Raw genomic sequence first — 121,896 nt, forward strand, 5'->3', positions numbered from 1 at the left:
CCGCGGCATAGAGTGGGGACTATCCAACGTCTTAGAAGATTTGGACTATGCCGACGACCTATGTCTATTGAGCCACACGCGAACCGACATGCAAGCCAAACTGGACGACCTGCAACGAGAGGCCATGGAGACGGGATTAAAAATTAACACCCGGAAGACCCAGGAAATGAGGTGCGGAGTGACGTGCTCATTACCGTTGCTTATCGGCACAGAGGGAGTGGAGAGGGTCCACAAGTTCACCTACCTCGGGAGTGTTGTGTCGGAAACAGGAGGGACCGAGGAGGACATCACGTCGAGGATCGCCAAAGGGAGAGCAACCTTCGCACAGCTCCGTCCTGTGTGGCAATCACGGAAGTTGACCAGGAGAGTTAAGCTCAAAATATTCCGGTCCAATGTCAAAACCGTATTGCTGTACGGATGCGAAACATGGAAGGCCACAAAAGACATCTCGCGTAAGCTCCAGGTCTTCGTCAATCGCTGCCTTCGTCGTATTCTCGGTATATACTGGCCCGAGAAAATCTCCAACATAGAACTGTGGGAACGCTGCGGGGAGACACCGATCGACCAGCAGATCAAACGCCGCAAGTGGAACTGGATCGGCCACACGCTTCGAAGGGACCCCGATCACATCCCGAGGCAAGCCCTAGACTGGAATCCCCAAGGGAAGCGGAAACGTGGCCGCCCTAAACAATCCTGGCGGCGGACGATCATTGCAGAGGCGGCGGCTATAGGCAGAACGTGGAGCGAAATAAAGCGCGAAGCTCAAGACCGAACGCGATGGCGGAGCACTGTGGATGCCCTCTGCCCCATCTAGGGGACATAGGACTCTAAGTCAAGTAAGTCAAGACGCAAATTAAAACTCCACCTTAAATCTCTTTAACAAGAAACTTACGATTCACAAACAAAAGCGAGTCTCCATAGACTTAAGAAGCTTCTATTAGGCACTTAATAAGGACAGATAAGCAAACAAATAGGCCCCTCGAAGGACCAAAATTCGATTCGGAGTAAAAAAAAAGGAATTAATGCGATTTCTCCGAGCACTTTCCCCATTGTTTTTCTAACGCTTCCCGACCTACCAATTATGCTTTTATTCTAAAAGACAATAGACCCTGATTTTTTGTTTTTGTCACTTGATTTGGTGAGTTTTGTCAACTGTTAGTGGTATTATTTTGTTGAAATTTGGTCGGATTTTGTTCGGGAAATATTGTTTTAGATTGTGTGTGGTTGGTTTTTGGCAAGGCTCGTTGGAAGTTGTTCGGTAATACTTGAGGTATGACCGGATCGAACCGATAGTTTCTGTTCTATGTTTGAACAGCTTATTTTTCGTAAAAGTGCAGCCAAGAAATGTGCGCTCCAGAAATAAAAATTAAATGTATATTTTTTTCTATTATTCTTTATTTATTGCACACTGAATATGGAATACACAATTATTATAGGCAGTTTATGGACAACTGCGAGCTATTGATATATTTTTTGTATGTAATATCATCATCCTCCGAGCCTTTTTCGTACTATATTGGGGTCGGCTTCCAGTCTAACCGAATGTAGCTGAGTACCAGTGCTTTAAATTTTTTGTACGTAATAATTAAAAAAAAATTGGGCTCCACCATTTTATACCTATGTAAGAAACATTAAACCTCCTTACGGGAAAGGAAAACAAAATAAATTCTCCTACCTTAATACAATGGTGGTATTACAAACCAATGTGGGTAACAGAGCGAAACAAATAGCTGAAGTTCAATTGTCTCCGTACAAATTACCGTCATGTTTGCAAAGAACAAATCCTTTGCATATTTACTGATCTCATTTTCGATGGGATGTGAAAACGGAGGCTGGTGTCACACTGGCACGAAGTATGTTGCATTATGATCTGTCATAGTGGATTCATGATGAGTCTATTATTTCGCGCTTTTATAAGGTAGTTACATTAACCCTGCTGGAACATATTCTCGCATCTGGATAAATAGCCCAACCTATATATAATCAAGTCGATATTATCAAACAGGCTCCTCATGTGAAGCTATGTTTCTTATCATTATTGAATTATATGAAACCGAGGAGTACCAATAGCCCTTTTAAAATGATATCCAATGACAACACTGAGAAAGTAAGAGGCAAAAATACAGGCAGAAATTCAATGTATTTGTATCAAAATCTTTTCAGCTATTAAAGTGTCACATTGCCAATTAATTGTGAAACGATCTCACACATCCCAGCATAGAAAATTAAATGCCTTATATAGAAAATTCGTTCGGTAGTGTGAGAACCCCCTTACCGTAACGCCTTCAAGCCTGCTTGTCAGTCAAAGCGTCTCGAGATAAAACGCTTGTATTAGAGATAAAATAAACGACTGAGGAATGACTACCCTGAGGGTTATGCTACCCTGGTGCCATGGGAAAGTGATAAATTGTATTAAGAATTAAGGGGAAAAAATCTGTTAGGAGATGAGAAAGTGGGGGTTGCTTTGTTTTTTTTTTTAAGATTAAAATGTTTTCGGTATTCTTGAGGATATATGCATGAACATTCGATTTTTCTTTAACCAAAATGTATCAGCCCAGACACTCACGTAAGTCAGTCTTTTAAGAGTTTTCATACCAGCGGACTTTCCGTTCGCTTTTTTCGAGCGGATCGGACATAGAACGTTATGTCGCAAGTATATGCGTATTAACAAACAATTCACAAAAAAATGTGAGTGGAAAATCCGCCATTGAGAAAACGCTATAAGAAACGTAGTGAGGTTTACAGAAGATTATACCATCTTTCGTAACCTGCACCTCTAAATAAAACCAATTGCGCGTCGTTTCTAACGAATGACTGAAATCGACTTCCAATTTGCCATTGCAATGTCCCAAAACCAAAAAGTCCCCTTGAACATATTGAAAACACTCCATGAACCAATTTTGTTTTATTGCTATCAGGATGTTAATTTCTGTTTGTACATTCGGGTTTTTTTAGAGTTCCGTATAGAAAGGGTAAAACGGGACCCTATTACTTACTTTATTTATTAAAAAAAAAAGCTGTATCTCATGAACCGTTGCAATTAGAGAGTTGTAATTTTCACATATGATATGGTATTTCTAAAAGAAATTAAAAAAATATAGCAGCAAATACTTAAAAATTATAAAAAGCGGCATATATTTTGCAGACCTTTCATACAACCAATTTGATTTTTTTTGTTGTTTCATATAAGTAATACATACGGTACAGAACCCATTTTGAACAAGTCCTACTCGTACTTGGCCAGTTTTTACGGTCATTTTCGACTAGCAGCCCTTTTTGTGTATTGTCAGAATTTGTTTTTAATTAATTGTGTTGTGTACATTGGGTTGTGTCAGCGGTATTCTTTTAATTGCCTGAGTAATGGCTGCTATTTTAAACAGCTGTTTTTTGTTTTGTTTTTTTATCTTCTTACTAATAAACGGATTTTAAATAATTCCGAACTATAAAATGTACATTGTCACCATATGTGTGACGAGGATGTCAAAGAGCAAACAATCCTGATATCAAATCTCTTAAGAAGGATAAATGGTAAGGGTGTGTTCCACAACCTAGAAAAATAAAATTAACATTGTCACCATGATTTCAACAAAGAGGACAGGATATTGTTCAAAAAGAAAAATAAAACCAAGCCTGGACTTATCCACGCCTAATAAAACAACAAGGTCAAAACGCCACCTTTAATAAAAGCATAATTTTAACAAAAAACCAACTGATCCAAATCCCCAAAATAAGTACCGTATAAAGCTAATCCCATAAGCACATTATTCTAAAGATATGAACGGATTACCGGCTGATCTAATCTCCGCATCAGATGGGGAGAGATCACGGAGAAAAGAAAGATAAGCAGACATGCCACGATGTCCTCCTAGCTAATTATCGACTATGTAAGGAGGCTGTTCTTATGTAAGGAGATCAGCCAACTGCCCAACATATATTAAAGTGCACAAGCATTTGCGCAGACACAAGTGCAGTCACTATTCCTTCACTCTTATAGCCCGATGGGACGGCAATCCGACATGACTTGAGAGAGGTCAGGTGCAGGACCGACATTTGCCTGCTCGTGCTTAGCAGCTGCGCTTGCGACAGCTAGACCAACGAGGCTAGTGGAGATGCTTTAATGTGGGTAGGTCAGCCGCCTTCTTCTAGGTCAAATTCTTACAGTGGGCATGATTAAAATGTACATTTACGGGTTAACTAAAGAGGCGGTCGGGTTCTTTGAGACATCTGTCAACGATTTTTGTTATTACAAAAAATTATCAGGTCCAAAGAATGGCGTATAATGGCGAAGACAGTAACGTTCCTCGTCCCCCGCACACCCGCATTTTTTTGCGCTACTTTCTTAGGAGATTTCCCGTTGTGGCACCTCCGCTAGTCATTTTGTTCTCCATGGGAGAGATAATCAATAGGAGACAAAGGAAGTGTAGGCGTGAAGAGGTTTCTTTTGCTGATTAGACGATCATGTCGGGAAATTAAGATGTTTGGGAGATAGGTGGGGAGATTTTAAGATGGTGGATTGAAAGGTGGTTAATTAGTTGTGGATTGAAATAATCTATCTGTTGATTTGATTATGTCCTAGACATAGGATTAATATAACCTTTTTGAGGGCTAATAAAGCTAATAATTAAAAGCTCTTGGGCTATAGAAATCCGTAGTAAATTATGTGTGATTATAAGTTAGGAATTGTAAATAATTTATATGTCAGTTTAAGCTCTTAATCCATTATTACATCCTACAATTTTCATTTGAGATCGGCGCAGCATGTCCTTTTCCACACTGTTCTGTCAGAGAAAAAATCATAAATAACATTAAAAAAAAGTATGCAATAAATATTATTCCTACATTTAACACCCAATTAACAGCCACCCTCTTAATTACCTCATAAGAGTTAATTTTACCTGTCAATTAATTAAGAAAAGTCGAGCCACTTAAACTCAAATGGCGTCACGTCTTCAGTCTCTCTCAAAACCAAAGCAAACCAATCGTTTCTTGTAATCTAAGACTGCTCAAAAATACGAGAAGGCCAATTAACTTTGTGAGGATCCGTAAATGAATAGCGACCTTATTGTGCAGGAAATAGGGCAGAATTTCCATTGTTATGGTATGGTAGGTTGGTATATGAGTCATGTCTTGTAAGGTTGTGTTAAAAAATAATGGTGAGATGTTTAGTGTCATATATTATGTAGGTGCATCGTGTATGGTCTCAATTGGTGTGGTCCAGGTCCATTTATTATTGGCACATCATAGCTTTAATTTAAACTATTTTCAAGACTAGCTCTTGATTGAGAGATTCTACATAATATTAAATTATTTTAATATATATAAATAATGATGTCATATATATCATACTCGGGGTTGATATCATGTTGAAGATTCATATGAAGATAGATAAAACTCACAAAACAACTATAATTCAAACAGAAAAATCCTTTGAAAATCCCATAAGAAATAAAAATAAAAAATGGCTAATCTTAAATAGCAATTGATTTTCAAATTGCCAGGTCGAGTTAGACAGGCGACGGATGGGAGCTGCTCATTTGTCACTCCTTGAGATTGACAAAAGGGGGTCAGGGGACGTTTTTAAGGAACCTTCATTGGTTTAATTTAATTTTAGTGTTGAACTTATTTAATAACTACGGACTACCAAAGATTGTATTTTTTAACACTGCTACGGAAAAGAAATGGTATTTTACTTTGAACGATATTTCCCAAGTATTGTTTTTATCTGTGAAATAACAATATTCACACTTCTCACAATAACATAATCTAGCCACAATTTTCTCGCAACGTTATATACCTACAGTATAAAACTTAAATTGTACCTTTTGGTCAATTAGGATAACCTGTGAAATCCTCTATTTGCTCGCATACCTACTAAAACTCCTCTCTATTGATCTACAAATTAAGTAACAATTTGAAAACAAATATTCACCAAATCGACACAAAAATCTAACAAGATAAACCCAGCACCATTTATAAATCCACTCGCTCCACACTTGCATATCACGTGCTCCCGAATCTCGATACCTAGTAATCGGTATAACATCGATACCTACGTTCATTCGATAATCGTGTCACGTCTCTAGTAGTCCTTAGAGGAGGACGTGTGACTTGGAGCGCCTCTATTTACTGAGATTCACTAAATGTATTTACTTTACGGCCTAAATATTAACTGGATTCTGTTTTGTTTGAGTTTGGTTTAGGCCTTTTGTTCAATAATAAAGACTGAATAAATGTGGAAGAAAACATCTTGAGGAAACCACGACTTTAAAGTCTGAAATCGCCAATCTGTCTTAAATATGCGTGGTGTTTTTACCTATCTGTAGTTGAAGAGACCTGTGGGCTTCGGTGAGACATAAAAATAATTGGGAAACTGACTTAAATCTTCACCCTCTTCGCACATCCCTGCCCACTAATATCATCATCATATCAGCCTATTGCTGTCCACAGCTGAACGTAGGTGAAGCCAACCATCCTTGTCTTGGGCAAATCGTCGGCCAACCGTGCAGTAGGAATATAATAGAATGAATCTATTCCTCATTAAAAGGAGGAGGTTCTCAATTTGGATGTTCTTTTTATCGTTAAAAATCCTCCTACCTAAATGAAGGTTATTCTACTTTATAAAACCTTCGTGACTTTAACATAACAATCGCGGCAAATGTAACTAATTTTGTTTGTCCATAATTTGTAGTCAAGCGAAATTTTAGTGAGAGGTCGTTCAACAGCTTTAGAAAATATACTTAAATATTTACGAGTCCTGATTTAGTATTTAATATAGTTTTAGTAAAACTAAAATTGAAAACTAAAATGTTTACTTAGTCAAGTTTATGTGAAATACGTGACAAATTGTTATTAGATTAGAATAAGGTGGTGTTTTTATTAGTTTTAGATAGGTTTGCTAACCTGTATTGACATATTTTGTTATTGAATTACTGTCATGGCAGCATGGCTGAGTTTGCAAAATGTAAAGCTGTTCGAGAAATAATGTGGCTTCTTTGAACTGGTACATAAACCTATCTACATTATTGCTAATATTAAAATGCGATAGTTAATCTGTCCGTCTATCCGGCTTTTTGGCCAAAACTTTTGAACCGATTTAAAAGTTTGAAAAATAAATAAGTACCTATTCTATAGTCTAAAAAGAGTTAAGGGGACTTTTTATCCGTAAGAGTGAATTATTTTCCTCAGGGAAATCATGTACATACTGTAGAAGGAAAAGCCATTATGGTGGTCTGATCAACAGTAGCCAAATATTAAAATCAATATATTTTAGCAGTCAAAATTGTTCCAAAATACCAAAAACCTTATCTCAAAGTCCTCCAAACCTAAACGCCGAAAATTCACTTCTAGACTCCCAAAATCCGACCCGAAACAAAATAACAAAATTTCGCCAAAAGCCAAAAGTTTAAGGAGACGACGCATAAATAATCGTCCCCCGTCTTACGAAGAATTTGTTTTAATTTACAAGTAATTAAGAAAATGTTCGCCAGCTAGTTATCCGAGCTTTCAGTGATGACCATAATTATTTGGTTCGGAAATTAAATGTCCCATTTTGTCGTTTAAAGGTCTTCATTTTTGGTGGTCGGTTTTCTGTGCTATTAGTGTAATGGAAATTGTTAATAAGCTTTTGAATTTTTGGGTAATATTGCTTTATAAATTATTGCTAAATAAATTTTAAAATGATAAGAAAATCATTACATAGTTTAAAATTTTTGATTTAATTATTGAATTCAAATAGCTAATACTTATGTCATGTTTGTATTTGTTACTAGGGAAATGCCTATTGTGCACCGTTATTCGTATTGTACGTAGACGTTTTTTGGCTGATGATGATGCACCAAGCATGAGGTCTTAGATTTGATGCCTGGATCTAGCAAATCTTTTTACCAATGTGTTTTGCGGTGGTAGTTCAAAATTGGCTTTCATATGCCAGTAAAAAAGTATATACATATGTCTAACAAAACTGGTTACAGATTCTTGGAATATGGGATTAGTTTATTAATTCATGTTATGTAAGTAAAAATAATCTGAACAAAGTTTACTCACGATGCCGTCCTATTATGTTAATACAATCTCCACACACAGAACTTCAATAACGCAATATTTCATAACTCAATATTAAATCTTATCTGCAAACTATTAAAACTCCCAGCAGCTGTTTAATTAACACATTCTTTATGCAACCACTGTAATCTTACTAGCTAAAAGATAAGCAAAACTTATGCATCACTAACTGCATAAATAACACTAACCACAGAGTAATTAAAACGTAGAGAGGGCAGACACGTCATCTATCTTTTAGGTAAAACTGACACTACATTCTGGGAGTTCAAAGCAATACATATTATTTTAGGTATCTATTGTGCGATAGAAACGTACAATATAGAGGCAATAAAGTATAGTGCACTACGTTTGAGTTGTTTATATAATCATACTAGCGGTTAAGGTTATTTTACAATAATAGGTAGGAACTTGACGGACCCTGATTGTGAAATTTCCAAAAATCTTGCTGAGAAAGTAATTACTTGTTACAACAGATATCTGTAAGAGCAGTTTCTATTTAATTTGGTCCAGCCACACTCCTTATGTACTTATATTAGAAAAAATATTTTTTTTTTATTTATCTGACATTTATGTCAGTCTTGAATTTATAATACCGCAGAAATTCTACTTAACCCTTCAACGTTATTCTCTATTCTGTAAATACTCTGTGGTTAAGAAGGAAGTTTTAATTTAAGCGCATCCTCGGTTCATAATACTGCGGTTAAATCTTTAAACCGTTTATAAATGATCGCTTAACTTGGTTAACGGTTTGTTATCTCATGCAATCTCGGTTAATTAATTAAAATATTGACTCAGTAGGAAAAAGCATTGTGTGTGTAAAAAATGCAGTATAATAATACATTTCTTTGAGTTTTTAATAAAAATTGAATTTTAAAATAAAATACTTTGGGGTTTATTTATTACATGATTTATTTATCCTTGGGTCTTCCTACTGAAAACAACAGAAAATATTATTATGAAAAATTAAGCTAGCCTCCAAAAACTGAAAGGGAGTAAAAAATACACGCAAAAATACCCCAATACCTAAATATTACGTCATAAATTGCGCGATATGTGTGAATATGAAATATACCTGCCTACAAAACACACCTTTACCAACCGTAATAGATCCCAAAACATATAAAAAAAGATCGTGACTGACAGATACAACACATTTCAGGGTTATTTCTACAGGGTTATTTTATATACCTATTTGGGAAAAAATATTAACAAAAAAAAACTTTAGTAGGTAATATAAAACATATTTTCCCTATAGCTACCAAAGGGAATTGTTGAAATAAGAACAAAAAATCTACCAGCCAGTATTGAAAAAGTTTCTATCAAGAAACAACTAAAACCTTTACACGTGCCAAGTTCTGCCAAACTTGAACGTAATTAAAACAATATATCACGGAACACAAATAAAACAGGACCTTAACTCCTTGACATAAACACTTAATTCAAATAATTTAATCATGCCTTAATAAAGTAAAAACAGTAAGGGTGAAGTGCCTTGTCGCTCACCGCATCTATAGTGGAAAGAACCAGCGTAAGTTGAGCTCTCGCCCCGTTCTTAGCTATAGAAGGTTGGGGGTCAAAGGGGGTTGGGTGTAGAAGTCAAGAGGTCTCGGTTAGTTGGGCAGGTTGAATGAAGTATATCATGCGTGCTGAGAAATGCGCTGTGTGGTACACCGAAGGAATTTCGGTTTAAGTAATGACGTTGTGGTGTAAGTTATAAGCGAATAGTAGGTATGTTGGATCTTATTAGTAGGTTGTTGATGGTGTGGTGATTCTTCCGAGAGTATTTTCAAATACATACACAAAAAAAGCCTCACCGAATGCAAAATGTATGATCGGGCTCTTAATCAATATAGAAATTATGACAACAATCAGATAGCGACTGACTAAAAAGTTCAATGGGATTCAAGGTTGCTTTCTAACTAAATCGTTCAGCTAGCCAACGGCCGGCTGTGTACTCTGCAGTCTACAGATGCACTAAAGGACTAAAAGGGCCGTAACAACGAAGAAAAAATAACTTAAATACTAACAAAAAATATGTATCCAGCCCCACTAGCAGTGGTCAATGTGAATGATTTTATGTCTTGATGTTTGCTCCACTTTCACACTAACTGATGGCAGCCTGATAATTTCGAAAACAAAAACAATTTCTGTGTTGAAGTCATTCATTTCAATTCCTGTTCCACGTTTTATTGCTAAAGTTTTAATTTCTACACGGTCAAAGAACAAACTTACGACAAAACACCGACCAACTATAAATAATATTTCTACAAACTAAGTTTCCAAACTTTGTCTTCGCAAGTTCATAATAACTCATTAACGTACGTATGTTTTGTTGTGCTAAAAACGTCGACAGATGGCGCTGACTGTCAACTGTCAGGTGAGAATGACAAACGGCAGTTCTGAATTCAAATATTCATCTTGAGAACGTTTTCGTGAGACGAAAGATGAGTGAACTGTTTGGAGTCAAGGCCGAGATGAAAAATAGTGGTGTCTGTGTGAAAAATTGTGTAGGGTGTTAAAATTGTTTTTGTACTACCATATAATGACCTAAATAGCTTGTTTTCTGAGCTTTGCTAACTACATACGGCAATTTCTACGTTTTAGTGGCTATCTTAAAGAAATAGCTTCTATTTTATGGAAATACTTATTATAAAGCCGAAGAGATTTTGTTTATTTAGTAGCTTGCAAACGCTTATAAATATAAAAAATAAATATATAAATTATAAAATAAAAATGATTTCCGTGTTATATAGCTCATTGATTGAGAACGACTTAACTTAACTTCCATAATATCTGAAAAACATGGTAAAAGCACAGTAACTAACGACCCTGAACAAACCAAAAAGGCCGCACATAAAAACCCCAACCTTTTTACGGCCAATCGATAACTGTCCCACCTCTAGCTTAATCAAAATTAACGTCGCCTCCGTCACTGGGACCACTCTAGTGATCATATATCAAGCATAATACACAGTAACGACACTATCTCTCACACTGTACACTCTATAGCACTAAATTGGTACTCGTCTTGACTAAAATTATTGCGTCGTGAATTAGAGCATTTAACCTACTGGATATGCCATTGCCGTTTCTTCACTTTTTAGCAAAGGTACGGCGCTATATCATTTGCTTTTTAACAACTATGTTGGCGCCGGCTTCCAGTCTAACTGGATGCGGCTGAGAACCAATATCTTAGTTGGAGCGACTGCCTGTCTGAACTCCACAGCCCAGTTACCTACTTTAGCAACGTGATACCCCTTGTTAAAACTGGTAGTTGGTTGCTCTATCCTCATATGTATAATTGTGTGCGTGTATCTATGTTTGAGTTTGTCAATTTTACCGTGCGTTAGTGATAGAAAATGAGATATCACTATTTATTGCACTGCGTCACCACTGCGTGCATGTATTATAAGTTTTTTAGGGAGGTTTGTGCTCATAACGCATCCAGTTATTTAAATACTCTTAACTTGTAAGTCTTAAATGGGGCGACCATTTTGGGTAGATATACGTTTATACGTCACGCCAAATGATAATGGTTATGATGTACCTAAGTGCGGTTTGTTATAGGCGCTGTCTAATTGCTGCTTGTAGGCGTTTTAGTACGTTTTCAGAGGTCTTCAGCAAAAATTATAAAGGTCAAAGACGTTTGTAAGATGTTTTAATTGTTAATTTGTGTTTTGTAATGTCCCGGCAGAAACATTTCAAGACTTTACGAATATAATATTTATCTTAAAACTTTACGACTGTAATATTTAAATCAAGTTTAGTGCTTGCAAAGTTGAGATAAGTCAAATTAAAAAAACTTGATAGAAAAGTGTTTTTGTCTAATATTTCGGCTGGAAGTTATGTAATCCCCACTCTCGTCTAAACTCATTAATGAGCCTATCGGCGTTTGACCAATGTCTACGTAAATCCCGCCTATATTATCTATACGTTACAATGATGGGTACATCATGTAGTTTATGTTATACCAATTTAAAAAGAGGAAATCTTTTTTGTTTGTTTTATCCTAAAGGCCCCGAAATCAGAGATACTGAACCGATTGTAATATATTTTTTCACGTTTGAAAAGCTACATTCTCCTCAAGTAACATAGCCTAACGGGAAAAAAGCAAGTAGATTAGTATGTTATTTCTTTATAAAATATAATTAATTTGCACGTTGTGTTGTTGTGTTTACCTATAGTTAGATGTGCAGTAGAAATAAGATCTGTTACGTTGTTTGTAATACAAAAAAAAAATCTACAGTGTCTGCAAAACCTTTCACAAAATAAGAAGAAACTAAAAATCCGAACGAACTGAAATCAAGCAATTTATCCTTTATTGGACATTTAGGACGTAACCTTCAATAGCGTAGATTAAATCCATCTATACGTCAGGCTAAACTATTATGATTATGGGCCTAAAGATTGAGTTTCTGACATTTAGTTTTGTGCTAGTGTGATTGTCTTTCAAACCTTTGCAAACGAAATGAGGGTAAGTATTGTGTTGGAGCACCAAAGGTTCTGTAGCTCAGTTAATCAGCTTATATATGTAGTATTAGCTTATCAAATAAGTTTTTGCTAGTAATTTACGTTATCTTCATCGTCATATCAGTCAATTCACGTCATGAAAGTAAGCATATACCAACAAAAGTTACACGTGCGAAAAGGAATTAAATAAATACGAGCTATAAATACTGATAAACGTTGATTATGTTTTTTGCTAAAAACAATTCTTTAAATAATAATTTTGACAGATCTCAATTTAAAAAAATATGAAACAACAAATTCAATACTCAATTCTTTATTAGCAAAATGCAAATTAGTTGTTGAAATAACAAACCTATGAATATAAATTAGTCCTTTTTTTATTATAACAAAATATCGAAATGCCATTTTTGTTTAAGTGTTTTTCGAAAACCTAATTTTGTTTACGGTACCCTGAGAAATCCTAAACTTGAACAGCAAGAACTAGTTTAGGCGATCCTTATCAAAAGGTTGAATGAAGTAACAGTTTCAATACTGGGAATTGGTAAGGAAGTGCCAAATAGCTTTGTTACGCCATTTTCTTTTTACGCTCTTTGATCTGTTAGAAAAAATAAAAGAAATCGCCAGTGTTGAGTATTGATAGCTGAGAATCAAGATTTGGGACTAAGATAGTAATATGCCTATCAACTGATACATATAGATTTCGTTCAATAGCAAAGCTTCTAGAAAATTCGTGTACTACATTTTCGACTGCGAGCTTTATAATCAGCAAGTACTTATTTTCCTTAGGTATTTTTAGGGTTAACAGGGTTAACAGGTTAGAATAATGTGAAACTTTTTCATAGTACGGTAAACCGCACATCAGTGGTAACTGTCATGCACCTTAACTCAATAGTAATAAGTACAATTTTCCAAAAAAACTGTTACCTACCACAGACCTGAAGTTGACTGTACGAACCCTGTAAATGTGTATAATGTAGGTATACTATATGTACGTAAAAACTAAATAGAAGTGGGATTATCATGTACCTACTACTAAGGTTTTATTTACTTATTTTTCCGTATAAAAACTTCTATGTAGAAAAATAAAATAATAAGTGTGAGAAGTTATATTTTGAAAAAATTCATGTGCTCACACTAAAATGACAATCCATTACAAAATAAAAACTGCACAAACACCACCTACCAATCTCCGTTATGTCAACAATACATCAATTAAACGAGCCGATGTAAGAATCGTGACGAGATCCGTATCCGCAATCCGATTGATGGCACAGCCTATCGGAATCCAATAATCTTTGATGGCGGCCCATTCGTCCTTGTTGCGCTGTCATTGATCATTATGTTTTTATTTTTGTTTTCTTTTTATCCTTGTAGCAGCTGGTCTGGTAGATAACAGTACGTATGAATCTATAACGTGAAGTTCTGGGTTCGGTTCTCAAGTGGGATAAATTTCTATTTGGATTTTAGAAGTTTACTAGTGAGTGGCCCGATACGTGCTTCGCTACCTATAAAGTCTACCTTTTTGTTACAAAAAATTTGATAAATGAAGAACCACTCGACCGATTTTGTGCTAACTCCACATAAAACCATCTACTAAATAGTCAGAACAAAGCCTAAATATTTGGTTTGAATAGTTCTTGAGAGATTATAAAATAATCACTTGTAGAAGAGATATTTTACACCGATACAGTATATTAATCTAGCTTTCATATTCTCCATAGCCAAGCAGATCAAAACCACTTTAACACAGAAAACCGTGAGAAAACAAACAAAATTTCTGTCCGCAGTTTTCGTGCACCGCCGCCATTCACATTCGTCTGTCCGCCATGACAGTTGACGCGATGACGACAGGCAAATGAAGGATTGTGATTGGTCGGACCGTGTGGATTTGTCGCGGTTCGAATTTCGAAAAAACAGCTTTGACTGTAAACTTTTATGTGTCGTGAAGTTGATGTGACTGACGTTAAGAAGGCGTATTTAGACTTTTAAATAACATAGCAATCTATATATACTTCTATACTTAATATTATAAAGAGGAAAACTTTGTTTGTTTGTTTGGTTGTAATGGATAAACTCAAAAACTACTGAACCGATTTTAAATATTCTTACACCATTAGAAAGCTATATTATCTGCGACTAACATAGGTTATATTTTATCCAGGTGCGGGCAGTAGCTCCCACGGGACGTGGGTGAAACCGCGGGAAAACGGCTAGTGTAGTATATAGAGGTACCGAATGTTTCGTGCAATTGACAGCTGTCAACTTTCAAGAGAATATACCGTTTTTTGAATTGACAGCCACTGTCAACTGCACCAAAAAAAAGGGTCGAGGGTAGACTTTTTTTATTCTGTCGCAACAACAAAAAATTACTTTACAATCATGGTGGCATAAAAGTTTGAAGATTTAACAAATATATTTAAGTTGGATATCATATAAGAATAATACCTATAATTCATTCACACATTAATCAAGACTCAGATAAAATTATCCCCATTTCCATTCCACGCCCAACCCCGCTATCCTAAAACAGAAACATCATCAATATAACAAAATAGGTAACATCTCATTCAGATCATTAATACAATGTAACGCCCAGTGGAGCGCCTAACATAGCCATTGTCCAGAAAAATGAGCGCTACTGCAACATGATAAATGATCGCCATATTTTAGAAATTGGATTCAAGCTGTTTTTCTTGTTCCCTCTAACTTAGTTTTTCACGCCCTGGTTGTTCTTTGGGGTTTTGTCCAAATTGTTTCGATGTGTTTTTGTTTTGATGTGCAATAATTGTTTTGGAAGTTCTTGTTTTAGTTGTAGTGTTTTTTTATTGAACTTGTATTGCTCAACTGTTTTTGTAAGTTATTGAAAAAAGTGTTAAGTTTTTGTCTCAGTTGGTCAGAGTTGTACGGACCACTTGATTCAGCCCAAATGAGAATCTTCAGATCAAATGACCATACTTTAGTATAGTAACACTAGGTAAGACCAAGCTGACAAGCCAATTTAAAAAATCATTCTCAGCAGTTTGGACTATATACAGCATGTTGTATATCTGACGCACATATTAATGGTCTTTTGTCAACTTCGAAACTGTTAACATCATTTTTATCAAGTTGAATTCACAAACAATAAACCAACAGGGCAACCTTTAATAACCGAGCATTATTCTCATCTTTCTGACGTCACGAAAAATACTCTGACGTCATTTATCATCTCAGGACAGGCGGCTATCACTAAGGGCCTTCGCTTACGGTGACTTTTTGCCGCTAGGTCTCGCGTTTCGTAAACGTAAGACGCTACTACTTTTAAAGCTTGTATAAGCTCAAAAGACACTATCGTATTCATATCCTGTGTTTTTATTTTCGCAAATTATCTCTCTATGCCTGTAGGAAGTAAAGGAACGAAAAGATAACGAAGATGCCATAAGGAAGGAAGGTCTGGCGCCTGCTTGTAAGTCGAGGTACCTTGTCAAATCAAAACGAACCGGTCGAACATTTGTCATTTAAGGCGAGGAAGTGGTCAACAATAATTCCATAACCGGCACGCGCATCTAAGGCGCCAAAAGGGGTCGGAGCGTCTGAGCGGGGCGAGGATAACAATACGCGCGCTAGCTTATAACTAAAAGTCGTAAGCGACAAAATGGTTTTGTAATTTTAATATTTAGAAATGATAATTTAATAAAAATTCCTACTACAATTTTAAAGAGTATGTATATACTCAACTACTAAAAAAGTTAAGAGGCTTAAATCGGTCCCGTTTGCCCATAATATGTGAATCTCTTTTTAAAAAGAGGTATGTTTGATATATTTTTCTCTGTTATAAAAGTTACCTAATCATGTTTCTACAACTAACAAAATAAGGTTTATATCATGAACTTTCAGGTAACCAAGTTGTATTTTGATCCGTTTTGTATTTACTGAGAAAAATTGACATCCTTGGCGCCAAAAATTCCAATTCGTCCTCTTAATTATCGGTGGTGAAAATACTCAAAATCAGGGGTAACATGTAGAGAGGTCGCAAGAGTGATAAGTGAAGAGTCAACTGATCTCTCTGATTGTAGTGAAAACTTAAAGTAAAATGGCGACTGTATCGATGCAAAGACGCGACAGCACAGCAGCTAAAAGTCACCGTGACCGACAGCCCTTACCTTCTTCCACAGACCCGTATGTCATTGCAACCACCATGCAGCCATTACGTGCCTTGCTGAACAAATTTAAACAAATTTATAGCATACAAGCTTCGGCTGCGGTTTCACTCGATGTTTTCAGAGTTATTGCCAATTGTTGTTAAAGTTTTTGGGTAAGCTCCGATTGTATTTGCTGGGATTTATTCGCCAATTGCCAGTTTTGGTTGCGGTAATTTATTACTATTGTTTTGTGAATTTGTTTTAATCCTTACTGATATTATAAAGGAGAATGTAACTCTATCTGTTGCGCTTTCATTGCTAAAGTATATCGAACCGATTTAGATATAACTTGGTACAAAAGATGCTCTAAATTTATCTTTATCTAGGTGCGGGAAGTAGGTAACTCAGTATGCGGGTGTAACTGAAGGCAGAAAGTTGTATTTAAATAAAACATTAATTTCAGTAACAAATCATGTTTATTTAAACTTCAAAACCATACAAAAAGTCCACTTTAACATTGTTCTTAAATCTATCAAGTACATGTAGTATGTACACAAAATATTTTATTTAAATATATTTTTATTAAAAAAATCATAAGCAAAGCTGTGCAATTGTTAATTACAATTTGAATTAAATAGTAATGTATATTTTTTTACATTCGTATAAATATAAATTGGATTTAATTTATTTGAATTATTTCGTACCAATACAATGAAATTGGTTTATTTGTTTAATTTGTATACACCATTCGAATAGAAATAAATCATGCAAGTATTAACAGTAAATTAATTAGATCTTTAGTGAATTACAAAAGCGAAAAAGTTCTATACAAGTTCAAACAAACTTTTTAATTACAATTTTAATTTGGCTAATTAGAAAAAAAATCTCTTGTGTTCACAATAAACTTAAGAAAAAGGAAATTCAGTGACATATTAAAACCGCAAGATCAAAAACTATCTAAGCAACTATCTAAAGTATTTCATATGACAGAAACTTATGACAAATGTGGAAAATATATCTCGCTTGTATACATATGTATATAATGGCATTCCATTTTCTCGTATCGGCACGAAATAATAAGGATAGGGACACATTGAAAGCGGGAGCGATTTTTTAAATGATATAGCTGGCTAGGATAAGCGTTTTATACAAAATTCTGAAGAATGGTGATGAAGAAATATGGTTTGAAAAATATGACCGAAAAGGTGGTTTTGAGTTTTTGTGTTTTCTTACCCGACACTCGAATGATTTCGAAAAGGTCGTAATTTTTTTTACGGGAGTTCTTTTAATATTGGATTATTTGAAGTGACACACAAAATTGTGAAAATCGCGTCTGCTGTGACCATGTCCCTATCCTACAAAACATTTCTTTTTTTGGCACGAATTTATTATTTCGGATACCTTATTTCGTAAGCATTACATTTCGTAGGAAAATTATTTACGACTAGGACTAGGCGAAGGCACTATTCAAATATAAATTTATTGTAAAAACCTACTTCACATTTCAATACAGAAATCGGTTCTATGATTGAATAAATAATATCGTATTATTTTATTATATTTTTTTGTCAAAATTTAATTTTATTTTATTGTATTTATTTATTTATCATTTATATTATATTGTAATGACTATTTGCGACTTAAAGTCACATTAAATGTATAATAAGACAAATACAATACATTTATTTAAAATCGACTAGTAAAATAAGCAAACAATTTACTAAAAGCTACATGAATATGGCAACATTTTTTTGGTATATTTTATATTACCTACCGTTCAGTTCAAGTCGAGTATTTTATATTTACATTTCTCATTTATTTGAATAATATATTTATTTAAAACTTCATTAACTTATTTGAATAAAACAAATCCAACTCAATCTCATAAATGCTTAAGTGTATTTTATTCAAAAACATTTTTAAGTTAACAATTATTATTTTAAATGCTTTTTTTAATTTTTTGTTTGAACTTAATAATATTTAGTTTCGTTTTGAATAAGATTGATGTATCGGATCTTATGATTCTTTTCGCGTTTAACGTAATGGATTGAAAGAAAGAAATAATGCATTTGAGAACAATAACTTTGTATTATCATTGCGAACTCAACCAAATGGATTGAGAAAGATATAAAAATGAGTATTACCATGCTTTGTAATTCGATTTATTTGAAGAAACTTTAGTATTATTTTCACCATTTAAATAAGATCCTTTATAAAAAAAATCGTTAGTATTATTTTCACCATTTAAATAAGATCCTTTATAAAAAAATCGTATTTGTTATATGTTTCAAGAAACTTGAAAGAATAATTAGGTTTCTTTAGGATGTAACTTCTGTTTTTCCTTTAATCGAAAGTTAGCGATCCAGCCTAAGAAAAATCACTTTGTCTTTCGATACCCCATTTGTCTTTTCAATTGATAACATTTGGGACACTGATTGACTGATCTTCGGATATTCAAGATTTGGATCAAATGAAAAAAGTGAAATGATTCTATCAATCCAGTTCTTTTTTCAATCTTTCAATCCGATTAGGCGAAGTCCTTGTGTAAATATTTTGTAATTCCATTTTTATTTTGAAAGTTATTTGTACAATTTGAGTACCTATTATTTGGTTTTGTAAATAAATTATTTTTGTTACGTTTTAAATTGTTGTTAGAAAATCCAAACAATTGAAACTGACAATTTTGAAGAAAGCTTGTTTATTTTGAATAAAAAATATGTTTTTACATTATGAAATAATTTGAATAGATAACATCATCGTTTGGTATACAAGATGTATTTTCAATACAGACAATTATTTTTGGACAGAATATATTCGTTGGTTAAAGTAGTTGATCTGAAAATAGAAAACAACACTATTAAAATAACGATTACATAAGCTTATTGAGAAGAAAGCACCTGTGTTAGATATCCAAACACAGCCTGCAATTAACTTTTTATATAATCGTTCATAATTATCACAAGCTTAGTGAATTATTATTTCTTTTAATTTAATTTAATTCAGCTAAGATACAGAACCAAACCATGACCAAAGTCAAAACATCAAAAGAAGCTGATTTTATTCTTTGGATATAAAACAAAATACGACCAAAAAAAATCTTTAATAACTTTTCTTCCAAAGAACTCACCTTAAAACACTTGCACCCTATGATTCTCCCGGTCACAAACGATGATATTGCCACCAGACATGACAGCAATGCCTTCCAGACCCTTGAACTCTCCATCACCAGAGCCCCAAGACCCGAAGGCTCGGAGAAAGTTGCCGTCAGGGTGGAAGATCTGGATACGGTTGTTACCGGAGTCAGCTACCACGATGTAGCCTTGATCGTCTACTGCTACACCCCTGGAGAGAAAGAAATTTTATGTGATTTAAAAGGTCAGTAAACGTAGTTGATATGTTCCTATAATAATCATTGATATTATGATGAATAATAATTGCTTGACATAAGATAATTTTTATTGTAGTCTAGCTGCCGATCGCTTGAAAGTTGCAAATTACAATATTTTTTTAACTTCCCAATATTCATCTAACTAACGTATAAATCGTAATAACGTATAGATGATTTTATCTAAACATTCAAAAGTCAACGGTGTACAAAAATTGCCAGTAATTAAGACTACCTGCCGTAACTATTGAGGTCACAGAAAAACTATCCAGGAACAACTAAACTAAAAACGCCATATTTCCAAAGCTTGTAAATGTCATGCACATTTTTGGCGTGCGCCACCGGAATTAAAATGTTTTGAAATGATTTCATCTCAAGCCCTTAATAAAATCTCTTTCTTTACTTGTAGATATAAAGAAAAAACAAGCAAATCACTTCGGTTTTGCACAGTTACTTCCCTATGTACTGAAAACTCATGTAAACCCATTTAGTTGTTTTAGAACCGAACGGGCAGACGCCGCAGAAATATTTTTCCTAATGTGTAGTGATTTCCCAATTCGTATAAAAAATAAATGACTCCTTTTCATGACTCTTTTGACGTTAATTCTATGAGGTCAAATACCTGTCATGCGTTATCGAAATTGAATCATTAAATCATTTAGAGGTAGTTCTTGAAAACAAAAAGTTGTAAAACGTCACTGGTCCACATACACCCGCAATATTGTATTATCGCGAACAGAATTCGGTCAAGGTACGTCTGGACTCAAGAATATTGGCATCATTGTTGCGAAGGTTAGCTGACATTTATAGCTGGACAGCGGTTCAAAGGAGTATTTTGTGACTGTAAGATATGCTATTTTCGACGTATTATTTAGTAGGAAAAAATGTGTGTTTGTATGAGTCATGGAATGTGTTGTTTTGTTTGACATTAGTAATGCAAAATTCTTGTCAACATTCAGTTTTTCTTTTTCTATTTCGCCAGCTTTCTTACTGTTTTATTTCAGATTTTCTACTTCTTACATCGATAAATACATGCCTTAAATACTTTTACAACTTCCCTGTCCCACGAGTCATACGTGATACACACGTATTGTTTAACTAATGTGTCCACATCGTAGACAGTGAAGTAGTTAAATTCATTACAAAATACTCGGTCAACTAAAGGCTCACCGAATACAAAAGCTTTTCACAAACATTATTACACAAATTCTATAGCCCTATCTCAGAAGATATTCCAGCTCAATTACTTCATAACTTCTAGGTAATGCATAGTTGGCCAACTATGGCCCCGTCCAGTAAATATCGATACATCTCGACCAAGGTCTTTAAACTATCCACGAGCTGATAATTCTAACAACTCTGTATAGACCATGGAGAACAAATTAGTGGCGGAGATGTCATAACGCAAAATCTCCTTAGAAAGAAGCACCAAAATGCGGGTGTTCGGAGAACGAGGAACGTAACTAGCTTCGCCCTTACATGCTTTTTATGGAACCCGCCCATTATTTTCAGAATAAAATCAACTATCAATCAAGGCCAATCTTTGACATATTATTGGCTTTGATTTGACAAGATTCTAGTAACTGAACACGTCTACCATAAGTTTCTTGACCTACAAGTAGGCGCCTGACCTACCTTCCTTATAGCATCTCCGCTATGTTTCTTTTCTCCATCGTATAGAATTTACTCTTAAAGTAAATATTCGACGCAAGTTCAAGATTTAAGAGCCTGTAAAGCTAAATTAGAAGGCCAACCGACCGCACTTTATGGGGCTATTGGAAACATACGTTAGGACCAAATCGCTACAGTTGCTGATATAATGGAAGTTATGTTTATGAGGTCATTTTGGAAGTAATTAGCTAAGTAAATGACCTCATTCGGTTGGGGTTTGGTCCAAAAACCAACGATTTAGAGCATAGTCAAGCAATCATGAGAATTTATCTCTTACATTATTTCGTAATGTTGAAAGAAAATCCTCATGATTTTTTTTGACCTTACTTACCCTACAGTAAACAGCCCTGACTCTCTAAAGATATTACGTATAATGATACAAGTGGTACCTAAGACCTGTTACTTTCTATTGCGAAGTTAAGGCAATTTTCCAAACAACTCTTACCTCGGGAACTTAAACTGTCCATCTTCAGATCCTTCTTCACCAAACGACGAGAGGACCCTTCCGTTAACATCGAAGACCTGTATCCTATGGTTGTTAGAGTCTGACACAAGGACCCTGTTTGTACTGGAGACAGCGATGTAGTGGGGATGTTCTAACTGACCCAGTTTGGACCCAAAGGACCCGAACTTGCCAACAAACGTGCCATCGGATTGGAACACCTGGGGAATAAGGGTTTGTAGTTAGTTTTGGATGGTGCAATTTTGATATATTTTGGGGAGAGTTCATTTAATGTCGTACTTTTGAACTTTTTTCAGTCAAGAACTGTTTTTTAATAGACTTTTGAGCATAACAATACAAGAAATTGGTGAGTAGTTAATTTGTTAAGTTAATATTTAAGTAATTCTCGAAATGTTCGACCAACGACCAAAATAGCCCCAACACACCAAGTCAACCCCTCCCGAGAGTAACAAATAGATCTCTTTTTTCCTTTCCTCGTAGACAGCAACAGATAATAAAAACACATACCTGTACTCTATGGTTTTCCTTGTCACAGACGTATATAAATCCGAGCGCGTCTGTAGTGATGCCCCATGGGTAGTTGAACTTGCCGTCTCCTGTACCCTGACTGCCAAATGCCCTGAGGAACCGGCCTTGAGGGTCGAATACCTGGGACAAGAAGGTTTGTGTTAATTGTTGTGGTATGGGTAAATATTGTTTTGCTGTAATAGATATAATGCAACATAGCTGTTTGAGTTCAAAGGTCAAAGGACCAGGAATTACTGAGGTATTGGTTGGCAATCACATGGGTCTGTTGATACACACTTTTATTATTTGGTTTCTTATTAAAAAAAAAAAACATAAAGATGTTTTTCATTTATTTCTAGAAACCTACTAAACATTAAGTATGATTTTAGAATTCTATTGTAGAAAATTGGCAAAAACGCTTCTATTTGAATGCTTCTAATTCACACGACTGGAAATCTATTCATAAACATGCTTTATTACACTTGGCAGGCAACGAGGCTTCACCCACATTTCAAACAAAACGTCCTTAAAATAGAGGGCAATAGACCGGCAATCGACCTATGCACTTTAAAGTTCTTTAAACCTATAACATTCTTGTAAAACGTGCACATAACACGTGCATATAGTTGGAACTCTGCCAGTGTTGGAGACAAAGATTGTCAAAATAACCTAATGGCTGTTCCTTGTAATATTCAAGCCTGACTTCAGCCAAATTGTGGGTAATCCTTGCTAGTAAATATTAAAATAGGTTCGCTATGCCTGGTTAGCATTTATGGTTGCTAAACATTAGTCCAAGATGAACTGAAGTCGGATGACGAATCTATATAATCGTAACGTGTATATGTATGTGTCTTTAACGAATGAGAAGGTGTATTAATTAATGCTTTTTATATATAAATATATTTTTATCTTCATATACGTGGTAATAAATGTAACACAATAAGAAAAGACAATAGCCTGTGATTTCGCATCATTGTCTAAGAAAAACCCAAACACATCCCATACGAGGCATAAATCATCTTTATTGGCGCTATCAATTACATAAGCAAAAAACGTTGTCAAATTATCCTTATAGCCTAATAAAGGAGGATAGATGGTGTCCAAAAAACTGCAATTTGTCTTCGCAATCTAATAGCCATTTCCGCAAGCCTTCTTAGGCAGTATTTTGGCCCTTTGAGACGGTCACAGTCTGACTGACACTAATGAATTACGGGCAGGACAAATAGACGAATGGAATACAAATTCACGCCTCCCGGGAAATATGCTGAGATGGGATCACTCTAGTTAGAGTTGTTCGGTTCGAACGCTGCGTCAGAAGCGTGTCTTGACTACCTTTGCAGAAAGATCCCTAGTGAGTTTAGGTGCGTGTTTTCAGTCTAAATACACTGGTATTGTCAAAAGATAACGTCCTTATGAATCTCTTTTTGTAGAGCCTTTTAAGTATGTTTAGTACAAGTAAACGATTACAGAATGTATGTCAAAGAAAAACTCTAATTTTGTTTTTAAGAAAATGTGTTTTTATCAAGCGAGGAATCCCAAAAATAAATAACGCGTTAAATCGCAAAGAGATGGAAAAGAAATGTCTGCATCCAAATCCGCAGTTACATATTTCACAAAAGAAATAAAACATACGTCTTCACAAAATGAGAATGATGACATATACACGTACCTACATAAGCCTATATTTGTTAAGGTAAACAAGCCCCAAATGGGCCCCAGTTTTTTTGAAGCCAAGTGTAGCAAAAATATGTTGACATTAATGGTTTACTGCGAGAACAAAAAGACAGATGGAATTGAAATTCTTACTTTTAGGAAAATACAAGGCAATGGAAAAAGGAAAAGTTCATGAAATACAATTCTCGAGTTTCCAATGAGCTTTAGTTTTGCAAACGTGTGAAGAAGAGCGATATTAAAGGTGGAAAAAATATTCCCCATTTTGGTATTGTGAATGATTAAGGCAGACCAAAATAATATAGCATCACCTTCAAAGCCGTGGGTTTGTTCAAAATAATTTCTGCTCACTCCACGTTTTCTGGGAATCTTTCAAATCGTGCACTGTCGGTAATCGAAATCCGATATCGAGAATCTATTTTTAAGTTTAAATTAATTTCAAAAAAAAAAAAAAAAAACAAGTCTTATAAAATAAAATATGTACTCGACATTTTCTTATTTACAATGTTTAAAAGAAAAGATTATGACCTCGCTTTTCTTTTTACTCTCAAGTGTTCTCAAAATAATGACTGTCAAAATACTTTTTAGTTCAAGTGCAGATATTTTAAATACTTAAAGCTGCGTGTCAGTTTAATTTATAGTCTTTAATTTATTATTAAATTCAAAGTCTTAAGTTCAAAAGACGTAAAATTGTTTGGTATTTTTGAGAGTCAAAAGTCTTGTCTTTTGGAAAACTTTAATTTGCTTAAAAAGTTATTTGGATTAAATAGAGGGGCCTTTTGTGAACTTTTTTATGAACACATTTGACTTTCTGCTCGTTTGTTAAACGAAATATCTCCATCTATAATATTTAACAGTACTGTTGAAATGCATAAATCTTATAAGCTCTTTATAAAATAAATCAGCCATTTTATTCTCTAGTGAAGTATAAATTATTAAAGCATTGTAATTAATATGCAAAATATTAACAAAATTCAACATCTTTGTATTGTGAATGAATAATCAGAGCTGCTTTGAATTTTAAATGTTAATACTATTCATATTTGCGAGCATTTCGCCGTTGCTTGTTCATTCTCTTTTGTTTAAAATAAATTTACTGGTTGCAATGAATCGCGTTGCTTTAGGAAATTCTGCATTATATTCAGTGTGCATATAATTGGCATTCTGACAACTATGTTGAGAGTTTCGAAATATTAGTTTCAATGTTGAAATGTATTTGTCTGATCAACATTCTGGGATGTTGATGTTATGTCGATACGGTAATGAAAAATAATATAATTTATAAAAAAAAATAGACTCATCTAATAGTTTTCAAGCTCTTTCTAAATCTGTTTGATTTTTTTTTTAATTATATGGCTTAAATTATAATTATTAAAATAATCTATAAAATAAACTCCAAGTACACCATTCATTCAAATTACTGGTCCTAAAATGCCAGTTCTGGTCCTAATATGTAGATTTTTACTTACAAGAAGAATTGTGTTATTTTCTTTCAAGGAAATCCACCATTTGGTGAACACAAAACAAATTCACAAAACCTCTATCGTATCGTAGTACAGGATAAGATTGTAATAAGATTTAGAAAATACATTTTCCATATATTTACGTAGGCACGGGATATGGTTCGTCTCATAAATATATTGGTTGCTATTAGCTTGTAAAATGTCTCGTGTTTTCGTAAAATTTTTGGTGAAACAGTTTTTTGAGCGTTCACTTTTAGAGGCTATGGAAATCACTTTAGATATTTATCTAAATATACTTCTATACTAATATTATAAAGATGAAAACTTTGTTTGTTTGTTTGGTTGTAATCAATAGGCTCAAAAACTACTGGACCGTTTTTAATTTTTTTTCGCCATACGAAAGCTGCATTATCCACGATTAACATTGATAGGCTATATTTTATCAAGGTACGGGCAGTAGTTACCACGGGACGCGGGTAAAACCGCGGGAAAACGGCTAGTAATATCATAAAACTGAAGAGTTTGCTTGAGCACGCTTATCTCAGGAACTACTAGTCCGATTTAAAAATTGTTTCACTGTTAGAAAGCTCATTTATTTCAAACGGTGGCTATGAAATCCTTTTTATTCGGTCCGTGGAGTAGTTCACCAGTCTATGGGCTAAAAGTTGGTTCTATAATTTCTACAGACCATAGTAAATATGAGCCATGAATCCTTACTAATATTATAAATCGGAAAGTGAGTTTGTTTGTTTGTTTGTTTGTTTGTTTGTTCCGCTTTCACGCCGTAACTACTGAACCGATTGCTTTGAAATTTTGCAGACGTAAAGTTAGAAGTCCGGATTAAATAATAGGGTACTTTTTATCCCGAAAAAAATAGATATTCCCGAGGGAAAACCAAAATATTGTTTGCTTGATGGATGGATTGTAGATGGCGCTGTGTGTCGTTTAAAAAATGATACGATAATGAATCCTCGAAAATGAGGAATTCCCGAGGGATGACGTACAATTTGTTTTATCGTCTTAACTGTTTTTTTTTACATCTACTTATCCTGAAATAACTATAATTCAACGAATTACTAATTGGTATATGTATTAGTTAAGTTATTTAGTTCTTGAGGTATGCGATAGATGGCGCTGGGTGTTTTTAAAATACGTAAGAAGTGGAATGGTAGCTTTTTAAAACGTGGTGACGTTGTTTTTTTTAAGATACGTAAGAAGTGCAATGATATCTCGCACTTTAACCTGTAGCTCATTGTTCAATCGCGAGCTTCCCGATAGCTCGATAGATGGCGTTGTGCTTTTCTGTATCGCGGTGTTAAGGTTCGCCGCGAATTAGTCTTCTTAAGGTGTTTTGAAATCAGTGGGGCCCAGTAGGGCCAGGGCCAGCCGGGGCTGCGGGTTGTTCGAAAGAGTTACCGCGGCCCTGGTATATAAAAGGCCTAGGACGGAACACGACAATTTTAGTCAGTAAGAGTCTGACACTCCCTCACCGCTGCTAACCCACAGCGGGAGGGGTCTTTTGATGATTTTCTTATAGTTGTGATTTATACCGCAATATAACCGAATTCCACGCGGGCGAAGCCGCGGGCGGAAAGCTAGTTGATAATAAAGGTGAAATTACGTCAAAAACTTGCTAATAAATGCAAAAGTTCTATTATAATTTGTCTCCATAATATGTGTGGTAGTATAAGATCCCCCTTCCAAACAGCTTTTAACAGATAAACTATATCCTCTGGTATTTAGCAAGTGTTATTTATAGCAGATATTCGCAAGTCGAGGCGAATATTAATTGTGGTCGGATTAGCATTTGATTTAATACTGAAAGGAGCAATGAATCTGGATCAGTTGTAAAAACGAATGTCTTTTATAATATGTATGCAATTGAATTGTATATCTAAAACTATATGTTTCTTATAATCGTGAATTATTTAGTCTATTGTATAAATATTTATAACAGGTTATATTTTTATTATAAAACAGATTTTGAACATCTTGATAGATTTTTGTTGAAATTAAATGTATCCTAAAGGTATCGTTCTTTATTTTTACCACACTTGTCTTCACCAATTGTTTACCTTTTAAACCCGTGAGTGTATATAATATTCTCATTCATTTTTATACCGTAACACGTCATCATTACTCTACAAACTATAGGACTTAAACCGCTAAACACAACCCTCTAAATTTTCAACCTTACTCCTACATGCAATAAAGTTAACAAAGACTTACTTGTATACGATGATTATATCTATCAGCTATGATGTATTGTCCGATCCTGTTGACAGCGACTCCAGCCAAGCAATCAAATTCGCCTTCACCGCTGCCGTATTGCCCAAACTCCTTCACGAATATACCGTTGGAATCGAACACCTGGGGGCAAAAGGAACATTAGAAGATCATCATTTTCCAAGCCTTTTCCCAACTATGTTGTGGTCAGCTTCCAGTCTACCCGGATGCAGCTGAGTACCAGTGTTTTACAAGAAGCGACTGCCTATCTGAACTCCTCAACCCGGGCAACCCGAAACCCCTTGGTTAGACTGGTTGTCAGACTTACTGGCTTCTGAGTATCCGTAACGACTGCCAAGGATGTTCAATGACAGCCGGGACCTGCAGTTTAACGTGCCATCCGAAACACAATCATTGGTGTCTAAGATATACTTAGATAGTAGATACTACTTAGAAAAGGAACATTAGGATGTCTTTAGTTGAAAAAGATCGTTAGGATATTTCACTCTTACATGTTTTTAGGGAGGGTCTTTAGTCATGTGTTGGGGCAAATTGTTTTGTTTTTGGGTTGTGTTGTGTGAGGGTTATTGGTATGTGAATGGTTTTAGATAGTGGGTAAACATAAGTTTATACGGCAACTTTCTTACATGAAAATAATAATGCCAATTTAGAATGCTTTATGCCTTTTTAATCCAGTCGCTTGTATGAAAAACACTGGTACTCAGTTGGATAATGTTAGACTGGAAGCCGAGTTAAACATAGTTGGAAAAAAACTAGGCAGATGATGATATTCGCTTCTATCTGGTCTAATGATAAGAAAAGGAACATAACCGTTTCTCTTTTACCAAAACGTCAAACTTAAAACAGAAATATGGATATTCTCAAGCTTTTCCGTTAAGAGGACGAATTGGATTATTTGGCGCCAAGGATGTCAATTTTTCTCAGTAAATACAAAACGGATCAAAATACAACTTGGTTACCTGAAAGTTCATGATATAAGCCTTATTTTGTTAGTTGTAGAAACATGATTAGGTAACTTTTATAACAGAGAAAAATATATCAAACATACCTCTTTTTAAAAAGAGATTCACATATTATGGGCAAACGGGACCGATTTAAGCCTCTTAACTTTTTTAGTAGTTGAGTATATACATACTCTTTAAAATTGTAGTAGGAATTTTTATTAAATTATCACTTCTAAATATTAAAATTACAAAACCATTTTGTCGCTTACGACTTTTAGTTATAAGCTAGCGCGCGTATTGTTATCCTCGCCCCGCTCAGACGCTCCGACCCCTTTTGGCGCCTTAGATGCGCGTGCCGGTTATGGAATTATTGTTGACCAATTCCTCGCCTTAAAGTGACCTTTAGACAGAATTAATTTAAGATGCATAAGCATCGAACGAAAATCCTTGTTCAAAGAATATCGTATTCTGTTTGAAAGACCTTATGAACATTTTAGCCTTATTACCTTTAGTATTATCAAGAAGTAAAAGACCGTGATTTCATTGATATTTTAAGAAAATTGTTTTAATTATTTATTCACTGATAAAAAATTGGTCCGATGTTCTAGGCATGTGCCAATTAAGTATCATGAGTCTTTTCAGAGAAGAAAATACACTAATTGTTAGTGTTTTATGTAAGCTAGGTACATAATAATATATCTCTCGTCTCAAAAGTCAAAGTATTTCAGGTCATGTACTTATGTCCCCCAAAATACATTGCAATTAACCAAGCAATGTTTACGTCCCCATTAAAATTGGAATAGTTCGAAATTTTTGTTTTGACCTTGTGCCAAATTTGAGAGCATGCGTCCAGCATCACTTCATCATGTAAATTTGGAGCAGTCATTCGACATAGTTTATTTACGAGAATTTATTACACTTTCTTCGCTGCAACGGTTTAAACTGCAAATGCATTCTGAGCTTCTGCGCAAAACATGGGTGTACGAAATTGGATTGCAATATTTAGAGTTTATTTTGTAATCATTTGAAGTTAGATTTGCATATTTATGTTGATCTCGTAGTGGAAACGAATTCTGACTATATTTGCTGCAGCAATATACGAATAAACTTGCTGAAATTTCAGTTATTTAAATGTGATATTTGTAAAATAAATTATATTAAAGTTCAGTTAATCTTACCTGCACTCTGTGGTTAGATGAATCGGCCACGACCATAGTGTTGTCGGGACCCACAGCGATACCACGAGGCCAAGTAAAGCATCCGGGTTCGCTCCCCCGACTCCCCACGCTGAATTGTAAACGGCGTTTCTGCATGTACTGGCTCCTAGGGGAGGAACCGGCTGCTGCGAAACCTACCATCAAACAAATCGATTAGCATACACGAATATTACTGGACACAAACCATTTGTCAAACCAAACCTAAGCACTCAATCTATGTACACGCCACTTGGTTCGTTCTAACCTGCTACCGCTGCTGTAGCCGCCGTAGGGGAGATGGGGGAGCCTGCCGCGTTTTTTGAATCGTCATCAGAACTGGCAAGCTCGTTTGCCGAGCGTAATGGTAGCCCGAGAGACAGGCGACGGGACGTGCTCGACGATGTACTCGTAGGTTCGCGATCCTTGCCTCGCGATCCGTACTTGCTCTTCAAGTATCTCGCCCAAGAACTGAGGGCCGCTCCGTCTTTTTCACCGGGGGGAGGCCGTTCGGGCGAGCTCTCTCTCGATTTGAGTGCGTGTGAAGATCGGCTTCGAGACAACTCCGAACCACCAGTGCCGGAGCCGTATCGAGCCGCAAGGTACGCTGAGGGTGACGCTGTCGTGGGTGACACCGGATCGTCCTGATCGTCGTCGTCTCCCGCACCGAAGCCGGTGTGGCTGCTCTTACTCCTAGCGAGACGGTTGCGGCGTTCTTTCAGGGCGAGGTATCTCGATCTAGCTGTTGGGTATTTAGTCTCATCGTCCAAAGACGACGGAGGTTCTTCTTCTCTAGGTTTGCTTCCATATCTGTTACTGAATGAGGATCCAGCGCTGTACCTAGGTGCGGGCTCTTCTTCCGTCTGTGACGTTTGTCTCGTGCGGTATCGCGACTGTGTTGGTGTCTCTTTCGTCTTATTTTCGACGGCGTCGTTACGGGCATTTGTACTACGCGCGAGAAGTGGACCAATGTCACTTCGAGCCATCGCCTGGCTCTCGGGCTTTCGTTGCGTTACAGGCTCCTCGTCACTCTCCTCGGAGGAGTCGGTTTCTTCCTCGGAGCTCGTGTCGGAATCTTCGTGAGCCGGCTCGGCGGGTGCCGGTGCGGGTGCGGGTCGCTGAGCACCGACAAAGCGGCTCTGGACCCGTTGCGCGCCACCGGCTGTACCGTTCGTCGCTGCCGGCGCCGTTCTCTCGTTGCCTGCGGAAGAGAAACGAGATCCAGGAGTTGTTGGAGGCGCGTTCGGGCTATACTTTGCTTTTAATTCTGCGATGCTTAAAATGGCACCTGTGTGTTTCACCGCCGAGCCGGAGCTTTCAGTAGACGCGCTAGATTCCGTGCTAGGTGCACGAGCTGCGGGACGGTGTGGTGCTGGTGCGTCAGTGGCTGACGGTCTTCTTGCCGTTGTTACCGGCTTTTGTGGTGCAGGCGCATTTTTACGCTGATTTCGCTGTAGAGATCCAACAGATTCATCGGATTCACCATCACTGGACGCCTGAGAAATTACACGTAAATGGATATTGACACCAAAACGGTAGGTATTTTTTGTTGTTTTTGTGTTTGTGTATGTGTATATAAATGAGTTAGAAGTGTACGGAGTGTATTTTATGGAATGCCGTTAGTTATTGCGTTTTTTTTTCTTGTTAGTATCGATGATTTCCCTAAATCTACGTTGTACTGCTGGCTTAAGTTTTCATTCTCTATCTTCTTCCCAACTCACCTCCCGCGCCGGTGTAGGTGGTTTACGGTTTACTGCGTTGCGTTCTTCTTCTGCTGGACGAGCAGGTGCGCGTTCGGGTTCTTGTGATGAGGCTGCACCTTTGTTCTGTCTTTTGAGACGTGAGATCTCGTCGTCTTCGCTTTGTTGCCTCTGTGCTGGTGGCGGGCGGCGCTGAGGTTGTGGTGCTGGCTGAACTGGTTTAGGGGGAGGTGGAGGTTCTTTTTTTTCTTTCTTCTTACCGCTGTCAACATCTAATATCCTTTGCATGACACGCGGACAGTCGCTCAGACGGAAAATACCACTAAGAGGTCCTCGGGTAGCATCTTCAGTATCAGCAACCTTCTCCTTTTCTTTCTGCTGTTGCTCGGCCTTAGTGGCACGAGTGGTTTGCTCTGAATCAGAGTCATTGTCTAAGTGACTCTTGACAAAACGAGAACGGAACCTAGATCTAGTTGGCCTATGTTCAGATTCGTATCCGCTGTAATCATCAGCAGCGCCATAGTCCCTCGTATGCTTTTCAGGTGGTGGGGGGCGACGCTCACCGAATTTACGACCACCCAAAATAGGTTCATCATTTTCTTGCCAACCTTTAGCCTCTTCCTGTTGGCGGAACTGTGACGCTAAGCGGTGGTCACTCTTAGACCTTGTAAGGCCTTGGTTTTGCTGCATTCCTGAAGAATATGCATTTGGTTGGGTGATGTTTAGCTCACCATAGCTAGCGACGTGCATGACCAGTTGATTCGGGTCATGTGTCATGATAAACCGAACTCTACGGTTATAATCACCGGCTTCGTAATCGAAGTTTCTTAGGAACTCGACTGTTTTCAGGAAGATTTCTTTAGTGTCTACTAATTCTGTATCTTCCCATTCCACATCGTCGTTCATATATTTATCGGCGAGATCACAATTACTTTGTATATTACTTAATTCTAACTCTAGGTTATCTTTCAAATTAGTGAGGTTTCTAAGTTCAGTTGCTAGGTAACGGTCAACTTCGTTTCTTAAGAAATCGGTTCTATCTTTGAGTGCCTTGGCTAGTCTTTTGTGTATTTCATCAACTTCTCCAGCTACCGCTCCGCAGTTTGTCTGAAGGTTTGTTGTGTTACGTTCAACTACTCCAAGGATGTCTTGAAGCCTGTTAAGGCCACGACGGATTTGGTTGTTAATTCTTGCAATTTCTCTACGTAAAACTTCCATGTGTGCTGACTTGCAGTCTTCGCAGACTTTCTTGTCGCAATGGGCACATGGTGCACAGTATGCTTTTTCTGAGCACACATTGCATCTTTCCATAACCTGCCCGGCTGTGGGATCTGGAAGTTCTCCAGCAATATTGGCATGAAGCTCCAAAAATCTCTGGAGAGTGACGTTTGTTGGGAATCCCTGGACTCCTTGGTATGGGATTCGGTGCTCGGCACGGCATTCTGGACATTTGACCTGTAAAAGAGTGTAATTTAAATTTGGATTCAAAGCGATTATCTAAAGAAAAACGCATGCATTATAAATCATAATGACATGCAAACAAAAGCATACAATTTACCTCCAACCCGGTTTGGGAAACGTCCCTCAAGATTGCAGTATCATACAAAAAAGCGGTAGATTAGTAAAATTACACAGTTGTTAAACTAATTCCTACTTTTGGGCTCTCCAAAGGTTTTGAGGGAGCAAATCTTCTAATTACGTAATTTTCAATCAAGATTTTGTTCATACCTGTCGTCTGACGTAGTCGACAAGGCCGTCCATGCACGGCTCCATGCAGAAGCTGTGCTGGCATGGCAACAGCTTCGGGTTTCTGTACCGGTCGAGGCAGACGCAGCACGTCAGCAATGACTCGAACTGCTCCATAGTTGCTCAGTGCTGATTACGTACCTGGTGAAGAAAATATTCAATTAGAACTATTGTCTGCATTAAATGAGATATACTGATTACACCACGAAGGAAGTCCTATAGATGTGGCGGTATTTTTTATATCATTGCCTAATAACTGCATTAAAAACATGTAGGTAGATAGGTAATAAATATAGGTTTTAGAAATGGAGCTTTCGTGGAGCGCACTCTGCAAAAGTAATGAGTATTTTATAGGGGCCCAAAGCAATCAAATAGTTCTGAGTTAATGAGAACAAAAATGACAATTACAGTAGTGAAAGGTGCGATATATGTAAATTACGAGGTAAAACCACGAAAAAATATGTTATATATACCTAACAAAGTGAACGTTTCATATAAAAATTTCGAGCCGTTTTTTCTACAACCAATAAAGAGTTAAACAACTTGGTCGCATACAATATTAGCCCTATAATAGTGAAACCATACAATATTCTCAATATACTGCACAAAGAATATTTCATAAAACATATTGCGATACTAACAGGACAGAAACTCGATATCGAGATATTGAAAACCTAAACGACTGCTAATGTGTTTTTGAAATATCTATACCTATATCATTTATCAATGGCTTCCAAAAATGAGGGAAAACATCGTGAGAAAACCTACACGTTCATAATGGAGTCTAATGTATCTGGAAGGTGGGTAATGCTTCGAAAATGGTGTCAGTAAGTGAACTATGTACTGAGCTTTTATCTATTGATATTACTTGAAACAATGTGAAACATAGTTGGGTGTTTAGAAATGTGTTATACAATCTTTGTTGTTTGATACGTCATTAGTTCTTCCACGTCAAACTCCAGTTCTCCTACCAGAGGCCTCAGACACCCACACAAGTGATGTATTAGACTATTTTTAATTTAAATCGCAGGAAATCGATTAACTATCTTAAAATACCAGTCATTTCCCGTCGATGCTCGCACTTCATAAAGCTCTGATCGTAATCTAAAACTGAAATCTTGAGCCGGAAAGATTTCGATGAGATTTGCATTAATACACGATTTGGCGACGAGGACAAAGATCCAATATTGATCAAAGACGTATTTCTTCAGGTGAATTTTGTTTTAAAATTCAGAGAGCGCAAATGGCATTGAACGCTCGGAATATACAAAGGGCTATAAGGAAGAGTCTAACAGTAGGAAGTAAGAATGAAGACGTTGACTAAACTCGAGCTAATATTTGCCAAGATTTTTCTCCGAAATAACCTTTCCGAGTGAAACGACCTTCACTAATATAGAATTTTACGGCATCAAATACCGTAGTTATAGTTATGGACGAAGCTGGGAAGTTAAATTTGGTGTTCGCACAAGGCACATCCTCTGAGATCCGGCTGATGTTATAAATAGAACCGTTTGGTATTTCACGCGCCTGTTTGACTGGACGCTTAGTCGCAGATGCGCCAAATGATTTTCGATCTTACGGTGAAAGTAATAGAACAGGTATCACATGGTACATTTAATCTGATATTTTAGCGGTTACATGCGGAGATATTAGTGAGAATAGTGATATTGAATCTTAGAGCATAGCCGTTAGAGTAAAATTTGGTATGCGTGGCAAGTTTCGTCAAATCATTTTGGCAATTTCGTACAAATGTAGTCAAGCGTAAAACTAGTAATTTTGAGTCTTGTGACACGAATCATAGAGTTTTATTTACATAGGTGTATTTACACTGTATAGTCAAAACTTTCATCTGAGAATCCTTTGTTGTAATTGTCACGCAATTCAGAACTTTTCCCCAATACGTTTAAAGTGGAGTTTGAAATGAAAACAAATAAGTTTCGGCAAACGATGAAAGTTTAGAATTTATAGAATTTTAAAACAGCTTACTCCGCTTTAATCAGAAACTAAAGTTGAGACAATAATGATTTTAGCTTTTCTACTTGTTTTTGTGTCAGCATAAACCTTGTTATAATGTCACAGTAAATATTTTAACTAGTCAGTAGATTCCTACCTATTTGACTGATAATATGATTTTAGTTAAAAGGTAGACGTATGAAGAATTATTTTAGTATCCTCAATTCCTCATCTAGGAGATATCAGCACCCAAATTGTTATGAAATTTTATTTTACGGTAATTTTACGATTTGCGTTTTTTAAAGGTCTTTCTTTCTCCAAATACCTACTATATACCACCGTTTAAGTACTTCAACCAAAACAGACAACTCAGGTGAAACTTGTCAAATAAATCTAGAAATTAGTCTCCTTAGCAACATACAATTATATTGTTATCTTAGTGTTAGGTAATTAGTTTTGGATGTGTCGATGGTCGAGTTGGCTAGGCGATCTGTTTCTGAGTCATTACGTGTCGTAACTCTAGGAAACTGGGTTATTTGTGTAAAGTGACAAAGTCTTAGTTCAGCAGTTGATTCTTTTTTGAGGGCTTCTGTCATTGTGTTGGAAGAATCATGTGCCTACGACTTTTTTTTAAATTGTTAATTTTATTTTTCTGACGAAGTTTGCGGTAACGAGTATTGCTTTCAATGTTAAAACATAAACGGTCTTACTATAAAAAATAGGTAGACGTTCAACACGTGTTTCATAAAAAAAATGTTTGGAGAATTTTGGTTAAACACGTGACTAACCTAAAGACGTTAACTGTTTTGGAGTAAGACCATTATTGATTTATCATTATTGTGTTTAGTTATAAAACAAGCTTGCTCCCTATGCTCGCTAACATAACCATCATTGGCGTTACAGCTTTGCTACTAAATATTTGAACTGTACCGGATCTAGAAACGAAAATTTCTCTGAAACACTTTGAATATCATCAATATAATTTCTTATGAATCATAACTATTTACAACCGCCCAACTAACGTCATAGATTACGCATTTTATATCAATTTCGATAAACATTTTCTTCACGCCTATTTCTACTGGATCCACCGTTTCTTCATTGACGAGAGAATTATATTTAGAATACACCACGTCATGTTCTACGTCACAGAGCAATTAGAATATGTTTCTGACGTACAAGCTATATCACCGACTAAAATGTTTGGAGATTTCGTCCAATTTCGTCTTTTATCTTCGTTTTAGGAAACTGATTTGTGAAATCTTCATTTTCTTGTCTGTGTCTACATATATTTATCTGTCTGTCTGTTTAGATTATTTAAAAAATGGATAGAAAGTTTGTCTGTTTGTATAGAGAAATCTAACATTAAATGTAGTGTGCAGTAGAATCATCATACGCCTTGCCCTTATCCCAATTTTACATGGGGTTCGGTGCAGCATGTTTTCTTTTTCTATACTATCTACAATCATCTCACAAGTACATGTACAATTGGTGCATTGAATATTTTTTGACAATTATTTTCCTACTCGTGTCTTTCTTTTTTATTATGTGTGTGTGTTATGTGTGTAATTTTCAAATCAAATGTAAAAATTTGTATATTACAGGAAAAACAAGAAGAATGTCGCGAGAACGAGCTAGTTTTAAAATATTGTCAGATTTGCCAAGAATAATAGCTATGATTATTTCATAATTTGTGAAAATGATGTTATTTCTGCTCTTTGCTAGTTATGATTTGTCAGCAAAATGTTTTGATTGATAGAATGGATATTTCATTTTATTTCTCAAGTTTTAGTTATGCTTGGATTGCAAAAATATTATTTGTACCTAAAATATGCATTGAAAAGCTTTTATGGTAATATATTTTGGACATTGCTTTTGAGTGTTCACATTTGGTTTGTGTACAAAAATATTCATATTAAACTTTTTTATTTTGAGACAATGTATGTTCTTTTATCAGGTGTTAGAAAAACATATTAGTGCCCACATTTACCTATTACTAAAGCTTTACAAATAGTCTAAAATACCGCATATTTTTCACGTGTCCTACCTTATATATTCTTAAGATAAACAAGTTGTTTAAACTAAGAAAAAGTATGATAAAATCCGATGTTTTGCTTCCAGCACTAATAAATTAATTTCCATCGCGTGGGATGTTATTTATACTCGTTATATCTTCCCTTGTAGGCGCGTAATGTAGCCGTCATTATTATTTTTAGTTGTTTTGGCAGACGGTTTATATTTTTTGTTACTTTTCATTGAACAGTTTGAATCACTTTTCTACGTATTTGGCTTGTACACAAAGAAAGCTTTTGTGCGTATGTTGCGTTTCTTGGGACGTGTGTATCTTTGTGTTTTTGTTGGTTCCGCGTGTGTTAATCGAAGTTTTATATCGTTTTATTTATTTAGTATGTAAAATAAGCTCGATGAAATGTTTGAATCGATTTAGAAGAGAAGTGTATTGCCACTTATATTAATAAATAAGTACATATTCAAAAACGTCAGTTCCATGTTTTAAATTTCCTCAAACTAGAAATCATGGCGTTACCTTTTGTAAGTGATCGTCTTATTAGATACATCTTGTTTACTAATTTATTTTGTGGTTTGTGTAAGCCAAACTGTTGTTCAATAATTTGGCGATATATACTCTGTCAATACTTTAATTCCTGAACTTGATAACAAGCATTTTTCTGGGTGTGTTAATGTGCGTGCTTGAATCATCATGTTTTTGAACGTTTCTGACCGTGGATTTGGCCAGACTGAATCATTGCCGAGTCATTTCCTTTGCCTTTACCAAAATATTTTATGTATGCATGTATTAGTATGATTCAAAACAAAAAAAAAAAACATGTGAAAATGGATATTATTCTTCTTTACAATCGCCATCACAAAACTTAAAAAAAAAATCACAAGTACATAGTTTACGTGACATTCAATAGTGAAAAAGGGATGGGCCAATGCATTATCGATAGTTCCATTCTTCTTTTGCTGGAAAAATGATCGCACTAAAACGTCGCAATGTGGCCTCACAGAGAGAAACCGGGGGTTATTTTTTAAGCGTTCCAATCGGTGTCAGGCGAAGTATATCGAATTCAGTTGAGTCAGTAAAAATAACGTCTTGGACTAAGGATCGCGTTACGTTTTCCTATATAAGAATGTAGTTGGTTTCACTAATTTATAGTTGTCCGTCATTGGTGTGTAAATATTTATCTTGGACCTTTGTTATTGTTTGTAAAAGTGTTGCTCAGATATTTTTTTTTCAAGGTTAGATCACACAGTTTCATTTTAGAGATGAGACACGCCGTTCTAGAAATTCTATCGATAGAAATTTTGTAAACTTAAACATGATAATTGTAATCCATAAACAAATGATAGTCTAGCCCAAAATATTACGCCATAAAGTTACTATTTTATTAATAGAGAATAAACATAGTGTGAGGATAATCTTAGTTTGTTAAACAATGCACAAAATGACGTAGATACAACACGTGTGGGATATGCGTCTTGTTGTGACGTCATGCAGGTATATCGATTATTTTTGACAGTGACAGGTGAGAAAGAGATACGCAGTAAGTTGGATCAAATTGTAAGTGGAAATTAATTCCTTTGTTAATTAGAAGGTTTAAATTAAAAATATATGGTGTTGAAAAATGCGTGTGCCATTTAGTAAGTTACGCGTATTTTAGTTTGAAGTGGAACAAAAATAAACCACCCAAGAAAGGCAGATTCTTTGTTACCAAAAAACTTTGTTTAAATACAAAGCGTGTAAAACATTTATTAAAAAAACAAAGCAGGTACTTACAGCAAAATTATAGGCACATAAAACACTGGGGAAATCCAATCACACAGAAGGGTTATTGGGTACAATGCATGAGGTTTATTTGTCACACTTTACTTGTCATATTGTAGCAGCTTGAAGCACTATGGAGGTTTTTGTACGACTAGACTTTTTATCACAGGCTTAGGTGTGCTTCCTAGCACTCACTAGTTAGAACTGAAGGGAACTCGATACCTCGTGCGCGGGACTTTATTTTGGGACGTTCGGTGCGCGTGCGCCGTTCAAAATTTATTTTCCTCCCGTCACAGTTTACTTTTGGTCGTCGAAAGGTCATTGGACAGGTTGAAGCTGATTGTTTTTAACTAACATATGGTTTAGTTATTTTGTTTTGTTTAACTAATAGACTTCATTAGTTAAATGATTTGAAAAATTGTCAAAAACAATTTTGGAAATTCATTCATATCTTCGACAATGTCTGGTAATGAGTTTGTTGACATTTTAAATGAATGTAAATAACAAAACAATGGATGCATTCTACATTCCCAGACAGTTTAAACTTTGCATGACTGAAACTCTCTAGTTTGAAAACTTAATAATCTGGTAACTGAAGATAAACGAAGCATTTACCAAGTAATTAATAAATTAACTAAGTTGCAAATAAAATAATATTACCTACTGTTTTTATGTCAAAATCGTGTTTTATATCATCCACAGTTTAAATTGAAATGTCGCTTTCCTACTGACGGATAATGTATTGAATATAAAAATATATAATATTTTGATTACTTTTAGTATGTATACAGAAATAAGCCATACAGGCAGACATAACGCATTCCTGAATTATTTTTGCATAAGTTCAGGGAAATGAATCGCTTTTATGTTATTTGTGGAATTCCTCTTTTAGGTACCTACTTATAAACTGAAAACCGAACATGCGGAATTCGCGTGTGTTTTTGCTAAAAATGTTGATGATCGCTTAAAACATGTATTCATATGTACATGCCTAGGAAATACATAGCCGTGACTTGCACTTGACCGATTTACTAAAAGTGGGTGGACTTAATTTATGCTGCACACGTTTCTCAAGCTTTTTGGCTTCTAGTGTAAACGCAACGTCATTACACTGCAAGCCATCAATTGCAGGTACCTACTGTGTCTTTTGGTAAATATTTTAGACTCGACAAACATTACTTTTAATCGACTTCCCAAAAGGAGATAATTTTTCTTCCATTAAGATCAGCAACAGTGGTTAGAAGTAACAGATTAAGTCATCTCACTTATTATTTGTACTTCGTACTAGATGTCATATGAATTGCTATGACTATGTAAAAGCGTTACTTTTGAGTTGTTGCTGTTTTGTTTAATTCATCAAAATAACTATGCTGATACGAAGATAGAAACTTGCGCAGTCACGTGCACGAGTTACTACTTTAGTAGGAACTTCAAAGTTTCGAATTTGAGAATAACTAGGTAACTATGTACTTCTATTACTAGCTGAAGTCTTTCTATACACAACCACAAAAATAATAATCACAGCACAAATTGCAACTATCAAAATACCTTCACATTTCATCGTCCGTACACAAAGCAACATCATGCTTTGATTCAATTCGTCCTTTCCTTGTTTACACGCAACAAGTTATTTTCAGATGCAAGCGATTTATTTCAGTAAACAAAGCGGTTTTGGCCTTTCTTGTTTATTGTTTGACCGCTAATAAGATTAGCTGGTTTTGCGACCTTTGAGAGAATTTTGGCAATAGAGTGTAGAAATACTTTCTTTGACCCGTGTGAGAAAAAATATGTTGTAGATTTTTTGACGTGGACAAATGTTGTGATTTTTTACTTTTTGGTGTTTTGAAGCTGGAATTAATAGATGTTGACAAAAGTGTTTAATAAGTTTATTGTCACAAATCTTTCTGTTTTTAGGTTGGATTTTACGTCTGTATAATGACTATTAATGGCACCAAAAGAGATGGTAAGGACACACGAACACTAGTATTTTGATACATGGATCATGTACAAGATGAAATTAAAAATTATTTAAGAAATATTTCAATGTACTATTATGTAAAGAAAGCCTGCTTCTTTTTTTAATCCTCCCCATTAAACCAATTAAATATTATACAATATTTTGCCTACTATTTTTTGTCTAACCCATTCTAAGATGTTTTAGAATTATCGTTCATATTAACTCCGAATAACAAATAGAGACTTCCATACATTTTTCGATAAAACCCGACGAATTTCTTCGTCGCAAATTTTCGCTGGTTTCAATGAGAGCACGTTCTGAAATCTAGGTGTATTTTGCTTGGCTAATTTTGAAATGTACCATGTGTTACTCTTCTACTTACCTGACCTGGATAAGATAGGATGTATTTCGTCTATAGAATTGTATGATATTATTTGGTTTAGAATGCTCCATATTTATTGTAAGGTAAATCGTAGATGGGTTAAAATGTATCAAATAGATTTTTACAGCTTTTTATTTTAACTTGGTTTACCTAGGTACTATAGATTAATTAAATTCCTGCATGTATTTTTTAAGTGTAGCCCATTTTTCAGGAATATTGTAGACTGATTTTTATTTCGAAATTCCCACGGAAGAAATCTCACAGTTTTTATCCTTATTATCTAATTTGAGTACGATGTTAATTTCTTTTAAAGAGACCTTTACCTAATGTTACTTTTACTTCCACTATATTTTTAAGGTAATAAGTACAGGTAACAATATTAACAATGCAGTACATTGTCTTTTAATGCTTAGAACTAAGATTTACCTAGGTACTGAGTAACCAATTGGCAATTATTCTTTGGCAGATAAAGACAGATTAAATAGTAATTGTTCTAAGACTGAGATACACCAATTTGATTGATAGATTAATTCAATTTATATTAAACGTATCTATCATCATCAAAATTTATTAAATTACGACTATTAGAAGCAAGAGATATATTAGTCTGTTCACACTATTTCTTTTACTCAGTTAGGTTAGGTTAGCATATTACTAGGACCACAAAAAGTTTTATATACTCTGTTGTGTATTCTTTTTTCTATGTCATCCAAATTGAGTTAATTGAATGGAGTTTTACTGTATCTCATAACTTATTTTATTTTATAATAAAGTAGCTCGATATTGCTATAAGAACTTTCAAAATTGATTCAGTAGATCCAGGGATATCTAAAATGTCACAAACTCACAATTCCTACTTCTGTATAATTTATTTAAATAAAATACTTTTGGCCGTAGACCACCTAAAATTAATATGTATAATCTTCAATCTTTAATAAAAATTAAAACAAAAGAAAATATTTCAAGATCACGAATGAAAATTGATGACCTTTCAATAACTGACTAAAAACTATATATTCTGAAATACAGAAATATAGATACCTATCATCATTTAATATTAGTGAGGATTATAACAATTTCTCACTAGAAGCAATCAAATAATGATGAGCTTGCCTATTATTAATCACTTTGGTTATAACCTGAATGACCGAATACATTAGGTCAGTGACCCTTAGATTGATTGCGCCTGTCTATCTTTCGTGTGCGTCTTTAAGAGTGAATGGGAGTTCTCATCTATTCTGTATTCTATACATGAAATTACTATATACATACAAAATAGAGTTCTAGTGTTTGTTTGTTGGTGATGAACACAAAAATATGCAGTTTTTACTAGCTTAAATTGTAAAAAAAAAATTATGAATGAGATTAAAGTAATTTTTACAATTTATGCTCGTGCAAATCAAGTAACGTGAGCAAAAGTCGGTCTTGGGCAAAATTGGAAAAATGCTAGGCAGATGATGTTTGTGCAAATCGGAGATAAGTTGCTACGAATTTTGAAATAATGTTTATTACGAAAGTCAAAGAATTGAAAATGAACTGAAATTATATTATACCGGTTGAGTAAATTAAATAAAAATGTTAGACGAAGTCGTGAGCTAAGTGTTAGTTAATAGATATATTCTGTGTTTGCGTTTAATTAAATAGCTTTACATGTTTGTTTCAGTGTAAAATATTCGATTTCATTGCAGTCTTAGTGAAGGTTTAATAATGATTAAAGTCGTATTAACGAGGTTATATTATTTGAGACTTCATTGTATTTGTTTTTGTGTATCAAGTCTTTGTGTGTTTGTTTATATAAATTAAGTTTTTTTATTTAATAAAAAACATCTGTATCTAAAATCTGTTAATCTAAAATGCAATTTTTAAAACTAATATACTATAAATTGGATATTCATCATTCTTTCAAAAATCAAACACATATATTAATGTACATATGTATTAACCCAAAATATTTCAGTCTTTATACTTATTAATAAAAAAAAAAAGTTTTAATTGCATTTTTTTTACATCGTAAGTTAATCTGATTCTTTCATTTTATGTTAAATCAAAGACTTTTATATTTTAAGAGGTCCTAAACTTTACGATCGTTGTAAACCATTATGGGCAGGAAATGTTATGTAAACAATAAAAGAAAACCACACCATAAAGCTAATTAAGAGGCCATAAACTTATGTTGGGTAACAGAAATATTGTGAAAACTGTGTTTTTTCACGTTTTTTTGTACCTATTTAATGGCTTGATGGGACATTAAGCAGTTGGTTTTCTTAATAAAGGACTTGAATAGAAATAACAATATTCCTCACAGTTTTTCTCAGGAAAAGCACTATCCACACCAGCTAAAAAGTAAATATGTCCTTCGTCTGGCTATCTAACTAAACTATCTGTGTTACCTGTGTGTTCATCCGTTGCGATAGAGAGACAGTAAGTTGCTTTCACATTTATAAAATTGTAAGAAGAGATGTGAATATAACGTAAAATTCCATCAGGATTTGAGTTTACATTGAAAGGCTCTACATACTTTAAGATTTCATTAAATTAAATAATTTATCATAGGAAAGCTTTTCACACACCTACCAAGCTACAAACACATCAAATTTCTACCGAGGTGTGCAATCTCGAGCAAATAACTTTCAGATCTAAATATAAACCGATCGGCTGTCTGTCTTGTACGCTACAAATGCCAATGACTTCATTACGATATATAAATAGAGGCCGGTTGTGCCAAAATTACAATGCAATGGTATTCCACTCTTTGAAGTCGGGTAGGAATTGTGTGAAGTAATTGCGGGGTCATTCTTACCCCGTGAGTAATCGGAGGAACTGTTTGGATCTTCCTAGTAAAGGTTGTTGTAAAGCCAAAACCTAGAAGCTAGTTTAATTCTTGCTTATGTCCACGGCTTTGTTCGCGTCTCGAGGGAACTACTAAACGCATCCAGATAAAAAGTAGCCTAAGATTTGGCTGTATAAAGTTGTTACGTTATGCCAAGTGTAATAACTGTTCCCAATAGTTTTTGAGTAGAAAAGTTACAAATATTAACACATCCTATCACACACGAACATTCACCTTTATAATATATAAGTGTAAAGTGATTTCAGTTGACTATAAAACAAAGCTTCGGAGAGTTGCCGAAAAAATATTTATTCCGAATTCAGAGGCACCTGAAAATTCACGAATAGCTGAAGACAAATGTTGCGCATTTCGCAAAGTCACTGAAAACATCGAAACGTTGAATTGTAAATTCTGAATACAGATTTAGGTGACAATGCGAAGGTAATGTGTGTCTGTGTGAGTTATTTTGATACTAGAGTGTGATACAGTTTGCATATTGTATGGGGTATTTTTGTGGCATTTTTATCGGACTTAATTTTATTCTATACCGTAGTGCCGTACCACAAATTATCCACGTAATTAGTAAATGTAAATTAAAGAAGTTATATTTAATCTAAAGCTAAACTTCTGATGATGATGTGACTCAACTTAATCATCAGAATAACAAGCAAGTTACTTTTTTACCGAGGGTAGGTGCTGTTTTTCATTTCAATTTCATAGATGACATTTGACAATCTATTATTAAAACAGTCTGTAAGTGAGATTTATTAGCAAATAAATTATATATCGCTATGGGAGTTTTGGCAGCTATAAGCAGACATTTTGGTACGTGTAGAATTTTAATAAAGATTGATGTTTCTATGGTTGATTTGAAATCATCCATCGATTGCATGTCTTGTAGACACTTTTATAGTTAGGTAGTAAAATTCAGTATCAGTACTGTAAATGTACCCTTGCGAGGTACACCATCGGTGGCTCGTGTCTGTCACACTACTAATCGGAGCCATACATTCCTATTCCATTGACGCAGTAGCCATGGCGAGAGACGCCTGTGTCCGAAGGGTTAACTTAAATCTTACTATTACTAACTCATAATACCCATTATTATCAACATACCCACCCATTGCTGTCCTTTTTTCTTCATCATACCAATTTCAGCCTTATTTCGTATAATTAAAGTTCAAAATACATTAACTTGTTCTGTTTACGCTATCAACTGAAGACTTCAAGCTGAAGGCATCTGGTATATATCATATCATTGATTAGTAACACCGTTTACTATCATACAGAGGTAAGTGCAATCTGGAATCTAGTACTGGGTTTCATCAACAGTTGCATGTGAAGCTTTGTTATATTCATTACTACCCGTTTGCCCGCGGTTTTACCCGCGTCCCGTGGTAACTACTGCCCGTACCGGGATAAAATATAGCCTATGTTATTCGTGGATAATGTAGCTTTCAAAAAGTGACAGGATTTAAAAAAACGGTACAGTAGTTTTTGAGCCTATTCATTCACCAAACAAACAAACAAAGTTTTCCTCTTTATAATATTAGTATAGATGCAAGCGTTAACAATGCCTATACGGCATTTTTTGTGGTAGATTGCACTGCATAAATTTAATATTATTTTAATCGCGCACCCGGATCAAAAATATCCTTTATCGATAAATAAGCTATCTTGCAGTGAAGGAATTTTCAAATTAGCTCAGTGGCTCTTGAGATTAGCGCGTTTAACCAAACAATAGCAGCATTATAATATTAGTAAAAAGGTTCGACAACTCCCTCAGATATAAATAAACTACAAAGGTTAACAATTACAAAAATACCAAAACCTACACAATTCCGCAAAGAAATCATATTTATAGTAACAATCAAAACCTAATTTATTCGAAAGACCCACAGAGGTCTTCTTAAGAAAGCCATAAAAGGAGCACTCCAAACAATTTCTTCTAACGACCACAAATTATGTTAATTAGCTACAAAAAAACATTATAAGGGCTATAAGGAGAGTTTTTGAGTTATAGACAAACATACAGAATTAAGGGAACGGACGCGGTGATTTTTAGGGTTCCGTACCCAAAAGGTAAAACGAAACCCTATTGTTTTCGCTCCTCTGTCCGTCCGTCCGTCCGTCTGTCACCAGGCTGTATCTCATGAACTGTGATAGTTAGACAGTTGAAATTTTTACAGATGATGTACATATTTCTGTTACCGGTACTTGTAATAACAAATACTGAAAAATAGAATACAATAAATATTTTGGGGGCCTCCCATACAACAAACTTGATTTTTTTGTCCGTTTTATAAATAATGGTACGGAACCCTTTGCGCGCGAGTCCGACTCGCACTTGGCCGGTTTTTATAAACAATGGCTGGATAGGGAGCAGTTGAAGAAATTAATTTTTCTTTCTCACCCTCCGCGGACTTCCCACCCCTGACATTAAGGTGAGAAGTATGTTCCTGACAAACCATATTTCATTTGAACTTTAAAATTTAAATTATATTTATAACACTTTTGCTAGATAAAGAGTATGATTGTCGCAGTAAGTCTAAATAATGATATTTTCTTTTATTGAAATAATGTCATTGCAATTTTAATGTAAATCCAAGCGAGGCAGCTGTGAAACATGAATCAAATTATAAAAAAGTACATAGTGTACACGAATTTTAAAATTTCTGAAAGAAAATATATATTTAATTCGATAAATCACACTTTTATATATATTACCACTTTAATATTTTCAAACAATACAAATTACAAACTCAAAACAAATCTGAAAAATACGTCATAAAACTTTTTCACAAACCGAATTTATGACATCAAGTACAGCGACATTGTACAAGATCTCCGTTTTACAGCTCAAACGTTTACCAGCAGCAAAATAGAAAATAAAAACAAGAGAAAACCCTCCATTCTTATGCATTGACATCTTTCAATTTAAAGAGAAGCGTTTCAGATTTTTCTTTATTAGAAAAAAAACGTGGTAAATGGTAAATTGCGAATTGGAAACAGACCCGAGAAGGTCTTTGTTCAATTCTTGTGAGAAAATGGAATTGCCGCTAAGGTTTGTAAATGAGGCAACGGCGTTGTTTGCATTTCGTAGATGAGAGTAGACGCTTTTTTAGACTTCAAAGTACTTGATGTTACAGTACTTCGTTTAGAGATTTTGCAAGGTGGCTATGAAATATATAGGTGCTCGTATTTGAACTGATTTTGTGCGATAAGCATTTTTTTTTAGCTGTAATTTTATATGGTAATTTACGTTTAGTTACCAGGACAATAAAAACAGAAGCAGTGTCACACTGAAAATTCAATTAGAAATCAGATATACATAGACCGTCATTTTCTCCTTCTACAACAAGAAAAAATATATACATTTATCAACTCTGCTGCACGAGGAATATAGTCCGAATTTCAATAAACTCAAAAGCAAGGTCAGCCAATAAATATTTATACGTAAACCACAGACAGGATCACTCCACACCGCACACAAGCAAATGATAATAAAATAACAGTTATTTCCATCACGCAAATATTTTCACGGAACTACCATAAAATACCAAAAAACCCGTTCTTTATTTCGGTATAACCATGAAAAACACAACGATGAAACAAATCCCGAATCCCGAATAAAATCGGGGACGAGTATGAAATGCTTTTGGAGCCGAAGCTTCGCCATCTATCACTGTGGGCATAAAAAAGGGGTGAAACTGGTATTTCGGAATGCTAAAGTTCATTGCGATATTGTCACCGTAAGTAATTCGGGGTTTTTTATGTACCAAGTTCAGCTGTATCAGGTTCTTTTTTCGGAACTGGCTATATTTTCGGAACAGGTTATTTTTACGGAATAGGGATGTGCTACTTGTTATTCCATAAGTTGTGATTCGGGAGAAATGGAATTTAGGGGATTAAAGTAAGGAGGATTTATTTCGTTTTTTGATGTAAAGTGGGCTGTTTTTGTGGGCGGTTGCTGCTTTTGTAATACTTGTTGATTTGTGAGGAAGGCTGATATGGTATAGGTATCTCTTATGCAACAACCGAATGAGGTCTACGGATCTTTTTTTCACATCTGTTTTGGTTTCATGAAACGATTAAATTATTTGCTTAAAAAACTTTAATCTTTATTTATTTTATCTTTATCTATGTGTTTTAGACATCCCTTAACAAATAAATGAATCTTAGAATTTCATATACCCTACATGATGAATATTTCTCTCACCCACATCTGTAGCCTTTTTATGAATATCATAAACATTGTCCCTATAAATATACAAGATCCGTCACCAATAAAATAAGCTACCTTAATATAAAAACACAAACAGCGCAAGGTAAATAACTAGCTTATAAAAAATAAACAAGGCCCAAAATAAATAATAAACACCTTTTCCGAGGAAAAATTGGAACCCATGATTCAAGATAAAGTTAAATCAGAAAACCTACTGCATACTATCTTTTAGGTTTATTATGACGTACTTAACTACATATTTTAGTAGAGCTACTTATGAGTTTCAATCAGTTCAGAATTTCTTCGTCTACAAAATACTATTAGTTGTTTTTTCTAAACAACTAATAACTAAACTAAAACTCCACTTTGCCCAGATATTTGGTGGAGTATGGGACTTAAAATGGCTATTGCAATAATTTCCAAATCATCTCAAGTCTAATTTATTCTCATTTTCTTACATGTGTACCTGCCAGAAAGATGTACTGATTATCAAAATTATATTTGGAAACTATTTTGCAAGAATTGATCAATGTCCACCAATCCATCTAAAAGGAAAAAGATATGAAGGACTACTACAAATGAAAACAACGCCAACTTCCCGAAACCATATATTTTTTATCAATTCTACAAAAAGCCCACTGCTTTCACTACATTAAGCCTACTAATTGTCACCTTGAAAGTCTCATGCGTTTCACACGATATGGTAGCAATACGCAACAAAATAAATAAAACGAAAGGAACTGTGAAATAAATATTATTTCTATAGGAAACTATGGTCTGATATGGCGATATGATTAATGTGAACCATGGGCTGTGTGGCGTAAGTAATTCAAGATTTGTGTTTATCGGGGTTAATTAGGTAGGTGTTTAATGGCCTGTTTCACTGTGGGGTTAATTGTTTTAATATTTTAATAGAAAATAAATATGGAGGGATGGTTGGCGTTTGTTGGAGGGGGTCCTGCGTTCAACAGTGGACGGCAATTGGCTGAGATGACGATGATAATGGGGGTATTATATAATTTGTTATGATACATATTTATATAATTAGGTCCAGATTTCTTAAAATTAAAAAAATGTAGCCCCTTTTCGCAGGACAATTTTTTTTTTGACCGGCTTAAATAGCTTGTGTGTTGAGAATTCTGAGAAACGCTAAAGAAGAAAAAAATATATAATGTAGACCATAAAAGAAAAGCATCTGGAATCACCAAAAAATATTTGTTTTCCAAATAATGTTTAAATCTACCAAAATAACACCCTACAATAAACATAATGACTATACGGAAGCATAAAGTCACAATTCGTTTAAAAATCCTAGTAAAACTGAATTGTACAGTCAAAAGCAAAACAAACTGCAAATTAAATGTAATAACTAGCTACAGTCGAGCACAGTATTTTGTAGTGAATTTATTATTGCCACACACTATAATCGCCAAGTAAATAAAGGTTGCAATGCGCATTAAAAGCATTATACTACGAAACCTATTTAATTTAGAGCTTAACTTACAACTTACAATTGAAATTAAGAACGACAAATTGTACTGAACTATGGTAGGTTTATTTATGTAAGAAAGGTATTTGTTTGTTTGTAGTTTCTGCAAATAATTTGCAGAAAAATATTTTGAAACGAGTATACGCGCATTGCTTTAAAGAAATCATAACCAATTCAGATACAGGGAACTTTGCAATAGTAGATTTTTTCTATGAGTATGTGATGTAGTTTATATTGTGACGCGAGTGAAACCATGAGAACCATGTAGTATAGGCCCGCTAAAGACGTAATGCGTGCAAACCAGGTACAGCTCTCAGGTATATTATTGCACCAGGATTATATTATTATGTATTTTCCTTGTCTCTTTGCTTTACTACACCATCGGGAAGAAAATTACGAGCGTCGTTCTTACAAAGGCACTTATCGGAATAATTCCATATTCCATCCACGCACTTTCCGGATTGCATAATGTCTTATGGGATCGAAAATACAATCGTAAATAATAAAGCAGTATTTTTTGCAAGATCAGATACTTTATCTATCGTATAATAAGTAAGCCATTTCTCCTTTTTATAAGGAATATATTTTTTGGGTGAACCCTACTACTGCAGTTGAATCTTTCTTAAAGTTGGTAGTTTCATATTCAATTCTACATGCATTGATTTCATCCAGAACATCAGTACTTTTTAAATATTTAACCTGAAAATAAATCCAGTTTCATGATCATAGTCAGACTCGATGTCATATTGACGAATGATAATGAAGTCATAGAACAAACTCTTCACGTCAACAATAGCAAAAAGGGAGAAGTAACAAAAGTCTATCAACACAAAGCTAATAACAGACTGAAACCAATGCTACGTACACCCAGAAAAGTAATTAAAGAACCCAACTTAGTGTTACTTGAACAAAATCAACAGAAGAATTCAAACAGCAGCGAACGATACATGAATGCATAATAACCATTACGTGGATTCCATTGAGAATAAAATAACTAGCGGAGGTGCCATAACGGAAAATCTCCTAAGAAAGTAGCGCGCCAAAATCGCGGGTGTTCGAGGGACGAGGACGTTTAACTAGCTAGGCTCGCACCAATCAATCAAGACCAATCTTTAACAGATTTGTTTTGATGTGACAAGTGACCCGAACGTCTCGTTAGTTCTAGTAACTGATCACGTCTACTGTATGTTGCTTGACCTACAAGAATTCGCGTGATCTACCTTCCTTATGGCATCTCCAATATTTTTCCTTCCTTCGTGGTATATTCATTCTTGTTACTGAAAGAGAAGTTCTCTGTTCACACAAAAGTTTTGTTCGAACCACAAAGGAGTCGCGATGTATGGTGATTACTAGACTCGTGTTAACGAAATTTTACTTTTATGTGAAGGGAAGTTTATATTTGGTCGTCATAATAAAGAAGCGTTTTTTATGATGTGATAATGTATTATATTTGACTATTGAGAATTCAATAGTCAGCTTCTTCGAATATACATGGCTTCTCGACAAATGACTAACTTCAGAAATGCAAGGTTATTCACGAGGATTGCTGGAAATTAGAAGTATTTATTCAATAGTAATTTTTATCTCTCACGGTAGGCATGCACTTTTAATCAGAACGACTGTTTTTGTTAGTTAAAAAAGCAAGACAGTCTTTTTATAAGGAATGCAAAAACTTCCTACAAAGATCTTGAAGAACAAATCTATTCCTACCAAACTTGAAGAAAAAAAGTAATATCAAGATCCAAGCTTAAGAAATGGAAAATTCTTAGCTATCATCCTATTAGCACTTCTCTATAATTGCATTCTCAACGGCTGGGACAGTTTTGCATTAAGGGCGTAGCTCCGTTATCTGTGCTATGGCTGGATTTTAATTTCAAGCTAGGTGGTTGTTATTTGAACTGGGGTTAATGAAATGGTTTAGAAAAAAATATAGGAGGACGTACATAATATAACTGTGATTAGACGAAACGTACATTTTTTAATTTTTAGTTGGCGTTTACTCATGGTTTCACTTGTATCGAGGCAGTACTTTTACTCTTGAACGGATAAAATATACCATTTAATACACGGAATTCATAATTTTTGGAGCTTGTTCAATTTGAGCCTACAAAAAATTAAAATAATATTAGTATAGAAATATGCAAGAAAAAACCATTTTGATCAATGCGATCTCTTAGAAACTTCTAATTATGTTATAAAAATGACGTCTCAGTCTATCCCAACATTCCTACAATACCCTGAAATCTAATTACCCAAGCACTGGAGCGGAATAATAAAATCATCGATGTACACAAAGTAAATAACAGTAGCTTTATATTTATAAGTTGTCCCAACTAGGCTCATTACAATTCAGACTCGGAAACAAATATACTTGGGAACGAAGTTGAATAAGTATTGTGTGTTACTTCGAAGTCAGAGTCCGAAGTTTTGCGAGGTCGTGACCTTATGTGAAGCTGGTGGAAGGCCGGAGCTATGTCGATAATGAGCTATGTTGGAAAGAACCAAATTGGTATTAATGGTTTGTTATATTAAGGAGCAATTTGGAATTTGAATAATATGAGACTACTGAAGGATTTCATTATTTTCAAAAAGTTAGGCATTATGTAGAAGTTTTATATGTAAAACCCGAAGATTTGAAATCTAAGGTATTGAAAATACTATTCAAACTTGCTTAGTTTGTGGGCAATATCAGCCGCCATTCACATACAAATCTGAATAGCAAAATGTAGTATACTTAGAAAAATAACTAGGTCAAAACAAGTTTTTATTAAATAAATAAAAATTCCATACAAAAGATTTTCTATGAAACAGCCTTAAGAAATGTTAGCACTAACGCTTACTTTACTGAAATGTAAATCTTTAGCAATTTGTATACATTTATGTGGTAGCAAGCTTTTCTTTTGTCCCACTGTTTATTTAGTTCCTACATATTCATTGAGTTCGCTGCAAGTGCGGGTTTCATTAAACTTAACTAGGTCTGTTTGCTGGATCCGCCTTATAAGAAAATATTGAACTGCAACAAGATTGAGAAAATGTTATGTCTTTTGCTACTAACATAATAAGTACACAAAATTAAGGCGTGTTTAAAGTGTACTTTAGCGTCTTCCTCTCTTTTTTAATGTATAAGGGAATAGTTTTATCAATAGTACCTATAAACATTTCAATAGCAGAAATTGGTAACACAGTACTGTCTTAGATATAACTCAGTATGACTTAAAACTTAGATTAAAGAAGCTTAAGCAGATTTTTCCACAAAATTTTGAAATGAAAAGATCCAACTGCCAGCTATACAAAATCCAGTAAAACATTAAAACGCGAACTCGGTGCATTTAAGAAATATCTGAGGTGAAGAAATGAAATAGGAACGAAATAAAAACGCCAGCAATTTCTATGAATGCACCTTTTTAACTAGCTATTTCCCTCGGATCCATTTATGTCGAAGATAAAAATTACGAACACCTCTTGAATATAGGAGTTATCATCATTAGCCATTAAATCTAAAAAAACAGAAGAGTTATGTGGTTACTGTTATTTTGTTGAAACTTGATAGAAAAGTAAATAATTAACAAATCGAGGTCATAGATATTTGAATAAAAGTACCTATGTAATAATTATAACATATTTAAAGATTGGTGACAACCAAAAGAACACAAAAATTACCAACATATTAAAATTAGTTCAAAACACCAAAAACCAATGCAAATTAAGTCCCATTTCACACGAAAAAACAGGAAAAGTTAACAAACAAACAAATCTAAATCCAACTACATCTGCCTCGACACTAAACAGTTGTCCATAATAAGAAACAAACTCAATCCCGGACTGGGACCGGGACCGGGAATTTGTCGGAAATTTGCACTTACTCCGGTTTTTCCGGAATCGTTTAAATATAAACAGGTTTATATTAATTGCATTGCCACTTGTAGGTAGCTGAAACCGAGTTGGTTAGGCTAGTTTAGCGGTTTAAAAAATAAATGTTGTTAGGTATTTAAATACTTCTTTCACTACAATTTACGTTGTAAAGAAATATGTGAATGTGGACGTTTTAGGACCAGAAACAAAGTAAAATTATGTGGAAGAGTAAATAATAAAACATCGAACCAAAACCGCACTGACTGACGACAGTCGATTACGTAATCGGTCTGTTAAGCGAGAACTTTGTTTTATTACAAAGCTAACATTTTTATGAAACCTGTATGTTTTCGGAACATAATTCCGAAACAAAATTGAGATTTTAATTTATAATATACAACTGTTTTCGTTATGTTTATATTGTCGGTGAAACAAAGTACAATATACAAGAATATTACAAAAATGTCCAATCTTTTAGTCTTGGTACAAATTCTAAGAACAAATAGGCAAGCAGAAATCCAAGTACGAAACGGTTCCCTAAGGAAGATCCCGAAAAAATGTCTTTTAGCGTTTTTGTTAACAAAAGTAATTTCGTCGAAGATATTGATACAAAAGTTGCCAAACTATTTGTCTTGTGAACGAACCCTTATTTGTCTTGTGTAGGCTTAATGGCATAATGTCTGAAATTAATGTCAACGCACATTAATTCGTAATCAAGACTAAATCTCACTGAAAATTATATCATTGAGGCCTAATTTCTGTCAATTTGAATCTAAAATTAGACACAGACACATTAAGGGCTTATTACACTTGACTAAATTCAGTCGTCTAAATGAGTTAGTCACTAAATTCAGACAAATGTAATCGCATTCAGGAAGGTAGGTTTCTAAATTTAGGAAAAAGTACGGCTACTGACTCACTAAATTATTTAGAAATCTAATTAGAGTCGAATTTAGGAAAGTGTGATCGCATTTAGTCGATTTAGTCGGTGTGCAGCTCTTTCGGCGAGTGGATGTGTCAATATGTCGCATGCCGTTTTTTATTTGAAAAATTGAGAATGGCGACGAAAGAAAAAGACGTTTTAGGTCATATAATCGATCTTTATAAGGACATGCCATATTTATGGAATAAAAATGATAAAAATTATATGAATAAAAGTATTCGATGTGAAGGCTTCGAAGTGCTTCTCAGCATTTACAAAAATGTTGATAAGAATGCCACAATAAAAACGTTAAAGAAGAAAATAGATAATTTAAAAACAAATTACCTTAAAGAATTAAAGAAGGTAAGTTTTATCGTTGCTTTTATATATTACTAGCTTTTGCCCGCGACTTCGTTCGCGTGGAATAGTGGCATCCGGCAGATTTTTATTTTGAACAATAGATGGCGCTGTATGTCCGGAATAAATTGTATTTTTATTTTATTTTTTTGTAATAAAAACTCTATCCTATATCCTTTTCCTGGCTCTAAACTACATCCCTGCCAATTTTCAGCTAAATCGGTTCAGCCATTCTTGAGTTATAAGTGGTGTAACTAACACGACTTTCTTTTATATACATATATAGATTTCAAAGAAAATAGGAGAAAAGGGTATAATAGGACCTACATAATACACTACCATATTTGTATTAAACTTATTTTAAAGGTCAAAGCGTCAAAACACACTGGTGCAGGGAGTGAAGATGTATATGTACCAACGATATGGTATTATGACAGCTTCAGTTTTCTGGAAAGTACCACAGAATCATGCCGTTCAATCAGGGACACAATAGAAGACGAGGTACATATATTTTAATTATTTATTAAACAGTAGGTACAGCATTAATCATTTTATCTTGAAACGCAACTCTCCCAACCGAGTTGAAATAATTCATGAATGTGTTTCGAACTTGGTTTCCTTCTTCATTACGCTGGCTTTTACTTGTGTTCTTTAACGAAGTCAATCCATCAGTATGTTTCCGCCATTCCCTTGATGTATTGAGCCTAGTGAAGTATTTTCATGATCTATCCATTTTCTGGTTATATAACCTGGCTCCCGTTTACTCAAATAATTGTGTAAAGCACAACATGCCATTACCACGGCATCTACGTTGGAGAGATCTATACTGAGGGTTCTCCGTAGTACTCTAAAACGCGAAGCCAATATGCCGAAGGCATTCTCCACCACTCTACGGGCTCTACTTAAGCGATAGTTGAATATTCTTCTTTCATGGCTAATACCCTTAAACGGATATGGTTTCATGAAATGTCTGTTAATGGAAAAAGCACTATCCCCAATTAGAACATATGGAGCGTGTGTTTCTGTGCCTGGTAGTGGAGAAGATGGTGGCAAATTCAAACAACCATTAACTAGTTTTTGATGGAACTTTGTAGATTCAAATACGGCTGCATCATTAACGGAGCCATTGGTACCAGTTTGGACGTACATGAATTCATAATTCGCATTGACAACAGCAAATAATATGACACTGAAAAAGCCTTTATAGTTGTAAAATAGAGAACCACTTCCGGGCGGTTTTTCGATGCCAATATGTTTACCATCGCAAGCTCCAATACAGTGATTGAAATTCCATTTATCTTCGAAGTCAGCTGCTACTTGTATCCATTCTGATTCTGTTTGCGGCAACTGAAAAATAATTATATTATTTATTTGTTTTCAGGATGCATACACAGATTCATGCACAGAAGATACTGAGATGACAAATTCTATAAATAGTACTTCCAATCAAAATATGTTTAAGAAAAAAAAGAAGCTCCTTTAAAACAGCAGCAGGACCTTCTTGAAAAGCTTCGGGATTAATGAACATGAAGGAAGAAGACTGGGAAATCCTTGGAAGATCGATTGGAATGCAACTGAGAGACTTGAATCAACAACAACATATTATAGCCCGCAAATTAATATCAGATGTGATATTTTATGCTACTTTAGACAAGTTGTCTGAAGAATCATTTGTAGGTTTAACTACAAATAACTGTCAATCTAAGGCTTCATACCCATGGTTCACACCTTCACGATCATCGTCTTCCCAGAGTGAATTTCATCGTCCTATTAGAACATCATCACCATACCAGTCCCCGTATCCATCACCATTTACACAGTACTGCACCCAATCGGCTAATTCTCCCCTTTGTAACTTACCACCTCAACAAAAAATACAGTCCTTGCATTCTTTACCACCACCCACACAACACCACTACCAACCTTCAAATTCTCGTCATAACTTACTACTTCAGCAACAAATACAGTCCTCTCACCTTTCACAATCACCAGAGAACCACAGCCAATCTTCAAATTCTCTTCATTGCTTACCACCTCAGCAACAAATACAATCTTCTCATACTGTGGAGGAATATACAATTCAGATCCCACATCCCTCAGACCCTTTACCATCTGTACAACTCCACATCCCATCTCCTCCACCACATTTAAATACATTGGAGGAGACAAATGATGGATCTATGCTGACTGAAGGCAATGGGGCCACAATGAAAGACTTTTTAATTTTTGGTAAAAAGAACAAAAAAAATATGTAAAAAAATTGTGCATATTAAAAACACCTTTTATAACAAAAAATATGTACTTTTATTTACTTACCTTTATATAATGTTCCAAACATGTATAAATAGCCGAACAGGTTTCAGGGATAATTATTGACAGCAAGGATTGAGATATTAGAGAACTGTATTTCAAATCTTGGTATGAATTCCTGTTGCAAGAAATCGTAATGTTACTACCAGTCTTTGTTTTGCGCTAACACTGTCTCTTAAAAAAGTATTTTGTTTTTGTATATATGGTGTCACAAGACTTAGTAAAATATCGAACGATCTTGAATCCATTCGAAGATAATTTCTGAAGTCTGCCGGTTCTAAAACACTCATTATATTCATGTTTGATAACTTGTCCCGCAGTAATAAATATTCCTTGACCCACGTCTTTCTTTTCTTTTCCTTTATTTTGATGGACCCAACGGCCACAGCCACGGCGAGGCCAATTTTTTGATTTTTGGACAGCACTGGAGCCATTTTATTTATAAACGTCCGCCTTTGTTGCGTTTCAGCAGGCAACTGATTTAGTAACTATATTTAGAACAGTGTGATTAGAAGCTTCTAATTTCGTTCTTTTTCTGAATCCTAATTAGGCTACTAAATTTAGCAAAGTGTAATAAGCCCTTAATATTTACATTCTGATTAGAAGGATTTAGACGTTGGCTCGTTAGTAATTTGATCAAATATATTTCTGTTTAAGGCATGCTGTAAATATCTATGAAATGTGGTACTTTTATTCAGATAACAATTATTAAAAGATTTTAGATATATTGGGGATAAGCTCTGAGACTTTTAATCAAACTGTTTCTTCATTTAAGGCTTACATAAAATTAATCGCCATAGAAAGAATGTTACTCATGAGATGCTAGCAGACAGAAGAGTATGAAAGAAGAAAACATGCTGCACCGACCCCAAACAAAAAAAAAATAAGCATGATCATGATGAGAATTTTGAAAATTACAATCCTATAAAACAAACACTCTCAAACGCATACGAATTTCCACCTTCTAAAAAGAGATTAGCAAACGCCCTTACGGCTATACTCATAAATACGTTTCCATCTTATACATCGCCTTTGTCTGTTCCAAGCTTCTGCAGAGGTTTAACCGGTATTAATCCGGGAGTATCATTAGCAATTGAAACAGCACTCTGTGACAGAATGACTGGGAAATTATTAACGTATACATAATTTATAAAGACCTTTGCTCGTATTTGAAGAGCAAATGTTTGTCGTGCGGCTATGCCCGCAGATTAAGCTGGTTTATTAAATTCCATGTGATAGGGGTAATTTTTTGCAGTAGAATAAGGGATCATTTGTTTGTGAAATATTTAATTGTTGCTCGAATATTTTTAAGGTTTCTGAGGTTTGTACATATTAGTTGTTTATTCAAATCAACAAAGTTGATAAACCAATGAATTAAATAATTTTAATTTGAAGAAAATATGTAGTGTTAGTTAGCTCATTATCGGAGAAGGCTATTGGCTACTTTTATCTGGAACCCGGGTGAAATCGCTGGAAAATATGTAAGTTCAGTTCGGCTTCACTGTTCTCCAGACAAATAAAATTTGAATATGCAAGAAAAACAAACAAGATGGTCTTAAATATCCCAATTAACCCATTTAAATGACAGAGATATTCAATAGTTTTTGTGCGAATACGTGATCTGATTGTGACTGCGATTTACGTGGACCCTTGGGAGATAACCCATAAGAACCTTTAGGTCATATTTATAGGTCTATTAGATTTAATTTGCAGTAGTGAATGTTTTATGAATAGTATGGTAACTACATAAGCAATCTACATCAAATTAGGTTTAGTCACCGTGGTATAACAGCGATTAATGCTCAATCCTTCTCCGTGTGAGAGGAGACCTGTGCCCAGCAGTGGGACGACAAAAAGGCTGTAACAGTGGTATAGTGGTTAGGTTCCTTATTTTGTTTTGTATTCTCTCTTTTTTTGGTATATTAAAACTCATTATTCCTTCTACTGTGAGTGAGGTAGAAGGGAGTGTTAAAGACTTAAACAGTCTCATATTTCTAAACCAGCCCGTCTTATTTCAGAGCTGCGGTAGCCCTTTCGAATAATCTTGCAGTCCCATCTAAACACTAAATGTTTTCTCGCGGTTTCACTCGTGTCCCGTGGAGACTACTTGATAAAATGTAGCTAATATTACTTGGAAAGAGTATAGCTCCAACTGTGAAATAATTTTTCAAATCGGTTCAGTAGTTTCGACCACCGACCACCAACCACCAACCGAAAAACAGAAAATGTTTCCTCTTTTTGTTATATTAGTAACCCTTAAGACCTTAAGACCTTAACCCCCTTCCAAAACGTGACGATATCATGACGTAACTACATACACGTCACATCACATTTTTCCATTACTAGTTTCCAACTTATATTGCTATATGAAAGTCTGTCTAGACTAACTCAAATGGACGGTTAGTGGAAAAGTAGGCATTGTTGTATTAGCAAAATAAGGTAGTTGAGGAAACTAAATGTTAAGGAGAAAAGATTTATTGTTCGTAAATTGACTTTCCCCTTGCTGTACAGTCTAGCATCCACTGAGATGGTCTACTAACATGATTTATTCTTTGGATTTGGCTTTGTTCTGAGGGTCGGCTAATATTCATATTTTACAGGAGGAACTATAGTTGATTGAATAACTTTTACGATCAATTATATTATATTATATTTTACTAACAGACTTCTTAAGAAATAAGTAGTGACTTGATTGTTCTACAAGCTGTTGATTTGCATTTGTGCCATAGTTCAGGAGGAGGACATACAATACGTATATAATCGATTGGAATTACAGTAGGTGGGAAATAACTAATATGCACTGCTTTTTTTGTCATTGTAATGTCGTGGTATTTCAGAAGTAATCCAATTTTATGAATGAAATTTATGAGTGATCGTTGCGTATGCTTTGTGTTTGCGTTTGTGTGAGGGCGCAGCACGGTTTTAAGGCCATCAACACACGCGCCAAGTTTAAATAAGGCTAGATGACATTTACGGAATTCCGAAAAAAAATTACGTACCAATTTTTACGTACCAATTTTTTTATTGATTTGGGTCGAGAATCATTAGCATAATTACCTCCTTGAATATGGCACGGATGCAAATCAACAGCTTGTATTTTTCTACCTGTCTCTTCAACTGTGTACATAAACTGTTAAATAAATAAATGTTTTCTATGATTTACCAGAAAAATATGGCATGATTGCCAGAAAATCAGTTATGATACTCAAGTTTAGTACACAGCATTTGAATGCCTTTGACTTTTCTTACCAATAATTAGTTAGTCCATTTGTAACATGGATGGAAGGTTACAACGTAAATTACTTAAATGAAGACACCAACTAACGGTATAGTGACAAAACGGTCGACCTTGAGTCGCTCCTTAATCTTGCTTTAAACTATACGGCTAGGCTTGACGTTAAGTGTTCGCTCAAGTACCAGGGATCAACATTGTGGCTTCAAGCCTCGCTAAGGAATTGTAATTGTTATGTGTCTAGCCAAAAGTTTTGTTAATGCGTTCTTGAACTTTAAGTGGGGAACGTTCTATTTTATTTCGTGTGTTCATTTTATTGTGGTGCTGCTTGTTGGGTTACCATTGTTTGAGAAAGTCTACTAACTTATTAACAGAAATACAATGAGTTTAAAATGTTTAAATTTTGATTATGAATTAAAATCCGAATACCATTTTTCATCTTACCAAGTACGTAATCATGCAGTTTATTAGGCTACACGTAACACGCAAAATTGATCGTTCCATTCCATCATTTTCAAAACCCCTGAACCATAATAGCATATTCATTCATTTCCAGTATACCAGCCCATTTGGTGGCATTCAAAGGGCATCCACACATTCTGAAGACACCGAAACGCCACTTATTCCTAATATAGGTATAAGGGCAGCTTTACACGGTACGTTTAAGGGTTTATGACACGTGAACATTAAGGGTTATTCCGAAACGAAACGGGTGGTTTCATCCCCTTCTCGTGTGATGATAAATTGGTTTTTGTTGATAGAAATGTTAAGGGTAGATTGGGGAAAAATTGTATGTTTATGTCGTGTAATTTTTTGGTGTGTTTACCTTGTGAATTATAGTTCGTGTTGGATTTGTTGTGCGGTTAAATTCTTAAATAAATGTTTTGTGTTTTTTGTTTACTTTAAAGATTATACTTACTTATTGTTTTACCTATCTATGTACGTATGATCAAAGTTTTAAGCTAATTTACGACACCAATCGTGTGTATTATTTGACTCATTTTTTTTCAAGGTCAATCAATTCTTTTTCGCATTTTTTTTATGCGTAGGTATCCTTTTCTTATGTCTCTTCTTCAAGTACCATGAAAACTGTAATATTCATCTCATTACAAATTCCAGTAACGTTTTTTATTCTATAGATATAGGTACAAACTCGAAAGATATTCAAACATTGAAGTTCATAAATTCCAAACGCAAGCCCAAAGCTATAGATATCGCGAACTGTCTCACTTGACATGAATTATCGACATACAGACATAAATCCTGACAATTGTTGCCTATGATTAACCGGTGAAGCTGAGATGATCATGTTTTTGGTGTGAGTGAATGTGGTTCATTGGGGGCTTTGATTAATCTGTTTTAGGTGGGTTTATAGTTTTGAAAACCTATTTGTTATCTACTAATTTTATGTGTCATTTATGGATGAGTTTTTTTAGAAATAGCTAAAAACCTTGAAAAGTATCACACTCTATCATGATCTGATAACCAATTTTAACTCAAAAGACCGTTTACTTGTAATAAATATTGTTACAAATAGGCAGGTCCAAAATTCCCAGTTGAAAAAATGTTACTTCTATTTCACGTCGCCCATACGGAAAATCTTGAAAATCATAAAAATTGTCTACAACTCGAATTAGGTACAAAAAATCGAGAAACATACACGGAGTGTCTTCGTGTACCACTAGGTATGAGGAATCTAGTTTAGACATCAAACATGCAGGTTAAGAAAGCCAGTAAACAATCAAATAAAATACCCGTATTACCAAACGAACTCAACTTCAAAATCAATAAAACTTCTAGATCTCAACCAATTTCACACGCAATCCAAAACATTCAAGAAGACCAACCTAAATTGACATGCCTAACTAAATAATTCAAAATGTCAATTTAGTTTCAATGTGTAAACTGAAGCTAAATGTTCGCCAAGTGTTGATTCGACACCGTTTACAACGAGTAGGACACGAGTTCTCAAGTCGAACTACTGTTACTTCAAGTACAGCTCAAGTTTGTTGTGATTGGTGCAAGTTAGGGGAGTAAGAAAGGTCAAATATGCTGGTACTGGCCATCTATATCAGTTGTAGCCGTTACTTTCAGTTATGGTCGCATTCCAGTCTAAGAACGAAAAAGTGAATAAGTATGGAAATACAATAAACGCTCATATTCGGCGGTTTGAACACAGTCAGTTTGGTTTGAACACAGCCCAACCGAGTACCAGTATTTTACATGGTCTTTCTGACTTTCTCGACCAAGCTCCCTGGGCCGTCCCGACATCTCTTAGTGGAATTGGTAGTCAGTTTCTTCGATATGCCAATACCTACCTATCTATACATTATAAAGTTGAAAAGTATGTTTGTTACTTAGTTTACTCAAACGCAATGGTCTCAGGAACTACTGGATCCACTGTTGAAAATCTTTAGGTATCAAAAAATTCAAAAGAAATATTCAAATGAAGTTATTTTCGACGGAATACAACCTAGACTACCAGTGAAAGCCAGCTACTTATTTATGAAACAAAACGCCCCGCTATTCGCTTATAACTTAAGTGTCCACACAAAGTTTGAAACTCAAGCGCCAGTGAGCTACCTCGGCCCGCAGGTTCGCCTGCACGTTTACACTATAATGAAGATTTAACGAGTAACAACCGCAAACTAGTGAATTTGAGGTAGGTATAATGTTGTGTCAATGTTGCACTTTGATAGGCATACTTTTATATTGGATTTTTTTTAAATTGGTATATCATCGAGAAGGGATGAATGGTGTATTCTAAAAATGATAGGACAAGAACATATTACGATTTATTTTATAAAAGTAGCTCTTCTTTTACTACTGAGAGATTGATTTGAGATTCATCAGTGTAGCAATTAATTATGTGTATGTTACGATAAAAACCTAATAATATAATAAAATTAAGTGCGCAGTAAGTAGGCCATACATTACAGCCTTTTTTCGGCATTTACTCTATATAGGAAACAGGTTTCCCTAGTATTAAAAATAGTCATTACATTGAAAATAGACCTGAATAAACAAATAAAAAATGAAATTCTTTGAATGTTTTGTAGGCGTGAAATAAATGACAGCTCATGTCGTTTTTCATTTGGAAACTCATATTTATTTTTAAACATTTTCTGGTTCATTAGAACCCACACATTCTAAAATTGTTATTTCTATTTTCTATTTCGACAAAATAGTTAATACCACACATATCTGAGAACAATATTTTTGGAAAGGTTAAAATTACTATAAATTATTGTAACTGTATTTTATTTGTAGATATTTTTGTAATTCAGTTAAGGGCTTATTACACTTGACTAAATTCAGTCGTCTAAATGAGTTAGTCACTAAATTCAGACAAATGTAATCGCATTCAGGAAGGTAGGTTTCTAAATTTAGGAAAAAGTACGGCTACTGACTCACTAAATTATTTAGAAATCTAATTAGAGTCGAATTTAGGAAAGTGTGATCGCATTTAGTCGATTTAGTCGGTGTGCAGCTCTTTCGGCGAGTGGATGTGTCAATATGTCGCATGCCGTTTTTTATTTGAAAAATTGAGAATGGCGACGAAAGAAAAAGACGTTTTAGGTCATATAATCGATCTTTATAAGGACATGCCATATTTATGGAATAAAAATGATAAAAATTATATGAATAAAAGTATTCGATGTGAAGGCTTCGAAGTGCTTCTCAGCATTTACAAAAATGTTGATAAGAATGCCACAATAAAAACGTTAAAGAAGAAAATAGATAATTTAAAAACAAATTACCTTAAAGAATTAAAGAAGGTAAGTTTTATCGTTGCTTTTATATATTACTAGCTTTTGCCCGCGACTTCGTTCGCGTGGAATAGTGGCATCCGGCAGATTTTTATTTTGAACAATAGATGGCGCTGTATGTCCGGAATAAATTGTATTTTTATTTTATTTTTTTGTAATAAAAACTCTATCCTATATCCTTTTCCTGGCTCTAAACTACATCCCTGCCAATTTTCAGCTAAATCGGTTCAGCCATTCTTGAGTTATAAGTGGTGTAACTAACACGACTTTCTTTTATATACATATATAGATTTCAAAGAAAATAGGAGAAAAGGGTATAATAGGACCTACATAATACACTACCATATTTGTATTAAACTTATTTTAAAGGTCAAAGCGTCAAAACACACTGGTGCAGGGAGTGAAGATGTATATGTACCAACGATATGGTATTATGACAGCTTCAGTTTTCTGGAAAGTACCACAGAATCATGCCGTTCAATCAGGGACACAATAGAAGACGAGGTACATATATTTTAATTATTTATTAAACAGTAGGTACAGCATTAATCATTTTATCTTGAAACGCAACTCTCCCAACCGAGTTGAAATAATTCATGAATGTGTTTCGAACTTGGTTTCCTTCTTCATTACGCTGGCTTTTACTTGTGTTCTTTAACGAAGTCAATCCATCAGTATGTTTCCGCCATTCCCCTTGATGTATTGAGCCTAGTGAAGTATTTTCATGATCTATCCATTTTCTGGTTATATAACCTGGCTCCCGTTTACTCAAATAATTGTGTAAAGCACAACATGCCATTACCACGGCATCTACGTTGGAGAGATCTATACTGAGGGTTCTCCGTAGTACTCTAAAACGCGAAGCCAATATGCCGAAGGCATTCTCCACCACTCTACGGGCTCTACTTAAGCGATAGTTGAATATTCTTCTTTCATGGCTAATACCCTTAAACGGATATGGTTTCATGAAATGTCTGTTAATGGAAAAAGCACTATCCCCAATTAGAACATATGGAGCGTGTGTTTCTGTGCCTGGTAGTGGAGAAGATGGTGGCAAATTCAAACAACCATTAACTAGTTTTTGATGGAACTTTGTAGATTCAAATACGGCTGCATCATTAACGGAGCCATTGGTACCAGTTTGGACGTACATGAATTCATAATTCGCATTGACAACAGCAAATAATATGACACTGAAAAAGCCTTTATAGTTGTAAAATAGAGAACCACTTCCGGGCGGTTTTTCGATGCCAATATGTTTACCATCGCAAGCTCCAATACAGTGATTGAAATTCCATTTATCTTCGAAGTCAGCTGCTACTTGTATCCATTCTGATTCTGTTTGCGGCAACTGAAAAATAATTATATTATTTATTTGTTTTCAGGATGCATACACAGATTCATGCACAGAAGATACTGAGATGACAAATTCTATAAATAGTACTTCCAATCAAAATATGTTTAAGAAAAAAAAGAAAGAAGCTCCTTTAAAACAGCAGCAGGACCTTCTTGAAAAAGCTTCGGGATTAATGAACATGAAGGAAGAAGACTGGGAAATCCTTGGAAGATCGATTGGAATGCAACTGAGAGACTTGAATCAACAACAACATATTATAGCCCGCAAATTAATATCAGATGTGATATTTTATGCTACTTTAGACAAGTTGTCTGAAGAATCATTTGTAGGTTTAACTACAAATAACTGTCAATCTAAGGCTTCATACCCATGGTTCACACCTTCACGATCATCGTCTTCCCAGAGTGAATTTCATCGTCCTATTAGAACATCATCACCATACCAGTCCCCGTATCCATCACCATTTACACAGTACTGCACCCAATCGGCTAATTCTCCCCTTTGTAACTTACCACCTCAACAAAAAATACAGTCCTTGCATTCTTTACCACCACCCACACAACACCACTACCAACCTTCAAATTCTCGTCATAACTTACTACTTCAGCAACAAATACAGTCCTCTCACCTTTCACAATCACCAGAGAACCACAGCCAATCTTCAAATTCTCTTCATTGCTTACCACCTCAGCAACAAATACAATCTTCTCATACTGTGGAGGAATATACAATTCAGATCCCACATCCCTCAGACCCTTTACCATCTGTACAACTCCACATCCCATCTCCTCCACCACATTTAAATACATTGGAGGAGACAAATGATGGATCTATGCTGACTGAAGGCAATGGGGCCACAATGAAAGACTTTTTAATTTTTGGTAAAAAGAACAAAAAAAATATGTAAAAAAATTGTGCATATTAAAAACACCTTTTATAACAAAAAATATGTACTTTTATTTACTTACCTTTATATAATGTTCCAAACATGTATAAATAGCCGAACAGGTTTCAGGGATAATTATTGACAGCAAGGATTGAGATATTAGAGAACTGTATTTCAAATCTTGGTATGAATTCCCTGTTGCAAGAAATCGTAATGTTACTACCAGTCTTTGTTTTGCGCTAACACTGTCTCTTAAAAAAGTATTTTGTTTTTGTATATATGGTGTCACAAGACTTAGTAAAATATCGAACGATCTTGAATCCATTCGAAGATAATTTCTGAAGTCTGCCGGTTCTAAAACACTCATTATATTCATGTTTGATAACTTGTCCCGCAGTAATAAATATTCCTTGACCCACGTCTTTCTTTTCTTTTCCTTTATTTTGATGGACCCAACGGCCACAGCCACGGCGAGGCCAATTTTTTGATTTTTGGACAGCACTGGAGCCATTTTATTTATAAACGTCCGCCTTTGTTGCGTTTCAGCAGGCAACTGATTTAGTAACTATATTTAGAACAGTGTGATTAGAAGCTTCTAATTTCGTTCTTTTTCTGAATCCTAATTAGGCTACTAAATTTAGCAAAGTGTAATAAGCCCTTTAGCTAGTGATATTGTGCATGCTGTGGTCTCCTATAAGTGAAGGAGTACACTGATAATATGTTATAAATCCTAAATAAAATTACGCAAGGAAATACGTTCTTTCTCATTGGACCGCACTTTTATGTTTTATGTGTTATAGCATGCACAAAATATATTTAGACAATAATTCCATTACTAATCCCATGACCAGATGAAAACATTTTAAAGGTTTTATGGTGGGTTGCTTGTCACTATGACGACAACACAATACATCAAAATAGTACAAAGATCCTTTTTTAAAGAGCGGGAAAAGTAGTAGTCTAACGGGTCGCGATAATACGGTTAGTGAAAACTACTAGGTAATTTATAAATTCCCAAACTCCTTTCGCCATTGCCAAACCGCGGAGCTAATATCGCATTAATGGCGTCGTCCGCGTCATTTCTCTTGTGAACACTTAATTAGGTGACTTTCTTGAGGGACGGCGGCCATCTTGTATGCAGATACGAAAGACGACATTTTGTATGTTGCACGGAAATTTAAGTTTGGAGTGTATTTTTTGAATTTTTAATGATGTAGATATTTTAGTTTAAAGCTTTTTTTGTGAGGAAGAGTATGCTTATGGTATAAATTTTGTTTTATGAATACCCTCTTTTCTATTGTGAACACTTAATTATTGGCTTGGCTTATAACGTTGTGGGAAGACATTTTGTATGTTGCATGGAAATTAAGGCTTTGGGTGTAATTTTAATATCGATCGTTATAGGTAAATGTCTGTCGTTATAGTTGTTATTCTATACTTATGAAAGAATGTAAGATTGTGGTATAAACGGTTGTTGGTACCATGTTTTGAAAGCAAACCTTTGTTCTTAATTAAGTGATCACGTGACTTACCTGAAAACAAAAAAAAAGTTGTTACACAAAGTGTTTAAATTAATTTATTAACTACCAGTTAAGTTCAGAATATAAAGAAGTGAGAACTGGAAGAATACATATAAAGGAGAAGAAAAAAAAGAAAAGAAAATATTGTCTTTTGAAAGACTGCGCTAATTAAAAGATGAAGTCAAATTCTTATCCAAAGTATTGCAACTTATAATCAGGATCAACCTTCCTCAAACAATTCGGTTTGTATAAAATTGTATGGTTATTGAGTACCTAATTCACTTCTTGACTTTATTATTATTGTTTGCCTATCTATCCTTACATCCGATCTCTTCAACTTGTCGGTACAATTTCCTATAAATACTTCTTTATTTATTTCCATCGTTAGTTTTATGGACAGGAATAACTAGGATTAGGGTTGTCAATATTGAAACATTTAAAATCGAAGTTACAATTTCCTACGATAATTTTGTAATGTATGTAGTGAGCTTTTCCCCACTTTGAGCAATTTAACGTCCATACAAATAGGCGTTCTTGTCGTAGTGTAATTGGCATTTTACATTGATGCAAAAAAAGGAACATCTTTGTCATTCTGTACTTATATTCAATAGTCAAACTCCTTCTGGTGCCAAAATAGAAACAGGGTTAAGTTTAAAAAAAAATGCACAGAAACAGGAATATTTCATGAAATGACCGAAAATTCGGAATAGATTTGATGTTGTTATCCACTTATTATGTAAATATTAACACACATCACTATCACGACACCCCTTAAGACCATTTCTTAACACACTCACACATACATAAAACACTCACACTCACATAACTTGTGCGTCGTAAAGAAAGGACGTAACGACCTCTGTCGATAGAAACTGTGTTACTGACTTTGTTATGGATTTTGTTATATTGCTTGTTTTTATTGGTATAAGTTAATCTGTAGATATTATTAGGCAATATATGTTAAGTATATTATCACCTAGCTGTATCTATGTTTGTTTATGCAGGATAATTGCAAGCATTGAACGATTTCATGAGAATATTCGTTATTTTACTTGAGACAAACTGTCACTAACAGTTTGTATCAAATTGTCGATTTTAACTGGATAGGTACTTTTACAAACACATTTTCAAAATTATTGAAGGGGTATATAATATTTAGTTTTTTAACGAAAGCTTTTCTTGTTCATCATCAGCCTTTTCAGTGCCCCACTGCAGGGCACCTCTTCTCGTACAGAGAAAGAATTAAACTTTTCTTGTCCTCCCAAAATAGAAGATAGTAAAAAAGAAAAGCTGAATAATTATACACTTAAGTTAACTATTAAGTAGTCTGTGTTTAAGTTACCAAACTATCTTCACCACTTTCAACCAAAATTAAAAGCTAAATCTTGAAAACTTCATATTTCGAAGCAAAACGTCTGTTTTACTTAGACTTAACTGAGTTACATTAATACTGCGTTTCGAGCTAGAGTTGGTAATGAAGACTGGCACAAACTTAGCCTTTCAACTATCAATTTAATCAGTTACGGTCAAGCTAGAACCGGCTTGCTAAGCTGGGCTTTAACTGCTGTAAAGATTTTAGTATCACTCTATTTAATTAAAGTTTAAAAACAAACTACGCATAGAACCCCTTTTTAAAATCATTTGACTCTTGGAAGATCGTTCTTTTCTGCCATGTATCATGCATACATACATACACCAACATACATACATACAACATGCTTACACCAAGTATCTACTTGGTATATGGCAAACACTTTCCGATTACATCTTGGACTAACTAGCTAATGATGCAGAAAATCATTGTGAGGAATATGCAGACCGCTTTATTAAGAAAACTGTAAATTTTGTGATTATAACGAGTGGTTCTTCACAGTGAATCACCCAAATATTAAACAAGTATCTTTTCAAAAGTATGAAGTGTAATTGCATAACATCACAGACCATAAAATTATTCAAAGAAATACACATAATAAAATTATTCAAATTCGAGTAAGTAATCCGTGCCATGTTCCATTTTTCCTTTGAAAGGAGGAGTGCCACGTGAAATATTTTTGGCGCGGCGTGTCACAATATTTGAGATCCATCCCTTTTCCAATTTAAGATGCCGTGTCGCAGCATATGACGGTTATGTACACCTGGATGTTGTAGGTAAAGTGTGAAAATAACTGATTCTTATATTGTCTGAAAATGATATGTCTTGTGATTTTGTGACGATTTTATCGTCGTCAAGTAAATTCAACAGATTATTTTTTACCATTCTTGTAGACAACGCCGAAAGCGTTAAGTCCACCAGCTGCCTTTGTGTGCAAGAAGTATTAAATATATAAAATTAAATATTTTCAAGCTATACCGGAGACATACAATAGGTGTTATGTTTTATTACATCGCTTTTACACAGCCAATATATCCAATTTTAAAGTGAGGAAGTTATTTTAGATAAATTATAAGACATTTCACATTAAAATTGATAGTGAAACAAAAAGGTCAGCAATGTAACCCTTAAGATAGGTCAAATAGCACAAAATACCAGAAAGAAAAAGGATTAGCCATTACCAAAACAGTCCGCAATTCCCCACATACCTACAACACACTGAGTGAGTAAAAACTCTCGAGATATGAGCACGAAAACGTTAGGGTGAAGCGACCTAATGCCGTTTTATGCTCGTTTGATGCGTTTTTCATATCCACGTCTTGTATGTACTTTATCTAGCTATGAACGTAGAGCCGTCTTCAATCGCTGCAATAACAAATGACTGATGGGAATTATTTTGTTGTTATTTGTGTGTATTGGTTATGTTTTTGTCATTGGAAACAGCTGTAAAACTATTGTGTTCGTTGGTTTTGTACTGAATGCGAATTTGAAAGTAGGTATGTGTAGTTTTAAGATGAAGAAAAAGAGAAGGAATTTTTTTTGGTTTAAACGACTTCAAAAGTCAATTACAGAAATCAGATTGAAAGATAAAAAAGGCCAACCATTCCGCGTAAAAATTTAAAATTTGTTGTTGTTTAAAATGTTTAAAATTTAATAAATCTCAGATATATTGTGTGTTTCAAGAAATTATTTCGTTTAGGACTTATCTTAAAGGTTCTAAAATCTAATGGAATTTCATAAATAATCTGTTGTGAAAGATACATATAGAAAAATATCCATAATAATACTGGATTATTTTTCCGACCCAAATATCGACCAATAGAATTGCACCATTCGACGTCACGTGGTACAACCTACATGGTATTATACTGATTATTTTTCCGACCCAAATATCGACCAATAGAATTGCACCATTCGACGTCACGTGGTACAACCTACATGGTATTATACTGAAAATTTTTTGAATATTTTCTCTGGTCGTTGCTACGTCAAACTGACAGGTTGTGGCCGACATTTGGGACGGAAAAATAATCTCCCGAATACCACACGAGCTTCATAATTATCTGGCATTTCCCTCAAGGTTCCCTGCAAACAAATAAAGTCGTCAAGTTTTTCAGGAAAAATCACTCGCGCTTCGCGCTCGTTATTTTTTAACCTGAAAAACTTGACTCCTTCATTTGTTTGCAACGAACCTATCGGAAAATACCCGATAATTTTGAAGCTCTTGTGGTATTATAAGTGATAATTTTTTGAATATTTTCTCTGGTCGTTGCTATGTCAAACTGACAGGTTGTGGCCGACATTTGGGACGGAAAAATAATCCCCCGAATACCACACGAGCTTCAAAATTCTCTGGCATTTCCCGATAATTTTGAAGCTCTTGTGGTATTATAAGTGAATAACACATGTGTTCGTAATATAATATTCTCATTTGTCACTCTTATAAAAAATGCATTAGGTCTGAAAAATTGCTTACAATTTCTTTATTTAATAATGCACACTGCACAGTGATTTGTGCCTCAAAATATGAATTTATTTTTAATATAACCAAAAATAGATTTGCGTATTCAAATAATAGTCACACAGTAATAATCTAGTCATCAGGTCATTCACCCCAGCCTCCAATATCTGAAAGGCACACACTACTGAATTTCATTTTACATGAAAATTACTTTGTCCCGGCCTTCAGACAAATAGAGAAATGTCTGCCCAAACACTTAAGTACGGTATGAAAAAAAGGTAAACTTTATGACTTATAAAAGTTCAGCACTCGACTTTATTGCGAGTGATTTTCTTCAAATTTAGAGCAATTGATTTTTGTGTTGACTCTACTGGTTTTTTATTGGTCTTACCTGCGGTGGGCTGTTGGCTATTATGATTATAGGAGAAACAGTAAAATTTTAAAGATGAAAAGACCTACTTAAAACTGTAATAAAAGAGCCTGAAATTATGATCCATAGGAAATAAAAGTTTTTTTATTTACCTTAATCATCTTCTAATATACCAAAAACCAGTCCAATTGACCGACGACCACATTCCTGGATAAATGGCCACTTACTATTGTATTTTATTACGTAGCGATTATTATATGAAACAATATCAATGCGTGTCCTAAATGTGACAAAAATATAGTCACAGAACTACCACTTTATTACCACTTACTATCGTATACCATAATCGGGACCCAATAATCGATTTTGGCCCGATTTAATCATAATCGACTCAGTGACTTTATCCGAACGTTAAACGACTTTAACAATTACCGCCTAGTAATAAAAGCTATCAAGCGATTTTATAGCGTAATAAAATCGTGTGTAAGTGCCTTTAATAACTCTGCAACCCTAAAGTAATGAGATTTCACATATTATGTGAGGGTTTGGATAATAGATGGCGCTGTTTTAAACATATGGTCGAGCTATAAAGCATGAATTTGTAATGCTAAACTATGTAAACGCACATGCTGATGGGTTAAGAGTCAATTGTATATGCCTAGGCCAGTCCATGGATGGATAACCATAAGCTATAGTAGAAATATTCCCTGCCTGGTTTCTAAAAAGTTCTAAAGAACCACATGTAAATCCTCATCATGTGTAAAACCCTAACACTGTAGTGGCAAGTCAGAATCTGACAACTGTTATAGGTGTGAAAAGATAGTTAAGCTAATAATTATGACGTTAATTTACAGGCAAAGCATTACTTTATGTGTAGGTACCAGTAGCTAATCCATTCAATTTTTTGTTAATTTGTTTGTACCCCAAAAAGCTCTAAAACTACTCGACTGATTTTAAAAATTCCTTGGCTAATAAAAAGCTAGGCTATTACCGAGTAGCATAGGCTATGTTTTACCAGGAAGAAGTTTCCCTGGAACGTGGGTAAAACCTCGGGCAAACAGCTAGTTTATTATAATCTAAATACGTACACAATCCTGCTAATACAGTTTAATACAATCATAAATTACACGATATATATCAAGCTATTAATATCCTTTTGACATGCATACAAACCATATTAGTCATTATCTAATATTAATTGTTAGCACAGATGTTAATTTTCCCATCAATAGTTGTCAATTGTTCATAACAATGTTATTTGAATCAACAATAATTTGATGAAGTGGTGTTGTGTATGAGCTGATGATTGGATAGTGTTTTTATTAAGTTCATCAAACATGTTTTTATTTTTAAAATTCTATCACAGCTTATTAATGAACTTCAGAAGATTGGTGGATAGTAACAAAAAGTAGTGTGGTGCTGTTGTCTCGTGAAGAAGAACAGAAAATAATTTTTTTTTTTTAACAAAGATACAGTATTCTGTACAAGTTCATCTAAGATGGAATGATTATTCTTGGCAGTCGGGTAAAAACCAAGCTACAATACCGTAGTGAGAGAGACAAGATTGATTTTCTACTTGTATTATAATTGGCGACAAGACCGTCATAATAAAGATCATTGACCGAATGTTTCTGATTCGGTTGACATAAAAAGAACAACTACTAAATAATTACGATAAGCATAACCAACCACAAAATTAAACAGATATTCAATTAATAAATCATAATTTTAATTACCTATCCAACTTAAACCAATAATTTAATACATTTCACACATGAAATAGAACAATTTTCACAATCTCCAAAAGCATAAACTACTAACTAATCCGATGTACGCAAATCTAATTTCAGACATTCAATACGTTCGTACAAAACAAATATTAGTTCTGAATAAACGCTAGTCGGTAACTAACAAAACGAATATTTGTACTTTACATAGTACAAATATAATAGTAAGTAAGGGTGCTAGCTCGATTAACATAAAGGACTTGCCAGTTGAGAAAATGGATAAGTTACTTAATAATAGTGAGTTTAATTAGGTTTTCTTTACTGACATAATTGAAAGGAAATATATTTTGTTCGCTTGTAGTAAAAGCTTCATGACTGAACCAGTTTGAATCATTTTTTGCGCTGATGTAAGCTAAAATATCTTCGAGTAATATTGTTCGGGTACGGTAAAAAGGTTCTCCCGGAACGCTACCATGTAACTAACAAAACGAATATTTGTACTTGACATAGTACAAAATATAATACGTTCGTGTAAGGGCGTTAGCTCGATTGACAAGGGACTTGCCAGTTGAGAAAATAGATAAGTCAAATTAGTTAGCAACTTGTAGTGTTTTGGGAAGAAATAGTGACTTTAATTAAGTTTTAATTACAAAAAAATATGAAAGGTAAATACGGAGTGGGGATAGTAAGAAAGAAAATCTTTGAAAAATATAATACTTAACATCCAGTTTAATTGTGACTAGCTGCTTTCCCGCGGTTTTGCCTGTGTCCCGAGGAACCTCTTCCCGCACCAAGTTGTGTAGTTTTACAAAGGTACATATACATGTTGTCTCTCTAATATTAGTTAAGATTTCTTCAAAAATAGCATTAAGTATTTGAGACTTAAGAAATTAAGCACATTAATTGTGATAGTTATTGCAGACGAAACCGCAGCAAATATCGAGTCTTAAATTTCGTTCTGCAGCTATTTTAATCACCTAAATCCAATCCTCAATACATAAGAATTCTATACAGAGCAATCTTCTTGAGAATTTTCATTATCTTCTCTGTGTAGTGTTGAAATTGCTTTCATCAATTGCCTTTTACTTTTGTGGATCACATTCTATTTTAGTGATTAGAAATCATTATATTGCGTAAGTATACTTGTAGATGAAAGTTCTAAAAACACATTTATCTAATAAAAGTACTTCAAGAAATAAACCACATAGTCAGGATACTTCTTATACCATTACTTTTATGATAACGTAAGAACAATGGAGTAAGATTTTTTACGGTTCCAAGGACCTCTTAAATCTACTTAAAGATCATTGTTATCCTGTTTAAAAATGGGATCAAGTGAGTACTAAACAAACTGTAAAAGGAACTCTCAATTAACAGATTTAATTTATGCAAATAACATAATGTAACATTCTTCTTAACAAAAAATCTTCCCAACGCATTGAATAACTTCATTTTAATCCAATCGATCATTTCATGTATTTATTTGCATTCCATAATGTGCTTACAGTTCTTAAAAAGGCTTAACTTAGCTAGAGTACAATAATGGACCATATTTTTAAATAAACATCATTTAATCCACTTGACCAGACGCTAAATAAATAATGAAGTAAGTGCAAACGCGAACACTATTGATAGCAACACACCCATCACATCAAAGACTGAACATCAAAAACGTAAAGAATCCAATAAAAGTCGGACTGTGTAATTTAATAGGATCAGACCGTCTCGAGCGCTGAAATGACCTTCAGAAAACAAGTCCGTTGAGGCTTGGCCGACTTTATGGACTTTGTAATTTGCATTTGCCACCCTCTTATTACAGATCGGTTACGTTTCAAAGATGGCTGCGAACGTCTGCAATTTAAGTTCTGTCTTGTCTTGGAAATTTTGTAACTTGGAAGTTATGATGAATTTTTTTGAGTGTGGTTATGCAACTTACCGTATTTTTTATGATATTTATTTGTGTAGAGTTAAAAGCGCGTAAAAGAAATTGTTGGCGCCCAATGTGGGACCAGCTTTGTAACCACACATTAGATAGACAGACTGATTTTTTCATGCTACTAGGTACTAAACTTCTATAAAAGTTACTAAATAAAGATTATTGGAAATACTTGCCAATACTCTTCTAACAAAACTATCTAATTTTATATTACAAAGAAAACACGATCTGAAATGCTGCTTTATAATCTAATAATTGAAATTATTTTTATCTCAGAAACTTGTTAACTTTTAGTAATTCCCGAAATAGCTTTGAATGAAGAAGCCACTTAAAATAAGTATCTCTATATACAATAGATCGTACTTTGATATGAAAATGTAACAACTTGATACCTTTTTAAAATTGAAAAAGTTTTTACGCATCAAAATTTGAGTCAGGCGACTGTTTTTAAAAAGAAATAAAATACAGAAACCTTATTTCTACTACAATATTATTTTTTGAAATTCCACCGTAAGCAAGCGAAAGTTGATTAAGAATCATTCCTATTCTGTATGCGAAGGGGCCTAAGGTTATAGTTAATGTAAGGTTATGGGAATAATAAAGTGATAATCAGGCAAGTAAAACTCCAAGTATTATTATTTTATAGAAACTACAGTTGACCCAAAATAATGCAAAATTGATGATCGCATACAACTTCAGATAGTGCACTCAATAACCTACTGCGGAAAAACGCTATTTATGTCGTTTTTACAACAAGTTTTTACTACTCGTTTTTATTTGACATCAACATCCGTATGGGGAATTTATCTAGAAACTCATTTTCCCTTATGTCCCCATAAACTATTTACATCCCATCAGATAAACTGGTGAACGGGATAAAAGCATAATACAACGTATTTGTAGGTTTGCAATATAAGTAATTCTGAATATTTGAATACCCACTATTTTTCGGTAATAAAAATATTTTAAAAGTCTAAAATTGCAAAATCAGTCCTGCTTTTTAAATTGGATGATTTTTGTAATCAACCATTGATTGACAAATAAATGCAAAAATTACTTTGCATGTATTTTACTTTCACGAGAAAACCACTAAACCGATTTAAATATTTGGTACACATACGATACAACAGATCATCAAATTACTCCACTCAAAGCGGGTGCGGCGTGAGGGACTGTCAGATTCTTACTGACTAAATCCCACTGTTCCTTCTTTAGCTTTTTATATTCCAGGGTCGCAGCATAGTGCAGAGCCTGAGAAAGAACTTCTTTTAACCGGGTGCTGGAAGAATATCCCCCTTGGTGAAATTGTGGATGGTGGTCTACAAACACAATTTTGAGTGGTATTTCCAAAATTATACTGACATACAAATAAGTACTGTAGCTGCAAGGGCGTGTATACATTAGCATAAACAAACAAACAGCAATAACGATTAGTTTTCAGTGAGGTTTCACGCACCAGGCTTTTAACTGTTAATGGTACGAATAGGCTTATATTATTATACTGTGAGAGTAAAGTGGAGTCGAGGTTAATGAGTTACCTTGGCGGAATTGATTTGGTTAAGATTATTTTGTTTGTATAGGATAGAAGTTTTTTTTTTTTTTTTGAATGTGGAATTGGGTCAATGAGAAAATATTATAAAAAATATTTACTAGAATTTTAATAACCATTTTTCTAATAGTATTTTTTTATATTGTAAATGGAAAAATTAATTATTAATTATTTTTGTACATTAAAAAATATTTGTATTAATTCTGTATAAACAAAAATGACTTTACTGTGTGCAAATAAGATCCACTGTGAAGCATACACAATACACACACATATGCAATAAATTCTTGTAAACAACATAGTAATTGGAGTACTTGCCAATCAAAGAAGGAGTCAACACAAAAGTATTTAGGTAAGTATTACACCTATCTTTAACCAGAATTTGGCAACATTTACTATTATTACAATGCACAGACTTGTCTGCATTTAAAGCTTTCCGCTTAAATCGCTGCAGCGGATTAATTCCCGACGACCACGCCATCTTCCGCATTGAAACAAATGAATGGGATTACGCGGTATATCCTTGTACCTAAAGCGGTCCTTTCTGGACATTGTAATACTGGATTGTCTAGCAAAATAATATAGAATTGCAGTTGCAAGTTGTACTGTGTAAACTGCAAACTTTTGAAACGAAATTTGAGTTTAATTTGAAAAGTGCTACTTTTGCTTTTCCGGATTTTGGTCTAAAAATCCTTTTAGAGCGCGAGGAGAATGTTGTATTTAGAAAATTAAGTTTGCGCTTGGCCAAACGTTATTTGGTGTGCAAACCGTTTAAATTATTTTGCAGTGAAATTCTCTGACCACTGTTTTTTGCAGGCATTTAAAGGAGTTAAAAGTGGATAATCTCACGGACGACTATCATCTGCCTAACCTTTTCTCTACATTGAAATTTAAAACCTAACCAGATGCAGTTGAGTCACAGTGTTTTACATAATTATGTATGTAGTGATTGCTTATCTGGTTTCCTCAAACCAGTTCCCCGGGCAACCCAACTCTTGGTAAAACTGGATGTCAGATGATTTTCTGATTTCTGACTACACCTAAAATTATGACTATCGGAAAGTGCCTTCCAAAACACGGTTCAACTCGTCATGAAATAGATGGTAACCCATCCACGGACCAACCTCGCCAAGCGTTCCTTAATCTTATCTTAGCCACCAGGTCCAACCGAATTATACAGTATACTACATTATATACAAAAAAACTTTTGTATGTAACTAAGAGAATGCTATTAAGCACATGGAGTGCATTATACAAGATGTTGCCAAAATTGATATTGCTCGCAACGTTTGCGTCATAACCGTCAGGTTTTATTATTATTAGTTTTATTTACATAATACCTGCTGGTTTGCTCTATACGATATTACGTTCAGATTGGCACGTATACGTATTGTTTCTGTGTGGTAATGTTACCAGTATTTAGTTCTGTTTTGCATTTTAATGCATGCAAAATAAATAGGGTGTTGGCTTATTAAAAAAGTACTTCAATTTTTTTTTAATTAAATACTGCTAAAGGCAGAGCACTATGTTTTCGAAAAAGACTGGCTTACGGAAAAATCTAGTGATATACATATAAATGGATCTAAATGAGATCGAGAGAATAACACCCATAATTAATGTATCTATACATGAGCTATATGAAGATATTGCTAAAGTCGACTTACAAACTATATTACGTCTATATCTCCTTTAACAAAATTACCTTTTGTTACAAAACTCGTACCTTCGAGAACAAAAGTACCTACAACTTAATCAATTACGTAATTATGTATAACACTTTCTTCCCTTTTTCCTTAACGCCCTTCAAAGGTTTTGGCAAAATATTTTTGTATTAAAATATTGGTAGCTAAAAGAAATATTTAGTCTACTTTATGAAGCGTATGAAACTGTAAAAATATTTTGCGAAGTTTGATTTTTTGTCGAAATTATATTATTGGCTACGTAATTTAATTAACAATGTTACAGTTCGTGGTTTTATTTTAAGGGTGGTTGGTTTCATACCTTTTTATGTACCTATCGTTATTCCTATTCGATCATCTTCTATGGGAAGAGGAAAACGGGTCACGTCTATACCACGTGAAAGCGTTCAATTGTTTAAAGAGGTGAAGAAGACTCGGATGGAAGGGCACCGAACTTACCACAGAATGTGATTATTATCATTCTCATTCAGAACTCATGGAGATTCCTAACTTTACTAAAACTTATGAATGTAGCAGAAATCATTTTCTAAATAATAATTTTCTATTTGAACCTGACAGTCATTGATGTCTCCAAAATAGTCCAGAAGAGAAGAAAGAAGGCCTAGAAATATAATAAAAATGAAGACTTGACATTGATATTTAAAATAACATTAAACTGAAATAAAGACCCGACTAAGTAACTACCGAATAAACAAAATTTAATAAAACTCAATTTATCTGACACGCAGTCCCTTTAAAGTGCTTATCGCTTAAATTCTAAATTATGCCTGTGAAAATCTAATTTTGTTTAGAAGAGCTTGCATTTTTAAACAATCCTAATCTCATTTACATTAATAAAGTTGGAATCATGTGAAGGGATATCTTAGGCACTTTGGACCCTCGTTGAGCGTAATAAGGTCCCATAATTGGGGTTCTACCAAAATTTTGTTCTTTTTTTTCTCTCACAAAAATGTACAGTCGTTTTACGCATAAATGGACGATACAGTTGCTTTAATGTTTCGGATATGAAAATGAATTGTAAAATTAAAATTAATGGATCGTTCGAAATGATAGGCGTATGGAACAAAGAGATTTTATGAGTTAATTAACGGGAAGGAGATTAAATGATGGCATTTGAAAATCTTTGGAATGACCATGGGTTCAACGTTGTCTTTTTTCTAATAAAAACCCAAAAGGTAATGAAATGAAAGATATGACATTAATCGCTGAAATTAAAAAGAAAAATGACGTTGAAGACTTTTGCTCATTTTCAACACACATTTGTGTATTTGCCTCGTTATCGCTGAATTACAAATGATCCCTCCTAAAATAGTACAATTTTAAAACTATTTTGCCTAGAGTGTAAAAACTTTTGATTTCACGGATATAGTATACCAAATGAGCTATTATGACTCCTATTGCGACCTGGCACTGATAACCTTAGATCACTCTAGATCGGAAAATACTTCCAACGCGACACCTATTACTCTAACGTAGAGAAGATTTGATAACCATTTTCGCAAATTCCAAAAACAAATTGCTCTCAGACAATGATTAACCAAAATAACAGAACCAAGCATGAATACAAAATAGACACTCCACCATTTGTACCGCAAATCGTAATTTTAAAGTCTCCACAATTTGCTTTGCACATAAAATAGTTTTGTTTGTTGTTTGCTGTCATGACAAAAACTAGTTATTACGCGAGTAGATTCGGTTAATAGAGGGTTAGCGAAGATAAATAGTGGAGTCACAAAGCAAACATACGGAAAAGGCTTATTCATACATAGTTCACGCCAGCTACATATAAGGAAGTATTAATGAAGGATACATTTGAAATAACTCATATGAAAAAAAAAATACTTTCAATAGCACACTCGAACAAATATTATGTGCATCGGTATTCGTACAGAAATCTTCCACACGTAATTTTGATAAAGACAATGTTGAAAAAATATGACTTGCAAAGTGTCATACAGTCACTACTTGTAAAACACTAGTACTCAGCTGCATCCAGTTAAACTGGAAGCCGACCTTAACATAGTTGGGAAAAGGCTAGGCAGATGATGAGTTAAATCTTCAAAAAATCAATCTCAATTTGATTTCAAAATAATTGTTACTATCCAACGAAACCATAAAAATATGGGGTAGAACTGAGAACCTCCTGCTTTTTTTGAAGTCGGCAAAAAATATCATATTGCAGATTCCTCCCAAACATTTTACGTCACGGTTTCCCCGCGATAACAGCATCTTCTATTGTAATTAATAACGCGGTACACAACTTTAACGATTGATGGTTATTGTTTAAAGAATGCTACTTACAAAACTCATTCACGGCAGAGGAGAGTAGAAGAATAAAGACATTCTGCATCTACGTCCAATAAAAGGGTAATTTGATTGTATGGAACTTTACTAAAATACTTATTTCTTGCAAACAAAATAATTATTATTATCCAGCAAAAATATCTAAATGCAGATTATAACCAATCTTGCGTGCCTCAAAAATGTATAAAAAAACAGTCTCGTATTGATAATTTTCTCTTTTTTTGAAGTCGGTTAAAAATATCAAAATGCAGATTCCTCCCAAACAATTTCCGTCATGGTTTCCCCGCGATAACAGCATCTTCTATTGTAATTAATAACGCGGTACACAACTTTAACGATTGATGGTTATTGTTCGAAGTTTATATTGTCTTATGATGTCAGTTTCCAGGTTCTGGCTATTAGCAAGATTGATGCAGCCGCTATGCAAAAATGTTTAGAGAAAAATTGCGGAAGTTCGCTTGAATGGGTGTTTTTTTTTTTTCGTTGTGAAGTGATATTTGCTGTTGTGTATTTTGTTTTGTAATTAATATTTACTGTAATGACGGAAATATAAATAAAAAATCGGTAAAAAAACTTTTAAGTCAAACGGTTTTATCTTATGTGCACTGAAAACTAGAAAATAAAAAAATAGTTACTTACCTGTCAACCTACGTAGGTGGTCCCGGTCATATTAGACTAAAATAAAAACGTGGGGCCCATTAACTGTTGCTGTAGTACTTTCTTCTAGAGGTATAATAGGTGTGGATTGCATCGACTTACTATAATCGTAACTGGAGATTTTGACAATCAATAATCAGCCGTAGCGGCTTCACCAGCGAACGCCGAGCTCATGATCTACCAAAGTATAAAGATATGCTTTGCCATAGGTAGGATTTCAGAGGGGCCCCACGTTTTTATTTTAGTCTAATATGACCGGGACCACCTACGTAGGTTGACAGGTAAGTAACTATTTTTTTATTTTCTAGTTTTCAGTGCACATAAGATAAAACCGTTTGACTTAAAAGTTTTTTTACCGATTTTTTATTTTCTAGTTTTTAGTATTTAATGAAAATGCCTACCGAAAATTCCTCATTCTATCTAATTCATTTAGTGCATCATTATTACACGGTCTCTTATCTGATAATTTATTACAATCAAATTTTTTTAAAAGTCAATTTTTTTACCGACGCCAAAAATCATCAAGTGACCCCTCCCTGGGTCAGCAGCGGTAAGGGAGTGCCAGACTCTTACTGACTAAAAATACTTATGTTTCGTCGTAGGCCTTTTATGTACCAGGGCCACGGTAACTCTTTCGAACAATCCCGCAGCCCAGGCAGGCTTTAGCCCTGTTGGGCCCCGCTGGGGTTGCTGACAGTATTCTACTTGTGTAGCCCTTTCATTTGATACCCATATTGAGGGGGTTGTGGAAAAATATGTAATCCGCCATTTTGTGCCGGCGGCCATATTAGATTTACAATGTTATTGATATTTCTATATTGTATTGTCATCGAAATAAAAGGTGTATACAAAATTTCAGATTAATCGGTTGACAGGAAGAGGGTGAAATTTGAATTACTAAATTTGACCCAAGAATAAAACAAACGGGATGAGCTAAATAAAACTGTTTAAAAATTGTTATCAGCCATTTGGTAGCGCCGGCCATCTTAAATTTCAATTTTTCATAGTAAATTGTATTCTACTGGTTGAGCACTTTCATTTGATACCCACATTGACGGGATTGATAAAACCTAAGTTATCCGCCATGTTGTAGAGGCCGCCATCTTGGATTTGAATTTTATATAGTACATTGTATTCTACTGGTTGAGCACTTTCATTTGATACCCACATTGACGGGATTGATAAAACCTACGTTATCCGCCATTTTGTACCGGCGGCCATCTTGGATTTGCAATGTTATTGATATTACTATATTGTATTGTCATCGGAAATAAAGGTGTGTACCAAATTTCAGATCAATCTGACAACAGGAAGGCACTGAAATTTCAATTTCTAAATTTGACCCAAGAATGAATAAATAATAAAACAAACGGGGTGAGCTAAATAAAACCGTTTAAAAAGGCATCAAACCTTTATTATATACAGTTCTTATTGTAAAATCTGAAAAAAGTCCTGTCTTGATAGTCTTGTGGCTTTTTGTTAGTGTCGCCTGTCCCGACTATAAATTGTATACAGTATTTAATAAATAAACTGGAATTTTATACATTGTAATCTTAATAATAAAACTTAAAAATATAGTAAATTATGATAATTTATAGATTTAAATTGTTACATGTAAAATAATTAAACTTGGCAAAAAAGTACACTCGAATTCACTAAAATAATGAAGGGCCTTAAATAGTTTTTTCAATAGAACTATTTAATAAAATAAAATAACAAATTATACTATAACTACGTTCCGAACAGTATTCTTTGAACATTTTCACTGAAATTATTGAAACGGAAAAACTTCAAATACTTACAAGATGAGTCGTTTTCTCTTAGATTTTCTTTGAGTCGAACAAAAAAGGTTTTAGTTAGAATGAAACAGTTTTACGCGCTCAGAAGAAATACGTGAATTAGAAAAACGTACCATGAATTTTAGTTATAGTTCTAGTCACATATCTCTGCCACTCTGAAGTTAGCTACTAATCACAGCTGACTCCGGAACCACGAAGTATTACGATGAAAACTCTGTTACGAACCGAAGATGTAAAATAAAAAGTAATAATGCGACTACATAAAAAACAAAAAGTATTTTTTTCAAACTTTCAATTAAAGGTCAATTATACAAAATGCAGAATCCAAAAATAAGAATTCGCTTTTAAAAGATACTGTCAATATTTATAGTAAAGATAGAAATAAAATATTTATACCTACTGACCCAAATTCACTGCTGTGCAGTGTATGACATAATAAAGTCTGTTCTCACCTTAACCTCGAAAGTATTATTGGACCAGTAAAACTGACGAAAACATGTTTTCTCTTAAAACTGTTTCAAGTTATAAAAGATTCCACGTTCCATTCATTTTACTATTGTTTAGTTTCTTTGTAAATAGGACCACTTAGTTTTAACCCTTTCACGCATATGGGACACATTTGTCCCCGTCAGTTTTTCGGGTTTTGTGCTAAAGTTATTTTATCAAATCATTTTTATTTTCGTATTTTCAATTTTTATAGTATGGTTTTTGATACTTACTATGGCAACACTAAATGTCACTTGTCAGAGAAAAAAACACAAGGCGCGAAATTATAAGTTTTTTGTTGACGAAAGTTGTGTTTTATATTTTCGATTTTATAAAAATCTTGCAGTTTCAAGTGATAGAGTGTATAAAACTGTATTCTTTGGTAAGTATTTTGTACGTTTTATCTGTTTTTCAAACACTTCAAGCACTAATTAGATAGTTTTTACAAAAAGTTTTAAAGGGACGCGGTTGTCCCAGTATGCACTAACGGAGTTTTTCCAATATATATTTCACTACTTCTATAAATATACGAGTTTCACATCGTTATGAGGTTTTTAGTACATATTTTACTTGTGATTAAACAAAAACTTTAAATTATTTGTTTCAGAACATGTCTGCAAGAAGGCATAGAGTTTTCTTTGCGGGACGATGTTATTATAGAATTTCTAACGGCTGATAATAGTGACGATGAAGATGCCCTGATACTAGATGAAGAAGATCAGCAGTTTCTGGCTCAAGACATTGATGCGGGTTACTCCACTGCTGAAATTGAACCTACCACTTCAACTAGCCAAAGCGTCCCAGGCGTAGAACTCAGCTTAGACGAAAATTTACGTACACAAACAAACGTTAATTATTCGCCACCGACCTTCAACTGGAGACGAAATTCTTACGTGCCTCACCAGTTTCGCGACGAAGAACATTATAAATATGGCGAAATTAATATTTCAAATAGCTTAAATTTGACTCCTATTATGATATTCAATGCAGTGACAAATTTTGATCGATTGATTGACGACATTATTCTGCCAGAATCGGAACGATACGCCATGCAAAACGGAAGGCCTTTCTCTTTCACCAGTGCAGAGGCAAAAGCTTTTTTGGGGATGAATTACGTAATGGGATATCATGTCTTGCCTACATTTCGTAGCTATTGGTCCTCAGACCCTGACATGGGCGTTCCATTCATCGCGAACGTAATGCCATTGAACCGATTTGAAGAAATAAGAAGAAACTTACATTTTAGCGACAATAATAATGAACCACCTCGAATGCAACCTACTTACGATAGGGCATGTAAAATACGTCCTGTTATGAATCATTTCAACGAGAGTTTCCAAAACGCTATGTCTAATACAAAAACGCAGTCAATAGACGAACATATGGTCAAGTTCAAAGGGCACAATATAATGAAACAGTATGTCAAAAATAAACCAGTCAAGTGGGGGTTCAAGATGTGGTGTAGAGCCGATTCAAAGACTGGTTATTTGTTTGAATTTGATTTGTATACTGGACGAAAACAAGGTGGTGCTGAAACTGGACTAGGAGAGTCAGTAATTTTACAACTTACAAACAGTTTACAAGGCTTAGGCTGCGAAATTTATTTTGATAATTTTTTTAATTCTCCCAACCTGCAGTATGAGTTGACAAACAGAAATATTAGAGGTTGTGGAACAGTTCGTTATAACAGAAAGAATATACCCAAAAATGTACCGGCTGATAAAACTATGCAAAGAGGAGATATATTTACGACCAGTTCAAACGGCATTTCATTTATAAAATGGATGGACAACAAAGCTGTTTTTTTATTGACAAACTTTTTGTCACCGATTCCTACTACAGTGGTGAAGAGAAGGGTGCAGGGAAGTAATGAGAAAATAAATGTTCCGTGTCCACAAGTCGTCGTGCAATATAATAGTCACATGGGAGGAGTCGATTTGATGGATCAAAGAAAAGTATGCTATGAGGTAGATCGTAAAGCAAAAATCAAATACTATCTGCGATTGTTCTTTGATTTACTTGATATTGCTATGAATAATGCCTATACTATTTATAGCATATTGCATGAGAATAAGCAAATTGAAGGAAGTTTACTTTCCAGCTTTGAATTTCGTCAAGTTGTAGCTCGTTCGCTCATTGCAAACTTCTCTTCTCGTAAAAGAGCTCTTCCATCGGCAGTAATGACAAAAAAGCGACTTGGTTATGCGCAAAATCGGGGGACACCTTCGCATATTATGATGAAGGCTAATACAAGAAAAAGATGTGTACAATGTGCCAAATCTCGTGTCGAGAATCGAACAAACAACACCTGCTCAACGTGTAACGTTCACCTATGTTTTACGTCAGATAGAAATTGTTTTGCAGAATATCACTAAGATTTCATTTAATCCAAACTAATATTATAAATGCGAAAGTAACTCTGTCTGTCTGTCTGTCTGTCTGTCTGTCTGTCTTTCTGTCTGTCTGTCTGTCTTTTCTTCACGCCTAAACTACTGAACCGATTTGTGTGAAATTTGGTACAGACATAGTTTGAAACTTGAGAAAGGACATAGGATAGTTTTTATTACAAAAAAAAATAAAAATAAAATTATTCCGGACATATAGCGCCCTCTATTGTTCAAATCAAAAATCTGCTGGTAGTCACTATTCCACGCGAACGAAGTTGCGGGCAAAAGCTAGTTTTTAATAACCATTTTATATAGTTATGCATTTCTTATTGTAAATGTAATATTTTACTTAATTTTATTACAAAATTACACGTAAAATTGATCTCAGATAATTGTTTCAAACTAGTCTAATAAGACAACCTTTGACGCATACTGGGACACATATGTCCCGTGCTGAAAAACACTGAAAAAATAATAAATATTTTATTATTTGACTATTTTATGTTTAAAGAGACCCTAATAAACTATTAAAACTAATATACAGATTTGTTTGTTTTTTCTTTACCTTATATGCGTGTAAGGGTTAATTAAAATGTGATTAGTCATTTTATTGAAGGTTTTTTAATCCTTCGTTTGTCTTTTACCTTGTAGAAAAAAAACTTTAACGAGACAACTTGTTGGAATAAAAAACTTTTGACACTGATCATGTTAAAATTCAACTAAACACCAAGAAAAGTGCATAGGCCTATCTAACTCGACTCCACTCGAGTTTCCTCCGGGTGTCCATGGCCGGAGATAATTGTCGTTTTTGCATATGCTCATTTCCTTCTTATGACATGTAAAAGAGAGAATCGACAATATAGCCATGTGACCCCTTTTTTCTTCCCTCAAGTTTAATGTGATGCACCATTAACGAAACAAAAAAATCATTTCTCCTTTCAATCTCACCAACTAAAAGTGTAAAAGTAATTTTTATTTTACTATCGTAGACGTTCAAAGGATTTATCGGCCGTCAGGAAACCGTGAACCGTTGGAAGAAAGTCCTCGTTTTGCGAAAAATAAAGTGTTTTTATATCCTATAGTTAGTTTTAGGTATAGGAATGGGTACTAGTTTTATGTTAGAGAAAGGGTATTGATGGTAGACGTTAACCTAGATCTATTTTGATGTTATTGCCAGTAACATACTATAGTATTATTGTAGTTTTCTGCGCTGTGAATGTCGTTTGACTGCTAGTTAGTTGAATCAGAAGGTTGGTTTTAAAATAACCAAACAAGTTCGCTTTAGTGCATCAACTTTGCAAAATATGCATGTAAAAACGTGTAATTTGTAATATAGAATACCTACATAAAGAAATATAAATGATGAGAAAGGTCGTAAAGGAGTAATGTCGATAAGCGACTGACTCTGGATGTTCAATCCCCGCAAAAGTCTTAGCGATTCTAAATATAAAATGTATTTTTATCAGTTATCTAGTATCCTCAGTACAAGTTGCTGAGTTGTGTAATTGTGTGGATTTACTTTAATAATGCTTTCAACTGGGGGCTTGCTTATTTATTCCATAACAAAGGATGGGTTACCAGTAAAATCTAATAAAACCTCTTTGAGGGTATAAGAAATCTAATACAGTAATGATTGAATTAGAAAAACTTACAATGAGCAACACTCTCTGCACTGGTGGGCCCAACCAGCCGGTGGGCCCACCTGGTCTCCTGTAGTGACGCCCCTTCTAGAAGTCGCTGCAGGCACCTGGAATTGAGAACATCAACTGTTTAGTACAAAGGGAGCACTTTGTACGAATATATATGGACATACTCAGTTAAGATATACTAAAATTGTTTCGTGAAATTACAACTTAGACATCTGTGGCTTTCTCTGAATTAGTACACCGTTGAATGAACGTCTGTAAATATAATGTTGACTTCTTATCCGCATAAGAAGAGCCCTGTGCTCTGTAGTATGACGATGGATAAATAAAGGTAACATTATTATCTCCCGAGCCTCTTCACAACTATGTTAGGATCGTATGTCAAAGTTGACAATGCCTTTAAAATTGTAATCAAGCAACAATGGTAACAATACTACACAATATAATCATGTCTTTGCTACCACCTTAGTAGCTTAGTAGCTCAGTAACCGAAGATAATTTAAAAATCTTTGCATGAAATTAAAACCAAAAAAATAACCACACAGTAGTTCATGACACACAAAAACATTAAAAAACCTACACTACGTAACGAATGGAAAAAAATAACTAAAAGAATTTTCTGTTTAACTAAAATCATCTGAAACAAACATTTTACGACTGTGTAACGTTCGTGGATGGCCACTCTTGTGCGGGATGGGGTCGCCAGATGTTCACATCTTGGAGGACAAAAATACTAGAAAATGTTGTGTCTTGAAAATTCGTGATACGTGAAATCTTTGCACATAAGGACAATAGTGTTTAAACAGACTGTTACTACTCAACTGTCAAAATAGCTAAGTTTTTTTGCACTTTTCTTTGAATTCATATTTTATCAATAGCTACTTCACATTTTAAGGAAATTGATGTCCATTCTAAGTTTTATCAAAGTGCGCAGAAATTCCTCTGGAAGCAGGTGTAATGTAATCATCAGAAAGAGCAATCCTATCAACTCCATATATTTGAGGCTTGCATACCTCACCGAATTCTACCCCAACTTTCCTTCCTCAAACAAGGCAATGTTACAAAAATATGCCAAATTGAATATCTCCAAAAACACCTGACACCTAGTCTGCCTAGTGAATGTCTCGCTTTATTTCTTTTGTCGTCTATCTCAGCTTCCAGCCTGTGGCGAGTGGCAAAATGCCAACGAATGTTGCAGCTCAACTTATAAGCTAAAGCGGATTTTGCCTGACTAATTACGAACGACAGCTGGTGAGCAATTTTTTGGATCCAAACTTTGGTCCAGTGTTCGTATTTTAAATAGGTGTAGATGAACGTTGTCTGCCTTTTTTGCTAGGTTTCGAAATTGCATGTGCATCAGTGGATTTTAATTTTGTGGTATAACTATTTTCAAATTATTATAAGCGTATAATTTTCACCGATAAGACACTAATATGAAGGTATTCTGTACTATGATTGACATATTATATGCGAACTCAATGAAAAAAAAACAACATAAAAGAAGAAATATAAGTAACATACAAATCATGTGTGTTTAGGATAAAAATAGAAAAGTTAAGTGTTAAGGATAAATTAGAAATTATGTTTATTGATAACTATTTTTATTAAAATTTTGTGTAATCGCTTATATTTTTACACTTGAATATAATATTCATTTGTAGTTGATATAATCGTATTATATTAGTTGGCGTGTGAATTATGCGGGTTGAAAAACCAGCTGGCACACATACATGGTGTTCTTTTTTTGTTTCCTCTGCTTCTTAGTTAAAGAAATAATTTACTGCAGTTTTAAAATGCAGCCTTATTTTTTATTTAAAATTCCATGTTTAAGATTCAATACTTTTATTTAAGTATTAAAAACAGTTACTTTCTGTGTCATTTTTATGAAAACGCAAACTAAGACGTCCAGTGACTTTTTACATCAAACTGGGTCCTTATTATTTTAGCTACATTATCAAAAAAAAGTTTTATCTGACTATGTACCTATAATGATAACTAAATAAAATAATTACAGGGGAAAAATATCTACAATTTTCTCATTGTCTCCGTAAGTTACTATATAAGACACAAATATTAAGATAATATTCTACAATGAAATCCTAAAAACGAAAATAGTGACTTTTTGATAATTTTCTGAAAGCAACATTCAAGGTCAAACCAGTAATATCAATTAATTAATAGCATGTTATTAAATTCATTATGCGACGTGAACATATTATATTTTTAAGGTCAAGGTCAAAGGTTACGGAAAGGTGATATTAATTTTTGGTACAGGACGTAATAATTAGGTATATTGTCAGACTTTAAATTAATAATATTGTTTTTTATTTGTAAACCGTTTTGCGAGATCTTATCGAAATTAAATGAATTTTCCTAAAATGTCACAATATAAATAATTATCCTCCAAAAACATTATTTAACTATAAAATATTAAATGAGGAACATTTTAAATGTTCGTATAGAAAAACAGAACAGCAAAATACTTTAATTCTTTTAACATACTATGAGAAGAACATTTTTAATTTCATATTTTGAACCACCAGCTTTTCAAAAAATTATTTACAAATATTGCGCAAAAAGTCGCATTGCAAAATTGACCGCAAATGTTTTCAGTAATCATTTATATGAAACAATAGTGAAGTTTTCATACAAGTAGGTACATGAAACCGCTGGCTTCAAGCCAAAACAGGGTTTGTATGACCTTTTCTGAGCTCATTTTGTTGTTTAGAAAAATCCACACTAGGTATCTTGAAATTGTTCTTTTAAAGTTAGATATAATTTTATTAAAGTTACTTATTTGTAAAATGTTCTTTTTAGAGTGCTTATATTATTTTTTTATTTTACATATCAATCTCGTATAAGATCTCGAAAGCGGACAAAAGTAACAAAAAATACATCTCGAGGAAACCTGGACCCAACAATATCAGACATCACCAACCAGGATTGTGCAAGCGTGGTGATTATCGCTCAATCTTTCACTGTGTGAGAGGCCTGCGCCCAGCAGTGGGACGATAAAAAGGCTGATAATGATGATGGGCAAAAGATACTAATGTATGTAAAATAGTTATTAATATAGTTAGTTCGGGTACAAAGACAATGTGCATTTACATACACACGTACATATGGCTCACCGCTTTTGAGATTTCGAGAAATAAAGACACTTGTACCTAGCTTCAACAATTTTGGAAAGTGATTTTATTCCGAAAATCAGGGCCTTGCCCTCTCCTTTGTTTATAAATCCCTTAATCCCATAAACTCCGTAGTTCTAAAGATTAGCTCGAACAAAAACAGAAAACTTGCGACTTTTAATAGAGTTATAATTAAAACGCCACATTATTTCTCTCTGTAAGACAAAAACACAACAAACTTTGTAAAATACAAGATTTGAGATAATGAATTGGCCCATAATACTCTTTTTTGTACGTTTTACTATTCTGTTCAATAAGAAAAATGGATATATTGTCAAAGTTTTGTTATAATTTCTTAGAAGAATACTCGGATAGCTTTGAGAACGCTTAATTTATTTCATAAAAAATATAGACTTCCTTTCCACCTAAGGAAATTGATAAAAACTTTTTCATGATGTCATTATTATGACTGAGAAGTATAAAGCTATCTACTTGAAGAATCTCCTTTGTATTGAACAGCATGATAAAAATAACCTTTTAGGGCACTGGTTTAGTTCAAATATGATGTCATCCTAGCCGATTATTATCGGACACGGCGGCTGTTCTCATGTAAAAATATAAGTCAACTGCACAGGTAATTTTATAGTGCACAAGCAAGTAAAATACAACCGTTAAATAACACAAAATAATAAGGTGTCTCCGTTATCACGAATAACACACCTTAATACCCAGTATCATTACACCAAAACATTGTAAGAGCCTTTAAAATTTTTCTTAAAAACATTCTGGTCATAATTTTGACCCCGCACCCACGAAATGGGCCGGCAGAAAATAAAACTGAGAACATAACAAATGTTTTGGGAATTAATAAATCATACTGTAGAGCCCGATTGTGTTTCATTCTTGATGTAGTACTGCTCCAAATTGAGTTATGGGAAACGTGGATTTTAAGTTTTTTTTTAAAGAGAAGGTTGTTGTTTCGGGGGCTTGGTATATTAAATTGTGTAAAAGAATTACTTAGCTAGCGTCAGTGGTTTAACCGCGTCTCACGGGAACTTCTCCAAGAACCCGGATTTCTATGATAAAATGCGGTTCCTAAATTATCCTTATAATCTATTCTACCTATGATCTTTCCTGATGTTAATGCGTTCAAACAAAAAACTCTGTAGCTCTATAAGATAGTAGTAAGCTAAGAGAATTAGCGTTTTTATAATGTTTTTTACAGAACAAAAGAGACAGAGAAATGTTATCTTGTAGTTCTGTTTGTTTTCACACCAATCATTCAAAAGTTGGTTAAGGATATCACAGTAATTCAAACGCTTTCTGTAATACCTTTTTAAAACTTAGATTAGTCTTCAAATATTAATAACTGCGCTTTTAAGTTTCCTGTGCCTGTTCTTTGTCTAACAAGGAAAGCAAGGTCCAAACAGACTGTGTAATGTCTCGTTTATAAATGTTAAAGCAACACTGTTAGTGTCTTGTAGATAATAAGGTTTTTAGAGGAAGATATACTGATGAATGTAGTGATTTTTACCCGACAGTGAAAGAAAGAGATTTGTGTTTTTACAGTGTATGTATATGCATTCTGCTTTGGTATTAGCTTGATTCGTTTCAGCTTGAAAGGTGTAGCAATTTTTTTCTCAATTTTGAGCTTGACACTGAGTATCTATCTACGCGAAAGTTAAAAAAAATAGTATCCAACTAACTCCACCAACAGCTGTTAACAATGAACAATAAAAACGATCCCAAACACTATTAAAACAACAATTAGAAAACAAACCAAATACGGTGCTTAACTAATCCTAATTACTTTCGGGTACATTTTGATACAGTAATCGAGACACGGTAAGTCCCAACTGTAGGGTTGGGACAATGCGAGTAAATTGCTCGGTTGGACACATGTGAGCAATTATTGCTCGGTTGGACACGGTGTGTCGTGTTAAGGTGTGTTGGGCATTAAGATTGCCTCATTAATGGACAAGTTGTTTGTGTTATATTGTATAGTTTGATGATCTGTTTAAGACGGATGAGTTAGAAAAATGTAATATTATTAAGTTCTAGTCGTTCACTCCCATCTCGAGGGAACTACTGCTCGTACCGAGATGAAATATAGCCTATGTTAGTTAGAAAGAGTGTAGCTTTCCAACAATCAAACAATTTTTTTTAATCAGTTCAAGGAAACAAACAAAAAAAAATTACATTATGTAACTCAACATAATTGTTTATAATATGAACTAATACCATGAGGGGAAACATTTTTTATAAACTCTAATATTACGCAAACTCTTTGTAATTAATCAATTTAATGTAGGTGGAGGAAAGGCATAGACTTATAAACATACCAGTCAAGAAAACCTTTCAGTATTCTGTCGTCAAGGGCACATCTCCCAAAAAAACATAAACTAAACAAAAACAATACCCTGTTAATCTTCCCTGTCTTAGTAAATTAATTCCAAAAGACTTAACACGTGCAACGAACCGGATAAAAAATCTTATGGAATTTCCAATTACGTAGATCCTGACGTTAAGTATATTCACAAGAATTGACGTTTAATAGGCCTGAGCTTCAAATGGCGGGTCGCGAATACCCCTTGTTGGGGCGAAATGAGAAAATTCTGCTGCGCTGTGATATTTTTAAGTAGCTTTTGTATATATTTTTTTGGAAAATCTCTCTTGTTTTTTTTTTTATTAAGTTGTTTTTGGTTTGGAGTGAATTTGATAGGTTTGGGTTTACATGTTAATGTTGTTATGTGTTATTGGATACTTACTTGATTTATAAGATATAGTCTTATAATGATCTGAGTTTGTTCTTAGGTGTTTGGAGTCTATTATGTATGAAAGTGGTCAACGAAGCTTGGTGGAAAACAGACATGAGCTAGTGGCTAACACATTAGCTTTAGAAATTAAAAATTGCAATTATTTAATTCTCAATTTAAAATCCTTCTCTGTGTGAGAGGAGACCTGTGCTCAGCAGTGGAATGGTAAGAAAGGCTGATGATGATGAAGTATCTAATTGCACGATATCTTTACATTGACAATTGACTTATCTGGGTACAGAAATTAATAACCCAAATCAGGTACCTACAGAACTTTGAATATCAGATAAAATCTTATTAATTGATCTATCGAAAACGTCGTAGCAAATCGGAGGTCCGTAGAGAGAAGTCCAAAGTTCGATTCCAGTCACGTACAATTGGGTTGGCACTCACCAACGTTGGATAACTAAGTTTTATGCCCGGCTTTGCCCGCTAATGCCTTTATGCCACTTTGTGGGGCAATGGTATTTGATTTAAGGCCAGCCTAACTTATTTAAGCTAAACTTTTTTGGCTTCAGAGTTAGTGTAGTGATCAGACTAGGTTTTTTTCAGCTTTAGTGACGTTCGTTTTCAGTGTAGTTTCCTACCGACAAAGTACCTTCTTTTTGCTCAATATAACTGAAAAGTGTGACCTCTCACGTCTTTTTATATTTCCGCAAGATGAAGAACTGGTGTCATTTTTTCTCGATTTCAAAATTCTTGCTAAGTCCACTCATTTTCAAAATAGTTTACAGAATATTCTAGCAACAGCCGCCTCTGACCCTCATCAAAGCCCATACATTACACCCTTATTTAGCTTCCCAATCCTGCTTTTACAAGTAAACGTTGAAAAAGGCGCCTGAGTCTTAAGCGCAATTTTTCACCGTCTTTGAAACCTGACCGTCAAGGGGGCAACCATTTGTCTTATTCTCATATTTCCCCCGAGAGAGGGTTTATGTGTGTTTTTTGCGCCAAAAGATTTTTGAGACAACCCTGTATGGGAACTGTGAAATTTTTCATATATGAATGTTTTATATGTGACCGATTTTTACGTAAAAACACACTTTTGATGACGAACAATCGTGACTCGCGTATCGCGAAGGCATTTAACAATACTGCACTGACTAGATCACGAAAAAAAATATTGTAAACTGCAAAAATATAGGTATAGGTACAAGGGAAATAACAATAAAGCTAATTTTGTAACCAATTTGAAGTGCAATGGTCTTCAAAAATACCGTATCCCTCTCATATGATACAAATGAGGCGCAAAGAGGTAATGCTGGTGAAATGGCCACATTTTTACTATATTATGTGAAAATATTTCACATTATAAAGTAGGGGATCATTTATTTCGAGAATCTAAACAAATGTGTATGTTGATTGGGTTGATTTGGCTTACAAGGGCTTACCTAAATGATAATTTACTATCTAGTCTATAGAGCTTAGGATTAGCAGTATTGAAATTTAAGCATAATACAAAATAACAAAATTTTGTACGCTATCATAGATTAAGCCACTTCATTAAGACAAGACTATTTTAAATCAATAGATTTTCCTTAACGATGATTATAATTAGCGTAAAATATTTATTTATTTATTTATTGAGGTTAGCCAACAATTGTTTACACCAATTCATTAACAACCTACCAATAACAATGACGAACAATTAAATAAGTGCAACAATTACTTACAGGCTAACACCACATGCATTATATCGGCGAACAAAATATTGGTATGTAATGATAAGAAGGATAGGACAGTATACAAAAAAAAGTAGATTGCTGTAATGAGAGAGTTACTTTGCTTTTCGCAGTTCCAAAACAGGTAAGCGATAACAAAATCCCGTGAAAAAATAAAAACAAATAAACCAACGTAATTTGTACTGTCCAGAAAAGTAGTTCAAAACTATGATATAGATGAGGAATTTTATGAAATTTCGCATCCCAAACTTTAGTTATTCTGAGTAAAAACCGCCACGGCTCGTTTCGTTTAGAGAACAAATTAAAAATTTATTAGTATCAAGGTTTCCTATGGAAGTTTGTTATTGTTTTGCTAGGAACAAAAGTGTGTGGGTTGGGAAATTTTGGGTAAATAAGTATTATTGTATGAATAAGTGGGTTATTCTTATGAAGTGGTTATTTGAGAGTTTTATAGAACTTTCAGACTAGCGGATATTCAGCTTCTGTGGCATTAGCGCGCTTTCAAAAAACAATTGACAGCTACTTTTTCAAACGCTTAGAAAAACGAAGCATATACGTGCGACAAAATTCACTCGTGTAAAGCACACTTATTTTGTGGAAAAGTCAATGAATTATACATAAATGTATTAAAGAGTTTAATGCTCTTGCAAAATGGGTAAAGCATAAACAAAATTTAGTTCATAATCTAATTAATAGGCATAGATAATTTATAGTGAATGGCTGTCCCTATTTATCTACGCGTAATGAATTTAGAAACTAAGCCAACGTAATTACAATCTAAACGAGCCATATGTTTACACGCCCTGTCAATTAATTATTGATTTCAGTAATAACACTGTTATACTACAGCCTTTATCTGCTCTGTTTTATACTGATTAGTAAGTTTTGTTAGTACGCTTTTTGATGGTCATCATCTTTATCATCATCTCAGCCATAGGACGTCCACTGCTGAACATAGGCCTCCCCCTTAGATCTCCACAGATAACTGTTGGGGGCGACCTGCATCCAACGTCTTCCGGCGACCTTTATAAGGTCGTCTGTCCACTTTGTTGGTGGACGTCCTACGCTGCGCTTGCTAGTCCGTGGTCTCCACTCCAGCACTTTTTGATGGTAAATAATAGTAATAAGTCATCTCCCAAGCCATTTCCTTACTATGTTGGGGACGGCTTCCAGTCTAGGTGACCGGATGTAGCTGAGTACCAGTCTTTTACAAGGAGCGACTGCCTATCTGACCTCCTCAACCCAAGTTCCCGGGCAACCAAATACCCCTTGATTAGACTGGTTTTATCTCTCAAAAGCGAACTACTACTAGCTGACTCGAAAACTACTGAACGTTCTCCAAAGCTACCCATACAAAGACAATAAATATACGTTCATTTACACACACAAGTAAAGTTCACCCGCCTTCGTAAGATAAAACATCTGAAGGTACATTTTCTACTTCAGACAATTACTTTCAAAACGCTATCTATCCAAGCGAATTGAACAATGTAGTCTCTTTTTTTACCTAAATCAAATAAAACCTTTTTTCAATGTTCAGTAGTGAAACAGAATTCGAGCTAACAACTTGATATATACAATTGGAACCAGTTTATCACCGTTGTAGCTGTTTATCGGCTCGGAAAATGGTATGTGGCCTTCTGTCTTCGAGATAACAAATGTTACGCCTTTTCTTTCGTAACGGATTTTCTTCGATGAACAGTCAAGTATTTTTTTTTTATAGATTTTGGCTTTTTTGATTTTTTATCGTGTTTTAAATCGATTGTTATTTATTTGTAAGATTATAGGTATATACACAGGCGCAGCGACATAATTTAGAGGTCTCACTATTTACACTACTTACTTATGAGATTTTTGTTCAAATATTTAGAAGCCACTTTCACCGACAGTCGTGTAACTTTTCGTCACTATGAAGCTAAATGTAACTTTTCGTCCAACATTACTTTGGGAATCCATCGCTTAAGGAAAAATATTCCCAAATAAGATCATTTTGTAAAACTATTGAATCTTGATACCTAAATAAAGACTCCTTGATCAATAAAATGTTTGATTGCGACTCTTTTCATTTCAGTTCTAATGCAAAACAGCTGTTAATCGCACTTTATTTTCTTGGTAAAGAAGGCTCTACTTGTAGGTACCGTATTTAATAAACATGTCACTCAGAACATAATAAGCACACAACATACCTGCACATATCTTAAACGGCCAAAAAACTGGCAGTAACAATAACTCGCTCCTGTACCCTGTCAGAATACAATGCAAATGGCCCGTGAAGACTCGGCGATTCTCTCTAACGTGACTATCAATTGTGGGTCGGTAACACTAAAACTTTACTGCTTTTGCACTTTTATTTTTATTTTAGTTTTTGAGTATGTCCGTCATATGTGTTTTTAAAGTGGTTATGGTAATTGCAATGCAAATACAGAATTCGTTTCAGATAATGTTTTTCATAGTAAAACATTTTGAGTACTAAGATGTATTTTTATTGTTTCATGAACTTCGAGAAGTTATGGTTCCGATAGCTGCCTTCCTCGATGAATATGAAAAGGATTTCTAAAACTAAACATTTCCTTCTATTGGGACTTCAGAAGCTCCTCAGATTACAGTGTTCAAGCAAACGAGCTCTTCAGTTCTATGATATTAGTACCCACGTATTTATTGTTTTCACCCGACTATGTCAAGCAAGGTTGGCCAATTTGTTTATAGCACTTGATCCTATTCTATCTATGACAATCCACTAGTGAGTAAAGGATAAAAAATCACGTTTTCCATCTTCAAAGAATGAACTACACGCAGTTGCAAAAAGTTTCCTTAACACATGAAATCACAGAAAACATAACCTGCCAACAAAACACATTTCCTTACATAATAATATCAATTTACCTCAAAGATATAAATACGTTTAGTCCAAACATTTTCTCTCCTGCCAATTATCGCTACAGATAAGAACTGGCACTTATTTAGTTAACTATTAATGAACTATAACATTAAGAGAAGCTCACAGTTATCTGCTAACTTTGTTTTCGTTGTCTGTCTTTATTATTATATCCTTTGTTTTGTGGGAAAGTTTGTTCGAGTATTTCAATAGCTGGCAATTGAATAACAATAGTGCTTAACGCCTTTTGAAGATGTCTGGTGGTTGTAGTCAAAATACTGCAAGTTTCACAGACTTTTAGGTGGTTGTTTAAATTGTGAAGCAAATATGATTATTTCAGAACAGAAGATAATATTTAGACTCATATTATTAGGTAAGTATATGTAAATACACCTCTATATAACCTCTTTTATTATTAACTAAATGTATAGATCAAGATCTACCACCGCTAGACATCACTTATTTTCTAACCTATAAAGCCATGTATTCACTGGGAAACAATGTTTCAGATACACAGTTTCTGAAACATCACGTAGATGTTTACACAACAATGTTTCGGAAACTCTGCCGTTCACATCGTCCACAGAACACACGTCACGTCTGAAACAGTGCTTATAAACAATTGTTTCTCAGTGAATACATGGCTTTAAACCCATACCATAAGATAGCAAATTTTTGGTCATAGCCAATTTAAAGATATTCTCATGTTATCACCAGTTTTAAAAAACAGTTAAGCAGCTATTACCGCCTATTGAAATTCGAACGAACATTCCTATTTCCTCAAGTAGCCCGAAAAATTCCCATAAAAAATCTACCCTCGACCGCGGTATTTTGATAACGTAGTGATGTAGGTATGTTATATCGAAACCAGTGTTGTAACTCGAGATATCGACTTTTCGAGCTAATAAAACGAATGTGTGGATTTACAGGGTTTTTTGCAATAACTTTCTTCTTGCGACGAAGTCTTTTATTGAGACGGCCATTTGTATTTTTTATGATTAGTGGCGAATTTTTCATGTAGTCTATAAGGTTTTTGTGATATCAAGGCCTGTCAAGTTATAAAGTTAACTGAATTCAGTTATAAAGTTTCTTTTGAGTTCTTGCAGTTTGGTGTAGTGTTACAGTCAGCTTGTATAATATTTTGTGCCGAGCAATTTGACTACTAGATACGACAGCGTTTTATTCAATTATTGGTCGGACTTGTACCGCTGTTACTTAAAGATAAGGTAATCATGTGCCTAAACTTTTCTCAACTGTATTGAAGTACCCTTCCTGACTTATTAAATTCAGTGAGCTCCAGTTTCTTGGATCGACTGCCTTTCTGATTTCTTCAACTTAGAAACACAAGCGATAAGACACTTAGAAAATTAAAAATACCTTCTAAAAAATAAGTAACACTATAAATAAAATCTAAGTTATTAGTACCATAGAAATATATATGGCTAACTTTAGGGCCTCGTTAGGTGGTCTAGGGTATTTTATTACGACTATCCGGAGGGTAGTAAAATAAAATCTGTATTGCTACGAAGCTAGTAGTAAAGTATTACTTGGGGACTGTTTGTGTTTTGTTGTTTGAATATAAAAACATACAAGTATTAGAATTTAGAACCTCTAAGAGTGGGTTAATAATAGTAGTTTTAGGGTTGGTAAAGATGGAAAAAAAACAGAAATACCTAGGAATTTAGCGATTTTAGAAGCTAGGCTTATCTTGTACGACTGTATATTATGTTGCAGTAGGTACCTCATTGGGTAGTTTTACATTTTATTTTTAAATTCAGAAAAGCTCAAATAATTTTTCATTACTTCCTGCCGAAGCAATCAAACTTCTTAATTTAATCACCCAAAACCAACTTCGAAAATTAAAACAAAAATACACTTCAAAAGATTTGTTAAGTCCATAAAATTGTATCCGAAACATTCGTTCGCTATTCTACCGACGATTCGGCCGAATAGCCACTTAAAGAGTTTAAATATCGCTTCGGATCGTATCAAAACCCGTTCGTTGCCGAACATAGCGACTTCAAACTTCAAAAGTAGAAGCAACTCCGAATTACTTGGGAAAGTCCCGCTATAAATTTTGTTGAAATACTTCAAAGTATTTCATAAGGAAAATTGTAAATAAATTCGGATGGTATAGGGTTGGTTGGAGAAAAAAAAGTTGGGTAGGTAGTACATTGTCTTGGCGGTACTGAAGAATTGAATGCCAGCCAGAGTTTGATCCCCTGCTAGGGCTGCGGGATTGGATAAAGAAGAGAAAAGTGCTATAGAATAGACGGAGGTGTATTTAAGTTTAATCAGTACATGTCTTAACACCTTTTAGTCGATTTTCCACCACATTACAAACACAAGAAATCAAAGTACAAAAAACAAAAGTGAGAAATAAACTTATAAATAAGAACGCCAACCTTGTTTTTTTCCACCGGCAACCCTAAAAAAGCATTCAAGCAACACCGTCGGTCGGTAATCTCGAAGCCTGAGAGGCAAGATATCGCAGTATTTACTCTACCCTAAATATTTATAATGTCGCTAACGTTATGAATCAATAAAGATAAACTCCTGGGAGCCTGTTTGATATAGATTATCCTAAGTTCCGAAGATATCCTACTTTGTAATGAAAGGAGCCAATAAAGAAGTTTCGGATGTCAATTTTGTAAACAAATATTGCTTTTATAGCTCAAAGAGATGAGAAGGTTAATTTTAGTAACTTGACATTTCCAATTCTGTTGGTTTTAAAGTCTGAATGAGAATCTAAATTACACGATGACAGAATTTGAATTTGTTTAGTCATGAAATAGGCACACAATATTATTTGTTTCAGTGGGAATTACTACAACTATAATCCTTTTTTTGTAATTTCTGTTGTATTATTATATTTGGTATTCTATTCAACAACAGTAATCGTCCACTAACCTAATTTTCTGAAACTCTTCCTATATCTTTATATTTATGAAATAGTTTAATACTAAAACTACCTCAAAACACCCCACAAAAACCACAAATCTTCTTAAAGTCACAGCTTTACAACAAAAGATAAAAAGCATCGATGATCTTCCATAAGAATACTTATATCACAAACAGTCCCCAGAGCCACGTGCGCAAATCTTCTCAATGTGCTGACGTCGACTACCGCTTGCAAATAACTGGGCGAATACGGGAATGTAGTTGGGGAACGTATGTAAAAAATATATAGAAAAACATATATTTTTAGATGTTCTTTAAAACGTATATTAGTATTATTGTAGCGACTATCAATGCCTTAAGTACTGGTGATTGTCAAGCTACCAACTTCAGCGCAATATGAAAAAAAGCCGTAATGAATTCTTCAAAAGATTTAAAATGTTCCACAAGAGTTCTGGATTTAATCATCATTTCAGAAAATTCCCACTTCAGAATCCTTCAAAATTCAAGCTCCCCTATATTTCCAACGGAGAGGTCTCGACATTATTTCGGGTTTATACCGTTTTATAAACGAGATAAAACCTTCGGACGGAGGCATGAAAGATATTATAATATTATCCTGAGATATGAAATTTTCCGCGAACGATTTTCGAACTGAAAGTGTCATGGGCCATTGGGCTTAAGTTGGCAAGAAAAAATAAATGCGAATGACAATGAGTGGGGAAAACGTGAGACGAAGTGTGTTCGCGCGCACTTTACCGTATTCACACAATTTAACGTTAGTGGTAAAAAAACTGATGTGAATATACTGTGGAATATAAAGGAGTTATTTTGGGGTTAAGATCTTTTTTCTTACGTAATATTTGAATAGTGAATTTTCGCTTGAATGTGAAAGAGGTTTGCGGGTAAGTGTTTGCTAGCTTAGCTGCTAAAGTAACTTAGTGGATTGTTTTTTTTTTGCATTTGTTTAAAGATTCTGGAGATAACACTTTTTATGTGAATGAACTGTAGGAATATTTGCAGCAAAACAATATTTTTACTCGTTAATCTGAAAATAGTAAATGAGTAGAGAAAGAATATTTTAAGTGTTATAATTTACTGGGATTGGTTTGTATCAAAATTATTGGTGTAATATTCATTTCCGACGAAAACAAAGCTATAAAGTCCATTAAAAGAAAACCGTTTCGTTTCAATTTGTCGCGACCATATTGTGCAATTTACCGCCTTTTTAAAAACAAATATGGTGGACAAAATATACGTAATATGCAATAACAGTGTGCGGAGTAAGCAGAAATGGCCATTTTTGTTATTTTATTCTTCCTGTTTGGAAAATTCTACTGTAAACCGAATGGATATGAAATCTTTTATGTTGGTGGCGTAAAAATTAAAAAGTAATTGTCGTATGACACCAGTATTTTTCGAATAAAGCGTTGTATGTATGAAAATCATTGCAAGTAATTATATTTTTTGTACGTAGTTTATTTTTTGTGAGTAATTAGACTATACAACTGCATGGAAACATCAGTATTTTTTTTCGTAGAAACATGAATTTGAGGGTTAGATACAGTAAACTAAGCACGAAGTCAACTCTGAACGCTTCCATAAATACGAAAGAACGTTTGTTCGTTTCCCCGCTTTTCCTCAAATCTAATGAATCGATTCAATTATAAGTCTAGAGCCAGAGATAGGTCATAGGCCATTTTTCGAGAAGTACCCAAAAGTCATATTCAGGCTTAACCATTCGTCAAACAACAAAAATGAACCCCAATCCGCCATACCTACTTTCTATTATTTACAACCAATAACCCCAACAGAACCTCCCCATTCACATACCAACAACCAAGCATTGTCCCATTCATGACTAGACATACAAAAACACAAGCATCGTATTGACGTGCATGGACATGTCTAGAAAGCGTGTTCATGTGTTAACATAGGACAATGGGCTGACAGAATTGCCTCCGATAATGAAAAGGGGTATGAAACTCTAAACCTAACTCTAAACCCTTGCTAATATTGTAAATACAAAAGTAGCTCTTGTCTGTTATTAGACACACATTCGCACTAAAGCTCTAGCCGATTACATTAAAAGACTACAGCCTGAGAAACGACATATACTATTTTTGCCCGAGATGTAGTCAATAAATGTCATATGCCGGCTTAATAATTCATCAAACAGTGAAAATGATCCCCTAAATACTATACACTATACCAACAACCAATAACCCCAACCAAAGCGTCCCATTCACGAACCAACAACCAAGCATTGTCCCATTCATGACTAGACATACAAAAACTAACACAAGCATCATATTGACGTGCATGGACATGTCTAGAAAGCGTGTTCATGTGTTAACATAGGACAATGGACTGACAGAATTGCCTCCGATAATGAAAAGGGGTATGACAGTTACTGAGTATCGATTCGTTCGATGAACATGATAAGAGGTATAGTCGGGGAAAACAGTGTTTGATGTGGAAATTAGATATTTGAGATATCAATAGTTGTAGTTTTGATGTGTTTGAATAAAGTTTGTAGTTAGATAAATATTGAGAGACAGCATTATTTTAAACTAGCCATTTTCCCGCAGTTTCACCTGCGTCCCGTGACCCGTAAGCAGATAAAATATAGTCTATGTAGTAGTTTCGGAGCCTATTCGTGTCAAACAAACAGACAATCTTTTTTCTTCTTTATTTATCTTTATAATTTAGAAGTAATACGACGTTGACTTGACATTTCAGAGATAAGACAACTTTACTGTCGCGGTAGTTTGTATTGTATAAGATATCTGTCAATTAAAGAAGAAAATGTCAGTCGTATATAATATAATCGATTTATTGGAAAATTTCAAATGTCAATTAGGTAATTTATTTATAAAGAGACGTTGCTAGTTTTATTAAGATTTGTGAATACTTGGGTATATTTGGCTAACACTTTTCTTAATAACTATACCAATACAATCGAATAAAGGTATTGTTACATCATCATTACTAGAACAAAAGGATTCTAATATTAGAAACAAATGCTGGGTGCTTTTAGCAATACGGGGAATTAAACTTGCATGCCCTTACTATAATATTATTAATATAATATCAAAACCTGCTAATTAATCATTATCAATTTTTACACTAATTAAATACAATTTTGGAATTAAATATCGACTACTTTTTATCCAATTACAGGCAAAACCACTGGCAAAAGCTAGTATCAAATAAATAGGTGCTAAAAATATAAAACAAGAGAACAACTGCGTAGTGTGAACACTTGAGAGGCGCGGCTACGGACGTCCGCAGTCGTCGGCGGTCAACGCATGACTGCGTTAATTGCCCCACTTTGTGACGTCACGCGCATTGTGCTGGCAACACCTCTCTGGTTCTTTTTTTCTTTTGATGTAAGGGAATTGTGTATGGTGTTTTATGTGTGTGAATGGCACACCTGGCGAATCAGCTTTTTTGTCGTGTTAAGAAAGGATTTTACCTCTATATTAAGTAGAAATGAAATTGAATGAAAGTTTCAAGAAAATATATCGAAAAACAATAAACAGTATCACAAAATACAGTCGATATATTTTATTACTTTTGCAAGAAATTATAAAATCCCAAAACACAAGACATAACTCTTGCTTATTTTTCACATAACAACTGTGTTTAAATTGTACAAACTGTATCTAATTCAGAAGTACCCTCATCTATACGAAAAGAAAAATAAAATAATGGCCTCTCATAAAATTGTATCGGAATACAAGTTTTAGAGACTACACACTGCAGACGAAACAATCGGCCGACAGTTGGCGCAATGGATAAAATTTTTAGTCGATCTGATACCGATCAAATACCTGATCACTGTTATGTGTGTATTACCAATACATCTACAGTAATATGTATTTATACGCCGAAACAAACTCATCATCATCTGCCGAGCCTTTTCCCAGCTATATTGCGGTCGGCTTCCAGTCTAACCAGAAGCAGCTGAGTACCAGTGTTATACAAAGAGCGACTGCCCTATCTGACCTCCTCAACCCAGTTACCCATTCAACCCAATGCCCCCTGGTTAGACAGGTATCAGACTGGCTTCTGACTAACCGCAACGACTGCCAAGGGTGTTAAATGACAGCCGGGACCTACAGATTAACGTGCCGGAAACAGCCAAAACAAACTATTGGCCGACTAAAAGTCTCCAGTGTGCCTGTAATCTTAACTGTATCCCCTATAAAAAGAAACATAAAGCTTTGCAAAAGTATTGTGTTCCAAGTTTATCGTTCTAAGATCGAGTCGAGATAGAAACAGTATCGTTTTTAATGTAATTCGCTGTTCGCTATTTATTTCAGTTTTGGTTGAGTTTTTCCTTACGTTTGGGAGGTCAAGCTGTCAGTGTCTATGTTTTTTATTTTATTTTTTTGTTTATTTTATAAAGTATTTAAGCCTTATAGGGTTGGTGTGACTAGGTATGGAAAACGTTTTCATTCTACGTAAGTGAAAATTGGAAATATGTAATACAAAATGGCATATGTCTACGTCATTAAAATAAGAACCTTAAGTTTTTCTAATTTTTATGAAGGTACTAGCCTCATTCAAATCAAACAAACCAGGAAATCTACAATCCACAAAAATCTTAAAAAGGAGGAGGCTCTCGATTCGGAAGTTTGCATATTCCATTCATAGATACGAAACCTTATCAAACAACAGTAAAATAAGTATCACAGTATATACCGAAAGGCGAGTTTCGTTAATAAAGTTAAATCGACACGACTAACACAGTTTGTTCGGAACTCCACTGCGTTTTGTACTGAATATAATGTAGCTCCGTTTGCTTTTAACCAGATAATGCAATTTTCTGAACACGAGACTGGGTTAAGAAGTTCCGAGTTTCAATTCGGAAACAAGAACACAATGTTTTATTATGGTTGTGTTTTTGAGTTTCAAATATTTTCAAAACACAAGGTTAAATGCCCATAAAGTAAGCTTTTGACGTTATTAATGTTACGAAATTTTAAGGCTTAGTTATAAATTTTTTACTGTCCCTGAGATTCTTATTATAACATGTAAATTATTCATAATAAATAAACATTTTCCTTTTTTTCAGTAAGATCTGATAAAAAATTAAAATCAAACTATTTTAGTAAGATATGGGAGTTAAACAAGAAGCCTTTATCTCAACACGACGACTATACCTGGGATCTTTAAACCAATTCTTACTTCCCAACAAAATTAAGAAACTAAAAACGAACTTTATAACAAAACAAATAGCAGAACTAAGAACAAAAGACCAACATCCTACCTCGTGTACTGACGCCATGCCAAGTCAATTGCAGTCGACCGTGCTTCGAATCACGAAGTTCATTATACCCATTGAAAACTGGCATGAAACACAGCTTACTTTAAACAGTAGTTGTGCAGGGTTGGACTCACGGAGAACGAAATGACTGGCGCAGATGTCATAACGCAAAATCTCCTTTAAAAAGTAGCACGCCAAAATACTGGTGTTCAGGGGACGAGAAACCTTACTAACTCCGCCATACGCGCCTTCAATATCTTTTAAAAATAAAATCATGAACTGATAGATTCATTTTAATGTGACAAGGAATCCGAACGTCTAGTTAGTTCTAGTAACTGATCACAAAAATCGAACGTCGCTTGACCTACAAGAAGCCGCTGACTTACCTTCCTTACGACATCTCTGCTATTTTTTATAATCCATGGCTGGACTGTAATGACGCCTACGAGTTTTCTCTGAGCAATGACGCTGCGACGCGTTTGAGAAAATGTTCTCTGTTAAATTAAAAGGTATTTTCGTTGATATACCTAATGTTTGTTTATGTTGTAGCAAATTATGGTTTAATCGTTTAATGTACAACTGAGGTCATATAATAATTTATGTACTCAATAATTCTTATACATCTCATGGTAAACAGGTTTGTCCTGTTAATATAAAATTGGGTGTCGAAATATTATTAGAACTGAACAACGAGTTAAGAACTCAGCGCCCTAGAAAAGTGAATGATAACAATATTCTTTTTAGGGTTCCGTAGCCAAAATGGCAAAAACGGAACCCTTATAGTTTCGTCATGTCCGTCTGTCCGTCTGTCCGTCTGTCCGTCTGTCACAGCCGATTTACTCGGAAACTATAAGTACTACAGTGATGAAATTTGATGGGAATATGTGTTGTATGAACCGCTACAAAAATATGACACTAAATAGTAAAAAAAAGAATTGGGGGTGGGGCCCCCCATACATGTAACTGAGGGATGAAATTTTTTTTTTCGATGTACATACCCGTGTGGGGTATCAATGGAAAGGTCTTTTAAAATGATATAAAGTTTTCTAAAAAACATTTTTCTTAAAGTGAACGGTTTTTGAGATATCAGCTCTCAAAGTCGTAAAAAGTATGTCCCCCCCCCTCTATTTTTATAACTACGGGGTATAAAATTCTAAAAAAAATAGAGGTGATGCATGCTAATTAACTCTTTCAACGATTTTTGGTTTGATCAAAGTATCTCTTATAGTTTTTGAGATAGGTTGATTTAACTGTAATTTACGGAACCCTTCGTGCACGAGTCCGACTCGCACTTGGCCGGTTTTTTTTATCTCATAATCGACGTCATTTTTACGTATTTTACCTAACCTCATTTACTTCCTTTTCATATAACTAAAACCTTCACCCAATCAGACCTGTAATAAAAAACCCCGTCCCATTTTTTCCAAAAGGTTACAAACTTGTGTCTTAGTTTACCTACTTTATATCTCGGAATACTTTAAGCGCGCCAAGTAATTTTCTAAGTTGTTTAGGCCACGGGTCGCTTTGCCAAGTAATTTCAGACTTAAACTTTAGCTCACCCAACACCTAAGTAGAAATTAATTAATTTGTATAATAGATTTGTAGTTTGTTATGTCGGTGTAGTGTAATGTGTAAAAGATTTGATTGAAAAACAATTGGAGTCCTACTAGGCTTACAGACACGAAAGTTTGTATGTATGGATATGTGTTTATCTTACAAAAACATGACTATACTTAGTAGTAAATAGTTTCAAAAACAGACTTCTTGTGGAAACAGAGAAAACTTAAACATTATCAAAATCTTGCACTCGCAAATTCAATATTTTTTATGATACAACCCCTAAAACACAACAATGCCCAAATGAAATACCTCTACAAGTCCTAATACAAAGAAATCTATCCTCCAGCACGTTCCAGAAAAACAAATGAATATCGTACTCTAGGATCCAAAATAATATTTTTTTTCTTTGCCTATATTGTCCCACTGCTGGGCAAAGGCCTCCCCATTTTGTCTCCACACCTCACCAAAATTCATATCAGGAAATATACATTATGACTTGGTATTAAGATTCGACTCTGGCTCTCATATGCAAGCCGCAGGGAAACGAACTTCGAGCTGAGTTCTCGAGATAGGTTATATCTACAACTAAGTGCAACTGCATTTTGATAGCAAACGTATTCTGTCTTAATTAGATAGTTGGGATGTTTGGTGAGCTGAAATCTTGCTGTTTGAATTGTATTAATAATGGTGCTTAAAGACTGTGCATCTCGGTCCTTGGTTTGCACTATGCCAATTTTGAAGTTTCAGTTATATATCGGGACTTAGATATGAATCAGACTTTTTTAACACAAGGTAATTTAAGGCAGTATCAAAAAACTATCACGTTCCTATGTTTACGAATTCGCATGCAATAGTTGTCATGCCTTCTCTAAACATAAAGTATGGGTACTCAAAAAAATATATATTCACATTTCTAAACAAACCGTTACGGAAGCTTTGAATACCAAACCTATAAACATAACAATTACAAGAAACAAAACAAAATACAAAACAAGAAACAGAAAAAAAGGGGAAGAGCCGAGCGAAGTACTAACAAACTGAAATAATATTGAGCCAAGTACAAGTATCCACACGCCAACATTTAGTCGGCCGACAGTTTGGTTGGGCTCACAAATCAGTTTGAAGATGAATGGTAGTACGCATATTACAAAGATCAGGTATTTAAACGGCATCAGACCGACTGAAAGCGGCAGGTTTTACCAAGGGTTGCCTAGTAACTGGGTTGAGGAGGTCAGATAGGCAGTCGCTCCTTGTAAAACACTGATACTCGGCTGAATTCGTTAAGACTGGAAGCCGACCCCGACATAGTTGGGAAAAGGCTCGGGAGATGATGATGAGACCGGTTGAAGATTGGCATCAAGATTTTTGCCAACCATCGGGTCAACTGTCGGCCGACTGTTTAGTTGTCAGTCTGAAGGTGATATAAGTGTTCTGTAACGCTACACATTTATATGTTAACTGGCGTAGTTACGTATAGAAGAAAGTTGTTAAAGGGAAGTGAACTGTACATGATGTGAAATAGGACCCAACAAGGGAACTATATTGCTTTTACACACTTGTGGGTAGGGCGTCCACGAGTTTTGGATATGATATTGTTTTTATGGAATAACAAATCCAGAGCAATTTTCCAAGGTTGTGACTTGAAGCATGCATCCTCCGAGCCTTTTTCCCAACTATGTTGGGGTCGGCTTCCAGTCTCACCGGATGTAGCTGAATACCAGTGGTTTACAAAAACTTGAACTTAAAGCATGAAAATCTAGAATTTAAAATTCAAGCATTTTTGGTTTTATTTCTATACATTAAACTTAAGTATGCCTGGCTATGAGAAGTACTAATCCGATACATAAAACCAAAAGACAGAATACTAAGAAAACAAGACTCGAATTTTCACAGTATTTTGAAGTATCAAAAGAACTGTTCGAAAGAGTTACCGCAGTCTTGGTCCACAAGAAACACGATGGATTTCAATCAATAAAAGTCTGATACTCCCTTCTTCTGCACCCGTAGCGTGAAAGGGTTATTTATTTAGATTTGGAATCTAAACAAGTCCTCAAAAAGCCTATCATCACAGTCACCCTACATACAGACAATAATACAATTACCTCTCGCAAACTAAGTTGCAAGTTAAATGCTCAAAGGCGGCAGATGGTAACTTGATGCGCGATACATTTCACTTAATTCCGCCAAGTTAGACTGGTAATACTGGCTGTTACCGTTTTTTTAGTACCTTTCAGTTCTATTTGGTTTTAAGGTCATTTAAGACGATGTTTGATATTGGTATATCAGGGATTTTTACGTTATGTCGTTTTTCATATTCTATACTAAGATTATTAAGGGTTTTTTTTTGTTTGTTTGTACCCTAAAGGCCCCGAAATACTAAACCGATTTGAAACATTCAATCACTGTTGGAAAGCTACACTCTTTCCGAGTAACATAGGCTATATTTTATCCCGGTACTGAAAGTAGTTCCTACGGGACGCGGGTGAAATCGCGGGAGTTTTGTATATAGTGTGCATTATTAAATTATTACACATTTTCCCAAAAACTTTATAGATAAAAAAATAAAAAAAGTATGTAATACATAGCATCTTTTGGCAAGAAAGTGACTGTCTACACGTTTTTCAATAGGTATAATTCTGTAATTCACGCAGTACTTACTCAGATATTAATTCAAACACGCCATTAAGTCTAGTTTATTTCATTGAACAAGATATTAACGTTGAAACACTCCCACGTGTTAGCTAAGAGCCAAATATCTGAATGTCTTTGACTTTGGCATGTCCGGCTAACACACATTTTGTAAAAATAAAACTGGGTAATTTTAGATGCACTAAAGTGTAGATGTGATGGGATTACGACATAGGAGTGGGTTTTAGGTAGACATACTTTTGTGTATTAATGAATCACTAATGTATTTTGTATGTGATACTGTTGCCTATGGGCGCCTAAGGGCAGACGAAAAACCGGATAAATCGTAAGTGCATTGTTGGTCTATGAAAAAGAAGTATGCTCTTTTCTTGAATGGTATTGTTTTGAAAATACTACAAGCGACAGTTAATTGCCTAATTTTGTTTTAATAGTAAAAAGGACACGTATGGACAATAATGAACATCATATTTTCTGTTTCTCTCTATCTGTTTGATATGAAAAAAATATGATTTGTCAAATAGATTCTCAACTGTAGATATGATTGCATTTTCCAAGAAAAAGTACGCTAAAATAACTCGCCAATCACTTCAATAAAATTTCCGATATTTACCCATATTGCAATTTGTTTTACTGCCAACATTCTTCCGGATTATTTTGTTAAATGTTTAGTTTTTACCAACTGTCGACTGGCTTAAGATCGGCGCTATGTCAATTGGTAAATTGCTATTGGCAGTATGCCAAGAGCAAAAAGTCGTTTTATTAAGAGTATTTTTTCTACTAAGGTTTTGCAAGATTTTATTTGAATGTTCGAGGAATAATATGAACTATAACGCATATATAAAATATTGTGCCGTCCTCCTCTAATTTTTCTATTATTTTTTTAACCAAAATTGTTGAAAGTAAAAGATTCACAGTGACCATATATTTATAATTTACATATCTTTGATTATAACTTCTGAAAGCAGACATTTTTTATCACTTTACAGCCTTTTCAAATTGGCAAATTTTCCGACCGGATCCCGAATCCACTCGGAAAACACACCAGTGTGAGAAGGCTGAAATAGAGATCACACACACAAGTACACTATTACACGAATATAATTCACAAAGGTATTAAGTAGCAAAACAAATGCCATCCGATAATTGATCCAATTACTTGGCACGTGATTATAATTTAGCACCGAATATCGGCTGTGACTGCCAAATGCTCGTATTATGAGTGGCGCTAAATCTATCATCGTATGTTATATTGGAATAGTGAAGGAATATTTTGTATTATCTTAGTTGTGAAAGACATCGATTATTTAAAAGTTTATTGAGAATATGTTTTGGTAGCGTCTACATTTTTCTAGAAGATCCTCAATGAGTATTCACTAAATATGTGGTGTTTTTACAGCAATTTTTTATTATTCTTTTCTAATACGATACAGAGGAAATTTTTGTTTGTTTTTACCCTAAAGGCTCCGAAACTAGGGACCAAATTTGAAAAAATCTCAATGTAGTAAAACTCTTCTCGATTAACATAAGTTATATTTTAAGGCCTAGTACCTACATAGTTTATGTAATGAGGTCCATAAGAATTGTCCAATTTTTAATAACAAGCAAATCTAAAAATACAGCAAATGCAAATAGACAAATAATAGCACCAATATCTACTCCAACAAATTAATCATACACTACTAAACACACTATAAAAAATCCATAAATAAAAACCTAAAAATAAGCGTCCAAATATACCATTGATGATGAAATACATTGCGCACAGGTGAATCTAGGAAGTGTGGCGTGCCAGCGCTGAATACGTACTGAGTTACTGGCACACCTGATGGGACAAAGGTCAGGTTGGTAGGGCTGCCAGTGGCATTTGTCAGGTAAGTCTTATACGCAAGGGCTGTCGTGGCCTGTCATAAAGTAGCTGAACGAATACCTAAAGGTTTAACTATGTAGCTGCCGTCGGCGATTTTAATAATTTTGTGTGTTTGTTTGTAAACGCTCCGAACTACTGAACCGATTTGAAAATTCTTTCTTTCTTTCACTATCGAAAAATTAGACTATTTTCAAGTAGCATATTTTGTCCGGGTAGGTATGGAAAGAAGTTCCCCCGGGACGGGGGTGAAACCACAAGGCCCGCTAGAATAAAGTATGGATGTTCAAAAAATAAATTCTATTCCCTATTTCTTAAAGTCGATGACAACAAAAAATTATGCTCACTTAAACACACATATTATCCGGTAATTCTTCGATATCGGTAACTAAGCGAAGAAGACGCGATTAAAGCTTAAGCGCTGCCATTAGCTGACGACAGCTAAGCTGGAAGTCGTTACCTCACGTTAAGCAGCTAACTCACAGATAATACGGTAACCTTTATTATTGAACCGCCGTCGATAAGTCTTGGGGTATTAAAGATAACTGGGAACATACATATTACCTAAGTGTGTCTATTTACTGCGGACTTAGATAACTTATGTATCTATCTGCTGATTTGTTTACTATAAATATATCTTTGATACAAGTAATGTCAAAAGCCTACCTATACTACGGAAATCCGTTCTATCCAAATAACGTGCTTACAATCTTATCTCTGCTTTTTGTTTTTATTTTTGTTAAGTTTAGTAGTATTTTGTATTTTATATCTGATGATATTATATGTGGATCCACCCAATTACACAATACATTTTGCGTAAAACTCTTCGGATTTGCATTGCGAAAATAAACATTTTTGTTCCAAACAAAACCTTATTCTAAACTTCAAGTAAATCAAGTGATTATTTTTCCGACCCAAATATCGACCAATAGAATTGCACCATTCGACGTCACGTGGTACAACCTACATGGTATTATACTGATATTTTTTTTTTGAATATTTTCTCTGGTCGTTGCTACGTCAAACTGACAGGTTGTGGCCGACATTTCCCGAAGTGTCCCAAATGTCGGCCACAACCTGTCAGTTTGACGTAGCAACGACCAGAGAAAATATTCAAAAAAAATTATCAGTATAATACCATGTAGGTTGTACCACGTGACGTCGAATGGTGCAATTCTATTGGTCGATATTTGGGTCGGAAAAATAATCAGTATAATACCATGTAGGTTGTACCACGTGACGTCGAATGGTGCAATTCTATTGGTCGATATTTGGGTCGGAAAAATAATCTCCCGAATACCACACGAGCTTCATAATTATCTGGCATTTCCCTCAAGGTTCCCTGCAAACAAATAAAGTCGTCAAGTTTTTCAGGAAAAATTTTTTAACCTGAAAAACTTGACTCCTTCATTTGTTTGCAACGAACCTATCGGGAAATACCCGATAATTTTGAAGCTCTTGTGGTATTATAAGTGAAAATTCCGCTACATAAACCGAAAATATCACCACAAACATCTAATGAAAGAAATACTCGAAAATAAAGGCGGGAAAAAAGGAAAAAAATGCAATAAATCTTACCTCTCAACCGAAAAAGTAGCAGCATGTTGTCTATTCTCACGTCTACCGCTATTTTCGTTCACTATGGCCGCGCACCTGGAAAAAAAAAAGAATTGTCTATGACAGTCTTTCTTCGCAGATGTTTTTTGCTGTTGAAGTTTATGGTCTAATTAAGTACGAAAAGTTATTATATTTTGGAGAGTGCCCGAGTTAATTTTTTGGGTCTGCGAATTATCACAAATAGCGGTTTTACCTGCGTCCCAAGGGAATTTGTTTGGAAATTAAAAACAAATCATTTTCTTGTATACGATATTTTACTGTTAAAATTAATTATTGAGGGCTAATTATTAGATATTATAGACATTATATTAGGTACAATATTAGGTATTATAATTTAAATTAAACATGACCTTTAAAGGTTTAGTACAATAAGTATTAATAACTTAGATAACACCAAACTCTGGACAAGACTCACAAGTAAGCGGTCATTAATAAAAGTCTAAATTAGGTAATCTAGATTGCCTATCAATAGTCCAATAAAAATATAAGTAAATAAATTAAAAGTCCTAATGTTTATTTGCTTTTATTTTGTGTACCTTACCCAACAACTATCCTATACCAAATATACCTAAGAATTAAACGATTAACAACAAAAACTAACAGCAGTTATAATTACATACATACGTAGGTAGGTACGTATATTTTTTATATTTCTTATCCTGTGATCAACAAATCCATGACCAAGCAACATCCTTCTGCAAACGAGCGTAATGCTCTAAGGACTAGAACTTAATGTTGTACATAAATTATAGCTTAACTTGAATATGTAGGTGATTAAGATAATAATATGCCTATGTTTACTCGTACGGAATTTAATAAACGGGGCCACAACGTTTGGAAGCAAAATCAGACTGTAATTTATCCTTCAACACAAAACCATATTATGTGGTAATGAGTCGAAAACCTTATAGGGTTAGTTTGGAAATAAATGAATAAATAGTGGGGTTTACTGGTCTAACCTATTGATAATGGGCTGCCCAGGTAATGGGTTTAGTACGTCAGACAGTCGATCTAGGTATGTAGTATTGGTACTTAGGTACGTCCAGTAAGACTCAAACCAAAGTCAACGTATTTAGCTAGTAGGTAGGCAGAAAAATACTAAAGTAATGAAGACTTAACAATGTAAACTAGATACACGTGTAAGCTAAAACCAAAAATTAATTACTCAGCCCAAATAATGTAATTTTATTACTACTACCAGTACTAATCTAATTTACTATTTCAACACTGACAAAATTTTAAGGACAGACCTAATAAAAACGCCCACAGTTCTAAAAGCGGTTGCTATAGACTCTTCCATAGCAACCAATTTTAGAACATGGGTTTATTCCGTTCACAATATCAAATTAGACCTGCCAAATACATTAAAATGTCGAGGAATTTCAGAGGAAAGTTTAAGTAGAAACTTCACAGACCATTTCTTGCAAATTACCTCAATATTGATTTCCAATCATGAAAATGTTTATAATAATTAATTTTACATGTTTCAAATAATGAACAGATTGGTTGGACTTTTGACCGAGTTTAGGTAGCTGACTGCCAAAAAGTGGGTATTGCTTTTATCATACAAGATAATGTTGATATTATTAAAAGCTTTATTTTTTCTTGACTGTAAGTAGCGTCTATTTTTCACGGCATTGTCATCGTGGAAAAAGTTGTTCTTTTTTTAACTAAAGACATTTTTAATATCTGCAATTGAATCGACATGAACCTTTGAAAATGTATCAATAAACATTGCCTTTCTAAGTTGGGCAAAAAATTTACCGCAAAATACATGAAAGGCTCTTACAACCACATAGGCTTTTTCAGCAGTTATTTATTAGCTTACATTCAAATGTATTTTATCCTTATATCCGAAACTAACACTTCCCTAAAATCAACAAGCTTCCTCGCCTACATTAACAGTTTCACGAACCAAACGTTTCGTTTCACATAACACAATTAATCTACCCTTTTGTTGAGTCAAAGTTTCGTAAATTAATTTATATGTAGCTACTAAGCGTTCTCAGATAGGCGAAGGTAAGCTTAGATGGATTAACGAGTATTTAACTTGCGTGACTTTGAACTTGGGAAGTTTTGAGTATAGACCATTAGTCAGACTGTCTTTGTAAAAATTTAATATTACCGCTAAGTACCTGCTCGATTTTTTGTGGATAACATTTAATTTTCTATTGAAAAGAAATTACTGGTATTATGTCTAAAATCTCGAAGCTTGATTGTAGTTTTAATGAAATATGAAAAAAAAAGTAATGACAAGAACAGAACTTACAAAAACAGTAGCAAGACATTAAAATATCTGTTGAAGTAATGGTAATATTGCTAAACTGTGTAGGTAGAAATGTTAAGGACATTATGAGCGAATTGTACAGTATTTTGTCATTCATCAGAAGAATTAAAGACAGTTTCATATTATAAGACACGAATAAATAATTGCACTCACAGATAAAATAGTAAGACATAAAATATGTAGCTTCAAGACAATTTTCCTAAAATTATCCTTAATTTGGTTTAGTACTACAAACATTAACCCAAAGCACGTATCTATCCTCACAAATAAAACCAAGCCATTTCTAACTAAACTTTTCTAAAATTCACTAGCAATTATTTTACTGTAATCTTCACAGCAATAAAGTATGTGGGACACGAAAAATACGGACATTTAAAAGCAAATCTTGAGCATCCCATTCACTAAACGACTTGAAAATCGCAAGTCCGTTGCTTAAGTGAGTGAAAACATAACAATTTATTACGTCACCTTGAATAATTTCACATATATTAATCGTTTAGAAATTACCCTTACTAATTAATATAGCCATTAATTTATAGCGGTTGCTATTTAGCTTCACGGCGCGTATTTTCGGTGTTCTGAATAGTTTTGGTTAGACTGAGAGCTCCCAGATTACAAACTTTTAGTCGGCCGATATTTTGTTTGGGCTCATAAATCAGTATGAAGATGTATGGTAGCCCGCACATTACAAAGATCAAGTAGTATTGAAGATCAGGTAGAAAACTGATTGGAATCAAGATTTCCTTAAACAAAATTGGCATACATCGGGTCAACTGTCGGCCAACTGTTGAGTCTGCAGTGTATGACTAAAATCGCCTTGTGAATGGGAATTGTCGTGACTCTATAGTGGATGGATTTCTGAGGTTCATTCGCGGAAGCAATTTGAATGTTCTGTTTGAGGCAGTTTGAGGCAGTAATAAAACAAGAGACGAGCTAACAAGCTGTGAGGATTGGTTTGATATATTGCTGCTGTCTGTATGTATGTCAATGCTGGCAGCGTCGTTTATCATTTTGTTAGGTATGTTATTTACCTATATGTTTTCGATAGTTTAACTGTCCACAAGTAGCCAAAAAGACAGTGAAACATTACTGTCAAAATTTTGTATCAAGTAGAAAATTATGAATTAACGAATCATGTATTTTACAAATCGGGATCAAGGTGAGTACGACACAATATGTGCTTAAGAGCACGACAACCCACCCACGCCGCTAGTGTTTTAAAAAATCCATTGATGATCTTGGGAAAAATATTTCTATATGCAACTTCTATGTAAGTATATTTCTTATACTGTTATTGTAATAACAGTCGGTTAAAATTCAATAAAAATGATTATGCATTTAGCAGTGAACATTTTTTTGAACTACAGAGTATTTTTATGGACATGAGCATTATGATACTTAACAGAAATTACAAATTTTATAACCAGTCTTAAGTTTACCATCAGATCAAAGACAGAAAGCAGATGTTAGTGTTAGTTAAATATATCTAAAATAAAATGTTAGAAAGAACAATCTTAAAATAGATATGTCGCGCCTGGGCACTCTCCAATTTCACACAGCAACGAAAAAAAAAGAACTTGACACACAAAATAATTGCCACTAATCATCACTATGTCACTATCACTTATGTAATTAACATGACCGAACACTAATTTAATATTTAATACTCAAAAAAATACACATAATTAAAAATTCACGAAACTAATTTAAAAACGAAAAAAAAATATTAACAACTTTTTGACAGATCATTTCGGCGGGAAATTTCGCTGAGCTGTCATTGCATTTTTTTTTTAATAATGCAACCTCTTTGGTAACTTACTGTAGTGCGCGCGCCTAACGCAAAGATACTGCTTCTATTCGGCCAGTCGCGATTCGTTCGCTAAATTCTAAAAAAAGATGCGACACTCATTCGTGTGGAGTGCCGGTGTACATATCTGGATCACATTGTAGTTTTTTTATAAAGTTTTGGTGTCAGTACGTCTAGTTTTTGCTCTTTTTTTTAAGTTTGACTTTCATGTTGTGTCATTATTGTAAATAGTGCAAAGTTTTTGTAAACATGTCTTGTTGAAGTATATGATGAATTACCTGAATTCTTTAAGAAAGATCTTTGGACTTTTTTACTTTCATTTCAACATTTTAAGATGGATCAATATTGGAATAGACTTTGTGAAATAGCATTGGCAGACATTAACACTTATTAAAATATTAATTACAAAACTATGAGTAATTTAAATCAAACGTTATGACATATGTCAATGTTGTGTTACCTAATGCATGTTCGGATTTCAAATACAGATACCTAAATTGTAGGTACTCTATAATGTACCTAATTAATTAATAGCCTACAAAAAAGTGATGTTTGCATGAAGACTAAACTAATAGCGAGTCGGTTATAAAATTAATTTGAACTCATTCAAAATATTATAATTATTTTTCGTTTCTGTTAATGTTTTTAGTACATTAATCACAATTACTGTGTACCTACTCAAAATTATAATCAAAATAATAATGTAATAATAGGTTCCAACTATTTGTTGAATTGTACTTGTAGTTCGTATATCGTTAAGATACATATTTTAATTAATTTAATATTCGTTGTGGTGGCTATTAAAATTCCATGAAATTGGTAATTTTATAAGACACATTTATTTACGTGCCTTCAACAGTAGTTTGCTCTAAAGACATAAATATACTGTATTAAAATGTCATAAAACCCGTACTACAAGATGCACAATTTCAATGGCAGCTGCACACAAATTAAGTGGGTGACAAGTATAAATAGCTAAGTTGTGCATCCGTATTGGCAGACAGCTGTATTTCGTAATGTGGCTACAATTGAGCAATCATCTGCCTAGCCTTTTCCCAACTATGTTGGGGTCGGCTTCCAGTCTAACTGGATGCAGCTGAGTACCAGTGCTTTACAAGGAGCTACTGCGTATCTGACCTCCTGTACCCAGTTACCGGGGCAACCCAATACCCCTAGGTAAGACTGGTTGTCGGACTCACTGGCTTCCTACCTATAACGACTGCCAAGGATGTTTAGTTTAATGACAGCCGGGACCTACAGTTTATTGCGCCCTCCGAAACACAATGAAAAAGTCCAAAAAATCATTAATATCAATATGCAGTATTTCAATGGCAGCTGCACACAAATTAAGTGGGTGACAAGTATAAATAGCTAAGTTGTGCATCCGTATTGGCAGACAGCTGTATTTCGTAATGTGGATACAATTGAGCGGTTGAGTGTTATTGGTTGACAGAGATTTAGTTTCAATTTTGAGAATCGTTTTTACAGGGTAATAATTTATGGATTTCTTTTGATTGCGATGTACTCTGCAGGCTCAATTAAGTATAAAAAAAATATTTGATCGTGACCGCTTGTGAGTACTTATTTATTTTATGAGTATCTGTGATGTCACCTTACTGAAATAGTCGAATTGTATGAACAAAAAACTAGGTACCTATTAAACAAGCGCAAGGAATCGAAAAGCTTTTGCTTGATTTTTTTAACTTATCATACCTAAAATGACTGCATTTTCAGTTGTCGCCTCTCTAAAACATGTTTATTTGTTAAAACTGTAATTTGTGACTTCTGAATAAACAGCACTGAGAATAAATCTAAATTAATAAAGATGTAAAAGATTAATCAGGTGGAAAATAATGACATTGATGAAGATACTTCACGTGAACACACCGTGTAGTACAAATATGGATAAGTTTGGAATTCCTCCAAACATATGATGATCATACTCAAATATAAATATTGCTTGTCATTTTCCATTTATTTATGAAAACTGAAACTTAAAAGATATTTATGAAAACTTCTTAAAATAAACACTTTCGATATTTTTCGTTTTATTAAAAACAGTGCGAATACAGTAAATAACGATCCTTCGTCCTGCAAGTTACGATAGCTGCTAAGCTAAATAACTGCTAATTAACCAATCTTAGAGTGCGTCCAGACCTGACGAATGTGTTGGTCGCATGCTGTCAAAAATGCCGCGAAGCTTGCATTTGCGTTGCTTTCGCCGGGTCTGAACACACCCTTAGGATCGTCCAACAAAAATCTACAAAATTACTATCTCAACTATCTTTTTTTAAATACACTTTTATATGTACAGTTTCCGTAACACGTTCCCATATCGCCAATTAATCTTGCCCGTCACAATATTGCCCATCATTGCCATTAACTGGCAATACCGCCAAGCATCCTGGCAGCTTTGGCACGCGTTCTTCCAGCGGGTATTTTTGGCAACGGTGAACGGGTTAAGGGCGACACCGGCGTTATTATGAAAATGCTGTTATAATGTGAACTATTTTTGACGGAATTATACTGAAATATACCGGTAATTATTTAATATAAAATTAAGAAAAATCTAG

At 34.4% G+C, this 121,896-nt stretch overlaps 2 protein-coding genes across 5 annotated transcripts; both read right to left on the reverse strand.

Annotated features, from left to right (window-relative positions):
• Nucleotides 1-18,260: 18,260 nt before the first annotated feature.
• Nucleotides 18,261-119,412, reverse strand: Tn (thin). Of its 4 annotated transcripts, XM_064035736.1 has the most exons (13): nt 119,336-119,412; nt 115,191-115,265; nt 88,872-88,966; nt 33,625-33,783; nt 31,918-33,351; nt 31,485-31,692; nt 30,465-31,397; nt 30,182-30,354; nt 28,042-28,182; nt 22,679-22,819; nt 22,154-22,371; nt 19,780-19,994; nt 18,261-19,487 (listed from the first exon to the last, which is right to left on the reverse strand). In XM_064035736.1, the coding sequence occupies exons 4-12, from the start codon at nt 33,757-33,759 to the stop codon at nt 19,781-19,783; spliced, it is 3,597 nt and encodes a 1,198-aa protein (XP_063891806.1). In that variant the 5' UTR covers nt 33,760-33,783; nt 88,872-88,966; nt 115,191-115,265; nt 119,336-119,412; the 3' UTR covers nt 18,261-19,487; nt 19,780. The 4 variants fall into 4 exon arrangements, with proteins under 4 accessions (XP_063891806.1, XP_063891804.1, XP_063891805.1 ...); XM_064035734.1 differs by having other exon boundaries at nt 30,465-31,692; XM_064035735.1 differs by lacking the exons at nt 88,872-88,966; nt 115,191-115,265; nt 119,336-119,412 and adding an exon at nt 39,488-39,639 and having other exon boundaries at nt 30,465-31,692.
• On the reverse strand, nt 65,212-67,608 carry LOC135117190 (putative nuclease HARBI1). The gene is made up of 2 exons (XM_064035731.1): nt 67,034-67,608; nt 65,212-66,059 (listed from the first exon to the last, which is right to left on the reverse strand). The coding sequence occupies exons 1-2, from the start codon at nt 67,460-67,462 to the stop codon at nt 65,235-65,237; spliced, it is 1,254 nt and encodes a 417-aa protein (XP_063891801.1). The 5' UTR covers nt 67,463-67,608; the 3' UTR covers nt 65,212-65,234.
• Nucleotides 119,413-121,896: the final 2,484 nt, after the last annotated feature.

Source organism: Helicoverpa armigera, chromosome 8 (assembly GCF_030705265.1).
Source record: "Helicoverpa armigera isolate CAAS_96S chromosome 8, ASM3070526v1, whole genome shotgun sequence".
NCBI classification, from domain to species: Eukaryota; Metazoa; Arthropoda; class Insecta; order Lepidoptera; family Noctuidae; genus Helicoverpa; species Helicoverpa armigera.

Excerpts from the sequence above, each read along its gene's own strand:
- Tn (XM_064035734.1), bottom strand. The coding sequence starts at position 33,759 with ATGGAGCAGTTCGAGTCATTGCTGACGTGCTGCGTCTGCCTCGACCGG. Across the intron at positions 22,820-28,041 it reads GATATAATCATCGTATACAA|GTATTCGACCCTCAAGGCCG; the intron begins GTAAGTCTTTGT and ends TTCTTGTCCCAG. Across the intron at positions 22,372-22,678 it reads AGGAAAACCATAGAGTACAG|GTGTTCCAATCCGATGGCAC; the intron begins GTATGTGTTTTT and ends CTTATTCCCCAG.
- LOC135117190 (XM_064035731.1), bottom strand. The coding sequence starts at position 67,462 with ATGGCTCCAGTGCTGTCCAAAAATCAAAAAATTGGCCTCGCCGTGGCT. Across the intron at positions 66,060-67,033 it reads GTTTGGAACATTATATAAAG|TTGCCGCAAACAGAATCAGA; the intron begins GTAAGTAAATAA and ends ATTATTTTTCAG.